The 144179-nt window shown below is 40.0% G+C and overlaps 2 protein-coding genes and 4 non-coding genes across 8 annotated transcripts; 4 read left to right on the top strand and 2 right to left on the bottom strand.

Annotated features, from left to right (window-relative positions):
- Positions 1–13187: 13187 nt before the first annotated feature.
- Positions 13188–13294, top strand: LOC149015047 (small nucleolar RNA R71). Its single transcript, XR_016173787.1, has one exon. It is a non-coding gene; the product is annotated as a small nucleolar RNA R71 (small nucleolar RNA).
- Positions 13295–41615: 28321 nt separating this feature from the next.
- LOC149015046 (DEAD-box ATP-dependent RNA helicase 16-like) lies at positions 41616–98708 on the top strand. 3 transcript variants are annotated; one of them, XM_089155047.1, is made up of 16 exons: positions 41616–41862; positions 76199–76379; positions 76664–76819; positions 76931–77020; positions 77327–77455; positions 79403–79503; positions 80118–80232; positions 83976–84107; positions 84835–84900; positions 93653–93829; positions 94922–95017; positions 95420–95560; positions 96972–97054; positions 97512–97549; positions 97642–97856; positions 97971–98708. In XM_089155047.1, exons 2-16 carry the CDS (start codon positions 76209–76211, stop codon positions 98052–98054), a joined length of 1794 nt encoding a protein of 597 aa, XP_089011173.1. In that variant the 5' UTR covers positions 41616–41862; positions 76199–76208; the 3' UTR covers positions 98055–98708. The 3 variants fall into 3 exon arrangements, with proteins under 3 accessions (XP_089011173.1, XP_089011172.1, XP_089011174.1); XM_089155046.1 differs by lacking the exon at positions 41616–41862 and adding an exon at positions 75625–75742; XM_089155048.1 differs by lacking the exons at positions 41616–41862; positions 83976–84107 and adding an exon at positions 75625–75742 and having other exon boundaries at positions 97971–98707.
- Positions 98709–100932: 2224 nt separating this feature from the next.
- LOC149015045 (small nucleolar RNA R71) lies at positions 100933–101039 on the bottom strand. The gene has a single exon (XR_016173768.1). It is a non-coding gene; the product is annotated as a small nucleolar RNA R71 (small nucleolar RNA).
- Positions 101040–106749: 5710 nt separating this feature from the next.
- On the bottom strand, positions 106750–106851 carry LOC149015044 (small nucleolar RNA R71). Its single transcript, XR_016173764.1, has one exon. It is a non-coding gene; the product is annotated as a small nucleolar RNA R71 (small nucleolar RNA).
- A 490-nt stretch (positions 106852–107341) lies between these two features.
- LOC149015043 (small nucleolar RNA R71) lies at positions 107342–107443 on the top strand. The gene has a single exon (XR_016173792.1). It is a non-coding gene; the product is annotated as a small nucleolar RNA R71 (small nucleolar RNA).
- Positions 107444–131010: 23567 nt separating this feature from the next.
- LOC149015042 (uncharacterized) lies at positions 131011–131940 on the top strand. Its single transcript, XM_089156490.1, has one exon. The coding sequence runs from the start codon at positions 131011–131013 to the stop codon at positions 131938–131940; it is 930 nt and encodes a 309-aa protein (XP_089012616.1).
- Positions 131941–144179: the final 12239 nt, after the last annotated feature.

Genomic DNA, 144179 nt, shown 5'->3' with positions numbered 1-144179 from the left:
GCTCGATAGTGAGCTATTACACACTCTTTCAAAGGTAGCTGCTTCTAGGCAAACCTCTTGACTGTCTCTGTACCCTACTTCCTTTATCACAGAGCAGTCATTTAGGGTCCTTATTTGGTGATCCGGGCTGTTTCCCTCTTGACGATGAAGCTTATCCCCCATCGTAGCAGCAATTAGAATGATGAAACAATTCTGGAAAATTAATTGGTTATGGTTTTGATTCATATTTTTTGAACTTCTCATGTTTATCTATCTTCTTTTTGGTGTTCCTATTGTATCTAAGTTTAGTTGAATGATTTGTCTTAGTTGAGAGTCCATGGCCAATGTCAAGATGGATAAGTAAGGCGTGGTAGAAGGTGAGCAGGAAGAAGAAGAAATTCAGACCTTCGAGGAGCTTGGTTTGTGTAATATGTAACAGGGGCAGTATGGTCTTTCTACATTATATTAGGATAGACTTTGTCTTATGGTTTTGTTTGAGGGGTAAGAGGGTAATTGCACTTGGTCTTATCTCATGATATGTAATTGGGGGTTTAGGGATTTCAATTCATTCGAAGAAATCACTCTCTCCTCTCGATCTCTCTGGCTCTCGTTCTCTTCTCTGCTTCTTCTTCATCTGCGAGTGAAGGGTTCGGTTGGCTCTAGTGTGGATCTTGGTGATGGTTCTTGGCTCTCATGGTAGACTGTAACAGCAACTGTTGTTGATGTGTGGAAAGGCACTGGTGCTTTGGTGTTCTTGGATTCACGCAGGAAGGCAGTTGAAACTTTGGTTGCATACTAAATCAAGTGTGGTCAATCCATAGTTTCGGTTGTTTTCTCTCTAGTCTATGTATAGAGTTTGTCATTGATCTTAGGGCTGTAATCCTTCTCTGTTATTCTACGATTGCATGAGCTTGGTGAGAGCTCATCTCATCCTTGGATGTAGGTCACTGACCGAACCAAGTAAAACCCTGTGTCTTGTCTATTGTTCTTTCTTCTCACTTGTTCTTGATAATTATCCGTTGTGTAAGAGTTAGATTTCTTAACAGTTTTGGCATCAGAGCTCTCATTTCTGTTCTTGGCTGCATTTGTTAACTCTTGAATATCACAGATTACTCTGTTCTTGCAATTTTCTGTTAAATTCTAACATACTATATGCTTTGCAATTGCTGCTGATACAATTCTTACATTCGGTTTCAATTTCTGGTAACCCTAACCTCTGACCAAAACCCTAATCTAGGGTTTTGCTAAATTTGTTTAGGGCTTTTATGTAATTGAATGTGTGTGGTAAATTGTATATAAAATCCCTAATTATTGATTTGATTTTGCAATTTATTTTGGCTCTGTTAACTTGTACAGTGGTTCGGCCATTAGGGTTGCTTGTAAATTTTTGGGGCTTTTATGATATGCAGGTTGCTTGTATGAAATTGATTATTATTTCAAGATTATAATCTGATATTAAATCAAGTCTTGATACTCAGATTGTTAATTGCATATAATTTTGGATTTCTGATTTGTATTGTCACTCACTGTTAACAACATTCTTTATTATTATTGAAGTGTAATATTCTGATCTAGTCTTATAGAGTCTGTTATCAATTCTCTTATCTCAAATCTGATATTGACATACTATATATTTCAGAGACTGTTTAGTTAAATTCTGAAATTTATTTAGTATATAATATCAAGTGTGTTACTGGTTTACATAGTTAGTTTTAATCTGACTGTATATTTTTTTATTCTTTTATCATGGCCCCAACCCGGTATGAGTTGGAGAAATTTGATGGTAAGGGAGACTATATGGTATGGAAGAATAGGATGCATGCTATTCTTGTTCAAAACAAATGCCATAAGGCTTTAAAGACTGATAAAGAGATCTCCTTGTCCATAACAGATGAAGAAAAAGAAGTTATGCAAGATATGTGCTATAGCACTATCATTTTGCACTTGAGTAACAACGTGATGAGAAGGGTAAGAGAGTGTAAGACTACAACCCAGGATTGGCTTAAACTTGAACAACTATATATGGCTGCCTCAATTCCTAATGTTACATTATTGAAAGAACAATTATTTAGTTTCAAAATGGATGCTTCTAAGTCTTTAACTGATAATGTAGAGGACTTTTATAAATTGTCATGTGATTTGGCTGATTTGGATGAAGAATTATCTGATAATACCCTTGCTGTCCTATTATTGAAATCTTTGTCTGATTCTCATGTTGGTGTTGAAAATGCTATTAAATATGGTAGAAAGTCTATAACCCTTAATGATGTGATGGAAGCATTGAAAATTAGGGATATAGAATTGAAAACTGAGAGGAAGGTAAAGCATGTTAGTGAGGCTTTGTATGTTAATTCTGAAAAGAGAAGCATGTATGAAACTAAGAAGAAGTTCAATAATAATAATAAGAAAAAGAAGAAGTTTGTTGTAAAGAATGATAATGTAAGTGCAAATCAGAATTTTAATGGAAAGTTTAATAATAATAAGAGAGTTTGTTATTATTATAAGAAAGAAGGACATATTAGAAAGTATTGTAGAGAGAGACTTCAAAAGTTACAAAATGAGAATGGAAATGAGAGAATGGAGGCTACACATGTAGTTGATGTGACTAGTGATGCACTAGTGGTTTCCCCTTATAGTGATCATGATGCCTGGATCTTAGATTCAGGATGTACCTTTCATATGACTCCTAAAAGGGAGTGGTTTATCACTTTTGAGTCTATTAGAGGTGATAAAGTATTAATGGATAATGATCATGCTTGTGATGTTGTGGGGATTGGATCAATTAGACTTAAATTGAATGATGGGACTGTTAGAGATCTAGAAAAAGTGAGACATGTACCTGGACTTAGGAGAAACCTGCTGTCCTTGAGTCAGCTTGATACTAGGGGTTTTCATTACACCTCTAGGGATGGTTCTCTTAAGGTTATGAGGGGTAGTGGTGTAATTCTAACTGCTGATTTGAATAATGATTTATACTTCTTGAATGGAAGTGTGGTTTTAGGGGCTGCATCAGTCTCTAGTGGGGTTCTTAGTGAGGTGGAGCTTTGGCATTAGGAGATTGGGTCATATAAGTAGTAAGGGGCTTGGACACTTGTGTAAAAGTGGTCAGATAAGTCTTAAGAAATTTAGCCCTTTGACTTTTTGTGATGTATGTGCCATGGGTAAGCTCCATAAGACTAAATTCCTCCATTCTTCATATAAGACCTCTCATGTGCTTGAATATATACATTCTGATTTGTGGGGAAGTCCAAATGTACCCTTGTCTCTTTCCGGTGCCCAATATTTCTTGTCTATTATTGATGATTACTCTAGAAAGACTTGGCTGTATTTTCTTAGGGATAAGTCAGCTGTCTTTGATAAGTTTCTAGAGTGGAAAGTTTTGGTTGAAAATCAAACTAAAAAGAAAATCAAAAAACTTAGAACTGATAATGGTCTTGAATTTGTGAATGAAAAGTTTCTGATTTTTTGTAAGGAACATGGTATTACTAGACATAGAACATGCACCTATACTCCTCAGTAGAATGGAGTGGCTGAGAGGATGAATAGGACAATCATGGATAGAGTTATATGCATGTTGATTGAATCTGGCCAAAGTAAGAAATTTTGGGCTGAAGCTGCTAGTACAGCTTGTTATGTCATTAACAATCTCCTTGTTCCTCTGTTGACTTTGAAACACATGATTTTAGGTGGAGTAAAGTGCATACTGATTACAATCTATTGAAACCCTTTTGTTGTGTTTGTTTTGTTCATCAAAACAAGGGTAAACTTGAGCCTAGGGGTAGGAAGTGTATCTTCCTAGGGTATCCTTTAGGTGTTAAAGGATATAGGCTTTGGTGTTTACAAGATAAGAAAATTGTAATTAGTAGAGATGTTAAATTCAATGAACTTGAATTTCTGGAAGTTGATTCATCTAGTGTTAGACCTAACTCCAATGATCTAAACAAGACTATATTTGAGGTGGAGTTAGAGGATAAGTCTGAGACTGAGATTGATGAATCTGATCCTAAGGTTGAGGAAGATGATCTAGAAGCTGGTAGTGGTTCTTTAGATGTTAAAGAAGAGCTTAAAGATGAGGATCCTTTAGATGGTTATTTATTGGCAAGAGATAGGTCTAAAAGAGAGATTAAGAGGCCTTCTAGATATGCTAATATGTGTGAATCTAATGTTAGTCCAAATCTAATTTCTTATGCTCTAAATGTGGCTGACCAGCTTGAGGGTTGTGAGCCTAGAACCTATAAAGAGTCTCTTGAATGTGGGGACAGCAAGCTTTGGCTTGTTGCCATGGAAGATGAAATGGAATCTTTAATGAAAAATCAGACTTGGACTCTTGTAGATAGACCCAAAAAGAAACTAATTGGTTGTAAGTGGGTTTATAAATTTAAGGCTGGTATTCTTGGTGTAGAACAACCAAGGTATAAGGCAAGATTAGTAGGTAAGGGGTATTCTTAAGTTGAGGAAATTGATTATAATGAAGTGTTTTCACCTGTTGTGAAACATACTTCTATTAGAGTTCTTGCCCTAGCTGCTCTCTTTGATCTTGAACTTGAACAATTGGATATGAAAACTGCATTCTTGAATGGTAAATTAGATGAGCATATCTATATGGTTCAGCCTGAGGGCTTTGTTGTGAAGGGGAGTGAGACTAAGGTTTGTTAGTTGTTAAGGTCATTGTATGGCTTAAAACAATCTCCAAGGCAATGGTATAAAAGATTTGATAAATTCATGCTTAAGAATAGTTACAAGAGAAGCTCTTATGATAATTGTGTTTATTATTGTGAGTTTAGCACTAATTCTTTCATTTATCTTTTACTTTATGTTGATGACATGTTTATTGCATTAAAGGATAAATCTCAGATTTGTAAGTGTTGGAAAATACCATGTCAGCATTTGCCACATCAGTCTCCAATCAGTTTTGATGATGACAAACACTCTACTAATGTTTCCATGTAGAAATGTTTTTGTCCAGCTCATCACTGTAGAGAATCTTGATGTAAATATCCGGTTCAAAGAAATTACCGGAGAGTCAAGCCCAAGATCAAACCATCTTAAACAAAAAACCAAAGTCAAGAGGAGTATCAAGACCACTGATCAAGATCAAGTCAAAGACCAAATCAAAGATCAAGACTTAGGCTAAATCAGGGCTTAGGACACCTTTGCATACACACACATGTAAATGCATCCATAATATGTAATTCATGTTACTAGAGTGACCTAGGACATGTTAGTAAGGTGTACAACGCTTAGGATTGTCAAAAAGATCCAAAAATCCAAGCCATGTCCCAGCCCAAAACTGTTTAGAAAAACAGAGCTCAGACGGATGTCCGTTTGAGCAGACGGACGTCCGTCTGTTTTGATAACTCTGTTTCTCAGAAACAACAGAAGGCGAGACGGATGCCCGTCTGAGCCAGTCCAGGCCAGACGGATGACCGTCTCGGCAGACGGACGTCCGTCTGGCCCAGATTTGACTATAACGGCTAGTTTAAAGAGAATATCCACTACAGCTGTTTGTAACGGATACCTTTGAGATGGATGACCATCTGGGCAGACGGACGTCCGTTTGGAACAAAATCTCGCAAAGATTTTATATCCGTTGGGGAAATGGGGAGGGCAGTAACTTGAGGTCTATAAAAGCCCAACCACCCCCATTTGAGAATCATCCTTCTCCCCCATCAAGCACATATTCACTCACAAGTGAAAAAGCAATGTTTTGGTGTTTTTATCATTATTGTTGTCCTCCCAACTCCGGTTAACTTTGAGGGATATTCCAAAGTTGAAGCTTTCACTGAAGCAAAGCCTGGAGTTATTGAAAGCCGCTGAAGTATATTGATGCGTGTTATTCTTGATTCATTCATTGCATCACTTGCACTCAAAGGGTAAAGTGTTACTCTCCTTTGATAGGTAATATCTAATACTTTTCGTATTGTGAATTGGTTATTTTAATTCTAGTCTAGGTTGATTAGAATTCATTGTATTGGATACTCTTGTCCGTGAACGAAGATTGTAAAGGGTACTCTTGCCCCATAATGAAGATTGTAAGGGTTTGATTCTCTACCCATTGTATTGAAAGAGATTCATTAGTGGAAACACTCTCTTGAGGCTAAGAGAGGAGTGGACTTAGATTCATAGAGTCGAACCACTATAAATTCTGTGTTTGTGATTGTTGTTTTCATTAGATTTCATCTTGAACTGTCAATCCATTTTGAAATTGCGACCAAACCGGAAAATTGTTATAAACCACTAGGTACAACCTAATCACCCCCCTCTAGGTTGCACCAACAATTGGTATTATAGCGGGAGCTCAAATCGAGATTAAAATCAATCTCAAAAAGAGTAAACGATCATGGCATCATTGTCTAACCAATTCTCCTCAAGACCCGAAGATTTAAATACCTCTAGACCTCCATATTTTGATGGAGAAGGGTTTGCTTATTGGAAGAATAGATTTGAAGATTTTGTTTGTGCTATCGATATAGATGTTTGGGATATAATTGTGTATGGACCAAATGAGATTACCAAACTTGATAAAGATGGTAACAAAGTCCCAAAACCAAGGACTAAATGGGATGGAATTGATAAAATTAAATCCCAAGCAAATCACAAGGCAAAAATGTTCCTACAATGTGCTTTGAGTGAAAAAGTATACAATAGGTGTGGTACTTGCAAGAATGCGAAGGAAGTTTATGAAAAATTAATAGTTACATATGAAGGAACAAACCAAATAAAAAAGATAAATTTGGATGTCTATATGCTTCAATATGAAAATTTCAAGATGTTAGATAATGAGGATATAACTTCTTTGTTTACTAGATTTTCTGACATTATAAATAAGTTGCATAGCCTTGGCAAGGAATTTGCAAATGAAGATGTGACAAGAAGAATCCTACGAGCACTTCCACCATCTTGGAGACCCAAGTTAACAGCAATTCAAGAAGTGGGAAATCTAGAACATATCACACTTCATGAGCTCATGGGATCTCTACTTGCACATGAGGCAGAACTTGAAGAAGACAAGAAGTATGAGGAAAGCCAATCAAAAGAACAAAAGAAGAAGTCCATTGCTCTTAAAAGTTCCATCAAAGATGATGAAAGTGATGAAGACAACAGTGACTCCGACAGTGATATTGCCCTTATCACAAGAAAATTCAAAAAATTTCTAAAATGAAGGAAAGAAAGGTTTCCATTCAAAGGACAAGGATCAAAAGAATTCAAAGGTAAAAGCTCATCAAAAGGTAAAATTTCATCTACTAACAATCAGGATGTTATTTGCTTTGAGTGTAGAAAACCAGGACATTTCAAGAACGAATGTCCTACCAAAGGGAAAAAGAAGGCGTACAAAGCCGAAGTAATCTACACTACAAGTGATGATGAAGAAGAAAGTGAAGAGTCCGATGAAGAAAAGATCAACTTAGCCTTGATGGCCAGTTCACTTGAAGAACAAGATCATGAGGTAAGTTCCATATATGATAGTCTTGATTCTACGCTTGATGAAAATGATATAGATAACATTGATGAAGAAGACCTGGCTAGTGGCTTTGAAACTTTATACAAGTTCAACAAGAAAATTGAAAAGAAAACAAAATCCTAGAAGGAGAAGTAATATATCTAAATGAAACAGTAAGTAACTTACAAGAGTACATTAGAAAAATAAAAAAAGAAAATAATGTGAAATCCACAAGTGAGGAAGAAGATTTAGATGGTCTTCTAGGAGAAGTACATTATCTCAATAACACCGTAATTGAATTACGGGAACATATTGAGAAAATAGAATGAGAAAATACAGATTTAAACAACTCTCTTGTGAAATTCACAAATGGTCAAAAGAACTTAGATAGTCTTCTAGGTAACCCCAAAAAGAATCCCCAAGACAAAGAAGGACTAGGATTCAATAGTGAAACTAAAACTCCTAGAAAAGGGAAAGAAGTTCGTTTTGAAAAAGGAACATCTAGTAAGAATCCTTTACGAACACCCAAAAATGTTCAAGGAAACATTCAAGGTGGGAACAAGACTCAACCTCAAACAATTAGAGGAAATATTGAAAAGAAAAATCACTACATTCAAAGAAAAAGAGTAAATGAAAATCAAAAGAATGGACAAATGAATAATCAAGGACAAAATTATCATAATCAAAATTATTCAAGAAGAAATGGTAGAAATCAAAACAACTATGAACATAGGCAGCAAAAATTCAAAAACTATCAAATGTCCAAAACCAACATCATCAATCTTGGTCAAACCAAAAGCAAATGATATTTGATTATAATTGGCCATATCCCTATTTTGCACCCTATGAGCATATCCCTCAACCTTCATTTATGTCACATATGCCTAGAAGAAATGAAAACATTTTTAACAATACAAACAAGACAAATGGACAAAGAAGTCAAAACTTCAATGGACCAAGAAGACAAAAACCTCAAGTCCAAGAACCATTTAACATTTGTGATCCAAGATTTCAAAGACCAAAAGGATATCAACCTAGTTGGTTCAACCTGGAACCAATAAGAACTAACCAATTTGGACCCATGTAGACGTGGGGACCAATGCACATCTATCCTTTCCTCTGTAGGTTTGCTTAATGAATACTCAAAGAAGTGAATGGTACATTGATAGTGGTTGTTCCAAACATATGACGTCAAATCCAAAGCTCTTCACCAGCTTAGATCATATGATGGAGGATGCGTTATGTTTGTGAATTTTAAAAGTAACCACAAGCGCACGGTATCGTGTAGCTAACGGGTCAATCTCAAGGAGATATGCCACTTATAATTTAACTTCTTAATAGTAATGCGAGAGTGGAATGATTCAATTTTTGTTAACTAATTAACTAAACTAAACGATCCTAATCTATACGTCTAATGCAATCGAATTGAAACGAAAAAATAAATTAAACACAATCAATTCATAAATAAAAGACAAGAAAAAAAATGCGAACAATAAAAATAAAAAGGAAAAAAAAGTAAAACCAGTTAGTATATTAAAGTAGTCAGTAAAATTTAGTTCATAGCTAAAATGTAGATGCAACACCACCCGTCACCAGAAGCAGAGGCACGACTGTAGGCTTGCTCCGGTTATGTGGTCCGAGATGATGAATGAATAGGCAGAAAGTAAATAACAGAAAGTAAATAACAAAGCAATAAACAAAGCAATTAATGGAAAAGGAAGCCTTAACCAAAGAGAGGCACGACTGTAGGCATCTCTGATCAAGGATCCAGGGGAAGGGAGAACAATAAATAATGTTGAAAGTAAATTCTAGGGGTAGATAGAAGCAGGAATGGAGGGAGGAGAGAAGATTAATAAAGAATGTTACTTACTTGCGAATTGAACAAACGACTCGAATCTCAACCAACCCTAACAACCAGATCTAGATCTAGAATGATCTAAATCTGCAATTGCTAGACCCAGAGAAAAATGAATCTAAAAAAATTAAAACTTGAAGCTTGAAGCTTGAACTTGAATTGCATTACATAAAAAGATTAAACCTAAATATTGAATCTAGAAATTTAAATCTCACTAATGCAAGCAAAGAAAACTAGAGAAAACCTAAATAAACTGAAGAGAGAAGAAAGAATGCTTCTACTAAACTCTAGAACATCTTCTCCTTTGATGGATTATGCTCTCCTTTTATAGGGTTTACATGAGATATGAAGCACGGCTGAATTTGAATAAAACTCAGGGTTTCTATCTGACTCAACCTTAGGGTTTTGACGTAGTAATCGCGCCAACTTAGAGAGATCAGATGCATAATTCCACCGTTGGATTTGAGGTTTAAGTAGCGTGAAGCTCTCCTCCAAAAATCAGCACGATCGGACATCGGATGACCGTTCGATGAAGGGTTTGATTGAAACTGGACAGAGGCATTCAAAAACGGGATTTTTCCTCTTTTTCTTTCTGAATATAATTCTTTTTCCTCTTTTTCTTTCTTTAATTAAATCCAAGATAGGAAATAAGATATTGAGGTATGCAAGGACTCTTTTCCATTTGGACTCTCTCAATAATATCTCTGTAGATTTGATTTAAAATTGCAGCCGTAGATCAAATTTGCCTTCTTTATCTCTTCAATATTTCGGAGTTGGCCCATAATCACACATCTCTAGCCCATCATGCTCCAGATCAGGCCCATTTTCGCATTTGAGAATTTGAATGGACTTCTTGACGTGTAAAATAGCATGATTCAAGCCCAAAACTCAAGATATTTACTTAAATCTTGAAATGTCCTAAAATCTGCAAAAACAACATAAAACCCAAGGTAACTCCACTCTAAGTGTACAAAATGCATGCTTTATGCCCTAAGATTTCACACATAAATGTGCTCATCAGATTCTCCCACACTTAGACTAAGCTTGTCCTCAAGCAAAAATTAAAGAAAAATACAAATGCAGGTAAGAAACTAGTGCAACAAAATAAATCCTAACTCACTTTCGTAGGAATCACGGTTACACTTAGCATGTGCAACAGGCCTTTAAACCACTAGGTTACCCCTAGAGGACGAGTTTTGTCTCGTGGATGTTTGCAGTGAATGTACATCCAAAATTCCAATTTTAGCTCAAAATAAAATATTGCAAATTCCAACTCTAACAATTGGTAAGTACTCATACAAGATCAATAGCTATGACAATTTTTCTCACCATTGATTTAAGATCCCCCACACTTGAACTTTAATACACCATATTGATTCTTGAGACTTAGCATATATCTCAATCAAAGACTCACCTTATATCTTTCAAGTACACCTCTCCTTTAAGCAAAACCACTCATAAAGTAAGGGGACCAAGGACTAAGGTTTTGAGTATTTTTGACCAAACAATTTTACCAAGGCATTGATGACACTTGTATTTATTTCTCTTTTTTTTTCTTCTTTTGAGTAGTGAACTCTACATTACTCCACTACGGTTGGCTTGAATGACATGGTGGAGCAAACACCAGAAACCCAAGTTACTTTGTAGCTTTGCTTTGCATATGCCCACATAGACAGTGATGCGAGAGTTCTTTTCAATAATCTCCTTCCTAAGAGTTTCGATCAAGTCACCTCGATTCCTGAGTCGGAGTGCCCTGTTTAGTTCCAAGGAATTCTTCTTCTTCTTCTTCTTCTTCTTCTTCTTCTTCTTCTTCTTCTTCTTTTTTCTTTCTTTCTTCTTTTGTCATATGCCATACACAAAATTGATCTCAACTTCTAGCCAAAGAAACAAGGACCCACAAAACTCATATATGGTCCAACGCCTTAAGTTAAGGGCCTTTTATTTTTCTAAGGAAAGTCTCATCTCAACATATATACAAGTTACCTTCCTCTCAACAGGGTTTTTATGTGTCCATGATGGGTACCAAAATCACTCTCATTTCACACATCATAGCAATTGAAAGAGTATGTATACTAACCAAAAGTCAAAGTTAAAATCTACAAGAAAGCTATACCCCCCCACACTTAAGTAATGCAATGTCCTCAATGCATGCATGCTAAATAAGGAAGACAAATGAGGGGTATACCTTTAAGTCAAGATGTGCTTATCATGGGAAGCTTTAGTCTTATCTTCAATATCAATGTATGATGGGGAAGGCACTCCAAATAAGAAAAACCGTGAATCGAAAAATCATCTCTAAAGATCTCAAGAAAAACATTCACAATGTTGAAGAAAATTATCATCATACGTTTAGGTTCTTTAGACGGTTTAGCATCCTTCATAAAATGAATATGATGTTGTAAAATGGAAGAGCTTAGACCTTTGATATTTGTGATAGACCAACCCAATGGTTCTCTATTATTTTTCAACAGTGTGATCAATTCTTCTGCTTTGTCAGAAGTTAAATCAGAGACAACAATGATAGGAAGAGGATTATCTTGTCTCAGGAAAGTATATTTTAAATTAGAAAGCAATTCTTTCAATTCTAGCTTGGGTGATTCAATTATTGAAGGCTTAGGAATGGAGATGGAGATGGATAGGGGTTTAATAGGCTCCAAAGGTGTGTGAAAATTTAAGACTTCAGAAAAGAAAGTTTCACTATCATCATCCAACATATCCATACATTCTTGAAATTCATAATCAAAATCAATCTCAAAGTTGGTAATCACATTATTAGGAAAATCAAAAGATTCCTCAACTACAGTAATTGACTCATTCTCAACTTCTATGGGTTTCTCAAACAAACCTTTATTATGAGATACTTGAACATTTTCCTCATCACAGTGGTCACTAATCTCGCTCTTTTCATTAATATGTGACTCATTTGTTAAAAACCCTTTCCCACTTTGCAATGCAGACACAGAATTAATTGAAGCTAAAGAAGAAGGGGAGGATTCAACTTGGTTGACTTGATTTGGTAAATTTGATGGTCTTTGTTGAATCTGAATCCTAGGATTTAACTCAGGTTGGCTAGGCATTTTACCTCTTTCTCGCTCAAACAAAGCATTTGCAAGAGTAGAAATTTGTTTTTCCATATTATGCATAGAAGCCATAAAGGTGCTGGAAAACACTTCCATATTTTTCTCTAAGGTAGAAAAACGAGAAAACTCCCAATTGTTACCTCTGTTGAAACCAAGTGATGATTGATTTTGTGAAATGAGAGCCATATGAGGCACAATAGGAGAATTGACAGGCCTAGCTAAATTGGCATTCTGGAAATTTGGGGCTTGAGGGAACTGGACATTTGGATTATAAGAAAATTGGGCATTTTGCTTTTGAGGGGCACCAAAGTGATTTTGTGTGGAATAATTGCTTAATCCATTTTGGTTTTGCCCTTGAGACCATGAAAAGTTAGGATGATTCTTCCACCCAGGATTGTACGTGTTATTGTACGGGTTTGGAAACATCGCACTGACATTTTCATGTTGGCCTCCAGAATAGCTAGGACATTCCTCAATTACATGCGTAGGAGATTGACACCATGCACACATAGCAATAGATTTGTCAATAAAATGTGCTTGACTAGGTGGTGGTGGTGTAGCTTTAACTACCAAAGTCTCTAACTTTTTCAAAAGATTATCTATTTGTACTTCCTTATGAACCTGGCTATCAACAAAATATCCCCTACTAGTCCTTTCAAACTCTTGGGTTGATTCCCATTCTCTAGTTCTATCTGCTAGGTCTAAAAGAAATTCCCAAGCTTCGGAATCATTAGTGAATGATGTAAATCCTGTGGGGCACATAGATTCTAAAAGTTGCTTTGTTTGATAATCGATACCCTCATAAATTATTTGGCATAAATGCCATAATTCTATACCATGGTGAGGGCATTCTTGGAGAAGGCTTTGGAACCTCTCCATTACCTTAGCAAATGACTCATTGGGTTTCTGACGAAATTGAAGAATATCATTTCTTATTTTATTCGTCTTAGAGAAAGGAAAGAATTTCTTTAAGAATAGGACAGTAAATTGTTCCCATGTAGTAATGCTATCCCTAGGTAAGCTATAAAGCCACTTTTTGGCTTGATCCTTTAATGCAAATGTAATGAACCGTAGTCTTACGGCATCATCAGTGAGTTGTTGTACCTTCATAAGGACACAAACCTCCTCAAACTCCATAAGGAACAAGTATGCATCTTGACCAGGTAACCCATGAAATTGGGGTAACATAGATAGATAATGAGATTTGAGCTCAAAATTATTACCCCTCACTTCAGGTAAATGTATACAAGAAGGTTGTGCAGATCGAGTTGGATAAAATCTATCCCTAAGACTCTTAGGTGGAGGTGGTGGAGGTAGACCTTCCATGGTCAAGGTAGACACTTGGACAATTCTATTTGTAGAATCACGAGTCCAGACACACATGCACTAACCACCTAATGCAATTAATGGCTCTTATGAAAGAATGAGATTTTTTTTTAAAATAAATAAAGCAACTAAAGAATAAAAGAAAATAAAATAACAAAAACGAAGGGAAAGTAGTGAATTTCCCACCACAAAGATTGAAACAATGATTCCAAAGTTGTAAGGTTGCCGTATAGCTGAGCGCTGTATAGGTTTGATAGCAAGGGAATCCGTATAGTCTTCGGAGCCACTTACAATCGAATCCTGGGGATTCTGCAGTAGAGTGGGGACTACTATACGTTTTTGTTTCTACTCAAGTTAAGAGTAATATCTTTGAAATAAATTTTTTTTTAAAACACTTCGATTTACCTAAGAATGAGAAAAATAAAGTAGACTAATACCTCCCGGCAACGGCGCCAAAAACTTGTTTGTGAATTTTAAAAGTAACCGCAAACGCACGGTATCGTGTAGCTAACGGGTCGATCTCAAGGAGATATGCCACTTATAATTTAACTTCTTAATAGTAATGCGAGAGTGGAATGATTCAATTTTTGTTAACTAATTAACTAAACTAAACGATCCTAATCTATACGTCTAATGCAATCGAATTGAAACGAAAAAATAAATTAAACACAATCAATTCATAAATAAAAGACAGGAAAAAAATGCGAACAATAAAAATAAAAAGGAAAAAAAAGTAAAACCAGTTAGTAGGTTAAAGTAGTCAGTAAAATTTAGTTCATAGCTAAAATGCAGATGCAACACCACCCGTCACCAGAAGCAGAGGCACGACTGTAGGCTTGCTCCGATTATGTGGTCCAAGATGATGAATGAATAGGCAAAAAGTAAATAACAAAGCAATATACAAAGCAATAAAAGGAAAAGGAAGACTTAACCAAAGAGAGGCACGATTGTAGGCATCTCTGATCAAGGATCCAGGGGATGGGAGAACAATAAATAATGCTGAAAGTAAATCCTAAATTAAAAATATAGAGGGGTAGATAGAAGCGGGAATGGAGGGAGGAGAGAAGATTAATAAAGAATGTTACTTACTTGCGAATTGAACAAACGATTCGAATCTCAACCAACCCTAACAACCAGATCTAGATCTAGAATGATCTAAATCTGCAATTGCTAGACCCAGGGAAAAACGAATCTAAAAAAATTAAAACTTGAACTTGAAGCTTGAACTTGAATTGCATTACATAAAAAGATTAAACCTAAATATTGAATCTAGAAATTTAAATCTCACTAATGCAAGCAAAGAAAACTAGAGAAAACCTAAATAAACTGAAGAGAGAAGAAATAATGCTTCTACTAAGCTCTAGAACATCTTCTCCTTTGATGGATTATGCTCTCCTTTTATAGAGTTTACATGAGATATGAAGCACGGCTGAATTTGAATAAAACTCAGGGTTTCTATCTGACTCAGCCTTAGGGTTTTGACGTAGTAATCGCGCCAACTTAGAGAGATCAGATGCATAATTCCACCGTTGGATTTGAGGTTTAAGTAGTCGTGAAGCTCTCCTCCAAAAATCAGCATGATCGGACATCGAATGACCGTTCGATGAAGGGTTTGATTGAAACTGGACAGAGGCATTCAAAAACGGGATTTTTCCTCTTTTTCTTTCTGAATATAATTCTTTTTCCTCTTTTTCTTTCTTTAATTAAATTCAAGATAGGAAATAAGATATTGAGGTACGCAAGGACTCTTTTCCATTTGGACTCTCTCAATAATATCTCTGTAGATTTGATTTAAAATTGCAGCCGTAGATCAAATTTGCCTTCTTTATCTCTTCAATATTTCGGAGTTGACCCATAATCACACATCTCTAGCCCATCATGCTCCAGATCAGGCCAATTTGAGCATTTGAGAATTTGAATGGACTTCTTGACGTGTAAAATAGCATGATTCAAGCCCAAAACTCAAGATATTTGCATAAATCTTGAAATGTCCTAAAATCTGCAAAAACAACATAAAACCCAAGGTAACTCCACTCTAAGTGTACAAAATGCATGCTTTATGCCCTAAGATTTCACACATAAATGTGCTCATCACATTACCTATGGAGACAATAGTAAAAGAAAGATTGTCGGCATTGGTCAAGTTAATATTGGAGGTATATCTATCTCAAATATATATCTAGTTGATAAACTATCATATAACTTGCTTAGTGTAAGTCAATTATGTAATATAGGTTATAAAGTCACCTTTGATGTTTCTTCTTGCTATGTGAAAGATATGAATGAAAAATTAATCATTAAAGGAATTAGGAGAGACAACATCTACATTTCTGTTTTCAATGAATCATCTCTTAGTATGACTTGTCTCATGTCTCTTGAAGAAACTCTAATTTGGCATAGAAAACTAGGTCACATAAATAAAAAAAACAAATTGAAATCATTGCATCAAAAAATCTAGTTAGAAATCTTCCAAAAATGAAATTTGACAAAAACTACTTTTGTGATGCATGCCTAAAGGGAAAACAAACTAGAGTATCCCATAAGTCCAAAAATATAGTCTCTACTAGTAGATCACTAGAACTATTACATATGGACTTATTTGGACCTATTTTCATAGCTAGCCTTGGTGGAAAATACTATACCTTTGTCATTGTTGATGATTACTCAAGGTATACTTGGACTTTGTTTCTAAAGCATAAAGATGATGCTTTTGAAGAATTCAGTATTCTTGTCAAGAAAATTCAAAATCATAAAGGATACCTTATAACTACCATTCAAAGTGACCATGGAAGAGAATCTGATAACAACAACTACTTTGGACAATTCTGTGACAAAGAAGGCATAACTCATAATTTTTCTGCTCCTAGAACTCCCCAATCAAATGGAGTAGTAGAGAGAAAGAATAGATCACTTCAAGAAATGGCCAGAACCATGCTTAGTGAACTCTCAATGCCCAAATGACTTTGGGCAGAAGCCACAAGTACCGCTTGTTATGTCTTAAACCATATGATAATTAGAAAATTTCTAAACAAGACACCATATGAACTCTATCATAATAAAGTCCCTAGGGTTGATCACTTTCAAATATTTGGTTGTAAATGCACTATATTAAACACTAGAGATCCTAAAGGAAAATTTGAAGAAAAAGTCGATGAGGGAATTTTCCTAGGATACTCTCAAAACAGCAAAGCATATAGAGTACTAAATCGAAGACTTGTTGTGGAAGAATCCATGAATGTCACATGTGATGTCTCTCCACCTAAGGATAAATATTGATGCGTCCAAAATCTGCTCAGCCCTTAGATCTTCTCGTGATGACCTGCAAAACGAAAGCGTCAGATGTGGCCCGACCGCAGGGGTCGGGAGTCCACCTCCGAAGGCTAAGTCAGTTGATGAACTTAATCACAAAACGGCTCTGCTAGAAGCCCAGAGCCAAGGAATGAAGAACTGGGAAATGTGATCTAGATCGTGAGCCCCTGATAGTTTACGTCTACCGGTGTGTATATGAATCTATGTCCCTCACCTCGTATGGCAGTGAGGTTTATATAGAGTGTACCTTCGAATCTCCTTCGTCGGATGCACTTGAGCCTTCTTCGGGTAGTCGTTGGATCTTAACAGTTAGATCCGTTGAGCGATAGACTTCTACTAGTTTGGACTAGTAGAGGACTCCTGAGATAACCTTTAGGTTATGCGATGATTATCCCTTCGATAATGATTAGCCGCAGCCGTCAATTTGAGTCTGCCATCATTAGGGTAATTAACCTAATCCATAAATTGGATTAGGGCATGCTTGTGGCTGAATAAGTTTTCTTCCTCAGCAAGCTATCTTCTGGATCCGGTTTGCTCGGGAGCGAGTCGATTCCCTCTGTCTCGACCGGGGTCGAGGGGGTCGAACCAAGTATGAACCCGGTTCGATCATATTTTCTCCATATCACGAGCCCCCCAGACCAAGCGTTCGGTTGATCCCAAGGGCTTGGTTTTTAACTGGGTTCTTCGTCAGACAAAAGTCTCTGCGTGTTCCATTAAATGTCATATCACATTTAATGCGGTGGTCACTTTTCCTCGAGCGTTGTGAGGGTAATGCCACGTGTCTCCTTGCAGTCGATCTATTGTGGCTCACGTAACCCAAGCGACGGTTTTCGAACGCCTGTTTCGGATTCGTGAGTTCAAACTTTCAAAACGTCTTCTAATCTCGATCGTTGATTTTGAATCAATCTCGATCGTTCAGATTCCCGAACACTCGTGCGGGTGCTTTAAAAGCGGTTCGTTGTCTTCGTAGGTTTCATTCTTCTTGTCTAGAATTTGAAACTTTGTCGTCTGTTTCGCGCCTTCCTGCTCTCAAGCTTTTGCCTCACTGAATCAGTAAGTTTACTGGTCTTTTTCTTTTTGTACCTTACTGAAACAAGTAATGGCAGATAATAGGGTTTCTCCGGTACCCAGTGTTAGTAATAGTAGTGGTAAGGAAGCTTTTGCTTCTCCTCCTTCCGAACAGTCGGATAGTGATAACAAAACCCTAACTGTCCTCTGGCGCAAGTTTGCTGAAGTTTCTCAAAAAGGTTTAGAGAGAAAAACCGAAACTCCTTCGGTCCTTCCTGAGTCTGGATCTTCCAAGACTTCTAGGGTAACTGCCGAGTCTTCTAGGCAGCCTCAAACTTCCAGGTCCGATGGCGGACTTGGCTCTGTTCCCTCTATTTTCAAGGAGGAAACCCTTCTTTCAGCCATCCAAGATTTTGATTTTCCTTCCTCTTATCAGGTTAGGGCTCCCCATCCTGATGAGAGGGTTGATTCGACCCTTTCGGGTGAATTTTCTCTGTACATAGATGCACTGGAAAGCGGGGTTCACCTTCCCTTTTTTTATCCTTTGTTCTCAGCCGTTCTAAATCATTGGGACATTTGCCCTGGAATGCTCCTTCCCAATAGCTGGCGTCTCATCGTCGGCTTCTTTGGGTTTGTGTTTTGAACTTGGCATTACGCCATCTCTTTCTCTCTTTATGCATTTTATGTTCTTTCTATCTCCCATCCTCCCGGTTGGGTTTTTCTGTCCAAACGCAATAAAGCTGAACTTGATTGGAGGGGTAGCATCCTTGTCAAAGGAACTTGCCCTTCTAACCACAAAAGATGGCGCGAACGATATTTTTCTGTCGAGCGCCTCCCTCAGATCTTAACTTCCCAACCGTCTGGAGGCGGTGTACTTCTTCTTCCGAGAATAACCGAGGCCTTCCCTTATCCAAAGAAGACGAGGCGGCCATCAAGAAGATCAAATCCATTCCATGGTATCAAGAGATACATGGACTTGAGGTGGAGTATAACTCCATTCTTCAGTACTGGGGCTTGGCTCATTGTGAGCTTCTAACCATCATCCTTTAATTTTACTGAAGCGATACGTCTTTAATTCTGACTTTTTCTCTTCTTTGCAGTGCCTCCAAGAATGAACCCCGAGAACCTGCGGTGAAGGCCGCTAGGGCCGTTGTGACAGCCGAGCAACGATCGCCTAGAGCCTTGACCGTTGATCAAGAGGCTTCTGTTCCCTCTCCCGACCCCTCTTATAGGGGTATCAGGAATATCAGGCCCGTGGCTGATGCTTTAGGTAAAGGAAAGAAGCCGATGGTGGAGAGGACTAATGTCTCCTCCTCCACCAGAACCAAAAGGAGGCATGATACAATTGATGCTTCCTCCCATAAAAAATCCAAAAATTCTGCGGATTGTGAGGAGGTCTTCACCCCCAGTGGACCCTGAAGTTGACCGACGGGGTGACACAGGATCCTGAGAAAGCTGCAGAGTGGAGCTCCCTCAGTCTTGTTCCTTCTGATCGCCAGGAATTTGAAACCCCGGACGATGTTGCCCTTGTTAGTCAATCCACAAGGTATCGGTCTTCTTGCTTACTTATTTCTTCATAATTTCTCATGACTTCTTCTGATAATTTCCGCCTTCCCAGGAATGCTGTGTTGAGCTTCTATCAACACATGGAAGCATTGAGCCGGGTTGGCCACAATAGCTCCTTGCTGCAGACCTGTGAAGAGAATTTGGCCAAAGCCAATTCTGAGATAGACCGGCTGACTGCAGCTGCCGAGGAGCTGCAAAGAAAGCACGAGGAAGAAGTGATCTCCCTCAAGGAGGCCCTTGATGCTTCAAAGGCTCGTGTTGTTGCTGCCGAGCGCGAGGCCAAAAAGCAAAAAGAAGCTGCCACGTTGTTCGGTGACAGACTTGAATTTAAATGTATAGAGAACGAAGAATACTTGAAGTTGGCTATTCCCAGCAAGCCCGAGCACATCAAGCCAAAGCTTCGGAAGGATTGTGTTCAGAAGTACCTGAACAGCGAACCTTTCTCCCAGCTATTGGGTGCCTACAACATCCAAGCTTATCGCTTGGGGCAGAATGATGTTTGGGAGCGAATTCTCGCATCAATCCCTTCCTTCGATATTGCTCCCTTCCGTGAGGTGTGCCATAAAGAGGTCTTCGGGAAATTAGGCATGGATCTCCCAGACTGGGCTCGGGAAGAAGATGATCCTTTTCCAGCCGGTCCACAATATGAAGCATATCTTGCTAATGAGCCCGCACTTCCAGAGGAAAAATCACAAGTTGTTGCTGAAGAGGGCTCTGACAATGTCAATATTGAGGAAGGCTCTTCTCAGGATCCTGAGAAAAGTCCTCCTGCTCAGGGCTCCTCGGGCATCAATGCAGAAGAGGCTTAGGGAGTTACTATTTTTTGTAAAGATTGACCTCCTTGCTAATGAATAGACACTTCTTTTTCATGTTGGCCTTTCCATTTCCCTCTCTCCTATCGAAATCTTGTCTTGAATATCAAAATATAAATGATAAAACTTATCACTTAACTTCACATTCTTTGACGAATAATAATCTTGTAAAGATATTATGAAGATACGTTTTGGAAAGATGCATTAATCTTCCCCACTCCTTCATTTACTGCAAAGTCCACACGTTTCCCTTCTGGTATCTGCGAAGTCCAAACGTTTCCTTGCCTTAGTATACCATTCAATGTTTCCAATGAATCGGTAATACATACATTATCACAATGGCGGTGCGACGGTTGGAGGTATTCTTGCATCGGGTGCTCGCCTCCACATGTTTCCATGTGGCCTCCCTCCGACCGTTGATCTTGCTTGTTGTGGATTTTGAAGCGTCATTTCGATCTGGGCCATTGGTTGTCTTTAGCTCTCAACCGTCGTCTTAATATCTGAGGCTATTTAAAGCCTTCGTGGGTACTCTCCATCTATCCTGCTATCTGCAAGTTAGATTTGCTAAAGCGACATTCCGTCCTCCTGCTTGCTTCCGTATTCCTCGTACTCCAACAATAACTCTATCAACTTCTGAACAAGTGAGTTTTTTGATCACTCATCTCTTTCCCCTTTCCCCCTGAGTAAACTGCACAGTAGTAGTACTTGGGGTTTAGTTAATCGGGTTTGCATATTTGAGAGAGAACTAGGGTTTTCCCTTGTTGCTGTTGTTGTTGGATATCTGTACTGATACGGCTTTTTTTGTGTATACAGTAGCTCCCAGAATCGACCCAAAGAGCGAAATCTTGTAAGAAAATCGTTCCGTCGGCGATGGTTGGGGCCAGGGAGGTGGTTTCAGCTAGTAAATCCTCCAAGTGTAAGGCGACTGCTGTTGGTGAATCTTCAAGTCAGATTCCCACAGTTTCTATTGATGCCGCCCCTATGCCTCTTCTGCCTGAAGTGATCGCTCGTTCTTCCAAGGAAGATCTTGATCACTCCGTTGTTGATGGTGCTGCTGACGCCCCTGCTGCAGAGACCGTTCATGCACCCCCAAAGGAGATTCTTCGGGCATTTGAGGCAACTATGTTGGCGTCTGATGAAGGTGTGGTCCCAGCAGGTGCTGCTCGTATTTCCAATTCCAGTGCTTGTTTGGCATCCTCCTCCTCTCCTTTGGAGTTGGAGGATTTTGCCACCAGGAAGCGCCGTCGGGTGACAAGTGATGCAACTCATCCTTCTCTTGGTGTAGCTCATCCTTCTCATCCTTAGCCTGAATTAGTGTCAAATGAGTTTGACAGAGCGTTGGAATGGTGCACTGCTGCTCGAATGACTTCTGAGAACGCAGTTCTTTCCAAACTTCCAGATGAAGTCTTTATGACGTCACTGGTGATGTAAGTCTTTCTTCATTATCTTTTGATTCTGAATATTACTCTTCTGCTCCTTTTTAACTCGGAAGTTGTTTGCAGGAGTCTTACTAGTAACTTCCACAACCAAGTGGAAGCAGCCTCTAGGCTCAATAGGTTGAGCAATGAAGTTTCCAGGCTTCGGGAAATCTCTAAAGCTAAAGATGCTGAAATTGCTCGCCTTAGGAAACTAGCTTGGGAGGTTGCAGGAGAAAAGAATTCGGTGATCGATCGTCTTTGGTCAGACTTGGATGATGCCAGGGAGAAGATTCGGCACCTGGAGCGAGGAGTTGGAAAGTCAGGAGCCAAAGGATCTGAAACGTTACCCCAAAGGCAAGCTGTCATTCCTTTGCCCGAATCCCTTCCAACTGATGTTCGTAGAGCCTGCATCTTCAAGTATTTACACAGTAAGCCCTTTAGTTGATATGCTGAATGCTTATAACTTGCAGGCGTACCGGGATGGTGAGAATGAAGTATGGGAATCACTATTAAGGAAGGATCCTCATTTTGATACGACTCCCTACAGTGTTGTTTGCCATCCTGAAGTATTTACCAACCTGGGCCTTCCTCCTCCTGACTAGACCAAAAATAAGATTGATCCTCCGCCTTCTAATCCAGATATTATGCATTATCTGGAAGATTCTCCTGTTTATTCTCCCTTGGAAGGATTCAATTATGACGAGCTCGCCTTGAATGCAAGTTTGGTCAAGGACCATACTTCTCCTGGACAAGCTGAACAAAGAGTATGAAATTGCGGAGGATTTTATACATACTGAAATGTTTTTGTAATCCTCATTTCTCCTCTTCTTTTCCTTGAATCCATACCAATGATTGACTCATGTGTTTGTTCTAGCAAAGTTGTGCCGATCTTGTATGACTTCTTAATGATCATCGATGATGACTTTCTTTTTTGACCGAAGATTGTATCCAGCTCTTGTAATCTTATGTTTGATGTTGAGACCGGCCTCTTCTGGTCTTTTGAAGAAATAAGAAATTAACTTCATCTTGAACTTTGCTAGTCACTTGAATCACTGTTGTACTAGGTCTTAGTTGTTTAGAACAATGCCTTTACTTAAAGATTTCCGGAGAAATACAATAAGTCTGAGAAGGAACTCACTCGGGTTTTAAACCGATGCCTTTACTTAAGGATTTCCGGAGAAATACAATAAGCCTGAGAAGGAACTCACTCGGGTTTTAAACCGATGCCTTTACTTAAGGATTTCCGGAGAAATACAATAAGTCTGAGAAGGAACTCACTCGGGTTTTAAACCGATGCCTTGACTTAAGGATTTCCGGAGAAATACAATAAGTCTGAGAAGGAACTCACTCGGGTTTTAAATCGATGCCTTTACTTACAGATAATTCAAAAATTCAATAAGTCTTGAAGGAACTTACTCAGGTTTCAAACCAACGCCTTGCGGAAGGAACTCACTCGAATTTTCATCCGATGCCTTGACTTAAGAAATTCCGAAAAAATTCCACAAGTGTTGAAGGACCCACACGGATTTTCATCCGATGCCTTATAGTTGGATCTTGTTCTTGAATGTGGTGTATGAAGCCCCCCAATCAAAAGATAATTTGTTGAAAGCCAAAAATTGCATTGATTGAGTTGAAAATGTTTACATCACGAACAAAATTGAAATCATCATCAAGGTTAAAATTTTTTGAGATGCCTGGCATTCCACGAACGATCCAACTCTTTCTGGGTGTTGATGTTCTTCAGCCTGTAAGCTCCTTAACCAACTGGTTTTACAACCATATAAGGTCCTTCCCAGGAAGGGTCCAATTTTCTTTGGTGACGTGGGTCGGAAGCTAAGGTGTTTCTCAACACCAGATCTCCGGCTAAGTACCGACGATTCTTCACTCGAGTATTATAATGAGACGCTATCCTTCTTTGATAATGTTGAGTTCGTGCTATTGCCTTTGCCCGAACTTCGTCCAACAGATCAAGACTATCAAGCAGTCCTTGCTCTTTTGCTTTTTCCTCGAACTCTCGATCCCGTAATGTCCCCGCCATTATCTCCACCAGTGCCAATGCTTCGGACCCATATGCTAACCTGAATGGAGTTTCTCCTGTGGGTGTTCGAACCGTAGTTCTATAGGCCCACAGTACGTTATGAAGTTCTTCGACCCAAGAAGCCTTGTCAGCTTCGAGTCTTCTCTTTATTCCTTCAAGTAGCGTTCGGTTAGTAACCTCTACTTGTCCATTGCTCTGGGGGTATGCCACTGAGGACATACGATGCTCGATCATATATGTTCCGCAAAATTGCTCAAATTGCGGACAGTCGAACTGAGTACCATGGTCAGTGACGATAATCTTTGGAATCCCAAAGCGATATATGATTGACTCAAGCACAAATTTCTCCACTTTTTTCTCAGTAATTGTTGCCAGTGCGCTGGCTTCAACCCATTTCGTGAAGTAATCAATTGCTACTATCAGATATTCCCGTCCGTCTGATGCTTTGGTGAATTTGCCCATGATATCAATTCCCTACATCACAAAGGGAATGGGATCTAGAATTGAAGTCATGGTTTCCGCCGGGCACTTCGATACTGTAGCATGAATTTGACAGTTGCCACATTGACGAACATACTCCATAGCAGCCTCTTGGATCTTAGGCCAATATAACCCAAGTCTTAGAATTTTGTGGGCCAGGGCTCGTCCACCCATGTGATCCCCACAAATTCCTTCATGAACCTCAGCCAAAGCTGACTTTGCTCCTTCGGGGCCTATACATCTCATAAGGGGTCCAGAATAAGATCTTTTGTATAGTCTCCCATTCTGAATGACAAATCTCGCCGATCGTATCTTGATCAACCTTGCCTCTTTCGGATCCTCAGGTAATTTGTCATCTCTCAGATACTCAATTATCGGATCCATCCAGCAACCCTCTGCTTCAATATAAGAAATTTCTTTCTCATGATAACTTGGAAATGTTATCTCTTCAATGTAGACCGAAGGGTCTAGATTCTTTTCTTTGGCATTGGCTAGTCGGGATAGCTCATCTGCCACTGAATTTTCAGTCCTCGGAATCTGAGATATCTTTAAATTCCAAAATTGGTTTTGAAATGCCTGCACTATCTCTTGATATTTCTGCAAGCATGGTTCTTTAATACCATACTCCCCCTGGACTTGGTTGACTATAAGTTGAGAGTCACTATAAATAGTAACATCTGCAATAGACAATGCTTTTGACAACCGAAGTCCAGCTATCAGAGCCTCATATTCTGCTTCGTTATTACTTGCTTCAAATGCAAATCTCAAAGCATATCGAATAATAAAGCCTGTTGGACTTTTCAATAGAATTCCAGCTCCTGCTCCATCTTTATTACTCGAACCATCCACATATACCTCCCAAGTGGTTGGTATAATGGGATCCTCAATGGTGGACTCCACTGGTGCAGTAGTTTCTACTACAAAATCGGCTAGCGCCTGAGCCTTGATTGTCGTTCTGGGCTTAAAGCTCACTTGGAACTCGCTGAGTTCAACCGACCAGGACACCATCCTTCCAGATAAATCAGGTTTATTAAGAACTTTACTGAGAGGAAAAGTTGTATATACCTCAATTGGATGAGCCTGAAAGTATGGCCTTAGCTTCCTGGCGGCCATCATGAGAGCCAGAGCCTGCTTCTCAATCTGCGAATATCGTGTCTCCGCATCTAGCAATACGTGGCTCACATAGTAAATCGGCCACTATTTTTTATCTTTCTCACGAACAAGTACTGCACTGACCGCTGAAAGGGACGTCGCTAGATATAGCTATAATATTTCGCCCTTCTCTGGTCGGGACAAGATCGGCGGTTGTCCGAGTGCTTCTTTTAACTCCTCGAAAGCTTTCTGGCATTCTTCGGTCCATTATGCTTCCTTGCTGCCCCTCAAATCTTTGAGTGCATTGAAGAATGGCAAACACTTTTCTCCAGACTTGGAGATGAATCGATTCAAAGCGGCAACTCTCCCCGTTAAACACTGCACGTCACGAACAGTTTTGGGAGCCTCCATATCAACTAGAGCCTGTATTTTGGCAGGATTAGCCTCAATACCTCTCTGTGACACCATGAAGCCCAAAAATTTGCCTGAGGAAACTCCAAAGGCGCACTTTTCTGGATTCAGCTTCATTTGATATTTTCGCAGTACTGAGAATACCTCAGTCAAATCTGCAATATGATTTGCTTTTTGTAAAGCTCTTCACAAGCATGTCGTCAACATAAGCTTCAACATTCTTTCCTATCAAATCTTTAAAAATCTTGTTGACGGCTCTCTGATATGTAGCTCTCTGCATTCTTTAGGCCAAATGGCATGACTTTATAATAGTAGCTTTCACGATCAGTCATGAAAGCCGTAAACTTCTCATCTTCCTTATTCATAAGGATCTGATTATACCCTGAGTAAGCATCCATGAAACTTAGAGTTTCATATCATGCAGTCGCATCTATCAAGAGGTCAATCCGAGGCAACGGATAGCAATCTTTAGGGCAAGCCTTGTTGAGATCTGTGTAGTCTGTACACATTCTCCACTTCCCATTCGCCTTTTTTACCATTACCACGTTAGCTAACCAAGTTGGGCATTCAATTGGTTCTATGAAACCAGAATTCTTCAGTTTTTCAACTTCGCCCTGAACGGCTTCATACTTTTCAATGGAGAAATTTCTCCTTTTCTGTATCACTGGTTTCACCTTCGGATCTATCCAGAGTTTATGCTCTGCGACAGCCCGATCGATTCCTGGCATGTCTTCAGCAAACCATGCAAATATGTCATTATTCTGTTGAAGAAATAACTTCAACTCATCTTTGAATTCCTCCAGCTGTTCAGACCCGATATAAGTAATCTTCTTCTTATCTTCAGTATATAGTTGGGTTTGCTCCAGCTTCTCCATTGGTTCGGGCCTTTGCATTTCTGCTTCTTCCCGGTCGTCTCGAACTTCTATAGGTAGGGCAGTCACCTTCCTCGGGCCCTCCTTGTCTTTTAAATAGGCAACGTAACATTGCCGAGAGATCCTCTGGTCAGAGAAAACTTGACCAATTCCCATATCATTCGGGAATTTTATCTTCAGGTGTTTTGTCGAAACAATAGCACCTATCTTGGATAAAGATGGTCGCCCGAGGATAACATTATAAGCTAGCAGTTCCCGAACCACCAAAAAATTGATTCGGACGGTTGTTTCCTTAGGAAAACTTCCAATAGATAAGTCCAACTGAATAGATCCTTCCACCACAGCAGACGACCCTGCAAAACCATATAGATGCATGGATGAAGGCTCCATCAAGTCCTCATCCACCTTCAGTTTTTGATACACTTCATAAGAAATTAGGTCAGCTGCAGACCCTGTATCAACCAAAACTCTATGCACTTCCCGACGTGCAATCTCTACCTTGATGACTATGGCATCATCATGAGGTAAACAAACGCCTCTTTCATCCTCCTCACCAAAGGTGATAGAATCTTCACCATTCAGCTTCTTTCGCTTCTGCGTCTCTCCGGTTCCGACAAATTTGGATTTTGTCTTCAAACTACAGAGTGATTCGGGCTCTGGTCCTCCGAAAATGGTAAGGATAGGTGACCGAGTAGCTTCAGTCACCTCCTTGCCCTTCTTAGACTTCGGAGCCTCCCTTGATCATTCTAAACTAACCGAATGATCCCTTTTAGGAGCAGCCGCGCATGGCTCACGTGGCTCCTCCCTCCTTCTGCTAACAAAATTGGACAAGTGTCCCTGAGATATTAATCTCTCAATATCTGCTTTCAGATGACGACAGTCATTTGTATAATGACCATAGTCCTTGTGGAATCGGCAATACTTTTCTTGATCCTGCTGCTCCCCAGGTTTCAAAAGAATTTTAGGTGGCCACTTCAAAATATTTTTTCTTTTGATGATATTTAGAATATCAGCCTGAGGAACATTCAATGGAGTATATTCACTTTTACCAGGAGACCTCTGGCACCAAGCCTGAGATTTTCCAACCCGATCACGGACATTTTTCTTTGGCTTCTGCTTCGGCTCAGGAGCCTTCTGTTCCTTATTGGAGACTTTGTTATCTCCTTGGCGCGCATCTAGGATCTCCATGACTTCGGCCTGCTTTTGGCATCTCTGTACCAACTCGCATAAGTTGCAGGCATATCCTATAGTAATAACTCCAGGAGTTTCTTGTTAGTGAGTCCAGTGAATAGAGCAGTTTTGGCTACTTGCTCATCCAAATTTTCTATCTCCATCGTTACTTTGTTGAATCTTTTCAGAAACTCTCTGATTGATTCGCTTTTTCCTTGTCTGATAGTAAACAAGGTTTCTTCTGTTTTCTTGACCTATATCCCACTTTGGAATTGCCCTATGAATTTGCACGCCAATTCATCAAAGTTTACGATCCTTCCAGATGGGAGGTTCGAAAACCACTTTTGTGTTGCTCCGGTTAAAGATGAACCAAAAACCCTGCATAAAATTTTGTCAGAATTACCTGAAACTGCCATGGTCTGCTGATAATAGCCAATGTGGGCCGTTGGATCTCCGGAGCCATCGAATGTATAAAAGGTAGGCAAGCGGAAGTTATGGGGAAACTGATATCCCGCAATTGGCTCGACAAAGGGGGTCTTCCGAATGACTGAGTAAATATCCTCAGTCATCCTTCCTTTAGCCAACTGCCCTAACTTCTAATTGATGTTGGCCAATTCCTGACCAATCTGGGTCGGGTGATCTTCAGCGATATGATCACAACCTCGATTAACACGATCATCCCGTGCTATTCGATCATCACGAACAGCCCATCCTTCCCGAACATTCCGCTCGTCGCGAACTGCTCGATCATCGCGACAGGTTCTTCTGACAGTTGGTGAGTGAGTTCTCACCCCTGTGTCCAACCTTGTATTTGAATCGGTTGTACTTTCCTGTGGTCTGTCGAACCGATCGTCCCACCTAGGTTGATCGTCAACTCGTCTAGGTCCTCGGTCGCCTTCATAATAGTTCTGACCGATATTCCGGTCTTCAGCCAATCTTTGATCACGCGGTTGATCACGTGGTAACGCGCGCCTCCCTGGATAGCGATGGTCAGGCTCTTGTGGTAACACCACTCGTCTGGTGAGCATGCGGAGTGCTTGGCTCACCTCCAAGAGTTGAATCTTTACTTGATTCAATTGATCTTGGAATGTATTAGAAGGATTACGTCCTCCCTGACCACCATCTACTTCGATAGGATTTTGGCTTCCCTGGGGAACATCTGGATTATTCACTCTAGGGATCTGAATACCGAATCGCGTTTGTGCGGCGCTGCTCGGCTGCGCGCGCGACAGCACCATGGCTTACAAGTCTTTCCCACAGACGGAGCCAAATGATGCATCCAAAATCTGCTCAGCCCTTAGATCTTCTCGTGATGACCTGCAAAACTAAAGCATCAGATGTGGCCCGACCGCCGGGGTCGGGAGTCCACCTCCGAAGGCTAAGTCAGTTGATGAACTTAATCACAAAACGGCTCTGCTAGAAGCACAGAGCTAAGGAATGAAGAACCAGGAAAGGTGATCTAGATCATGAGCCCCCGATAGTTTACGTCTACCAGTGTGTATATGAATCTTTGTCCCTCACCTCGTATGGCAGTGAGGTTTATATAGAGTGTCCCTTTCGAATCTCCTTCGTCGGATGCACTTGAGCCTTCTTCGGGTAGTTGTTGGATCTTAACAGTTAGATCCGTTGAGCAATAGACTTCTACTAGTTTGGACTAGTAGAGGACTCCTGAGATAACCTTTAGGTTATGCGATGATTATCCCTTCGATAATGATTAGCTGCAGCCGTCAATTTGAGTCTGCCATCATTAGGGTAATTAACCTAATCCATAAATTGGATTAGGGCGTGCTTGTGGCTGAATAAGTTTTCTTCCTCAGCAAGCTATCTTCTGGATCCGGTTTGCTCGGGAGCGAGTCGATTCCCTTTGTCTCGACCGGGGTCGAGGGTCGAACCAAGTATGAACCCGGTTCGATCATATTTTCTCCATATCAAATATAAACCTCTAATTGATGAGGAAAATGATGGAAGACTACACAAGTCATTAGGGAAAAAGTGGATAACCAATCATTAGAGGAATCTTGAACCATTCCAGAAGAAAATAGAACTCACTCTCAAGAATTACCTAAGGAGGTAGTTCCTTGGAAAGATCATCCTCTTGACCAAGTCATAGGAAACTTAGGTCAAGGAATCCAAACTAGATCTAGAACCCAAAATTTCTGCAACTATGCTGCATTCATGTCAACTATAGAACCCAAGAATGAAAAAGAGGCCTTAACTGACAATTATTGGATTATGGCCATGCAAAAAGAGTTAAATCAATTTGAAAGAAATGATGTTTGGGAACTTATTCCAAGACCTCGAGACCATACCATCATAGGTACCAAATGGGTATTTAGAAATAAACTCGATGAAAATGGTCAAGTCATTAGAAATAAAGCATGCCTAGTTGCCCAAGGATATAATCAACAAGAAGGCATTGATTTTGATGAGACTTATGCACCCGTAGCCCGACTAGAATCCATACGGATGTTATTAGCATTTGCTTGCCATAAGAACTTCAAGCTGTATCAAATGGATGTGAAAAGTGCATTCTTAAATGGATTCATTATGGAGGAAGTCTATGTTGCACAACCTCCGGGTTTTGAAGACTCCGTATTTCCAAATCATGTCTTCAAACTAAAAAGAGCTCTCTATGGACTCAAACAAGCCCCCACGTGCTTGGTATGAACGACTAAGTAAATTTCTAGTCCAAAAGGAATTCTCAATGGGTAAAGTAGACACCACACTATTTGTAAAACATAAGAAAAATTATATTATAATCGTTCAAATATATGTAGATGATATCATATTTGGTGCTACAAATGAATCCTTATGTCATGAGTTTAGTACTTGCATGAGAAATGAGTTTGAAATGAGCATGGTGGGTGAATTATCTTTCTTTCTTGGTCTACAAATTAAACAAAATGACAATGGCATCTTTATCAGTCAAACCAAGTATATTAAAGAACTCCTCAAGAAATTTGATGCTACCTCTCAAAAGGCAAATGGAACACCCATGAGCACATCTTTGAAATTATCAAAAGATGAGGATGGGAAACTTTTTGATGCCACCAAATATAGGGGTATGATTGGGAGTCTTCTATACTTAACAGCTAGTAGACCAAATGTCATGTTTAGTGTTTGTGCTTGTGCAAGATATCAAGCTAATCCTAAACAGTCTCCTACCTGTGCCGTTAAAAGAATATTCAAATATTTGAAAGGCACATCAAACTTAGGACTCTGATATCCCAAAAATCAAGGCTTTAACCTGTTAAGTTTTCCGGATGCTAACTTTGCTGGTTGTCATGTTGATCGGAAAAGCACAAGCGGTACATGTCATCTACTTGGACCTTGCCTAGTGTCATGGTTCAACAAGAAACAAAACTATGTTGCTCTATCGACAACAGAGGCAGAGTACATTGCAGCTGGAAAATGCTGTGCACAAGTCATTTGGATGAAACAAACCTTGCTTGATTACAAGATTCAACTCCACAAATGTCCCATTAAGTGTGATAGCACTAGTGCCATCAATCTAAGCAAGAATCCTGTGCTTCACTCCGGAGCCAAGCACATTGACATTCGACATCATTTTCTTAGGGATTGTATCCAGAAGAATGAAGTCATTCTTGAATTCATTGATACAAACCATCAATTAGAAGATATTTTCACAAAGCCCCTAAGTGAAGACCGCTTTGTTGAACTACGACGAGAATTGGGGTTAATTGATCTCTCAGAATAGCATAATCCACTCTATTCGATCTCAAACTCCAACTTCCCAACATACTGGGTAGTTCAGCATCTCAGACAGTCGTCCGTCTGACTATAGAGTCCAGACGGAAATTCCGTCTGGCTCACTGTGTTCACCAAAACACAGACTTGTACAACAGACGGACGCCCGTCTAGTTCAGATGGCCATCCGTCTGCTTTTTTAAAATACCAAAAACCTCTCCACGACGCTATTTTTCAAATCCCTAAATTCTCTCCTTCCTCTATTCACTCCCCACAATTTCAAATGGTTTCAAAATCCCTACCTTTTCTCCTTCCTTCTCCCCATATCTCTCCCTCTCCTTCCTTCTTAAACCCTCCAACACCCTGCATACGACACAACCTTTAGCAGCACCATCTCTCCCTCTTGCGCAACTCACGACTTCACTCTTGTGTGCATCTCTATTGGTAAGTTTTCAAATCCATGAATCTTTCTACTTTTTTTCTCACGATTGCTCTATCACATACACTGAAAGTCTGGATTTTTATCGGATTTCTAGTTTGTTTGTTTTTTTTTCATGGTTGGCACATGCGTTGATATTTTTTTCGTTTCTTGTTGGGTCATTAACATGCTGTCATACTGAAACTCCATAGTATGCTTGCACTCTCTTATTGACCCTTCTTATGCATTTTTCCCTCTTATCTTCCTCTTTACAACATTTTTTTTCAATCCCAGATTTGGTATTCTCAAACCTTCAAATTTCCCCTATTTTTTCTTGGTTTTTATCTTCCAACTCTCGGTATTTTTTTGTGTTAACTCCGATACTCTGAGCTCCTTGTTGAAACCATATTCTATGGAATACTTATTGGTTAAAACAAGTCTCAACTTGAGTACAAACAACCTAAAATCTTCAACCCTATGAAGATTACATGCCCTTAGGGCTCCACTGTTGTTTTTTTTCTGCCTTCTCCTTTACTTACTGTTTTTTATTTTCTCTTATTCTCCTCCTGCATTTGTTATCGCACTTCACCCATTCTCTGTGCAGTGTGTTTGCTTATACCTGTTGTTATCTTGTTTAAACAGATTCCCCATGCCTTGCCGCTAGCATTCGTCTGTCCGCGGTGGTGCCTCCGCCTCTAGAGCCCATCCTCCTCGCTCTTCCCGAAACCCACCTCCTGAGAGCCCACCTAGGCTAGACAAATGGTTTCGCGATGCAAAGGCTCAACGGATGTACCCTAGAGTTGCTGCCCGTAGCATAGAACAAGCCTCCACTGTTGACCTTGATGCCTTCTCCAAGTTTCCCATCAAGGACATGCTGAGGAAATCACCTATGGCCGCTTGGTCAATCATTTCTATGCAAATCTTAGGCATGAGGGCACCAATGAAAATCTGACAGTCACCTCATATGTCAAAGGAGTAGACATCACTCTCACTATCCCATCTTTTTACCCAATTTGTCAGCTCTCCACGGAGGGTGCTCTTCGTTTTTGGACCTTCAAAGATACCCCTCCTGAGGATGTTCAGATAGATACAGTTTACCAAAGCCTTCTCCCACCTGAAACCCCTCCTAGCTACCACGTGGACATTCAAGAAACGATGTTCACTGAACAAGCTAAGGTTGTAAGCACAATCACTCAACGGAATGTCATCCCTAAAAAGGGACATCATTCTGACATTACTTCCTTTCAAACATATGTCACCTACTGCATCATTTATAATGTTCCTCTTTGCCTCCCATATGCCATTCTCTCCTACATGATTCAGTCAGCTGTGACTGGGAACAAATGTCTACCTTATGGTAGTCTCCTCACCAAAATATTCAAGCACTTCAACGTTAGCTTTAAAAATGAGGACCCTACTTCACCTGCCTCCAGGATAGACACAAAAGGCATTGTCCCCTCCCGAAAGCGAACTACTGCCCAAGCACGCCAAAAAAGCAGCTCTCAACCCATGGATGTAGAGGGCACCTCAGCTGGGCCACAACAGCCATCTTCCTACTCTTCCTCCACTGCTTCACGGTTTCAAGCACTTGATTCACGCCTCACTAACATGCAACAGCACTTCGATGCACGCTTTGACTCCATAAGCCACCGACTGGATACTAGTGACAGCATGATCGCTCATCAAACAATCATGATACACCATCTGATGACCCACCTTCGAATTCCACCTCTACCGTCACCAGGAGTCACCGAAGCCGAAGGCGACAATGAATATGAGGAAGGTGACGAGGAAGGCGATGAGGAAGACGATGACATTGAAGGAAGTGGCAGTGGTAGTGGTAGTTGAAATGACGATGGGAGTGCAAATGATGAGGAAGGCGTGACGCTTGCTGACTAGTTGCCATTTTTATGTCTTTGTTTTATGTTTCTATTTTCTGATCTTTGGTTGAACAATTGCTGCTGTTATAACTATTACATGTTGCTAACACTTATGTTTCTTTTTGTTTGTTCCCTTTACCTTAATTCTAATATTCTCTGTAGCAATACGATATGTATGTCTCTTCTCTTTTATTCTCTCCTGTTTTCTTGCTTGTGATAACAATGGGATGCTCCTATTTAGGGGGAGCTTCGTAAGTAGGGGGAGCATGCCATGCTTTTTTTCCTCCATTTTGTTTCGGCAAAGGGGGAGAAATACAGCCGTAAAACCTTTTAGTTAAAAGATTTGGTTTACATAAAATGAAGATTGGAAATACATATGATGGGTTATATAGAGTAATAAGCACACTTTATGATTATATAATCATCCAAGTACATAAATGGTAATGTTTTACGATTTATATCATTTTATCCCTTGCACGTTTGTCATCATCAAAAAGGGGGAGGTTGTTGGAAAATACCATGTCAGCATTTGCCACATCAGTCTCCAATCAGTTTTGATGATGACAAACACTCTACTAATGTTTCCATGTAGAAATGTTTTTGTCCAGCTCATCACTGCAGAGAATCTCAATGTAAATATCCAGTTCAAAGAAATTACCGGAGAGTCAAGCTCAAGATCAAACCATCTTAGACAAAGAACCAAAGTCAAGAGGAGTCTCAAGACCACTGATCAAGATCAAGTCAAAGACCAAGTCAAAGATCAAGACTTAGGCTAAATCAGGGCTTAGGACACCTTTGCATACACACACATGTAAATGCATCCATAATATGTAATTCATGTTACTAGAGTGACCTAGGACATGTTAGTAAGGTGTACAATGCTTAGGATTGTCAAAAAGATCCAAAAATCCAAACCATGTCCCAGCCCAAAACTGTTTAGAAAAACGAGGCTCAGACGGATGTCCGTCTGAGCAAACGGACGTCCGTCTGTTTTGATAACTCTGTTTCTCAGAAACAATAGAAGGCCACACGGAATTTCCGTCTGGCAGACAGATGCCCGTCTGAGCCAGTCCAGGCCAGACGGACGTCCGTCTTGCTCAGATTTGACTATAACGGCTAGTTTAAAGAGAATATCCTCTACAGCTGTTTGTAACGGATACCTTTGAGACAGATGACCGTCTGGGCAGATGGACGTCTGTCTGGAACAAAATCTCACAAAGATTTTATATCCGTTGGGGAAATGGGGAGGGCAGTAACTTGAGGTCTATAAAAGCCCAACCACCCCCATTTGAGAATCATCCTTCTCCCCCATCAAGCACATATTCACTCACAAGTGAAAAAGCAAAGTTTTGGTGTTTTTATCATTATTGTTGTCCTCCCAACTCCGGTTAACTTTGAGGGATATTCCAAAGTTGAAGCTTTCACTGAAGCAAAGCCTGGAGTTATTGAAAGCCACTGAAGTATATTGATGCGTGTTATTCTTGATTCATTCATTGCATCACTTGCACTCAAAGGGTAAAGTGTTACTCTCCTTTGATAGGTAATATCTAATATTTTTCGTATTATGAATTGGTTATTTTAAATTATAGTCTAGGTTGATTAGAATTCATTGTATTGGATACTCTTGTCCGTGAACGAAGATTGTAAAGGGTACTCTTGCCCCGTAAAGAAGATTGTAAGGGTTTGATTCTCTACCCATTGTATTAAAAGAGATTCGTTAGTGGAAACACTCTCTTGAGGCTAAGAGAGAAGTGGACATAGACTCGTAGAGTCGAACCACTATAAATTCTGTGTTTGTGATTGCTGTTTTCATTAGATTTCATCTTGAACTGTCAATCCATTTTGAAATTGCAACCAAACCGGAAAATTGTTATAAACCACTAGGTACAACCTAATCACCCCCCCCCCTCTAGGTTGCACCAACAGTAAGCTTAAGTCTATGTTGAAATCTGAATTTGAAATGAAAGATTTAGGGGTTGTTAAAAGGATTCTTGGCATTGATATTCATAGGGATAGGCCTAGTGGTGTTTTGACCTTGTCTCAGGTTGGTTATATTCATAAATTAACAAGTTTGGACATGATAATAGTAGGACTGTTAATACTCCTCTTGGTGCTCATTTCAAGCTTAGAATGGATTCTAATGCTGCTGTAACTGATAGACCATATCAAGAATGTGTTGGTAGTCTCATGTATTCTTTTATTTTGTTGTAGGCCTAATATAGCATACTCTGTTGGTCTTGTTTGTAGATACATGAGTAGGCCATGTGATTCACATTGGGATGCAGTTATGTGGTTGTTGAGATATTTGAAAAATTCTGCATCTTATAAAATTGTTCACGATAATTCTTGTATTGATAAGCTGGATATTATTGGATATTGTGACTCAGATTTTGCCTCTAATTTCGATAAGAGAAGATCCATAACTTGATACTTGTTTACTCTTGGTGGAAATCTAGTGAGTTGGAAGTCCACACTCCAACATGTGGTGGCTCTTTAAACCACTGAGGCTAAGTACATTGCCTTGTCTGGAGGTGTGAAGGAATGCATATGGCTTAAGGGGCTTCTAGGGGAGCTTGGTTTTCATGACTTGCATTCTCTTGTTTATTGTGATTCCCAGAGTGCTTTGTGTCTTACTAGGAATAGTGTGTTTCATGAAAGAACAAAGCATGTTGATGTAAAGTTGCATTTCATTAGAGATATAATTGCTAAGGGTTTAATTGATACATGTAAGATAGATACTTCTATTAACCTTGCAGATATTATGACTAAAGTTGTACCTGTTAATAAGTTTAAGTCTGCCTTAAACTCATTGAAATTATTATCTCTATAATTTGCTTTACATTGTTTTATATTTTATTTGATGGGTTGTGTTTCTCTCAGGTTTATGCATCGGCAAAATAACAGAGTCAAGGTGGAGAATGTAATATGTAACAAGGGCAGTATGGTCTTTCTACATTATATTAGATTAGACTTTGTCTTATGGTTTTGTTTGAGGGGTAAGAGGGTAATTGCACTTGGTCTTATCTCATGATATGTAATTGGGGGTTTAGGGATTTCAATTCATTCGAAGAAATCACTCTCTCCTCTCGATCTCTCTGGCTCTCGTTCTCTTCTCTACTTCTTCTTCATCTGCAAGTGAAGGGTTCGGTTGGCTCTGGTGTGGATCTTGGTGATGGTTCTTGGCTCTCATGGTAGACTGTAACAGCACCTGTTGTTGATGCGTGGAAAGGCACTGGTGCTTTGGTGTTCTTAGATTCACGTAGGAAGGGAGTTGAAGCTTTGGTTGCATACTGAATCAGGTGTGGTCAATCCATACTTTCGGTTGTTTTCTCTCTAGTCTATGTATAGAATTTGTCACTGATCTTAGGGCTATAATCCTTCTCTGTTATTCTACGATTGCATGAGCTTGGTGAGAGCTCATCTCATTCTTGGATGTAGGTCACTAACCGAACCAAGTAAAACCCTGTGTCTTGTCTATTGTTTCTTTCTTCTCACTTGTTCTTGATAATTATCCGCTGCATAAGAGTTAGATTTCTTAACAGTTTGGACCCCCGCCTGGTTCGGGCACTGACAAAGAAGGGTATCGCAAAACCAACTCCGATTCAGCAAGTGGCCATCCTGTTGATTTTGGTCAGTCTTATTGATTGCAATTTTTCATTGTATTCACTTTGCCAAGCTTCTCGTTCCCCTTTAATTCCAAAAAGTGCTAACCTTGTGCCGAAAGCGTTTGCACAAGCATAGCATCTTATAATTCCAAGGGGAAAGTACCGTTGTTTGAAAAAAGAAGAAGAGAGAATTAAAAGACCCTTTAAATTCCACAAATACCCCCGGAGAATTAATCCTTGTTTTGCTGCAGTTTTTCTGTTCATCTTCAAGACCTAGAGTCTGAGAGAACCTGTGAACGAGTTGGAGCTTGGAGTCTTAGGGTGAGCAAAGCTGCAACTGTTTGTTTGAGTATTTGTAGTAGCTACACGAACGAAGTAAACACACACACACACACACTCACACCCTTTCTTCCTCTGTCGGCTGGTTTTTGGAAATAGTTTAATCACCTTCAGCTTCTAAATTCCATTCTCTATTGCACATTCAACACTTCACTCTTTCTTGGTAGCTTTTGTTTGATCACTGGAGAAAGAAAGTTTCTTCTAGATACCCTAAACTTCGGAATCCGTATCTGCGTTGGTTTTTGGCCTAACGACAATGCCTAGAAATTGCATATTTCTTTGGCTTAGCATATTCAGTTCTTCAATTTTCTTTTGTTTTCTTCTGTATAAGTTTTCATTATGGAGAGTCTGAGGTAGTTTCCCTCTCTTTGTCTTCTCGCTTCCGCTTCATCCACACTTGCTCACGCGGGTGCTTCCCTCCAAGGCAGAACGCTCCCCTACCGATGCATTTTTACATCCCACAGCTTTGGCAAATCACTTAGCCTCGTTCATCTTCGGCACAAGAGCGCTCAATCAGTGAGCTATTCCGCACTCTTCCAAGGGTAGCTGCTTCTAGGCAAACCTCCTGGTTGTCTCTGTACCCCTACCTCCTTTATCACAGAGCGGTCATTTAGGGGCCTTAGTTGGTGATCCGGGTTGTTTTCCTCTCGACGATGAAGCTTATCCCCCATCGTAGCAGCAATTAGAATGATGAAACAATTCTAGGAAATTAATTGGTTATGTTTTGATTCATATTTTTTTAACTTCTCATGTTTATCTATCTTTTTTTTTGTGTTCCTATTGTATCTAAGTTTAGTTGAATGATTTGTTTCAGTTGAGAGTCCATGGCCAATGTCACAATGAATAAGCTATAACAACCCTCGTATTTCTAACCCGGGATCCGTATTGCAAATCCAAGAACCCGAAGGTCTAGTCGGATTAATTTGTGGAGTGTCCGGATAGAAGTCCATGATCCATATCCATAACCCATGGATCTAGATTCTCTTGATGATGAACCTGCCTTACTTGGAAGTGGGATCTCTAGATCAAGGCAAGTGGTGTCTAGAGATGTCCGGAATAAAGGTAAGACCTCTCCCATGTGTTGACTAGGGTTAGGTTGTGTTTGGGTTTCAACTCCTTGAGCAAAGCACCCTTGTATAGCAATATACTAGGGGGCGGTTGCTTGAGGCGGTTGCTTGAACCAAGTGACTGCCTGGTCCTGGTTGCGGGGTTTTACCCTAATTTGCCCCCAGACCTTTATAAATAGCAATCCTCACCCAATTAACAAATATTATATTTGGGATTGCTGTTTTTGGTAGTTAGGAGGCAGTGGAAACACTCTGGAAGGTGAGTAGAGCGTGGATTGAGATTTGGAGATTTTCCCTTTCTTTATTTGGTGATTCTGGTTAAGGTAATTGGATCTTCTTTCACCCTTTCTCTTCCTTTAGCTTATGATTGGTGTTAATCCATCCCCATGTTGTTAGTGGTAACCCAATTGGTTAGTTGTAGCTCTCTTTCCAATGTCTTTGATGGGATCCTGGTCCAAAACGAATCCTTGCATTCGTGGAAAGGATGGATCTAATCAAGGGGGAATTTTGGGTGACAGATCTGCGTTAATTTTAAGGTTTCGTTTTACCCCTTGGTTCTACAAGTGTTTAGTTTGAAATTCGGATTGAGAACATCCTAAAATCGGATTGAAATCGGATGATCAAAAGCCTAAGTTTCGGATTGAAAACTTACTTGTTTTGGGGCGGTTGCTCAAGGCGGTCGCTTGATCCAAGCGACCGACTGGGTCACAGTAAGTATGTGGCTTTTTGGCTATTGGTCTGTTTGACTCATTTGACTTATATAATCTTGTAGCCGTGTTTATAGGTGTCATCTGTTTCTACTGAAAGTTTTATAATTGTTTGTGGATTGCATTTTTAAAGAGCTTCTAATTATTTACAGGTAAAGATATACATTCTTATCTTTGTGCAATGACTTGAACATGCCAGATCAGTGTCTTTCTTTACTATTCTTTAACTGTATATCTTGCTGTAACTATAATAAGCATGCTGATCTTATTGTATACTTGCTATTTATAATGTTCTTGTATGTATTTTATCAATTGTGATTGTGGTATGATGATGATTGGTGTATTGTGGTTCTGATGGAAAGGGTATTCTATTGGGATATTTTGGCTTGAGATATCAAAGGGTTGTGGTATGGGACACATGCTCACTGATGCCTCCAGCACTATCATAACTATTGGATGACATACCTAGGGAGACTCTAGAGTTGCATGGCTAGGTACCCCACATACTACTACCCATTCGGCAGGGGAATTAAAGCCGGATGACCCGTGACGATGGTGACGTGACTCTAATTCATCCTACAGTGGTAACCAGTCCGTGCGGAGATTCAATGGTCCACTGTTGTTCATGCAATGGTAGGGTTGCATATGTTAGGGTTGGGCTCATGGACGTCCAAGGAGCGGACCGGGTGTCGTGAGGAGTCATGAGAGTTTTCCGCCCCAACAATATGTGGATGACCATAGGGTTAGGGAGTGGAGTCCAATAGCGGTAGCCAGCCCGTGAGGGTTCTCATTCCTAGGTTGCGAAGGATATGGAACCAAGTTGGTTGGTGCCATAGGGGAAGTATCTGGACTTCATGTAGTGTGTTATCATTATGATTTGCATTGGATTAGAAACCCCGACATGCGCCAGTACTCATGCCAATGGTCATGGTAAGAGAGTGTTGACTTAAACCCCAGCCATGGTTTGTGAGCCAGTGTGGACTTACCCCTTTGCCCAGGATCCCAATAGAGGTATCCAGTCCATGAGGGATCATAGTGACTAGTAAACCCCTCTGATATCATTTTCAGATCTAAATTTTTGTTTTACCAAATAAATTGATTTTGTTTAGAACTATTACTATTAGGATAAAATATTATACAAGATATTATGTTTAAGAGCAAATTGCACTAGCACCATTAAAGCACTGACAACCTGCCTTAATGTTTAAAAAGTACAGAGACCCAAAATTGGATTTTAATTGGATATATTTGTCTAATTTGTCACTGAAAACCTTTCAAATACTGTTTATTATTCGGATATTTTTGAAAATAAACAATAATTTAACTGTTTTCATTGATAAATTTGACAAATATATCTAATGAAAATTTAATTTTAGAGTCTCTGTGCTTTTGAAACATAAAGTAGGTTGTCAATGCTTTAAGGCCTCTATTTTGAGGTGTCAGTGCAATTTGCTCTATGTTTAATAAGAAAACAATAAAATAATGTGTAATTCTATATTTTTATCAAAAATAACTTATAAGGTTGTAAGGTTGGGTTTGACTTGGCCATACCAGCATTAGCTATATATTCAACTCTAATCTGACCATAATTTATTCAAGAACAAAAGGAATTCAATCGATTCACAGAAAATGGATTTTTTTGGGGCCTTGGCACCTTGCCTTAGGTTGGCTTCTCTTTTTTCAAGGGTATCTTCCAATAAGTACCTAATGAGTGATGAGAGATTGTCACATATAATGAATGTGTTGATCTAACAGTTAAAATAATACCTATTTTTCATCATATATATATATATATATATATATATATTCAATTTACAAGCCCAAATCCTGTGAAGACCCTAGTCTAATTTTATTTGCAGCAGCCTGCTGCCGTTGGAGATTTTGCCACAACTACAAAAGGCAATCGAACGGTAAGGGTTTAATTGTAAATATGACTTTTTGTTTTTATATTCAAGGTTTTCAAAGTTTGCAAATTTACGAAACGGGCGCCTTACTCAACCCGATTCATGACTCTGATCCCTTTTCTCGTTCGCCCTGGTTAATCAACGGTTCTCCAACAGCAAAGAAAACTCTTGAGGCAACTTTACTTCCCTATCGAGGAGGTGAACCTGGAGCGGCTTGATGTCTCTGGTTCTTAGTTCATTCCTTAACTCAAACAGACTCATTATTTTAGGCCCTATTATTCAGTTTTAAACGAACCTAAACATTTATAGTAGCAGGAGCGGATGTTACGGGCCTTGCGGCAATAGGAAATTTCCTCGTGAATGCCTTTGAATTTCAGGTCTATTTGATTCTTCCTTGTTCATCTCAGTTTTATTACATATTTATTCAGAGAAAAACTGTCGTTATTTCATTGTTTTATATTGACTAGAAAAGTAGAAACCCTTTGTTGGTTTAGTTACGGATGTGAGATGTAGTGAGCTCATTAATGTCAATTATTCTTCGGATGCAGGTCTTTCATAACCTGGATACAGATTTATTTTTTCTGACTCTTTGAGAATCTTCACTTAACATGAAAATTTTGGCTTCCTTGCTTTCAACGTGTTCCATTATCTGCCCTAGGAGTGATAGTTCAGTTAATTCGACAGAGTTTTCCATTGGATAACTTTCCGAAAGCACCGTTAACTATGTTGTCACCGATGGAACTGCGATCTGGAACTTCTTCAATACCTTCGCTGAGGTTTGCAGAGGATTAAATAAAATCTCTAAGGCCACCGGATTTCCATCCAGAAATGCGTTGATTCCTGAATAATCAAACCCAAGAATTGCTAATCTCCGGTTAGACGAGGAAAGGATTAGACGCCTCGTAAATTTATAAATTTTTAAAACCTTTGAATGCAAAAATAAAGAGTTATATTTACAATTAAACTCTTGCATTTTATTCTCACATTGTTGTTGGATTGTCTTTTGTACATGTAGCAAAATCTTTACCGTCCGCAGCTGATATGGAGAGATTATGATCAGACCGGGTTCATACCTGGTCCAACCCTCGACCCCGGTCGAGAGGGAGAGATCCGACTAGCTCCCGAGCGAACCGGATCCGGAAGATGGCTTGCTGAAGAAGAAAGCTTATTCGGCTGCAAGCGTGCCCTAATCCTACTTATGGATTAGGGTAATCACCCTAATGATGGCAGACTCGAATTGACGGCTGCGGATAATCATTATCGAAGGGATAATCATCGCATAACCTAAAGGTTATCTCAGGAGTCATCTACTAGCCCAAACTAGTAGAAGTCTATTGCTCAACGGATCTAACTGATAAGATCCAACGACTACCCGAAGAAGGCTCAAGTGCATCCAACGAAGGAGATTCGAAGGTACACTCTATATAAACCTCACTACCATACAAGGTGAGGGGATGGAAAAAAGAATACTATCTGAGACTCAGGTTCAGATACATACTGATAGACCTAAGCTATCAGCGATCTTCTATCTAGATCACCCTTCCCAGTTCTTCATTCTTTAAGCTCTGCGCTTCTAGCAGAGCCGTTTGTGATTAAGTTCATCAACTGACTTAGCCTTCGGAGGTGGCCTCCCGACCCCCGCGGTCGGGCCACATCTGACGCTTTCATTTTGCAGGACATCACGAGGAGATCTAAGGGCTGAGCAGATTTTGGACGCATCAATTGGCGCCGTCTGTGGGAAACAACTTGAAAAGCCATGGTGACTAGATCAGCAGCCGCAGCAGCCGCTGCACAACGCAATTCCGGTGTTCGATCCCCGGAGTGAATAATCCAGATATTCCCCAGGAAAGCCAAAATCCTATCGAGGTAGATGGTGGCCAGGGAGGACGTAATCCTCCTCCTGATACAATCCAAGATCAATTGGATCAGGTAAAGATTCAACTCTTGGAGGTGAGCCAAGCACTCCGCATGCTCACCGACGAGTGGTTTTACCACAAGAGCCCGATCGGCGTGATTCGGGGAGACGTGCATTGCCACGTGACCAGAGATTGGCTGAAGACCGGAATATCGATCAGAATTTCCGTGAAGGAGACCGAGGACTTAGGAGGATCGATGATCAACCGAGGCGAGACGATCGGTTAAACAGACCGCAAGAGAGTACAACTAATTCAAACACAAGGTTGGATACAGGGGTAAGAACTCACTCACCCACTGTCAGAAGAACTGTTCGTGATGATCGAGCAGTTCGCGACGAGAGGAATGCTCAAGAAGGACGGGCTGTTCGTGATGATTGAGTAGCACGGGATGATCATGTTAATCGAGGTCGTGATCATATTGCTGAAGATCACCCGACCCAGATTGGTCAGGAATTGGCCAACATCAATGAGAAATTAAGGCAGTTGGCTAAGGGAAGAATAACTGAGGATATTTACTCAGTCATTTGGAAGACTCCCTTTGCCGAGCCAATTGCGGGATATCAGTTTCCCCGTAACTTCCGTTTGCCTACCTTTTCAACATTCGATGGCTCCGGAGATCCAACAGCTCACATCGGCTATTACCAACGGACCATGGCGGTTTCGAGTAATTCGATGAAATTTTATGCGGGGTTTTGGTTCATCACTTACTGGAGCAAGCACAAAAGTGGTTTTCGAACCTCCCCTCTGGAAGGATCGTAAACTTGACGAATTGGCGTGCCAATTCATAGGGCGATTCCAGAGTGGAATACAGGTCAAGAAAACGGAAGAAACCTTGTTTACTGTCAAACAAGGAAAGAGCGAATCAATCAGAGAGTTTCTGAAAAGATTCAACAAAGTGACGATGGAGATAGAAAATTTGGATGAACAAGTAGCCAAAACTGCTCTATTCACGGGACTCACTAATCGGAAACTCCCCGGAGTTATTACTACGGGATATGCCTGCGACTTATGCTGAGTTGGTACGAGAGATGCCGAAGCGAGGCTGAAGTCATGGAGATTCTAGATGCGCGCCAAGGAGATAATAAAGTCTCCAATAAGGAACTGTAGAAGGCTCTGAGCGAAAGCGAAAGCCAAAGAAAAATGTTCGTGATCGAGTTGGAAAATCTCAGCCTTGGCGCCAAAGGTCCCCCGGTAAAAGTGAGTACACTCCATTGAATGCTCCTCAAGCTGATATTTTGAATATCCTCAAAGAAAAAATATTTTAAAGTGGCCGCCTAAAATTCTTTTGAAACCCGGAGAGCAGCAGGATCGAGAAAAGTATTGCCGATTCCACAAGGACTATGGTCATTATACTAATGACTGTCGTCATCTGAAGGCAGATATTGAGAGATTGATATCTCGGGGACATCTCATCCAGCTTTGTTAGCGAGAAAGAAGGGAGGAGCCACGTGAGCCACGTGCGGCTGCTCCTAAAAGGGATCGTTCGGTTAGTTCGGAACAATCAAGGGAGGCCCCGAAGTCTAAGAAAGGCAAGGAGGTGATTGAAGCTACTCGGTCACCGATCCTTACCATCTTCGGGGGATCAGAACCCGAATCACTCCGGAGTCTGAAAACAAAATCCAAATTTGTTGGAACCGGAGAGACGCAGAAGCGGAAGAAGTTGAATGGTGAAGATTCTATCACCTTTAGCAAGGAAGGTAACTGCCAGCTTACAATATGATTCTCGGGCGACCATCTTTATCCAAGATAGGTGCTATTGTTTTGACAAAGCACCTGAAGATAAAATTCCCGACTGATATGGGAATTGGTCAAGTCTCCTCGACCGGAAGATCTCTCGGCGGTGTTATGTTGCCTATTTAAAAGACAAGGAGGGCCCAAGGAAGGTAACTGCCCTCCCCATAGAAGTTCGAGATGATCGGGAAGAGACAGAGATGCAAAGACCCGAACCAGTGGAGAAGCTGGAACAAATCCAGCTGTGTACCCAGGATGAGAAAAAGATTACTTATATCGGGTCTGAACAGCTAGAAGAATTTAAAGATGAGTTGAAGTTTTTTCTTCAACAGAATAAAGATGTATTTGCATGGTCTCATGAGGACATGCCCGGAATCGATCGGCCATTGCAGAGCACAAACTCGGATAGACCCTAAGGCTAAACCAAGTGATACGAGAAAAGAAGAAATTTCTCCATTGAAAAGTATGAAGCCGTTCAAGCAAAGTTGAAAAACTTAAGAATTCTGGTTTCATAGAACCAATTGAGTGCCCAACTTGGTTGGCCAACGTGGTAATGGTAAAAAAGGCGAATGGGAAGTGGAGGATGTGTACAGACTACACAGATCTTAACAAAGCTTGCCCAAAAGATTGCTACCCATTGCCTCGGCATTACCTCTTGATAGATGCGACTGCAGGATATGAAACTTTAAGTTTCATGGATGCCTACTCAGGGTATAATCAGATCCTTATGAATAAGGAGTATGAGAAGTATACGGCTTTCATGACTGATCGTGAGAGCTATTATTACAAGGTCATGCCTTTTGGCCCGAAGAATGCAGGAGCAACATATCGAGGGGGCCGTCAACAAGATTTTCAAAGAGCTGATAGGAAAGAATGTTGAAGCTTATGTTGACGACATGCTAGTGAAAAGCTTTACAAAAGCAAATCATATTGTAGATTTGACTGAGGTATTCTCAGTACTGCGGAAACATCAAATGAAGCTAAACCCAGAAAAATGTGCCTTTGGAGTCTCCTCAAGGCAAATTTTTGGGATTCATGGTATCACAGAGGGGAATTGAGGCTAATCCTGCCAAAATACAAGCTTTGATTGATATGGAGGCTCCCAAAACCGTTCGGGATGTACAAGTGTTTAACGGGGAGAGTTGCTTGCTTTAAATCGATTCATCTCCAAGTCCGGAGAAAAATGTTTGCCTTTCTTCAAGGCACTTAAAGACTTGAAGGGCAATAAGGAAGCAAAGTGGACTGAAGAGTGCCGAAAAAGCTTTCGAGGAATTAAAAGAAGCACTTGGACAACCACCGATCCTCTGTCCGGACCGAGAGAAGGGGGAAATATTACAGCTATATCTAGCGACGTCCCTTTCGGCGGTCGGTGCGGTACTTGTTCGGGAAAAGATAAAAAACAAGGTGGCCGATTTACTATGTAAGCCACGTGTTGCTAGATGCGGAGACAAGATATTCACAGATTGAGAAGCAAGCTCGGCTCTCATGATGGCCGCCAGGGAAGCCTAAGGCCGTATTTTCGGGCTCATCCAATTGAGGTATTTACAACTTTTCCTCTTAGTAAAGTTCTTAACAAACCTGATTTGTCCGGAAGGATGGTGTCCTCGGTCGGTTGAACTCAGCGAGTTCCAAGTGAGCTTTAAGCCCGAATCGCAATCAAGGCTCGGGCATTAGCCGACTTTGTAGTAGAAACTACTGCACCAAGTGGAACTCACCATTGAGAATCCCATTATACCAACCACTTGGGAGGTATATGTGGATGGTTCGAGTAATAAAGATGGAGCAGGAGCTGGAATTCTATTAAAAAGTCCAGCAGGATTTATTATTCGATATGCTTTGAGATTCGCATTTGACGCAAGTAATAACGAAGCAGAATATGAGGCTTTGATAGCAGGACTTCGGTTGTCAAAAGCATTATCTATTGCAGATGTTACTATTTATAGTGACTCTCAATTTATAGTCAACCAAGTCCAGGGGGAGTATGGTAATAAAGAACCACGCTTGCAGAAAATATCAAGAGATAGTGCAGGCATTTCAAAACCAATTTTGGAATTTGAAGATATCTCATATTTCGAGGAATGAAAATTCAGTGGTAGATGAGCTATCCCGACTAGCCAATGCCAAGGAAAAGAATCTAGACCCTTCGGTCTACATTGAAGAGATAACTTTTCCAAGTTATCATGAGAAAGAAATTTCTTATATTGAAGCGTAACGTTCTTGGATGGATCCAATAATCGAGTATCTAAGGGAAGACAAATTACCCGAGGATCCAAGAGAGGCAAGGTTGATCAAGATTCGATCAGCTAGATTTGTCATTCAGAATGGGAGACTATACAAAAGATCTTATGCTGGACCCCTTATGAGATGTGTAGGCCCCGAAGGAGCAAAATCAGCTTTGGCTAAGGTGCATGAAGGAATTTGTGGAGCTCACATGGGTGGACGAGCCCTGGCTCACAAAATTCTGAGACTTGGGTTATATTGGCCTAAGGTCCAAGAGGCTGCTATGGAGTACGTTAGTCGATGTGGTAACCAGTCAAATTCATGCTACAAGATCGAAGCGCCGCGGAAACTATGACTTCAATTCTAAATCCCATTCCCTTTGCAATGTGGGGAATTGATATCATGGGCAAATTCACCAAGGCATCAAAGCGGACGGGAATATCTCGATAGTAGCAATTGATTACTTCACAAAATGGGTAGAAGCCGCAATCGGCGGCAATTACTGAGAAAAAAGTGGAGAAATTTGTGCTTGAATCAATCATATATCGCTTTGGGATTCCAAAGATTATTGTCACCGACCATGGTACTCGGTTCGACTTGTCCACAATTTGAGCAATTCCGTGGAACATATATGATCGAGCATCATATGTCCTCGGTGGCATACCCCCAAAGCAATGGACAGGTAGAGGTTACTAACCGAACGCTCTTGGAAGGAATAAAGAGAAGACTCGAAGCCGACAAAGCTTCTTGGGTCGAAGAACTTCATAATGTATTGTGGGCTTATAGAACTACGGTTCGAACACCCACAGGGAGAAACTCCATTCAGAGTTGGCATATGGATCCGAAGCATTGGCACCAGTGGAGATAATGGCGGGGACATTACGGGATCGTGAGTTCGAGGAAAAAGCAAATGAACAAGGGCTGCTTGATAGTCTTGATTTGTTGGACGAAGTTCGGGCAAAGGCAATAGCACGAACTCAACATTATCAAAGAAGGATAGCGTCTCATTATAATACTTGAGTGAAGAATCGTCGGTACTTAGCCGGAGATTTGGTGTTGAGAAACACCCTAGCTTCCGACCCGCGTCACCAAAGAAAATTAGACCCTTCCTGGGAAGGACCTTATATGGTTGTGAAACCGGTCGGTTCAGGAGCTTACAGGCTGAAGAACATCAACACCCAAAAAGAGTTGGATCGTTCGTGGAATGCTAGGCATCTCAAAAAGTTTTATCCTTGAGGATGATTTCAATTTTGTTTGCGATGTAATCATTTTCAACTCAATCAATGCAATTTTTGGCTTTCAACAAACTATCTTTTGATTGGGGGGCATCATACACCACATTCAAGAACAAGATCCAACTATAAGGCATCGGTTTAAAACCCGAGTGAGTTCCTTCTCAGACTTATTGTATTTCTCCGGAAATCCTTAAGTAAAGGCATCGGTTTAAAACCCGAGTGAGTTCCTTCTCAGACTTATTGTATTTCTCCGGAAATCCTTAAGTAAAGGCATTGTTTCAAACAACTAAGACCTAATGCAACAGCAATTCAAGTGGCTAGCAAAGTTCAAGATAAAGTTAATTTCTTATTTCTTCAAAAGATCCAAAGAGGCCAGTATCAAAACAATTACAAGAGCTGGATACAATCTTCGGTCAAAAAAGAAAGTCATCATAGGTGACTATTGAGAAGTTATACAAGATCAACGCGACTTTGCTAGAACAAACATATGAGTCAACCATTGGTGGGGATACAAGGAAAAGAAGAGAAGAAATGAGGATTACAAAAATATTTCGGTATGCATAAAATCCTCCGCAATTTCATACTCTTTGTCCAGCTTGTCCAGGAGAAGTATGGTCCTCGACCAAACTCGCATTCAGTACAAGCTTATCATAATTGACTTCTTCCAAGGGAGAATAAACAAGAGAATCTTCCAGATAATGCATAATATCTGGATCGGAAGGTGGAGGATCAATCTTATCCTTGGTCCAGTCGGGAGGAGGAATACCCAGGTCGGTAAATACTTCAGGATGGAAAACAACGATTGTAGGGAGTCGTATCAAAATGAGGATCCTTCCTTAATATTGATTCCCATACTTCGTTCTCACCATCCCGGTACGCCTGGAAGTTATAAGCATTCAGCATATCAACAAAAGGCTTACTGTGTAAATACTTGAAGACGCAGGCTCTGCGAACATCAGTTGGAAGGAATTTGGGCAAAGGAACGACAACTTGCCTTTCGGGTAACGTTTCGAGATCCTTTGGCTCCCGACTTTCCAACTGTTCGCTCCGATCGCCGGATCTTCTCCCCGGCATCATCGAAGTCTGACCGAAGACGACCAATCATCGAATTTTTTTCTCCTACCACCTCCCAAGCTAGATTCCGAAGGCGAGCAATCTCAACATCTTTAGCTTCGGAGATTTCCCGAAGCCTAGAAACTTCATTGCTCAATCTATCGAGCCTAGTAACTTGCTTCCACTTGGTTGTGGAAGTTACCAACAAGACTCCCCGCAAACAACTTCCGAGTTAGCGAGGAGCGAAAAGTAATTTTTCAGAATCGAGGATAATGAAGAAAGACTTACATCACCAAGTGACTTCGTAAAGACTTCATCTGGGAAGTTTGGAAAGAACTGCACTCTCGAAGTCATTTGAGCAGCAGTACACCATTCTAACGCTCTGTCAAACTCATTTGACACTAATTCAGGCGAAGGATGAGAAGGATGAGCTACCCCAAGAGAAGGATGAGCTGCATCACTTGTCACCCGACGGCGCTTCCTAGTGGCAAAATCCTCCAACTCGGAAGAAGAGGAGGAGGATGCCAAACAAGCACTAGAGTTGGAAATAGGAGCAGCACCTGCTGGGACCACACCTTCATCAGACGCCAACATAGTTGCCTCAGATGCCCGAAGAGTCTCTTTCGGGGGTGCACCAACAGACTCACCAGCAGGGGCAGCACCATCGGCAACGGAGTGATCAAGATCTTCCTGGGAAAGACGAGCGATCACTTCGGGCAAAGGAGGCGCAGGGACGATATCAATAGAAACTACGGGAATCTGACTTGAAGATTCACCGGCAGCAGTCGCCTTACGCTTGGAGGATTCACTAGCTGAAACCACCACACTGGCCCCAACCACCACCAACGGAACGATTTTCTTGCAAGATTTTGCTCTGATAAAGTTCGGATTGATCTTGGGAGCCACTATGAAAACAAACAAGCCGTATCAGTACAGAAATAAACGACAACAACAAGAGGGAAAACCCTAGTTTTTTATTACTTCCAACAAACCCAAATAACTAAACCCCAAGTATAACTACTGTGTGCGGTTTACTCAGGGGGGAAGTGGGGAAAGAGATGAGTAATCAAGAAACTCACTTGTTCAGAAGTTGATAGAGCTGTTGTTGGAGTACGAGGAATACGGAAGCAGGCCGAAGGACGAAAGGTCGCTTTAACACTTTAGCAAATCTAACTTGCAGAAGACAGGATAGATGGAGAATACCCACGAAGGCTTTAAAAAGCCTCAGGTATTAAGACGACGGTTGAAGGCTAAGGACAATTGACCTAGATCGAAATGACGCTTGGAAAACCGCAGAAAGCAAGATCAACGGTCGGAGGGATGCCACATGGAAACATGTGGAAGCGAGCACCTGATGCAGAGATACCTCCAATCGTCACACCGCCATTAAAATAATGGATGTTTTTCCGATTCATTGGAAACAGTGAATGGTATACAAAAGCAGGAAAACGTTTGAACTTCGCAGAAGGGAAACGTGCGGACTTTGCAATAAATGAAGTAGTGGGGAAGATTAATGCATCTTCCCGAAACGCATCTTCACAATATTTCTACAAGATTATTATTCGGCGAGGAATGTAAAGTTAAGTGATGAGTTTTATCATTAATACTTTGATATTCAAGGCAAGATTTCGGCAGGAGACGGGGAAATATAAAGGCCCACATGAGAAAGAAATGTCTATTCATTAAATAGAGGGTAAATCTGTACAAAAAGATAACTCCCTAAGCCTTTTCTTCATTGTTGCTCGAGGGACCCTGGTCGGGAGGACTTTTCTCAGGAGCATGAGAAGAGCCTTCCTCAAGAATGGCATCGGCTGAGTCCTCTACAGCAGCAACTTGAGACTCGGCTTGTGATTTCTCCTCTGGAAGTGCCGGCTCGTCAGCCAGGTATGCCTCATATTGAGGGTCAGCCGGAAAAGGATCATCTTCTTCCTGAGCCCAGTCCGGGAGATCCATACCAACTTTCCCGAAGACCTCTTTGTGGCACACCTCACGAAAAGGAGCAATGTCGAAGGCAGGGATTGATCCGAGGATTCGCTCCCAAACGTCGTTCTGCCCCAAGCGATAAGCTTGAAGGTTGTAGATACCTAGCAGCTCGGAGAAAGGTACGATGTTCAGGTATTTCCGAACACACTCCTTCCGAAGCTCTGGCTTTATATGCTCGGGCTTGCTAAGGATCGCCAACTTCAGATGTTCTTCGAGCTCCCTACATTTGAATTCAAGCCTGTCACCAAACAACGTGGCAGCTGCTTTTTGCTTCCTGGCCTCGCGCTCGGCAGCAGCGGCACGAATCTTCGACGCTTCGAGGGCCTCCTTGAGGGAGATCACTTCTTCCTCATGCTTTTTCCGCAGCTCCACGGCAGCTGCAGTCACTGGTCTATTTCGGGAATTGGCTTTCGCCAAACTCTCTTCACAGGTTTGCAAAGCAAGGAGTCAGGTGCGACCAACCCGGCTCAATGCTTCCATGTGTTGATAAAAGCTCAACACAGCATTCCTGGGAAGACGGAAAATATCAGAAGAAGTAATAAGGAATTATGAAAAAATAACTAAGCAAGAAGACCGGTACCTTGTAGATTGACTAACAAGGGATGTGTCATCCAGGGCTTCAAATTCCTGGCGATCAGAAGGAGCAAGACTGAGGGAGCTCCATTCTGCAGCTTTCTCGGGATCCCGAGTCACCCTGTCGGTCAGCTTCAGGGTCCACTGGGGGATAAAGACCTCCTCACCATCCGTTGAAGCTTTGGATTTTTTATTGGAGGGAGCATCAATTGTATCATGCCTCCTCTTGGTTCGGGCGGAGGAAGAGACATTAGACCTCTCCACCATCGGTTTCTTCCCTTTACCCGAAGCATCAACCATGGGCCTGATATTCCTGATACCCCTATAAGAGGGGTCGGGAGAGGGAATAGAAGCCTCTTGATCTACGGTCAAGGCTCTGGGCGATCGTTGCTCGGCTGTCACAACGGCCCTGGCGGCCTTCACCCGCAAGCTTTCAGGGTTCATTCTTGGAGGCACTGCAAAGAAGAAGGACAAGAGTCAGAATTAAAAACATATCACTTCAGTCAAATTAAAGGATGGTGGTTAGAAGCTCACAATGAGCCAAGCCCCAATACTGAAGGATGGAGTTATAGTCCATTTCAAATCCATGTATCTCCTGATACCACGGAATGGATTTGATCTTCCTGATGGCCGCCTCGTCTTCTCTGGATAAGGGAAGGCCTCGGTTATTCTCGGAAGAAGAAGTACACCTCCTCCAGGTGGTTGGGAAGTTAAGATCTGATGGAGGCGCTCGACAGAAAAAGTATCGTTCGCGCCATCTTTTGTGGTTAGAAGGGCAAGTTCCTTTGACAAGGATGCTGCTCCTCCAATCAAGTTCAGCCTTATTGCGTTTGGACAAAAAAACCCATCCGGGAGGATGGGAGATAGAAAGAACATGAAAATGTACAAAGAGAGAAAGAGATGGCGTAATGCCAAGTTCAAAACACAAACTCAAGAAGCCGACGATAAGACGCCAGCTATTGGGGAGGAGCATTCCGGGACAAATGTTCCAATGATTCGAATCTGCGGAGAACAAAGGATTAAAAAAGGGAAAGCGAACCCCGCTTTCCAGTGCATCTATATACAGAGAAAATTCACCCGAAAGGGATGAATCAACCCTCTCATCAGGGTGGGGAGCCCTAACCTAATATGAGGAAGGAAGATCAAAATTTTGGACAGCTGAAAGAAGGGTTTCCTCATCGTAAATGGAGGGAACAGAGCCAGGTCCACCATCGGACCTGGAAGTTTGAGGATGCCTAGAAGACTCGACAATCTTGGAAGATCCAGACTCGAGAAGGACAGGAGAAGTTTCGGTTTTTCTTTCAAAACCTTTTTGAGAAACTTCAGCGAACTCGCGCCAGAGGACAGTTAGGGTTTTGTTATCACTATCCGACTGTTCGGGAGCAGGAGAAGCAAAAGCCTCACTGCTATTACCAACACTGGATACCAGAGAAGCCCTATCATCCGCCATTACTTGTTTCAGTAAACTACAAAAAGAAAAAGACCAGTAAACTTATTGATTCAGTGAGGCGGAAGCTTGAGAGCAGGAAGGCGCGAAGCAGACAACAAAGGTTCAAATTCCAGACAGGAAGAATGAAACCTACGAAGACAACGAACCGCTTTTAAAACTCCCGCACGAGTGTTCGGGGAATCGAACGATCGAGATTGATTCAAAATCAGCGATCAAGATTGAAAGACGTTTTGAAAGTTTGAACTCACGAATCCGAAATAGGCGTTCGGAAACCGTCGCTTGGATGACGTGAGCCACGACAGATCAACTGCAAGGAGATATGTGGCCTTACACTCACAACGCTCGAGGAAAAGTGACCACCGCATTAAATGTGATATGACATTTAATGAAGCACGCAGAGATTATCACCTGACGACGAACTCAGTTAAAAACCAAGCCCTCGGGATCGACCGAACGCTTGGTCTGGGGGGCTCATGATATGGAGAGATTATGATCAGACCGGGTTCATACCTGGTCCGACCCTCGACCCCGATCGAGAGGGAGAGATCCGACTAGCTCCCGAGCGAACCGGATCCGGAAGATGGCTTGCTGAAGAAGAAAGCTTATTCGGCGCAAGCGTGCCCTAATCCTACTTATGGATTAGGGTAATCACCCTAATGATGGCAGACTCGAATTGACGGCTGCGGATAATCATTATCGAAGGGATAATCATCGCATAACCTAAAGGTTATCTAAGGAGTCCTCTACTAGCCCAAACTAGTAGAAGTCTATTGCTCAACGGATCTAACTGATAAGATCCAACGACTACTCGAAGAAGGCTCAAGTGCATCCAACGAAGGAGATTCGAAGGTACACTCTATATAAACCTCACTACCATACAAGGTGAGGGGATGGAAAAAAGAATACTATCTGAGACTCAGGTTCAGATACATACTGATAGACCTAAGCTATCAGCGATCTGCTATCTAGATCACCCTTCCCAGTTCTTCATTCTTTAAGCTCTGCGCCTCTAGCAGAGCCGTTTGTGATTAAGTTCATCAACTGACTTAGCCTTCGGAGGTGGACTCCCGACCCCTGCGGTTGGGCCACATCTGACGCTTTCGTTTTGCAGGACATCACGAGGAGATCTAAGGGCTGAGCAGATTTTGGACGCATCAACAGCAAATAAAAGGCCAACCCTAGTACCATGGTTAACCAAGTGTGATTTCAATCTCGTCCTTTTTCTTCAAATCGCTAGCAAGTGTTCCTCTTCCTCATTGCGAAGACTGCAAGAGTTCGACAGATTCCGACGAGGTAGATTCTCTCTCTTCTAGTTTTCTATAAACTACAACTTCTTCAGATGAAAGATGAATCCTTGGAATTTTGCAGCTTTAGTCATTTATGTGATCTCACAAGTGTTTGCCTTGCTTTTTCCACTACTGATCATCTCTTCACGTCCACCACTTCCACTTCCATGCCCTTCCCTCATATTCTCTGCATGTTGTCTTCCTTTAAACTCCTCTTCCTTTTCTCTCCTCGCTCCAAAATGGTTCGTTTCTGATTTAGAAATAGAAGAAAATTCCACATCTTAGAAAAAGTTCTTAGATCATTAATGGTGGATTTGACCCCTCTACGTTCAGCTAAAAAACGCATGCAGTTTCAATCTAAATCGGGTTTCAACGATGGGTGTTTTTAAGTAGGGTGGAAAGAAGAGGGAACTTTTAATCGCTCATTAGGAGATATCCTTCAAAGGAGAGGAGCCTGACCATCATCTGTTCTGTTGTTTGTAAAGGGTATTTTTGTCTTTTGGTTTAGTTTAGGACTGGGTGGTCTTATGTAAATGTTTCTAAGGGCAGCTTGGTCTTTACACAAGGATGTAAGTGTTATATCTATTAAGGTTGAGGAGAGAGGTAGCATTCGGTTCATTCATCTCATTTGCGATTTCTGAGTTTATTCCTCTCTGTTCTCTGCTCTCGGTTCTGCTATGGTTCTTGAGGTTCTGTTCTAGGGCTTGAAGGGATTCGGTGCTTGATCTTGCTACTGCTTCAAGAACTGTTGAAGCTTGGACTGCTTGAAGCTATCTTGCTTCTGAAGGTGTGAGTTCTCCTTGCTGTTGGTGTGCTCGTTAGCCTTGAAGAGAAGAGTGGTTGCTGCTGTGTAATCAGGTGCACATGTTCTGAATTGCCTTCTTCTTCTTGATTAGTTCATGCTTGGGGTTCTTGTTGGGTAGATTGATTAGGCTGTAACCTCCTTCTCTACCTATTGGATGATTGCATGATTTGATGAGTTGTTAACTCATCCTTGGACGTAGGTCGATTGACCGAACCAAGTAAAAATACTTGTGTCTTGTCTCTTTCTTTCTTTCCTTGTTTCTTTGTATATGTTCCGCTGCGTTTAAGGTTGATAATCCTTAACAGTTTTGGCATCAGAGCCTTTGTTCGTTCCTTGCCTGAATCTGTTAACTCTTGGTTAACCTGATTATTGTGTTAATTTGTGTTCTCTGTTAACTTTGATTCTTGTATGCTAATTTGTTTGATTGATTCTTGAATCTCCATTGCTTCAATTATTTTTTCTGTTAAACCCTAATTCTTGACCAAAACCCTAGACTAGGGTTTTACCAAAATTAGGTTGGGGCTTTGTTATTATTGATTAATTGAAGTTGATTGTATGTAATCTCCTTTCTCAATTCATTGAAATCATTTTCTGATTTGGCAAGTTAACCTATGAATTGGTTCGGCCATGAGGGTTTCTTGAAATTGGGTTAGGGCTTTGCATATACTACATTCTTGGACTTGTTTGCATATCAAATCTCAGATTTATTGTTTGAAATTAGAATCTGATTTTGTTGATTGACTTGAAAAGTGGTTCGGCTGCCTTGATTCTTTGAAATAAATTGGGATTTTGTGCTAAATAGATTACATATATGTAATTATTGATTGAGTTTTGTTTATAATATGAAATTCAATTTGATTTCTTATTCTGATTATAGTTGCATATAAATTCTGAAATCTGATTTTTCTGTTAACTAATTACAGTTAACATTTCTTGGTTATTATTATTGGAGTTTTGTTTTTTGTAAAACATTAGCATTTGTTACCTGATTCTTCTGATTCAATTCTGATATTATCTTTTATTTCAGATCTTGTTTGACTAAATTCTGAAATCTGTTAAGAGACAATATCTTGTGTGTTACTGATATAACTAGTTAGATAAATTCTGACTGAGTATTCTTTAATTCTTTTGTCATGGCTCCTACCCGGTATGAGTTGGAGAAGTTTGATGGTAAGGGAGACTATATGGTGTGGAAGAATAGGATGCATGCTATTTTTGTACAAAACAAGTGTCATAAGGCTTTAAAGACTGATAAAGAACTTCCCTTGTCCATGACTGATGAAGAAAAGGAAGATATGCAAGATATGTGCTATAGCACTATTATTTTTCACCTTAGTAACACCGTAATGAGAAGGGTAAGAGAGTGTAAGACGGCTGCCCAAGTTTGGCTTAAACTTGAACAATTATATATGGCTGCTTCTATTCCTAGTGTTACATTATTGAAAGAACAATTGTTTAGTTTCAAGATGGATGCTTCTAAGTCTTTAACTGATAATGTAGAAGACTTTTATAAATTATCATGTGATTGGCTGATTTGGATGAAGAGTTATCTGATAATACCCTTGCTGTCCTATTGTTGAAATCTTTGCCTGATTCTCATGTTGGTGTCAAAAATGCTATTAAGTATGGTAGACAATCTATAACCCTTGATGATGTGATGGAAGCATTGAATTAGGGATATAGAATTGAAAACTGAGAGGAAGGTAAAGCATGTTAGTGATGGCTTGTTTGTTAACTCTGATAATAAAACCATGCATGAAACTAAGAAGAAGTTCAATAATAATAATAAGAAAAAGAAGAAGTTTGTTGCAAAGAACACTAATACAAATCAGAATTTTAATGGAAAGTCTTATAATAACAAGAGGGTTTGTTATTATTGTAAGAAAGAGGGACACATAAGGAAGTATTGTAGAGAGAGACTTCAAAAGTTGCAAAGTGAGAATGGAAATGAGAGAATGGAGGCCACACATGTGGCTGATGTTACTAGTGATGCACTTGTGGTTTCATCATGTAGTGATCATGATGCTTGGATCTTAGATTCAGGCTGTACCTTTCATATGACTCCTAGAAGGGAGTGGTTTATCACTTTTGAGTCTATTAGAGGTGGTAAAGTATTAATGGGTAATGATCATGCTTGTGATGTTATGGGGATTGGATCAATTAGACTTAAATTGAATGATGGGACTGTTAGAGATTTAAAAGAGGTGAGACATGTACCTGGACTTAGGAGAAACCTGCTGTCCTTGAGTCAGCTTGATTCTAGGGGTTTTTCATATACCTCTAGGGAGGGCTCTCTTAGGGTTATGAGGGGTAGTAGTGTAATTCTAATTGCTGATTTGAAGAATGGTTTATACTTCTTAAATGGAAGTGTGGTTCTAGGGGCTGCATCAGTCTCTAGTGGGATTGTCACGCCCTCCCAGCTGGTACCCTATCTGGCATACCCGAGAGTGTGATCCACAGCCGAAGATCGGTATCGAGCCCCCAAATTGAATAATAGTGAAGATAAACCATAGATCCAATAAAGAAAGAATGAATCATAAATGAATCAGAATAATAGATATAATCAGAGTGTCAAACAGATAAGTAAAGTGAGGCAAAAATCCCACTTTACAACCAGCGGAAAAGTAGCTCTAAAAGAATAAACTAGACAAAATCTAATCCCAGTAGCAAGTACATTGGGTAACTAAATTGTTCTCCACTTTATAGACAACATCCTTATAAGTGTAAATCTCATAAATGGCACAAGGACGCTTCCACTCAATGGTCGGACTAAGCATCGTACGGAGCATAACCACTGCGGGATCTTGAGTAATTGTGGTAACCGCAATCACCTTCAGGAGATATGCCTCTTCGCCTTGCGCTTCTTCATAGGGACCGTCATAATACTCGGTACTGCGGGATAGTCTAACAAACATTGTACAATAAAGGAATGAGTTTCAAAGAAACTCGGTAAAGCGATTAAAATCCATAATAACATAAATGGCGGGATTCCGGAACAATCATAAATGCAATATGATATGAGACAAGCAATGAATGAATGAATCTAACTCTATGTATCTTGGTCTCTATTGGCGGACATGCTTTAAGTCATAGCACCGTACTTCTTTAGGAAAGTCCACTCACATCCTCAACCATTTAAGATATCTTGGATTCTCTCACGGATCATTTCACCGGTCTTGAGCAGCCGATTGGTAATGGGTCCTTCATCCCTCGGGACAAACCTTGGCGGGGGGTTAAGTCAACACACTCTCTCACAACCATTTGGTATAAATCTTGGCGCATGTCGGGGTAAAACCTAGCCAAATGCAAGTCTTCTACTTAGTTACATCAAGTCGGATCCGAGATACTTCCATTCCTCGTCCACGACGATCCTTTCCGGTATCCTTCACACTAGAGTCCTCATAGTCACGACTACGGACTCATCAACCCTATTGATCATCCACATATGGTAAACGGGAAGCTCTCACGTCCTCTCACGGGTTGGTTACCGGTCTTAAGCGCCCGTGAGCCCAAGTCTAACCATATGCAACCCTACCAATAAATGGCCCCCACAATGTGATTCTGTCCTCTCACGGGTTGGTTACCGGTCTTGAGCGCCCATGAATCCCCATTGCTACCACGGGTCGTTCGGTCTCAATACCCCTCCGATTAGGGTCGACATAACAGGACATCCTAGCCAAACACTACTAGACAATCCTAGATATGTCATCCAACGGTTTAGGAAGGTGTCCGGAGGGCATCTCCGGAAACATCCCATAATATTCCCGTAGTAGTCCAAGGACGAAGTGTCAAAAGGACACCTCTCCTTTCCAAACCATACTTAAGCATACACATGCATCAATTCATATCATCACATATATGGTAACTTCATATATGGAAAGAAATCAATAATTACAATCACTTGTATAACATTGGTAAGTAAATCATACATGAATCAATTCAATATGAATAAGTAATGCTACTGTAATCAAAGTTATGCAACGGTAGTATATCATTGTAAGAATCTAATTTAGGAATCATATCTATGATATTCAAATATAGAAACTAGATTCATGCTATCTATGTAATTAAGGAAATAACCATCCTTACCTTTTATAACTCGCAAAGGAATCCTAAGAAATCAAGTAAGATCTTGGCAAACTTGAGAAGAAGGTCCTAAACAAGTATATACAACATATTAGGAAAGATCCCTAACAGAAAAGATACCAAAACATCCAACACGGACCAATTCGGAGTTCTTTGTACTCATTGGTCGAGTGGATTGGTCGTTGGCCATCGACCAATCGGTCGACCAATGCGAGCGATAGCCTAAAAAAACAGAGTTTTAAGATATGAAATCCGAATTTGGTGGTTCAAAAGGGTACTAATCAAGGGGTAAACTACATCAGCGGTATTCCAACATATAGGGGACCTCAAAACACCAATCAAATCAAGATATCAAGATCCAAATTAGGAAACAAAAAGTTACCATAATTAGATCAACCATGGATCTTGATGAATTCGAAATAGAAATCAAAGACAAGAACAATAGGAGGATGGATCATTGCTTCGGGTAATGGTATCATGAAAACATACTTAGATCTTCAAGGAACAAGGCTTAGAAGCATAAATCTAAATAAGGAAATAAAACCTACCATATATGTAACTATCATGCTTCATGAAGAACACATAGTATGGTAGAAGAGAACAACTAGAAATTGATAGATTATGGATCATGGAAGGAAAACACAGTAATTAACTACTAACATGATCAATCATAGAAGATCCAAAGAGATCAGAATTCAAATCAGATGTTTAACAAGATTAGATCATGGTTTGATCATGATTCCTTCAAAAGCTTGCAATGATCATGGTTAAGATCATTGTTCTAGCCTCAAATCCTTAGGATGATCATGAGAACATGTTCGGAGAGTGTTTGCAACGAGAGAATGCAGCATCTCTTCTCTGTCTCAACTCAAAAGGAAAGAAAAACAAAGATGGAGGAGAAGAAGAGAGGTAGACATACCTTTTGATGCAAAAAGAAGAGTTTCGACGAAGATCCGTCAAGAAAACACCAAGGATGCAAGGGAGATGACTTGCGAGAGGTCTTTGGTTCGTTCGAGAGAGTTTGGAGGCAGCAAATACGAAGTGGACTCGAGATTGGACTTAAATAGAGCAAGAACAACCTAATTGCCAAAGACGGCACTCATTGGTCGAGTGGATTGGTCGACTGGCCCGGTCGACCAATCGGTCGACCAATCTTGCGACAAGACCAAAACGGGGAATTGAAGGCCCAGATCAAATCCAATCCTAAAGGGGTTTTGCACACAAGTCAAGTGACTTACCTAATAGGTAGAAATGCCTTCAAACCAAGATAGAGAGCACTCCAAGTCCATCAACTAATCCGATCTTCATCAAGATTCGGTTTCCATAAATAGAACTTCATCATCAACTTTCATGGATTCAAAGCCGGACACCAAGTCCTCTCTTTGGGATGGCCCAAAGCTGACTTCTTACTTTACTTGGGTCCTTTGGACCTACAAATAACAAGGTTTCCGGGTCAAGGTTAGGGCTGGGTTTTACATTCTCCCCCCTTAAAGAAATTTCGTCCTCGAAATTGAAAGCGTACTGTGCTTCCAAAGAGGTAAGGAAACTTCTCCTTCATATCTTCTTCCTTCTCCCAAGAAGCTTCTTCGGGGGTATGGTTCTTCCACCGAATCTTCACCAAAGGGATGGTGCGATTCCATGTTGCTTGTCCTTCCTATCCAAGATTTCGGCCGGTTCTTCATCATAGGTCAAATCAGCACTAAGTCCTTCGGTGCTTGCTGCAAAATGTGTTCCGGATTCTCTAAGTATTTTCGGAGCATCGAAATATGAAACACATTGTGAACACCAGCGAGAGGCGGAGGTAATGCTAATCGATACGCAACGGGTCCAACCTTTTCCAAAATCTCGAAAGGTCCAATGTAACGAGGGCTAAGCTTTCCCTTAACATTGAATCTCATCACACCCTTCATTGGTGAAACCTTGAGAAAGACTTTCTCTCCAACTTGAAATTCCAAATCGGTCCTTCTCTTATCGGCATAAGATTTACTGTCTTGGTGAGGCGAGACTTAATCCTTTCTCTTATCATATCTACCATAGCACTCGTAGCTTCAATCATCTCGGGACCTAAGACTTTTCTTTCACTGTCTCGGGTCCAGTACAAAGGTGTCCTACAAGTCTTGCCATACAAAGCCTTGAATGGAGCCATGCCTATTGTTGCTTGATAAGCTGTTGTTATAGGCAAACTCAACCAAAGCTAGGTGTTCATCCCAATTACCACCCATATCCACCACACAAGATCCGAGCATGTCTTCCAATGTCTGAATTGTCCGCTCGGATTGTCCATCGGGCTGTGGATGATGAGCTGTACTCAAGTTCAATTGGGTTCCCAAGGCCTTCTGCAAACTATTCCAAAACCTTGAGGTGAACCCGGGATCACGATCCGAAACAATACTCAATGGCACACCATGCGGACGAACCACATTATCCACATAAAGCCTTGCTAGCTTATCCAGTATGAGTGATCTTCATAGGAATGAAATGGGCTGATTTGGTCAACCTATCAACAATCACCCACACGGTGTCATTGCCTTTACTTGTCCGAGGCAAGCTAGTCACAAAGTCCATGGAGATATCCTCCCACTTCCAACTAGGAATAGGAAGAGGCTGAAGTAATCCAGGATGGAGGTTGTCGAACGGCTTTCACACGTTGGCAAGTCTCACACTTGGCAACAAAATCATCAACATCCGCCTTTAGACCAATCCACCAAAAATGTTCCTTCAAGTCCTTGTACATCTTGGTGCTTCCGGGTGTATAGTAAAAGGCCCAGTGGTGTGCTTCCTTCAATATTTCTTTCTTAACTTCTTCATTTGCGAGCACACACAGTCTTCCTCTAAACAACAAAGCACCATCCATGGATATACCAAAGTCGGGGTCCGACTCGGGATTCGAAGAAATCTTCTCAACTTTGATCAAAAACTCTTGATCGGAACTCTGTGAGCAACAATCTTTTCTCTAAGACCAGATCTTGCCGTCATGGCGAGAAAGAATAAAATCAAAATTCTCGGGGACGATTTCCAAATCAAAACTCTCAATAGAAGACCACAATGGTAAACTCAAAGCATTCAAATCCAAAGTCTTCTTCTGGTTCTTCCTACTAAGAGCATCGGCAACAACGTTTGCTTTCCCGGGGTGATCTTGAATATCACAATCATAATCGGAGACTAGTTCCAACCATCTCCTTTGTCTCATGTTCAACTCCTTTTGGGTAAAGAAGTATTTCAAACTCTTATGATCCGTGAAAATGGCAATCTTCTCACCGTAAAGGTAATGTCTCCAAATCTTCAAAGCAAAGACAACGGCGGCAAGTTCTAGATCGTGAGTGGGGTAATTCCGCTCATAATCCTTCAATTGCCGAGAAGCATAGGCTACGACCTTGCCATGTTGCATCGGTACACAACCCAAACCAATCTTTGGCGCATCGGTATAAACTTGTCATACCACCGGAACTATCGGGTATAGTCAAAACCGGGGCACTTGTCAATCTATCCTTCAACTCTTGGAAATTCTTCTCACAGGCGTCAGACCAAACAAACTTTTCTTCTTTCCTGGTCAACTTAGTCATAGGAGCAGCCAACCGAGAAAAGTTCTCAATAAATCTTCGGTAGTAACCCGCCAATCCAAGGAAACTTCTTATTTCCGTTACTGACTTCGGTCGTTCCCAATCAGCCACGACTTGGACCTTTTCGGGATCGACACGAATACCTTCGGCTGAAACTACATGACCAAGGAATACCACTCTCTTAAGCCAGAAATCACACTTGCTAAACTTAGCGAACAACTTCTTTTCTCGCAACCTTTGCAAAGTGAAACTTAGATGACTCGCATGCTCTTCTTCGCTCTTCGAATAGATCAAGATGTCATCAATGAAAACAATCACAAACTTATCAAGCACATCATGAAATACTCGGTTCATGAGGTCCATGAACACCGCGGGAGCATTGGTCAATCCGAAGGGCATGACTCTAAACTCGTAGTGACCATACCGCGTTCGGAAAGCTGTCTTGAAGATATCACTAGACTTCACTTTCAATTGGTGATATCCGGACCTTAAGTCAATCTTTGAGAACACAACTGCACCCTTCAACTGATCGAAGAGATCATCAATTACGGGCAGCGGATATCTATTCTTGATAGTCAACTTATTCAACTCACGGTAGTCGATGCACAAGCGCATACTACCATCTTTCTTCTTGACGAACAAGACCGGAGCTCCCCAAGGTGACACACTAGGCTGCACGAAACCTCTATCAATGAGCTCATTCAACTGATTTTGCAACTCTTTCAACTCGGTAGGAGCCATCCTATACGGAGCTTTAGATACCGGAGCGGCACCGGGGACGAGATCAATAGAAAATTCGACATCCACTGTCCGGAGGCACTCCGATAGATCATCGGGGAAGACATCAACAAAGTCGCAGACAACTCGACTTCATCGACTCTTTTCTCCACTATACCCTTGCCTTCGGATGAAGCATCATCCACTAGGGCATAGACTTGCATCGGTCACGACGGCACCTTCTTACAAACCCTTCTCTTTTCACCACGAAATTCAAAGACCGGACTTCCACAAATATGGGCCTGAATCTTCTTTGAGGAACAAAGGAACACGGCTTTGTGGGCTGTCAACCAATCAATTCCCAAAATAACATCGAAGTCCTTCATGTCAAGAATCACAAAATTGGCTTCCAAGTTCTTCTCACCAATCAACACGGGACATTTAGATAACCCCTTATCTAGTTTCACAACGAGGACCGTGTGGGTGTACTAATCAATAAACAACTAGACAACTTCTCGGGGATTAGGTTAGTCTTCTTGATGAATGCGAGATGACATGAACGAATGAGATGCACCCGTATCAAATAAGACAAATGCGAGAAATAGAAGCGACTAACAATGTACACCTAATCACTTCATGGCTTGGATCTGCTCGGCCACCGGAAATACTGAAAACTCTACCGGAGGGAGGAGCGGGGAGCACTCTTCACCAGCTGGGCGGGCTGCTGGGGCGGGCCGCCCGGACGAGCACGAGCAAAATGACCAGCTTGCTTGCGGTAGAAGCAAACGGGATTGCTTTGGATCCAACGGGGGTGGCTGCAACGAGAGGGCTTCGAACAAAAGGCCTTGCACTTGCACTTGCACTTGCACTTGCCTTGCTGGTGGTCGGTTTCCGCCATCTTTGTCTAAAGCGGCCGGGCTGCTGAAAACCCGTGTTCGACCTACACTCTTAGCACGAAAGGTAGGAGTGGGGGTAGGGTGTAGGTCTCACAAAACGACGGTCATTACGATCCACCAAACCAGAATTCCTTGATGCCCGGGCTTTTGCACACGAGCACTTTCCTTCTCTGTTTCTTCCAACTTCTTCGAGTTACTGCACCACTTGAGCATAGCTCACTATAGGCTGGGCTTGTGAGGTAAGCTTTAATGGCGGGCGCGGTCCTTTGAAGAACTTCTTTGCTTTCGCGAGGTCATCCTTGGGAGAATGCGGAGCAAAGAAATGAAGCTCCTCGAACTTCTGTTGGTACTCCAACACGGACGAGTTCCTTGAGTCGAGAATCATGAACTCGGCTTCCTTCGCATCTTTCACCGCCTCGGGAAAGTAGTTCATACAAAAAGCCTCTTTGAATAACTCCCAAGTTACAACTCCTGCATGCAAACCTTCCAAAAGCAGGCCGGGTGGAGATCCACCATGCATCGGCTTCTTGTTGCAACCCATTCGGCAAACAAAATCTTCGAGCTTCCGAGCATTGCGGATGTCGGAAAGCCTTCTCCAACTCACGAAGCCACTTGTTAGGAAACAAGGGGTCCTTGGTAACTCCGGTGAAAGTGGGTACTTGCATCTTGAGAAAACTCTCCATCGGGCGAGTATGAGGAGTTCAGCTAAACCTCCCGCATTCGGGGCTGCGGCATGAGGATTCACATTAGCACCAGCCCGGGTCTCATTATGCGAGTCATGAAACCCACCAACATCTGGTTGAATTGAGCTGCTTCTGCTGCTGCATCATATTGCCCATAATATTGGCAATATCTCGAAAACTTCCAACATTCGGGGCACCGGGTATCTCATGAGTACCACTGATCAACATTTGGTATCTCACCACCTCCATGAGGTACTTCACCACCTCCCTGAGGTATTTCACCACCTCCATGACCCTTTGGATTCACCACGCCCACTTCTCGGAGTAACCATTACGCAAAACCAAGAACATCAAAATACCGAATTTCGAAGATTCAACATAAACCACAAGTCCAAATGATTTGAAAACTTAAATCATGCTCAAATATATCCATATAGTCATCAAACAATATTCCATAAGGCAAAAATCACATTTTCCAAAAATTCAACAGCAATTGAGGTCTCTGTGACCATTGGTCGAGTGATTGGTCGGCCGACCCGGTCGACCAATGAGTCGACCAATGCAGACAGAATGCGAAAATTCGCATTATAAGCCTCATTTTCACATTCCAACCTCATTCTAACTTCTTCCAAAGGTGAGAGAGCCCTAGGGAAAGTCTCCAAGAGTTCTCACAAGTGTTCTTGAGGTGATTTAGTGCTTCAACCACAACACCACAACACACAATCTTCACAAACAAGGTAAATCTCTTATTCTTTCTTCCATTTTCATCTTCTCATGCTTGCATTTCAATAAAACCATGCTTTACTTGTATCCAATGCTAGAAATCATGCTTAGGAATGCTTAGAAACATATTCCCTAGGTTTTAAACACAATGCCATGCATAGACAACAAGTTTTAACATAATGGTGTTCATCTCGCAAAGTTTTATACCGAAATCGATATCTTTAGAAAAATTCCGTTTTCTCTCAAACCGCTTGAAATTTTCGCACGAGATCAAATGCTACATGCTCAAGATGACATTATAGATAGGTCCATACAATTTGATTAAACCAATTTCAACTTTTTAAAAATCCAATTTTGACCTAAATTGCAAAATCCCCAAATTTCCTTCTTGCTGAATTTTTCGCTTTAATCCAAGTTTTCGATCGATTTTCATCAAACAAACTTCATAGACATGAAATTCCAAGTATTGCGCACATGCTAGTATGTTCAAATCAAATTTCCCCCAAATTTGAAATTTTCCGAAAAATTACGAAAATACCCTTTTGGCTCAAATCTTAAGATAGCACTAACTGGAATTGTCTCTTGTCTCTTTCACAGATACACTATGCGAGAGGGGAGGGCGAGGACGAGGTAGAGGTCGTGGTCGCATTGTAGGTGCTCTTAGGGGCGGAGGTCGGGTTCCTTCGAGCCTAGACGGGAGGTTAGGAGACCGGACATGTTTGACACACCTCGGGCCGAGTTCTGTACGAGGCCTACTTCGGTTCTTGCAATATCGAGATGGGACGTCTACTTCACTTACGCCAGCTCGAGCCTTTAGGATTCGGCGAGAGGTTCGACACATTGCGGTGGACTCATCTCTTCACCGAGGATCTGCCGGTATACCGGAACTAGTGAGGTTGTTCTTCGGCAACCTTACTTACACGAGGAGGCTCGAGGCCAAGGACATCCACTTAGACTTGTCCTCGGGAGCGGGGGTCTTCCCGGACTCGGATTCGCTTCTCTACCCGGACAACGGCTGAGATCTTGCGGGTTCCTTACTATCCACGGCGGTGTGTGTGGATACTGCGGGAGCGGATCTGGACAGCCATCGATGCCGTACGAGCTACGCGAGATATGCTCTACGCTATGGGATAGCCGTCGATGCTTCACTCCGTGGACCAGCGGACGGATGACGGATTCTGCACGGATTATCGGTCGCATAGTCGGCCGAAACATTATGCCGAAAGCCGGACATCACCATCGGGTCACGGTGATGGAGGCCTTAGTCATCTACCGCATCTACATGGGCTTCGAGATCGATCTCTCCTACATCATTCAGCGGGTCATGCTTTGGACTTAGTTCTGCGGCCTAGCATGCGGAACCTTTGCTATGGGAGGCTACGACTTTGATCTTCGGGCATTTCGGGGTGAGTTTCGAGGATACACCGGTGGACACTGGTTCACGGGGATACTCTATTGGGACTCGGACCATTCGTCGGATGAGACTACGGCGATCGGAGAGATCTCCTGGTCCGGAGGGTGAGGATGATGATGAATCGGAGGATGAGGATCGGGGGTCGGAGGATGGAGGAGAGGATATCGGTCTCGATAGTGATGATCGGGCCGGAGATGATGCGAGATATGCACGAGGCTGAGCACTGTGCATCACGAGTTTCCTTCATCACACTTCGAGGCGGGTGGCCCTTCACATGCGGTTCCGGAGACTTCGGATCTTGGAGCACGGATGAGATCGATGACTTCCATGCTAGAGAGGATGGAGGTCGGACGGGAGCAGATGTACGAGAGGATGGAGTCACGACGGGATAGGATAGAGCATCGGGTGACTCGGCTAGCGGAGGAGTTCGAGCATACGAGAGATCGAGAGAGATCACCTAGATAGACTGTACCTTAGGATTTCCATTTATGCATTTCGGATGTAATCGTTGTAAAAAAACCTTTGAAATTAATGAAGTTCATTTTGTTTCCCTTAATTATTGTATATTATGCACTTTTCTTTTCCTTGCATTAGTGACATTTGTTCAAGTATAATTATGGTATGTTATTCGGAAATGTTGCGTTATGCTTCAAAGGTCAAGTTTCTAATTCGGTGTTCTATCATTCACTTCTAAGAGTAGAAGAGTCATTTCGGATCAATGACTCGGGAATGTTCGAGTTGTTGTCTTTTGTGGTTAGGATCTCCTCGAACCTTGGGCTCCGATACCAATCTGTCACGCCCTCCCGGCCCGGTACCCTATCCGGCATGCCCGAGAGTGTGATCCACGGCCCGAAGATCGGGTATCGAGTGATCAACCTCCCACATAAACAATAACATAATCATGAACAATCATAATAAAAGTGCGGAAGATAAACCATAGATCCAATAAAGAAAGAATGAATCATAAATGAATCGAATAATAGATATAATCGAGTGTCAAACGGATAAGTAAAGTGAGGCAAAAATCCCACTTTACAACCAGCGGAAAAAGTAGCTCTAAAAGAATAAACTAGACAAAATCTAATCCCAGTAGCAAGTACATTGGGTAACTAAATTGTTCTCCACTTTATAGACAACATCCTTATAAGTGTAAATCTCATAAATGGCACAAGGACGCTTCCACTCAATGGTCGGACTAAGCATCGTACGGAGCATAACCACTCGCGGGATCTTGAGTAATTGTGGTAACCGCAATCACCTTCTCGGAGATATGCCTCTTCGCCTTGCGCTTCTTCATAGGGACCGTCATAATACTCGGTACACTGCGGGATAGTCTAACAAACATTGTACAATAAAGGAATGAGTTTCAAAGAAACTCGGTAAGGCGATTAAAATCCATAATAACATAAATGGCGGGATTCCAGAACAATCATAAATGCAATATGATATGAGACAAGCAATGAATGAATGAATCTAACTCTATGTATGCTTTGGTCTCTATTGGCGGACATGCTTTAAGTCATAGCACCGTACTTCTTTAGGAAAGTCCACTCACATCCTCAACCATTTAAGATATCTTGGATTCTCTCACGGATCATTTCACCGGTCTTGAGCAGCCGATTGGTAATGGGTCCTTCATCCCTCGGGACAAACCTTGGCGGGGGTTAAGTCAACACACTCTCTCACAACCATTTGGTATAAGTATCTTGGCGCATGTCGGGGGTAAAACCTAGCCAAATGCAAGTCTTCTACTTAGTTACATCAAGTCAGATCCGAGATACTTCCATTCCTCGTCCCCGACGATCCTTTCCGGTATCCTTCACACTAGAGTCCTCATAGTCCCCCGACTACGGACTCATCAACCCTATTGATCATCCACATATGGTAAACGGGAAGCTCTCACGTCCTCTCACGGGTTGGTTACCGGTCTTAAGCGCCCGTGAGCCCAAGTCTAACCATATGCAACCCTACCAATAAATGGCCCCCACAATGTGATTCTTGTCCTCTCACGGGTTGGTTACCGGTCTTGAGCGCCCATGAATCCCCATTGCTACCACGGGTCGTTCGGTCTCAATACCCCTCCGATTAGGGTCGACATAACAGGACATCCTAGCCAAACACTACTAGACAATCCTAGATATGTCATCCAACGGTTTAGGAAGGTGTCCGAGAGGGCATCTCCGGAAACATCCCATAATATTCCCGTAGTAGTCCAAGGACAGAAGTGTCAAAAGGACACCTCTCCTTTCCAAACCATACTTAAGCATACACATGCATCAATTCATATCATCACATATATGGTAACTTCATATATGGAAAGAAATCAATAATTACAATCACTTGTATAACATTGGTAAGTAAATCATACATGAATCAATTCAATATGAATAAGTAATGCTACTGTAATCAAAGTTATGCAACAGTAGTATATCATTGTAAGAATCTAATTTAGGAATCATATCTATGATATTCAAATATAGAAACTAGATTCATGCTATCTATGTAATTAAGGAAATAACCATCCTTACCTTTTATAACTCGCAAAGGAATCCTAAGAAATCAAGTAAGATCTTGGCAAACTTGAGAAGAAGGTCCTAAACAAGTATATACAACATATTAGGAAAGATCCCTAACAGAAAAGATACCAAAACATCCAACACAGACCAATTCGGAGTTCTGTACTCATTGGTCGAGTGGATTGGTCGATGCCCAATCGACCAATCGATCGACCAATGCGGACGATAGCCTAAAAAAACAGAGTTTTAAGATATGAAATCCGAATTTGGTGGTTCAAAAGGGTACTAATCAAGGGGTAAACTACATCAGCGGTATTCCAACATATAGGGGACCTCAAAACACCAATCAAATCAAGATATCAAGATCCAAATTAGGAAACAAAAAGTTACCATAATTAGATCAACCATGGATCTTGATGAATTCGAAATAGAAATCAAAGACAAGAACAATAGGAGGATGGATCATTGCTTCAGGTAATGGTATCATGAAAACATACTTAGATCTTCAAGGAACAAGGCTTAGAAGCATAAATCTAAATAAGGAAATAAAACCTACCATATATGTAACTATCATGCTTCATGAAGAACACATAGTATGGTAGAAGAGAACAACTAGAAATTGATAGATTATGGATCATGGAAGGAAAACACAATAATTAACTACTAACATGATCAATCATAGAAGATCCAAAGAGATCAGAATTCAAATCAGATGTTTAACAAGATTAGATCATGGTTTGATCATGATTCCTTCAAAAGCTTGCAATGATCATGGTTAAGATCATTGTTCTAGCCTCAAATCCTTAGGATGATCATGAGAACATGTTCAGAGATGTTTGCAACAGAGAATGCAGCATCTCTTCTACTGTCTCAACTCAAAAGGAAAGAAAAACAAAGATGGAGGAGAAGAAGAGAGAGTAGACATACCTTTTGATGCAAAAGAAGAGTTTCGACGAAGATCCGTCAAGAAAACACCAAGGATGCAAGGGAGATGACTTGCGAGAGGTCTTTGGTTCGTTCCGAGAGGTTTGGAGGCAGCAAATACGAAGTGGACTCGAGATTGGACTTAAATAGAGCAAGAACAACCTAATTGCCAAAGACAACACTCATTGGTCGAGTGGATTGGTCGGCTGCCCAGTCGACCAATCGGTCGACCAATCTTGACGACAACAAGACCAAAACAGGGAATTGAAGGCCCAGATCAAATCCAATCCTAAAGGGGTTTTGCACACAAGTCAAGTGACTTACCTAATAGGTAGAAATGCCTTCAAACCAAGATAGAGAGCACTCCAAGTCCATCAACTAATCCGATCTTCATCAAGATTCAGTTTCCATAAATAGAACTTCATCATCAACTTTCATGGATTCAAAGCCAGACACCAAGTCCTCTACTGGGATGGCCCAAAGCTGACTTCTTACTTTACTTCGGGTCACTGGACCTACAAATAACAAGGTTTCTGGGTCAAGGTTAGGGCTGGGTTTTACAGGGATTCTTAGTGAGGTGGAGCTATGGCATATGAGATTGGGTCATATAAGTAGTAAGGGGCTTGGACACTTGTATAAAAGTGGTCAGATAAGTCTTAAGAAATTTAGCCCTTTGACTTTTTGTGATGTGTGTGCCATGGGTAAGCTCCATAAGACTAAATTCCCTCATTCTTCATATAAAACCTCTTATGTGCTTGAATATATACATTCTGATTTGTGGGGAAGTCCACATGTACCTTTATCTCTTTTTGGTGCCCAATATTTCTTGTCTATTATTGATGATTACTCTAGAAAGACATGGTTGTATTTTCTTAGGGATAAATCAGTTGTCTTTGATAAGTTCCTAGAGTGGAAAGTATTGGTTGAAAATCAAACTGAAAAGAAAATCAAGAAACTTAGAGCCGATAATGGTCTTGAATTTGTGAATGAAAAGTTTCGATTTTTTGTAAGGAACATGGTATTACTAGACATAGAACATGCACATATACTCCTCGGCGAGAATGGAGTGGGTGAGAGGATGAATAGGACAATCATGGATAGGGTTAGATGCATGTTGATTGAATCGGGCCTAAGTAAGAAATTGGGCTGAAGGCTAGTGCGGCTTGTTATGTCATTAATAAATCTTCTTGTTCCTCTGTTGATTTTGAAACACCTGATTTTAGGTGGAGTAAAGTGCATACTGATTACAATTTGTTGAAACCTTTTGGTTGTGTTTGTTTTGTTCATCAAAACAAGGGTAAACTTGAGCCTAGGAGTAGGAAGTGTATCTTCCTAGGGTATCCTTTAGGAGTTAAAGGATATAGGCTTTGGTGTTTACAAGATAAGAAAATTGTAATTAGTAGAGATGTTAAATTCAATGAACTTGAATTTCTGAAAATTGATTCATCAAGTGTTAGACCTAATTCCAATGATCTAGACAAGGCTATATTTGAGGTGGAGTTAGGGGATAAGTTTAAAACTGTGGTTGATGAATCTGATCCTAAGATTGAGGATGATGATTTGGAAGTTGGAAGTGATTCTTTTGATGTTAAAGAAGAGCTTAAAGATGAGGATCCTTTAGATGGTTATTTGTTGGCAAGAGATAGGTCTAGAAGAGAGATAAAGAGACCTTCTAGATATGCTAATATGTGTGAATCTAATGGGAGTCCAAATATGATTTCTTATGCTTTAAATGTAGCTGACCAACTTGAGGGATGTGAGCCTAGAACCTATAAAGAGTCTCTTGGATGTGGGGATAGCAAGCTTTGGCTTGTTGCCATGAAAGATGAGATGGAATCTTTAATGAAAAATCAGACTTGGACTCTTGTAGATAGACCCAAAGGAAAGAAACTAATTGGTTGTAAGTGGGTTTATAAATTTAAGGCTGGTATTCCTGGTGTTGAACAACCAAGGTATAAGGCAAGATTAGTAGCTAAGGGGTATTCCCAAATTGAGGGAATTGATTATAATGAAGTGTTTTCACCTGTTGTGAAACATACTTCTATTAAAGTGCTTCTTGCCCTTGCTGCTCTCTTTGATCTTGAACTTGAACAACTAGATGTGAAAACTGCATTCTTGAATGGTAAGTTAGATGAGCATATTTATATGGTTCAGCCTGAGGGCTTTGTTGTGAAGGGGAGTGAGACAAAGGTCTGTTTATTGTTTAGGTCATTGTATGGCTTGAAACAATCTCTTAGGCAATGGTATAAAAGATTTGATGAATTCATGCTTAAGAATGGTTACAAGAGAAGCTCCTATGATAGTTGTATTTATTATTGTAAGTTTAGCACTAATTCTTTCATTTATCTTTTACTTTATGTTGATGACATGCTTATTGCATCAAAGGATAAATCTCAGATTTGTAAGCTTAAGTCTATGTTGAAATCTAAGTTTGAAATGAAAGATTTAGAGGCTGCTAAAAGAATTCTTGGCATTGATATTCATAGAGATAGGCTTAGTGGTGTTTTGACCTTCTCTCAGGTTGGATATATTCATAAACTTGTTAACAAGTTTGGACATGACAATATTAGGACTGTTAATACTCCTCTTGGTGCTCATTTTAAGTTTAGAATGGATTCTAATGCTGCTGTAACTGATAGACCATATCAAGAATGTGTTGGTAGCCTCATGTATTCTATGGTTTGTTGTAGACCTGATATAGCATATTCTGTTGGTCTTGTTTGTAGATACATGAGTAGGCCATGTGATTCACATTGGGATGCAGTTATGTGGTTGTTGAGATATTTGAAAAATTCTGCATCTTATAAAATTGTTCATGATAACTCTTGTGTTGATAAGCTAGACATTGTTGGATTTTGTGACTCTGATTTTGCCTCTGATTTGGACAAGAGAAGGTCCATTACTGAATATTTATTTACTCTTGGTGGGAATCTAGTGAGTTGGAAGTCCACACTCCAACATGTGGTGGCACTTTCAACCACTGAGGCTGAGTACATTGCCTTGTCTGAGGCTGTGAAGGAATGCATGTGGCTTAAGGGGCTTCTAGGGGAGCTTGGTTTTCATGAATTGCATTCTCTTGTTTATTGTGATTCCCAAAATGCTTTGTGTCTTGCTAAGAACAGTGTGTTTCATGAGAGAACAAAGCATGTTGATGTAAAATTGCATTTCATTAGAGATATAATTGCTAAGGGTTTAATTGATATATGTAAGATAGATACTTCTATTAACCCTGCTGATATAATGACTAAGGTTGTACCTGTTAATAAGTTTAAGTCTGCCTTAAACTCATTGAAATTATTATCTCTATAATTTGTTTTTTACATTGTTTTTTATGTTTGTTTGATGGGTTAATATTTACTCTCTAGTACATGCAATTATCAAAATAAGCAGAGTCAAGGTGGAGAATGTTGTTTGTAAAGGGTATTTCTGTCTTTTGGTTTAGTTTAGGACTGGGTGGTCTTATGTAAATGTTTCTAAGGGCAGCTTGGTCTTTACACAAGGATGTAAGTGTTATATCTATTGAGGTTGAGGAGAGAGGTAGCATTCGGTTCATTCATCTCATTTGTGATTTCTGAGTTTATTCCTCTCTGTTCTCTGCTCTCGGTTCTGCTATGGTTCTTGAGGTTCTGTTCTAGGGCTTAAAGGGATTCGGTGCTTGATCTTGCTACTGCTTCAAGAACTGTTGAAGCTTGGACTGCTTGAAGCTATCTTGCTTCTGAAGGTGTGAGTTCTCCTTGCTGTTGGTGTGCTCGTTAGCCTTGAAGAGAAGAGTGGTTGCTGCTGTGTAATCAGGTGCACATGTTCTGAGTTGCCTTCTTCTTCTTGATTAGTTCATGCTTGGGGTTCTTGTTGGGTAGATTGATTAGGTTGTAACCTCCTTCTCTACCTATTGGATGATTGCATGATTTGATGAGTTGTTAACTCATCCTTGGACGTAGGTCGATTGACCGAACCAAGTAAAAATACTTGTGTCTTGTCTCTTTCTTTCTTTCCTTGTTTCTTTGTATCTGTTCCGCTGCGTTTAAGGTTTATAATCCTTAACATGTTCGGTTACTAAGACTAACACCTAAGTGGCCGTATCCAAAACCCCACACCATATAAAAGAGAGAAGTTGAATTCGATGGATGGCTCAATTGATAAAAGATCAACGTTCCGCCAGAATTCGAATTCCCTAGAGGTCAGGAGTTCCCAGGGCAAAATATCACCACCCCAATTTCCCTATATATAAAAAGCGCATTTATTACAAAAAAAAAAAATATATATCACCACCCTACATGTCAGTTATTTAAAAAATATAAAATAAAAAAACTTTTAAATTACACAAATACCCCGGAGAATTAATCCTTTGTTTTGCTGAAGTTTTTTCTCTTCGTCTTCGAGGAGGCCTAGAGTCCGAAAGAACCTATGAACGAGGTGGAGCTTGTAGTCTTAGGGCGAGCAAAGCTACAACTGTTGTTTGAGTATTTGCAGTAGCTACACGAACAAGGTAAACACACACACACTCTTTTTTCTTCATCTGTCGGCTGGTTTGTTGAAACAGTTTAATCACCTTCAGCTTCCAACTTCCATTCTCTATTGCACATTCAACACTTCACTCTTTCTTGTGAGCTTTTGTTTGATCACTGGAGAAAGAGAGTTTTTTTCCAGATACCCTAAACTTCGAAATCTGAACCTAGCGTTGGTTTTTTTTGGCATGACGACAATGCCTAGAAGTTGCGTATTTCTTTGGCTTAGCACATTTAGTTCTTCAATTTTTCTTTTGTTTTCTTCTATTTAGGTTTTCAGTTTACTCTCTTTATCTAGTAGCAATTAGAATAATGAAACAATTTTTGAAAATTAATTGGTTATGGTTTTGATTCATATTTTTTGAACTTCTTGTGTTTATCTATCTTCTTTTTGGTGATACTGTTGTATCTGAGTTTAGTTGAATGATTTGTTTCAGTTGAGAGTCCATGGCCAATGACACGATGGATAAGCAAGGCGTGGTAGAAGGTGAGCAGGAAGAAGAAGAAATTCAGACCTTCGAGGAGCTTGGTTTGGACCCCCGCCTGGTTCGGGCACTGACAAAGAAGGGTATCACAAAGCCAACTCCGATTCAGCAAGTGGCCATACCGTTGATTTTGGTCAGTCTTATTGATTGCACTGTTTCATTGTATTCACTTTGCCAAGCTTCTTGTTCCCGTTCTAGCCTAGCCCGAGTGTTGTAGCTTCTTTGTTAAATTAATGTGGTTCTCGAAAACCTTACATTAAGGCTATCAGTGTCGAAGTGTGATGAACCCCATTACCATATTTTTCTAATGCTGACTTGATTTTATCTATTAGAGTTGTAGGTTGGATTTTGGGTTTTTATGCTTTTCTATTCTCTTCTTGTAAATGTTGTTATTTTTCACTGCCTGATGTTGTACAGGAAGGCAAGGATGTTGTTGCTCGGGCAAAAACTGGTTCTGGAAAGACATTTGCTTACCTCCTGCCTTTACTCCAGAAGCTCTTTTCGGACGTTGGTTCACCAAAAACTGCTCCGTGTGCTATGGTTCTTGTCCCTACCCGTGAACTGTGCCAACAGGCATGTTATACTCATACCTAGTGCTAAATGTTGGTTTCTGAAGAAACTCACCACTTGCCAGCCAGCTTTGAACTTCTTATTTTATTTTATTATCTTTTAATTTTTTTTTAGGTTTACTCTGAGGTACGGTCTCTCATCGAGTCCTGTAGAGTTCAACTGAAAGTTGTGCAGTTAACAAGCAGCATGCCCATTTCTGACTTGGTAAGTTGGTTTTTCTGTGCCCATGGTTTGAGATATTGAAATTGGTACCAGAATTGGTTGCCAAAGATGCTGATCCAAATCGGCAAGAAACTGCAGGAATTGGAAAAAAATTGTCCTAGTCTGCCAAAATCATGATTGGTCTTGGCCAATGCTGTTTCCAATTGTCCAATTCTGCCAATTTGGTCTGATTCTTTAAACATCGTGTTCCAATTCAACTTTTAGAGTTGTAAGCAGTTTTTGGAATAGGTGCTGCAAAATTATCTCAGGGCATAACGTGGTCTATGGTTATTGTGTTCTTGCTCCTAGCGTGCTGCATTGTCTGGGCCACCTGATGTTTTGATCTCCACACCCGCTTGCATTTCTACATGTATGTCAGGAGATGTCCTTCAAGGAAAGTCCCTTCAAGATTCGCTTTCAATCCTTATTCTGGATGAGGTACAAATGTACTCTCTCTCTCTCTCTTTCTCTCTCTCTCTCTTCCACATTTCATGATTAAAACTCTAAGTTAACCTGTATCAAAATAGTGGATCCCTTTGGAGTAGCATTTACTGCAATGGAAATCATTATGCTTCCAGATTTTATTTTCATATATTTTTTGCAACAAAAATCATTATGCTATCAGGGCATGTTTTCATATATTTATTGTTATGACAGTCTGAATGAGTGCATAGATATTAATGTAAAGCTCAACCTCAGTCTGGGAAAACCTCTGTGAGATCAATTGCCGCAAGGGTCAATAACATAAAAGAACAAGATTATATAGCTGAAATTTTGATTTCTGTGAATGGAGAACATAAAGGTCAAAGAAAGAAGAATAAAAAAGATATAGAAGTGGGGCTGATTGGGATGGTATGCTATCTCAGCCTTAGGTTGCTCACCTGTATCTATCTCAGTTGTTGAACACATATCTTTCTCAGACCTATCACTTGCATTTGAGCACTATAACTTCCATTAATTTACGTCTTAATTCAAGCACAACTGATGGGGCCTGTTTATAGCTTTGCCTTGGCTTCGCAAAAGAGAAAGTGTCAAATAAGATAAAAAACAATGAAAAGAGAAGGAAAAAACAGAAACTAAATCTAACTAAAAGGAAACAGAGGACTTTAATAGAAAATCCCAAAGGGTAGTTCAGTTGCCAAAGGTCAAAAAGTGCTAACCTTGTGCCAAAGGCTTCTGCCCAAGCAGAGTCTTTTTTTTTTTTTTGGGGGGGGGGTGGGAAGTTTTACGCCCCAGCCTTACTCCAACATTTTTTTTTTGCTGAGAGACTGTTTTGATGCCTTGACCTCTGGCTGCAATTGTGGTCCACTGACAATTGTGCTAAAGCTACAACTGTGGTCCACCAACCTCTGTTGGCAAAGGTGGATACCTCATAATTTAGAGGTCATGAGTTCAAACTTCAGTGGGACTATCTACCATATAAAAAATGACTGAAATAGAAACTTAAGAAAGTTAGATCTCTCTAGATAATTGTTAAGTCAACTTTCTAATGCTGAAATTATAAACTAGTACTAACTTGCTAAAATGAATTTAGAAACCATCTAATCTCCTATTACAGCCATATTGAAAATTAGAATAGAAACATGGTAAGCTGTCATAACTATACAAAAATAGGAATATAGCTTTCCATATCTTGTACTCACTGTAAGCTGCCCAATATGTGTTCCAAATCACTGTTTGCAAACAGTAGCTTCTATGGCTCTGTCGCAAATAAATTTATGTGTTGGTTTCTTCTATTTTTATTTTTCTTCTGGGCTGGCCTTGGTTGATAGTCCTTCGAACCACCAAAAACTTGGCGCATCCTCAGACCAGGATCTCTCCCACACCTGATGAATCCTACAACCTTGCTGGGCTGGTTTTGGGGCTTGTTCCTGGGGACCATATGGACTTGTGATCTACATCAGAAGCTAGGTCACCAGAAGGAAGAAGATGCATTGTTCTGCCTGTACACCATTATTGCACTAACAACTCAACTAACTGAAGTAAACTTTAACCCAACTAAGTAGGGCAGGGCTTGTACTTGTCACCATGTCAGGTCATAGGGTAGTGCATTTTTTTTCTTCCAGAGAATACCCCTAGCATAGGATTGAAAATGGGAAAATAGTGGATTATATTTACACATTTTTATTATATGCTTTTGGACTGAATCCCCCCCCCTTCTCATTGTAACTAATTCAGCATGCATCCAAATATCTCGATTAGATAATTTTTATTTTTTCATTGTGAGTAATTAAGTCATCATTCTGTGAGATTTATTTGCTTTTTCGAGTCTTAATATTCCAACCTTGTTGCTTTTGCAGTTCCTTTGGGATCTTTCCCTTACCATAGGATTCCCTTATTTTACTTCATTGGACTAAGAAAAGATTGATTCATATCTGTTTTCAGGCCGACCTTCTTTTGTCATATGGCTATGAAGACGATATAAAAGCACTCACTCCTTATATCCCTCGACGTTGTCAGTCACTTCTTATGTCTGCAACCTCAAGGTTTGTTGTATATATATCTACTTGACTTCTTCTTATTAAGCTTACTAGTTGTGCTATTATTTGACAACTGCCTGCAGTTTGTGTCATTCTGTTCTGCATATTAATGATGACAATTCCAACATGTAGCTCCTGTACAGCTGATCCCTGATATGTGCTGATTAAACTTTACTAATATGTTCAAATTTATAATTATTCAGGCATTACTCTCTGTCTCCCTCTCTCTCTCACACACACACACTCGCTTACTAGCACTACATGTGTGTCCTAATACATATTCCTTCACCTTCTCCCCCATAAGAAGAGAGTTAGAGAGAGGGGGGGGGGGTGGATTTGAAAACCTGAATTGGCAAATTCATTAGACTAAAGCAGTTTAGATAAGTTTATAGATTTCAACCAGATTGATTAGTCCTATGCTCTTACTTTCTTTCTTTACTCTATATATTAATTGAGTTTAAAACGCCTTTTTTTTTTAGGGGGGGGGGAGAAACTGTAGCATTCATAGGCTATTAGATTCATTTATAAGAGCATCCTGCAATTATTTGTTGTATTTCCTTTTTCTCAGTTCTCGAAAGGTTCATCTATGCATAATTTTTTTCTCTCTCCTTGAATGGCAGTGCTGATGTTGAGAAGTTAAAGAAGCTTGTTCTACACAACCCGTTCATTTTGACTCTACCAGAAATTGGAGATACCAAAGATGAGATTATCCCTAAAAATGTTCAGCAATTTTGGGTAAGATTTTCTGCCTGCTCAAGTAGACCCCCCCTCCTCTTCCACCCCCCCCCCCCCCCCCCAAAAAAAAAAAAAAAAAAAAACGCAGGGGTGGTTATTTGACCAACATCTGTGTGTTCATGAACTCAGCTCTTTTTTTGACCTATCTATAAAATAAAGGAGATATGGATATTTATTATCCCATTATTGTTTAATTAGGCCACTGCCTGCAGCATTAAGCAGTATAATTTATTAACAAAGCAACACCAAGCAAGAAACACAACCATTAAAAAATTGCATCTGTTTTCCTGTGCCCGTGGCATACGCTGGCCTTACTATTACCTCCCACTCTTATTTTCACTCAGAAAAAAGGGCAAAAAGAGGCTATGTAGAGAGGCCTCGTTGTTGAGCTGTATATAGCCTTCCACAATATAGTTATGATATGGCCATTAATCCTCTATGGAATATGTTATCAAGAAGAGAAGGAATTTCCACAAATATTATGAAATTTGACAAGAAAATAAATATCACGATGAATATTTTCTGTTTGAAACCAACGCTTAAATTTCTAATATAGAAACTCCTCCATTCCCTTCCAAAATTATGCGAGCCTTAAATGGCCAAGGGAACCCCATTCACCTAGTGTGAATTAGCAAACCTAGGACCTATTATATAAAGTACGTTATGGAACACATTATCAGAGATTTTGAATGGGTTAGATCTCTGAAGATGTGCCTGTAGAATCAATTAAAAGGGTGAGCTGGTGCTGAAGTGGTTCTGCAGAAGCAGAGTCTTGGGGCATTAATTATTTTTGTATATTAAAATCTAAACAATAAGTCCTCATTTGTCCCAGGAAATTGGTATTTCCTGTTTTGGAGTCTTTGAAGTTCACCTAAATCAACTAGTACTAATTTCGCAAGCAGAAGCAGTTTGGTGATCTTGGCCGAAGAAGAATGTGTTTAATTCATTGGTCCGTAATTGTGTAAATAAATTTCTTCTAGGTTTGGTATTAGCAGGGATGTTTATTGAAAGTATTCAATCTGGATTTTGCTTGACCTGGGCAGGAATGTCTGAAGAAGAATAGCCATTGGATAGTTTACGGAGAGGTATAAGGAACTATCAATGCTCCTTAAGCCAAGGTAATGTATAAGTGGGGAAGAGTATTGAAGTTCCATTTGAAAATAGTCTTGATGTGGAAACCAGATTCTAACAAAATCCTATCCAATTTCTTCTGTAGTACAATTAAAATTTGCTTTACTTTACCAATGAGTTCCTTGGCAGAAAGGATCAGGGAGTAGAAAGGATATATGTTGCAGAAATACAAACTTGTTAGAAAAATAAAATAGAAGTAATCTCAAAGATTACGTATAAATTCCTTGGCAGAAATAACCAGGTAGAAGAATGGATCTATTTTGCAGAAATAAAAATTTGTTCGAAAAATAAACATAGAAACAATTGCAAACACTGTTATTTTGCTCTGTTCCCTGTTCAAATATATGATGATGGGATTGCAAGAATCTTGACCAAGTTTGAAAACTGGGCCAGATTATTTTCACCCATACTGGACACTTTAGGCTTTGTTATAGTTGTAAAAGCTAAAAAAACTTTCAGGTTTTTTATGTTTTCTTCAAAGTACATGACTGCCCTATCCAATTTTACAGTTTCCTTTTGTTGAAGTAAATATTACACATATGAGACTGGAATCATCAAGCTAGTGCTTGAGCACTATTGGCCATGCTTGATTAGTGCTCTTGATGTTTGGCTCATTGAAAGAGTCAACACTGTAACCAAGTATCTTTTTTTGGTTTGCTGCTGGTTTGGTTTTGAAAGTTTTGGTCGATACCTTTTTCAGTTAGTTGTCATGGTATCTAGACAAATCATCTTTAGACAGGATTTGGAATGCTGTCTATTTTGATGTTTCTTCTAGACTAATAGCTATTCCCCACTCCCCTATTGATGATACCCCAAGGAACAGGCTTATTGTTGTCTCCTGGGGTCTTAGTTCCTCTTTCCGGTCTCTTGCTTAAAGACCTTGTTCTCTTGTTTCCTTTTCTTTAATACAATTATTTATTCATCCAAAAAAAAAAAAAAAAGGTCTTAGAGGGAAAAAGATTGGGTGGGTTTGAAGATAACACCAACAAGGCAACTAGGCATTGTCAAAATGGAACTGGCAAACAATTTGCTAAAGATATGCCTGGATGCATAGGCTACAACTTGATTATGAAATTAGTCAGCCAACCCCTTTTAGTTGGGATAAGGCTGAGTTTTTGTTGTATAAAATAATTTATATGCCGTCTCCTTCATTCACAACAACCAAGCTATCATTTCCATAGAACTCGCACTATCAATGCTCACTCTGCCCAAAAAACCACAAACAGCAGATGGTATGAAGCATGGAACGATAATTCGTTCATCTCGCCCGGTTTGCTGCCCAGCGAACCGGGCGAAATGTCGGCGAGATTTCGCCAAGTTTTCGTTCAAATATCAAATTAAAAAATTAAAAATATTAAAAAGGTAAAACTCTTTTGACTTTTCTATACACGTTAACACAAATCCCATTTATACCAGCTTTCACGCAGCCCAAAACGATCAATTAATGCCAATACACAATCTACAGTAATAGTTAGTCTTCATCCAGTCATTCACGCAACCCTATCTTCTCTTTGGGGTTGCGTGCATCACTTGTATTTTATTCTTTCTCTCTTTCTATCTTCTTCTTCTTTCACTTTCCGGCGAAATTATCAGCGGTCGTCTTCTCTTTTCTTTTTCTTTCTCTTTCTTTCTTCTTCTTCTTTTCCTTTCCGGCGAAAATAGCAGTGGCTGGTACTGCTCGTCTTTTGTTTTTTTTCTTTCTCTTTCTTTCTTCTTCTTCTCCTTCTCCGTTCTGGCGAAAATAGCAACGGCTCCTTTAACGAACCGGCAATGATGAAGATAAATGGGTTTTGAATAAGATAAATAGGACTCCTACGGTCCTACCCACCTCAGACTCTCAAAGCACAAAGCAAAAAGCTAAGAAGATCGTCAACAGAAGAAAAAAAAAAGAAAAGGGGTTTAGAAATTTCGCCGGAAAATCGACAGTTTCGCCGGAAATCGCAGTTTTGCCGGAAATGTTGAACATTTCGGTTTCGATGGGTTTTTTATTTTGCCCATTGGCGAAACTGCCGAAATTACGTTCCATGGTCTGAAGCACAGAACCTGTGGAAGGTTGAACTGAAATAAAAAGTCCCCATCACATGAATCTTCTAAAAATGAGTATCCGAATGTCAAACCCTCAAGGAAAAAATTGTAGAAATAGTTTCTCGGTAAAATTTGATCTTTGATATGGGCATTAACGTGTCTGTGGCAGTGTCTGTGTGTGCGCATCCCTGTAGTTTAATATATTGATTAGAGATATATGGTCGTCGTTGACTAGAGACAGTAGTATTCTTATTGAAGAGGAAATGTTCTTTATGGGGACATGATTGCCCCTTTCTGACAAAAAAGTTATTTTTTGTAGTTTTAATTATCAAATTTCAAGATTTGATTGAGTTCACATATCTATTCTTCCTTTTTCTTTGGCGTGCCAGCTTTTTTAAGTTTTTCTTTGTCTTTTTTTTTGGAAGTAGATATTTCTTATCCTTGGTCATTAGATGTCAAATAACTTTACTCTGCGAGCCTCTATGCTAAACGCCACCCCCCCCCCCCCAAAAGAAAAAAAAAAAAAAAAACACCCCACCCACCCACACACAGAAGTTGCTCTATTTCTAATTAAATGTTTTATTCAGATTTCATGCAGTGCTCGAGACAAACAACTTCAGATCCTTGCTCTCTTGAAACTGGAACTTGTTCAAAAAAAAGTTCTGATTTTTGTCAATACAATTGACATGGCTTTCAGATTGAGACTTTTCCTTGAGCAGGTACAGTAACATCTACTGCAGCATGAGTATCTGGATTGAGCTGCACTTGTCCCTTTTGTCCTTCCGGGTATACACAGACTTGATGGGACTTAATGTGACGGTGTCCTCATTTTACTATAGCTCTAGTTACTAAAAATTAGTTTTAGCAAATTACATGTAACCCCCTGGTTCTAATGCTATTACATGTGTGGCCCCTGGAAATTGATCTAATTGCATGCGCCCCCTTGTGATTTGCTTAGGGTACAAATAGTCCCGTTTAACTTTTACGTGATAGTTTTTGAACAAATATTTGAAATGGCTATGTTACCCTTTTAAGGTGTAAAATATGGCCATTTTGCTCCCTTTTATTTCTCTCTCTCTCTCTTTTCTTCCCTTTTTTGGTTGTTCCTCTTTCTGCGATGATTTACTTCATGCTCCTCTTCTGCTTTGCATCTCATCACTGGAGAGAAGAATGACCAGAACGAAAGCATATTATAAGGACGTGCATGTAAGTAGGCCAATTTCTTAGGGATACATGTAATTGGGCCTAAAACCAGGGGGATTGCATGAGATTTGCTCTTTGTTTTATGCTTATAATTAATGAATCCATCATACACCTGTGGCTGATCTAAGTTGAACAGTTCAGAAAGATTCCTTGTGCAGTATTTTATTTGTATACCACTCAAATTTAGTTTTTCGTTTTTAACCTTTGATTGATTGCTGAGACTGAAATTCTGCATTGTGACAGTTTGGAATCAGATCTGCTGTTTTAAATGGTGAGTTGCCACAGAATTCACGTCTCCATATCCTTGAGGTATGTCTTGTGCTTGTTTATCCTGTTCTTGACTGGTGACTTAAAATAATGGGTTTAGCCTACATTGTTTTGTATCAAAGCAGAAGGTCTTAAACCTCAGCCAGATAGTTCTCCCCATGTTTTCAATGACCTAATGGAAGCTTGTCTATGCTAGATATGGGATGATGATTGCAAGATTAAAAAAAAGGGGTCTTGACAATCTAAAACTCTGTTTCAAGTCCTGTTTTTGTCAGGCCAAACGAAGACATGCAGGATCTCAGTTTGAGATTTTAGCACTTGCTTTTGTTTCGTTTAGGCCTCAACTGAGACTACTTGGTGATCTTGTTATGTTTTGACATATATTTAGATTAGTGTGCATCATTAGTTATAGTGGATATGAGTGTTGTAACTAAGTAGTTTCTTGAAGAAGGTATTGTCTACTTTCTAATGACTATGATGGTGCTTGGTGTCAACCATTTTCTTCTCCAAAGCACATCATCAAGGTAGGTAGTTGATGCTGGGAAACAGAGGGTAAAATTGGTGGTGATAAAAATATGCTTTCTAATGTAGGAGAAACCCTAGAAACTAGGGGACCTACAAAGTGGGCTACTAGACTCTTAGAATTAAACACCTATTCTTGACAGATAGTAAAGAAAGGAATTTGCAGCACTTGAAATCTGATTAATCATGCATGTAAAACAGCTAAAGTAGATAAATAAACACAATAAGTCTTACTGGTAAGCACAACTAAACAAGAATCAATAGGGAAACAAGGGGATGGGGATCTTGACACCATAACACTAAATTGAATGCAAGGGTATTAAGAAACTTAAAGAAAAATAGAGGTGTCCTAGTCAATATCAGATTTCTAACAAGGAATTCAACAACTAACAATGTAAAAAGAGTCTTGGGAAGTTTTTGTTTTAAACAAAACTACTGTCAAAGAATAAATGAGAAATATTTTGGGAGAGAAAATGTTACCTACTAATCCTGGTTGCAAAATAGGGGTTAGAAAGCACTTAGGAACAGAAATAAGAGAAAGAAAAAATATTTTGAAATAGTGGGGAATCCTCGGAAAGGAGAAAATAATATTTTGAAGTAATGGCGTATCCTAGGAAAGAGAGTAGGTGATAAGAGAAAGGGAGAGAAAGAAAAGAAACAAAAAGAAGGGAAAGGAGACTAACAAAAGACAACTAGACTAACAAAGAAGGAAGAAAAGAAAAGAAGGTTTTTTTATTTTGCCAGAAAAACAGAACCGTGGGGTTTGGGGAAGAAGAAGAAGATTTCTAGGAAAGAAACTAGGTCTTTTTTGAGAAAAAAAAGGGTAGATCTTTGTAGAGGAGAGCAAGGGGAAGTTTTCTAGTGGGAAACAAGGGTGAAAGGAGGAGAGAAAGCTTACCTGGAGAGAGGGGGAAGAACTAGTACTGCCAGGAGAGAGACAAAGAAAGAGAGCAGCGTGAGCTTCTTTTGTAATTCTTTTTTTCATTGATTGATTGCCAAAAACGAATTTGATACAAGGTTTAAATAAAAAATTGATTCCTCACAACCCTACATGTTTAATTTCCAAAATAACCCCAACTTAAGTTGTAAATATAACCCAAACTCAAAATAACTCAAAATTAGGCCAAAATAGACTCTAGGCCTAGCCCATAAAGACTCAAACATGAAATTAAAATATTTCAATAGTAAACTACTACCCAACCCACTAAGACTAAGGAAAATAACATGACAAACTGCCTATGAGCAGTGTTTCTCATCGAACCGTAGGATCCTAGCAATTTGATAACCTCCGAACGCATCATCGATCCACATAGATGTTGTCGTGGGATGATTTCTACGTCGGCGTCGCCGGTAAACTCGGGCTGCTCACTGATGTCCTCATAAACTCTTCCCGACTTTGAAGAATTCACCTCCGGTGAATAAAGGCTCTGGTAGTACTCTAGCATGTTTGGGTCAAGTCGGTGTAGTTCCGCCATCGTGATCCAAGTGCTGTCGATCTCAGGATGTCCCCACCACTTAACTAGGAATTCTATGTAACCTCCCTCTTTTGTAGTTGTAACTCTCTCATCAAGGATCTCTTTAACTGTCTCAACTCTGTTGTGAAATTTAGGCATAGGTGGTACTGAAGTAGTAGGGAGTGAAGGGGTCTTACCAGCAGGGTCATCAAAAACGAAGGGAAGGGTGTCAAGGTCATCTAGATAGAAAGATGCAGTAGTAGGAGTGCCATGGAAAAGGACAAGGTCCTCCACATTGAAAATATTGCTGGTCCTCATGTTAGTTGGCAGATTAAGAACATAGGCATTAGCTCCTATTTTCTTCAGAATCTCGAATGGTCCTGCACTACGAGCATGTAGCTTGCTTGCTTTACCTTTAGTAAAACGCTGCGGTCTGATCCTTACCATCACCATATCTCCTTCTTGAAACTCTTGCAGTCGTCGATGCACATTAGCTTTGGACTTATATTGATCATTACTAAGTGTTATTCGCTGTCTTATACTTGCATGTAAATCAGATATGTGCTGCGCAAAAGACTCGGCTTATGGGGAAGTCCTAAAGCTAGACACAGCTGGAATAAGATCTATAGGAGCCTTGGGCTGATATCCTAGACAAACCTCAAAAGGTGACAGACCAGTGGTTTAGTTCTTAGAGCTATTATAGGCAAACTCGGCTTGGGTAAGGACCCGATCCCAATTGGTAAGGTACTCTCCTATAAGGCAACACAACAAGTTCCCTAGACTTCTATTAACAACCTCGGTTTGACCATCGGTTTGGGGGTGAAATGCAGAAGAGAAACGGAGTTTGGTTCCCATCATTCTCCATAAAGTCCGCCAAAAGTGACTAGTGAACTTAACATCCCTATCGAACACTATGGTATTAGGCAACCCATGGTACTTGACGACCTCATGGAAGAAGAGTTTAGCCACAATTGATGCATCGCATGTCTTAGAATAGGGAATGAAATGAGCCATCTTTTAGAAACGGTCTACTACTACAAATACGGAATCATGACCTCTCAAAGTCCTAGGAAGGCCAAGCACAAAGTCCATACTAAGGTCTTGCCACGGAGCATGTGGTACAGGCAAAGGAGTGTACAACCCTGTGTTTTGTTTTTGTTGCTTAGCAGTTTGATATGTCTTACATTGACTCACTACCCTAGCAACATCTCTTTTGAGTCCTGGCCAGTAAATCGGTCCTCTACTAGGCTAATCGTCTTATCTCGACCAAAGTGACCAGCAACTCCCCCAGCATGCAATTCCCAGATCAAGAAATCTCGAAGTGAGGTCTTGGGGAATGCATAGTTTGGTTTCTTTAAAAAGGAAACCATCTCTCATAAGGTAGTCTATGTAGATAATAGGAGGATCTCCACTGAGGGAAGTGAATACCTCACTAAAATCAGGGCAAGTGGGGTATTGGCCCTTGATTCGCTCAAATCCTATAACCTCAACACTCATTGTTTGAAGTACCACATTGGCCCGACTTGTAGCATTTGTGTGGCGGTGGTATATATTAACCCGGCTTAATGCATCAGCAGCAGTATTTTCAACACCAGGTCGATGTTTGAATACAAAGGTGTACTTTTGTAGAAATTCGACCACTTGGCATGCCTCTGATTTAGCTTCTTTTGGGCACTCAAGTATTTTAGGGCCTAGTGATCAGAATATAACACAAATTCTTGCGGTAAAAGATAATCGCGCCAATAGCGCAAGGCTTGGACAACCGCATAGAACTCTTTGTCATAAGTGGAATAGCGTTGCTTGGCTTCATTAAGCTTCTCACTAAAGTATGCAATAGGATGTCCTTCTTGACTAAGTACACCACCTATCCCAATGCTAGATGCATCACAATTAACTTCGAAGACTTTAGAGAAGTCTGGAAGGCGTAGGACCGGAGCCTCTGTTATTTAACTTCTTAATCTCTTTAAAAGCCTTCTCAGCACTTTTAGTCCATTGAAACTCCTTTTTCATGCAATCTGTGATAGGAGACATAATGGTACTAAACCGGTCGATAAACCTCCTATAAAAGGTGGCTAGGCCATGGAAGCTTCGCACCTTATGGATGTTAGTCAGTTCTGGCCACTCAACAATGGCTCTCACTTTCTCAGGATCAGCAGATACTCCCTGGGCTGACACAATAAATCCTAAGAAATTGACTTGATCACTCATAAATGTGCACTTCTTGAGATTGGCATACAAATTTTCTTGTTGAAGCACTTGGAAAACTTGACGCAAGTGATCTAAGCGGGAAGACGGGGTTTTACCATAGATGAGGATGTCATCAAAGTAAACCACTAAAAATTTGCCATTGAATGGTTGTAGCACCTGATTCATTATTCTCATAAACGTGCTATGTGCGTTAGTTAAGCCAAAAGGCATAACTAACCATTCAAAGAGGCCATCATTTGTCTTAAAGGCCGTCTTCCATTCATCCCCAGGTCTAACCCTAATCTGGTGGTACCCGCTCTTCAGATCAATCTTGGAAAAGATTAATGAACCAGCCATCATATCTAGCATGCCATCAAGCCTAGGTATGGGAAACCTATACTTAATGGTGATGTTATTAATGGCTCGACTATCTACACACATACCCCAAGTACCATCCTTCTTTGGCGTGAGTAGGGCAGGTACTGCACAAGGGCTAAGACTCTCCCTAATAAATCCCTTTTGAAGCAATTCATCTACTTGCCGCTTCAACTCAGTGTGTTCTTTGGGATTTATGCGATAATGGGGCAAGTTTGGCAATGAGGACCCCGGGACTAAATCAATTACGTGCTCGACATCACGCATAGGTGGTAATTCATCTGATAGGTCCTCGGGAAACAACTGCCGAAACTCCTCTAATAAAGGTTGCACTTTTCTTGGAACATTAACAAATTTGTCTGATGTGTGATGTGTATCTGGATTACTTTGCGAGGCAACTAGAGCATAAACAACTCTTGACTCTTTACACTCAACTTCAAATTCTTGCTGATTTAGTATGCCAAGTGTTTTAGAACAAGTTTGTTTGATAGTACTGCCTTTATGCTCCACAACCTTAAACTCTTTTGGGGCGCTAGGGGTCAGTCAGATCTTTTTCCCTTTATATTCAAAGATACAAATGTTAGATTTCCCATAGGTACTGACATCCCTATCATATAACCATGGTCTCCCTAAAATGATGTGAGCAACATCCATCTCCAGGACATCACACCACACTCTATCCTCATAACCAGCAAAATGTCGGGGAACTAAACACCTAAGGGTTACAGGGATAGTAGACTGGTCGACCCAAGCAACCTTGTATGGTTTGGGGTGAGCCTCTGGTTTGAGCCCCATTCTGGATACAACACTTTGAGCAACTACATTCATGCAGCTACCACTATCTATGGCGACTCGGCAGTTCTTACCTTGATGGCAAGTGTAGGTAATAAAAATATTAGTCTGTCGCCAATCATCTTTGGGTTGTGATACCATACAACGCACAACTCCAAGCTTAGACCCATATACCATATCAAGATCCTCATCAGATATGCCCTCATCTGGTCTATGGTCTTCATACTCAGGCTCTTGATCGTCATCCTGATCTAAATCCACATGGTCTTGCCCTCCAACATAAAGGTTTCTGTTGGGGCATTCCCTAGCAACATGTCCAAATCCTTGGCATTTGAAACACTGGAGCTGGCCAGCTTTCATGGGGGGAATTCCCAAAATGCCTTTACCCTTGTTATCAATTGGGTGTTGTGGATTAACAGGGGGTCTTTGGAAATTAGTAGTGTTTGGGGTAGACCTTAGGAAACTAGATTCTCTAGGCTGAAAACTCTTCTTTTGAGGAAAAGTCTTCATGGATGTCTCAAGTTCTAGAGCAATCCTAAAGGCTTGAGGGACATCTCCCACTAAGTGGGGTGCAAGTCGTGACCTTTTATCGGAGTTAAGTCCAGTAATAAATCTAGAAAGTGTCTGCTCAACATCCTCACAAGTACGGCTTCTAATCTTAAGTTCATTGAATTTGGCCATGTACTCAGTCACAGTTAATTTCCCTTGCTTTAGGGTGTTCATTTCATTCAACAGGTTCAGCCTATAGGTGATAGGTAAGAACTCCCTTTTAAGCCTTTCTTGCATCTCAACCCAAGTGGTCATTGGCTCAAGTCCTAGATTGTTCTCTTGGTACTCTAATTCTGTCCAAAAATCTTGGGCAGCCCCGGTAAGCCTAATCTTAGCAAACCTAAAGCGAACCTCTTCCGACATATTATAAAAATCAAAGTACCTGTCCATTTGTCTAATCCAATCTAGTAAGACTTTCGCATCTATTTGGCCATCATAAGATGGGGCCTCTACCTTGACTATCCTCCTAATATCGAACCCTCTATCATGGGTGTCAAGAGCATTTTCATGCTCATAGGTTGCATGATGCATAGGACCAAGATGTCCACGTGCTCCATGACCTCTACCTCTTCCTCTTCCATTACCTTGGAAATTATCCCCAGTTCTATCAATATCCTTGAAGCGGTGGTCAAAGTTCTGGAGGTCCACTTGGTAGTTTTCATTCCTAGGTCCATTGGCTTGAGTATTATGTCCATGCTGCTCTTGCTGTCCCTCTATGGCTGTAAGTCATGTTGCAAGGTTCCGAACATTACATTCTATGGCCTGAATGGTGGTGGCTTGAGCTGCCTGTGCTGCCCTTTGGTTATTTAACTCCTCTTGAGTTGTTTGAATGGCCTTTAAGATCTCTCCATTTTGTTGGAGCAGTTGAGTCAATTGGGCAAGGGTCAATTGGGCACTTGATGAACCAGTCATATTGGAATATTCGTTTCCACTTCGGGTTACTACCATACACAGTCTGATCTAAATACACCTAAACTTAAAACCAGCAATTCTAACAACTCGAAACCTAAAAGTCCAGCAGTACTGACACTCTAAACCAGGCTCTGATACCAGAATTGATGTGGGAGAAACCTTAGAAACTAGGGGACCTACAAAGTGGGCTACTAGACTCATAGAATTAAACACCTATTCTTGACAGATAGTAAAGAAAGGAATTTGCAGCACTTGAAATCTGATTAATCATGCATGTAAGACAGCTAAAGTAGAGAAATAAACACAATAAGTCTTACTGGTAAGCACAACTAAACAAGAATCAATAGGGAAACAAGGGGATGGGGATCTTGGCACCATAACACTAAATTGAATGCAAGGGTATTAAGAAACTTAAAGAAAAATAGAGGTGTCCTAGTCAATATCAGATTTTTAACAAGGAATTCAACAACTAACAATGTAAAAAGAGTCTTGGGAAGCTTTTGTTTTAAACAAAACTACTGTCAAAGAATAAATGAGAAATATTTTGGGAGAGAAAATATTACTTGCTAATCTTGGCTGCAAAACAGGGTTAAGAAAGCATCTAGGAACAGAAATAAGAGAGAAAAAATATTTTGAAATAGTGGGGAATCCTAGGAAAGGAGAAAATAATATTTTGAAGTAATGGCGTATCCTAGGAAAGAGAGTAGGTGATAAGAGAGAGGGAGAGAGAAAAGAAACAAAGAGAAGGGAAAGGAGACTAACAAAAGACAACTAGACTAACAAAGAAGGAAGAAAAGAAAAGAAGGTTTTTTTATTTTGCCAGAAAAACAGAACCGTGGGGTTTGGGGAAGAAGAAGAAGATTTCTAGGAAAGAAACTAGGTCTTTTTTGAGAAAAAAAAAAGAGTAGATCTTTGTAGAGGAGAGCAAGGGGAAATATTCTAGTGGGAAACAAGGGTGAAAGGAGGAGAGAAAGCTTACCTGGAGAGAGGGGGAAGAACTACTACCGCCAGGAGAGAGAGAGAGAGAGAAAGAGAAAGAGAGCAGCGTGAGCTTCTTTTGTAATTCTTTTTTCATTGATTGATTGCCAAAAACAAATTTGATACAAGGTTTAAATAAAAAATTGATTCCTCACAACCCTACATGTTTAATTCCCAAAATAACCCCAACTTAAGTTGTAAATATAACCCAAACTCAAAATAACTCAAAATTAGGCCAAAATAGACTCTAGGCCCAGCCCATAAAGACTCAAACATGAAATTAAAATATTTCAATAGTAAACTACTACCCAACCCACTAAGGCTAAGGAAAATAACATGACAAACTGCCTATGAGCAGTGTTTGAGCAGGGTTTCTCATCGAACCATAGGATCCTAGCAATCTGATAACCTCCGAACTCATCATCAATCCACATAGATGTTGTCGTGGGATGGTTTCTACGTTGGCGTCGCCGGTAAACTTGGAACTGCTCATTGATGTCCTCATCACTTTCTTATGCCTCCTTATGCATCAACTTTTATTAATTTCTGTGGGTTGTCAAGATTGAATTAAAACAAAATGGAGAACTGAATAGATTTTTGTACTCAGGGAATCCGAAGCTTTGTTAAATTGTACTGATATACAGCATAAGAATGACATCTAAAATTGTTGAATTCAAGCTGCCAGGTGAAGATGCCATAAAAAAATAAAGGAAACTAATGAAGGTGAGTAGGAAAAGAGTATGACTGAACAAGCAGTTGATCTTCTTTGGAAACTGAGAACCATGTTTGTTCAAGGAGTCCAAAATTAATAAAACTGTGAAATTTAGGTTTCTCTTCACTTGTAGGCACAGGACAAACCTTTCATCCTCCTGGGATTTATGCTGGCACAGTGGTACTATTTGTTTTTATTTTTACCTTTAAACTCCTTTTTTCCCTGCATTTATGTTTTTTAATATTAATTTGAGATTCCCTTTTTTGAACGTATTCCATGTTCAGTATTCATCATATCATTCTTTTTCCTTCAGGAATTCAATGCAGGACTTTTTGATTATCTTATAGCAACTGATAGCCAAATAAAAGAGAAGGAAGAAGGCAAGTCAGAGAATCAAGTTTCATTAAGAAAATCCAAAAAGCACCTCAGGCAGAAGTTAGACTCAGAATTTGGAGTAGTTAGAGGAATCGACTTCAAGAATGTTTATACGGTATGCAACACAATTGTGTTGGAGTTGCAATTCTTCCTCGAATTCTTTCATAATATTTTATAGAAGAAAAGTTCTCTGTTCGGCCAGCCTTTTTTCTTTTCTTTTTTTCTTTTCTTTTGGGTGTGTGTGTGTGTTGTGGGGAGGGGGTTGTTGGGAATGGCCACTTCGCCTCTCATGATGTCAATGTGCAGTCCCCATGCATGTGGAGAGGCCACACTTCCCACTGAGAATGCTGACCCCAATTCGTGGTATTTAGAAGTAAATATTATAGTATTGGTGACGTTTGACTTACGGGAGATTTTTTTTGTTTTCAAATTCAAACCTGGAGGTGATTCTGAGCAGCAATTTGGAAGAGTTTGGGTTTCTACCATGAAATTAAGTTCTTCATAGTTCATACATCTAGTATGAGGCATTATACGCCACTCAACTCTAGCATAGTTACCTAGCAAGATTTTTAACTACCCCTATCACTCCAACCAACCAAACCCCCCCACCCACCCCACAAAAAAAAAAAAAAAAAGTCCTTTCTATTCTGAAATCTGGATTCTGATAAAAAGAAAGAAAGAAAAAGAGGTGGGGCGTGGATAGGGTGGGACACCTGAAATCAAAACCCTTATCATGCATAGATCAACTGGGTGAGTCCCATAACGGTGACAAATTCAGTAACTGAAACAATTACTGCATCTTCATTCCGTTAGTAGCTACTTTATTATAATATATAGAATAATGACAATCAAAATGAAGGGCATAGCTTCTTTGTAAGTGATTCCTAGTAATAAATTTATAGGATGAAAATACCCCCTCTGGAGAACATACTGAGAACTCCCCTCTCAAGCTGAAAGATATCACTGTCAAGAAATAGTTGTTCATTAGAAAATTGAAGTTATTTGGTTTCATCAGTTGAAAATAGGGAAAAGTAATGGTAACTGTTGCTATGCTTGGGCATGTACCTGTGGCCAGACGCAGCCCCGCATGAAAGGACTGGTGCTGCTCTGGTTCTATGTTGTCTTCTACTCTTCCAATTCTGCATCAATTCTTGTCTTGGCTGAAAGATGTGGCATTTAACTTGCCCTGTTGTACCGTTTATGACAGGTTATAAATTTTGAAATGCCTCCAACTGCTGCCGGATATGTGCATCGAATTGGGCGTACAGGAAGAGCGTATAATACTAGTGCATCAGTCTCATTGGTATGTTTTTAATTAATGCATGATATACTTGCTCGAGTAACCACAGCCAGTGGAACTGCCTTTGGGGCTTCAAGTTCCAAGCTTTGGGAAAAGGGATCCCAGCTTCCAGTTGAGAAAAGATTATCTTGCTGGAATAATTCTTTGTCTTTAATTTGGCATGTAAACCAATTTCTTGCTGGAATAATTCAACATTTAACTTGTTATTCTCAATTATGAATGCATAGATATCTTTCAATTTCTTTGTTATCATGAGCCTACAAAATGATACATTCTCTTGAATTATATGTTTTTCACTGAGGGGTGCAAAATGCTGTGACTGCACCTGATAATGATGTAGTCGTGAACTGCTATTATAGTATTATTTATGGTAGTATCTCATAGTTCACTACTGGTTCATACCAGGTTTCTCCAGATGAAATGGAAATTTTTGAAGAGATCAAATCCATGATGGGAGATAATGAGAATGAAGACACTTCAAGTTTCATTGCACCATTTCCTTTACTCACGAAGAACGCTGTGGAATCCTTACGATATAGAGCTGAGGTAAATTTCTTGTGTTAATAAGTGGATATCATCCAATGGTTGATGACTACAATGTTGAATATGTGCAACACATCAGTGGTGCTGTTGAATGGATAGGAAACTATCCAAATGGTAGACAATGTTACCCTAGATTGGGATATTTAGTTAGTATCTTTGTGTTTTTTGGGCACTATATTTCAACTTTGATGAAAAATTTTACCCTCATCAGGATCACCATTGTACGTGAGTGAAATATTCTTTCGTTGGAGTAATTCTTAGAAGATTTCTCTCTGTGCAATTTGTTGCCAACTCATGGGGTTAATTTGCTTTTGCTGATGAAGCCAGGATTGCCTTTCACCTCCTTTTATATCTACCAGCACAACCACTTCTACTCCCACTTAGAGCAGTGTTATCTGTGCTTCATTGATATCTTTTTGCATCTGAAGCCTCCTTCATGCACTTTTGACACCTCTGTGGTCAGGCCGCTGTTCCAGCAAGCAGATTACCTCTTTTGGTTCAGCAATTTCAGGGGCTTGCACTGTATTCTTTTCCTCTCTCTGTATAAGCTAGTGAGCTTTAGTCGTTATCTATCCCCCTTTCCCCACCCTTTCCCTGATAAAAGAAAGGGTACATATCCTATTATGATTTTCCCAAATTAGCTTGTCCATGTTGGAAATGGTCAAATAATATGTTTTTATATGCTTCTTTGTGCTTTTGTCAGTCATGGACATCCATTGCCTGGTGTGTGCCAGGTGATGGGTAAGCAATAGGGGTGCAAGTTTGGCCCTCAACCGCCCTGAGCCCGAACAGGGCTTGGGCTAAAGATTTTGGCCCTGAGGGCGGGTTAGGGCCAAGGGTGGGCTTGGGATTATTGTTTGGCCTGACGGGCTTGTCTTGACCCATCCCTGATTTTTTGCCCTCACCCTGGCCTAGATTTTGGCTCTGATTCTGGCCCTAATTTTGTCCGTGATGCTTGATCTCAATGAATTAGGAATAGGGACAAGGATAGGGCATTGAATTGGCTTGGCCTTGTAGGGCTTAGGGTCAAGGACAATAATCCTTGGCCCTGGATTAGGGCCAGGGCGGGAATGGGCTTAGATTAGAATATATAGGGCTGGGCTTGGGATTGCAAAAGCCTGGCCCTGTTGCAGCCCTACTATGCAAGGAATACCTGTCCCCATGTCTCATTCATTGAGGTTTACTAAAAGTGCATTGGCGCTTTCTACTTGTAAGCATATATTCTATGCCAGTTATTATTAGGTCAATGCATGAGTTGAGGGCATAAGACACATATAAAGGCCTTAGTTGGTCTATTACAGCACACCACTCTTGAGTGAACTGGTAGTACCTACCTCAATCCTGCCTTGTAGAAGATCGTTGCTGAGAGTATTGCTCACGATTTGCTTATATTTAATTTTCTTGTCTGTTACAGGATGTTGGGAAGAGTATAACAAAGGTTGCAGTAAGAGAATCACGGGCTCAGGACCTTAGGAATGAAATTCTCAACTCTGAGAAGTAAGATTTCTTAAACAACTTATTCCATCTGTAAGTTGCAAATTTAATTGAGGTGAGTTCAAATGAAAAAAATTACAGGGAATTAATAGAGGTTTTCCTCCTTGTGGACTGCTGCCAGTAGGATTTACCTTTGCATATGGAAAACCCGGATCAGAGGACCTTTTCTGATTTGGTTGAAACCTGTCATATGAGAGGGAGATGGAGTGTACAAAAGTAACGTTTTTGAAGAATTATCCTTATATGAAGGCTGATATCTACCTTCTTTTGGTTTTCCCTAATGAAATCTGCAAAAATAATTTATCAAAGAACTCCCATAAATTCATGATTTCAAGGTATAGATTATCAAATGGATTCTGGTCTATATTGAACACACTGGGCATTCACAAGTACTTCATATGTAGAAGAAATTCTTGACCATTTCTGTGTGGTTAGTCCCTACTGACTCTTTGTTGTTCAGGTTGAAGACTCATTTTGAAGCTAATCCAAAGGACTTGGGTAATGGAATTCATTTGTTTGATATTTGGCTTAATATGCATTTATAGTCTTCCTGTGTCAAATGGTTCTGAGATTGAAGCTGGGTTTAACAGATCTATTGAAGCATGACAAAGTGCTGAGCAAGAAACCTCCTCCTGAACACCTAAAGGCTGTACCTGAATACCTTTTGGACCCGACAACTCAGGAAGCCAGTAAGATTGTCAAGCTTGCTAGAGCTGCAATGGGAAATACCAAATCTGGTAAACGACAGGGACCAAAGAGAAAATTTAGGAAAAGTGGAGATCCTCTCAAGACCTTTTCTGCTGAGGTTTGCATTATTCATTTTCTTGTTTCCCTAACTGCCAATCCCTTATGTAATTGCTCTTGCTTGATCATGACCCTGTCTAAAGTGCAATTGCGGATTTGCTTGAATTTTTTTCAGTCACCAAAGAGATCAAAAGATAAGAAGAGGAAGGGAAAAGACGGGAATGATGACCTTAATCAGAGGAAGAAACATTTTGTCTGATTTTTGTTCCCTTCCTTCATGTAGATAATTTAGAACCTGGGGTTTGGAAATAACCCTACAATTTTGTTCTAAATTATTTAGTTGTATCCATGAGTAGCTTCTGTTGTGAGGCTCCTCGGTGAAGGCATAAATGTTTGTGTCTACATTCTGAGCAAGCATAATAGGGGAACAAACCATTTGAGGTATTGTATCAGCATTGGAGGGCAGCAAGTTCTTTCATGTAAAGATGGGAGAGGTAGACAGACATGCTAGCGTATATTGTGCTTGCAGCTCAGTACCAAAGGACACCAGAATGATCAGGAACCACTTGGATGTCTCATTAGGACTTGCAAAGAATTTTACGGTTGCTTGTCTGGCAAGGGGAGGATCTTTTTTCTCATTTGGGACAATAATGAAAGATGAGTATTTTGAGGCAACGGTAGAGCAGGAATTCCTTACGTTGGTGGGAAAGCGACGGTGAAGGGTTCATGTAGGAGTCTAGTTATCATTATTCCCTCCTTGTAAGTTGAATAGTAGAGATCGAATTGGCTTCTACTGACTTTCATGGCTATGTACCATTTCAATAGGTTTGTTTTGTACACCATACAATTTTACCCGGCAAAATATATTTCTCTCATATCAAATGCGTTTTTGTTACAAGTCGCCCACTGTGTTGAAGTGATTTCTTGTGACCCTTTGGTAGAGACTCGATTTCAATTAGAGTCTCAAACGATACTGCTCAGAGAACTCCCCTAACTAGGAGTTTGATTATTAGTGATTACAGAAAGAGTTGTACAAAGACACTACAGATCAAAGCAACAAATGTCACTGAGAGGTTGGGGGTTATCTTGAGATTTTTCACTTCAAGATAGGGTTTTGTTTATTGCCAACTTATGGTATTCTTAAAACCTTCAAGGTAAAAGAGGCAATGCTGCTGTGTACGTTATCACCAGCTTGGGCCTTGGGGTAAAGCCAATATTATAGTCCTCATGCCTATCATCACAACCAGTCGTCACCAGAGAAGGTGAAGGCTTCCCCTCTGTGGAAAAGCCCCTAAGCTAGATTTAGTGAACTTTTAGGGGAAAAGCCCTAAGCTAGATTTAGTGAACTTTTTCAAGGAGCTAGTTGCCTGTATCTGCCGCATGATAATTATGTTATAGGCACCCCATTTCTCCAGGAGCTTTCTTCATGACTTCTTGATCTTCAAATCCAACGGTGGGATTATGCATTGGAGATCTCTTAAGTTAGTCCGATTCGTACGTCAAAAGACTCCTTGGTTAAGTTAGATAGGAACTCTGAGTTTGATTCAAACTCTGAGTTTAATTAATCTATAAAAGGAGAGCAAAACTCCAATATGAGAGGGAGAGAACTTTTTGGGAGCTTTGGAAGAGCATAGAGAACTTTCTTGGAGCTTTGGAGGAGCGGAGAGGTCGAACCAAGAGACGTTGGTTGACTTTGGAGAAATGAAGTTTGGGAATAAGTTTTTCTTCATCTTCTTTCAATGTTCACGAACTCTTTTGTAATGTTTTTTATTTCTAGTATAGAATAATTTAATTTTTTTAGGGATCAGATGTAGCCTATCTTTGAATTCCCACTCTTGAATTCATCAATACAATTTTGAATATTGTTTCCTTTGATTGAGTTTTTGCTTCTATTCTTCATGTTCTTGATTTATTGGCCACTAATCAACTGATTTGTTAATCATAATGATCTGAGAGGGGATTTATGTGTTTAGTTCATTGGAGTAAAAGCTATGAATTACATGTAGGATAGAGATATACTTATATGGTTTGTGTAATTGTTACATGGGAATCCATAGAATTTAATGATTTCTCAGTTGTTGTAACCCACATAGAAATATAGTGGGTTAGCAATTGAGGGAATTTCTATTAGTACTCGAGAGAGACTAGTAGATAGGGAAGGGAATCTCGACTATCAATCAGAAAAACACTTCTCAAATTATAAAGAGGGATAAAAGGGTGGGAATGCTTAGTTATGGTGAAATCTGACCCCTAGGTTTTTAGTTATTAATAAATCTCTATTTAAATTTCAATTTGCATTATGGTATAGAATAATTATTTTCCTTATTATTTGTTCAAATAAAATTGTTATAATTAATTTGGTACTTAATCTATAGTCTTCGAGGGAACGATCTTTTATCATTATATTACTTGTTACGACAGCGTACACTTGCGTTGTTATTTTTCACAAAAAGTATTTGGCGCCGTTGCCGGGGACTATTAGATTAATATCAATATCAGTTACTACTAGTTTTAATTTGAGTTCTTTTATATTTTTTTTTCTTTCCTATTATTTTATTTTATTTGTAGTTGTGAATTGGAGATCTTTCAGGTCCTACTGATTTTGCATGAGAAGGAGAGGAAACGATAATTTACTTCCTTTTGATCCTGAAATTGAAACAACTTGTCAAAGGAACTCAAAGGCAAAGAAAGATAGAATAAATTCATCTTCTACTTCTGGAGCAATGGATCTTGATAATAATCAACCACTTCTTGAAGTTGAAGCACTAAGGTACAAGACTTTATGAGAGTATGTTGCACCAACTGTGAGAGATAATAGGATAGCTATAAGGCGTTCACTTGTAACAGCTAATAATTTTGAAATCAAGCCTGCTATCATTACAATGGTGCAAAATAATCAATTTTCTGGATTGCCTAGTGAAAATCCAAATCTTCACATTGATGGGTTCTTGGACATTTACGACACATTCAAGAGCAATGGCGTTACTGATGATGCCATAAGATTGAGATTGTTCCCTTTTTAATTAAGGGACAACGTTAAGAGTTGGTTGCATTCTCTACAACCAGGATCCATCACTACTTGGATTCAAATGGCTCAAAAATTTTTAATAAAATTCTTTCCACCATCTAAGACTGCTAGTTTATTAACAAATATTTTTATTTTTTTCCAGTATGATTCGGGAACACTATTTGAGGCATGGGAAAGATTCAAGGACTTACTAAGGAAATGTCCACACCACGAAATAGAGCAATGGAGGCAAGTTCAAATTTTTTATGATGGTTTATCTAATTCGACAAGAATATTAGTAGATGCTGGAGCAGGAGGATCAATCATGAACAAGGATCCAACATAAATTTTTGATCTTTTGGATGTTATGGCCTCAAATGCATATCAAAGGCCAAGGGATAGATTTGTCTCAAGAAGAGTTTTGCAGAGGAATGAAACTAATCCCATGACAACCATGGCCGTCCAACTTGAAGCATTAACAAAGCAAGTAGGGTTGTTAGCAACTCAATGCACCAAACCTCCAACTGTGATATGCAACTATTGTGAGGGAACACATTATAGCAATGAATGTCAAATGGCTAATCCTTTTGAGCAAAATCAATTAGAGCAAGCAAAATATGTGGGGAACTTTAACCGACAGAACAATTCATATTCCAACACATACAATCCAGGGTGGAGAAACCATCAAAATTTTGGATGGAAAAACAATCAAGATACTGAAAGACAACCTGAAAATCAACAAGCTCAATCATTTCAAAAGAAAGCTCCATGGAAAGATGCTATTGAGAAAATGGCTATAGTTTCTTTGCAATTTATGCAGAAGCAAGAGACCACCAATCAGAATATTTTTGCATCTATTAAAAATTTGGAAGTACAAATGGGGCAAATCGCCCATGGAATGAATCAAAGGCAAAAAGGATCACAACTTAGTAATACTGAGACAAATCCTAGAGAATATGCAAATGCTATTGAGCTTCGAAGTGGAAAAGTATTAGAGGAACCTTTCAAGAAAGTTGTAGTAATTGAACCCTCTTTTGAGGCGGTTCATGATGAGCAAAAAGATGCAGAAGAATACGTTAAGGAGGAGGAGAAGCCAAAATCCAAATTGTTTTTAGACAATCCACCACCTTAAAATCCACCTATTCCATATCCGCAGTGGTTCAGGAAATAGAAACTAGATAAGCAATTTTCTAAATTTCTTGATGTATTTAAAAATTTAGAAAATTGCATATTAATAGTCATTTTACAGATGCTTTGGAACAAATGCTGAGTTATGTCAAGTTTATGAAAAATATTCTTGCTAACAAGAGGAAACTTGAAGATTATGAGACTGTCGCATTGAAAGAGGAATGCAGTGCTATTCTGCAGATGAAGCTTCAACCTAAGCTAAAGGATCCAGGGAGTTTCACAATACCATGCACTATAGGAAATTTTCAATTTAATAAGGTTTTATGTGATATTGGTGCTAGTATTAATTTAATGTCTCTATCTATTTTTAGGAAACTAGGCCTTAGAGAAGCTAAACCTACCACAGTGTCACTTCAAATGGCGGATAGGTCGATTAAATATCCAAGGGGAATCATTGAAGATGTCTTGGTTAAAGTGGACAAGTTTATATTTCCAGCGGATTTCTTAATATTGGATATGGAAGAAGATCAAGACATACCCATTATTCTTGGTAGGCCATTCTTGGCGACTGGGAGGACTCTGATTGATCTTCAAACAGGTAAACTTACTATGAGAGTACAAAATGAGAAGATCACATTCAATGTATTCAAGGTCATCAAGTTTCCAAATAAAACAGATAACTGCTTTAGAATTGACTTTATTGAGAGGTGTACAAAGGAGGTATTTCAAATAAGCTATCCAGTTGATTCAGTTGAAGCTTGGTTGGTGGGTGTGACAAATGCAGAAAATAAAGAAATTTCCGAATATGAGATGCAGTTAAAAGCTTTATCACCTATATCTGTTGACAAATCTCCTATTTAGGATCATGGCTAGTAACTTAGTCACTCATTTGGAAGTGGCTTCGACCCCCAGAAGTCACTCTTATCTTTGACCTAAAGTTGGGGGTAGTTCGGTTGCGAACTATGATGCAAGCGTTGTTTGGGAGGCAACCCAAAGTTTTTCTTCACTACTTCTTTGATTTTTCAATTATTATTTTTTTTTTTAAATTCGATGTTTTTTGTTTCTTTTTCCATAATTATTTTTAGGAGAATGAAAAGAAGAGGGCGGATTTTGACTACATCACTCTTAAAGCTATGAATCAAGGGAGTCTCCTTCATCTTACTTCACATCTTGTTACATTTCTTTCCTATTGCATGCATTTAATATTTTCATTTTGTCGCTGCATTGAGGACAATGCTCATTATAAAGTTGGGGGTGGATGTTAAGATTCCTGTCTATGGGTTGAGACTCACTATGCTGAAATTTCTTTTCAAAAGCAGAATTTTTCAAATCATTTTATAACTTTTTTATCAGTGGTTGAAGCTTAATTTTCTAGATAGTAGAGTAAAATAGAAGGAAGTTATGACATGTAAATCTCTAATCTTATTTAGTATTTCATGTTTTAGTTGTGTTCCTCTATAATCCTTTGAATATGATGAATTCGCTAAATATCAGATGAGTATGTGAATCACTTTAACCTTGATTATGTGACCCACCCTTTGAGCACTTAACCTTGCTATTGAGTTATTGTATTTAGGGATTTTCAAATGAGACTGCAATTTTCTTGTTCAGTCAACATATTAGAATCCACCAAGATTTCCTCTTGAGGCGAAATTCATGAGTGCCACTTCTTTAGGGATATGATAGAGACCATTCTTCTTTCATTTAAATTTGTGAAAATATATATATTCTCTTCTAATCTATTCCACTTATACTATACCATGTTTCACTTCGTGGAGATGTATATGGTTTATATGTTAGATCTCATTGGTGATTCTCCCAAGTCGTGTGATCCCTTGAATAGACCGAAGGTGATATGGATTGTTAAAAGCATGGTGAGGATTAAAAGCATTGTGAGTAGATCTTCTTTGTAGTTGCGGGTCTCCATAGTTAATGCCACGGAGTGAGCCTTTTGGATTCTCACTGGGTTAACATTGCACAATTGGGGCTTAGGGACAAAAGCCACCGCAATGCTTGGATAGATAGTTATTTGAGAGCCATGTTACGGGTGTAGGATATGTCTTGGATTGCTTCTTGGAAGATGTGTTATCACCTTGAGAAGAAAAGAAAAAAAAAAGTATGAAATTGCTAATTTTTGGCAAAAGGAAGAAAAGAAAAGAAAAGAAAAGAAAATTGGTGCTTCAATGTTATCATCTCCATATATGTATTTCAGCTCTAGTCTATATTTCTTCTACCTTCACAAGTCCTCTTAACCTTAGATAAGTGATTGCTCTTCATTAGTGGAGAGAGGGATGATAGGCTGGACATATAAAAATTGACCTTGAAACTAGGGAGTTGTCGGTTGAATTTGGGATCTCAAACATGCATGCACTTGATTGGTTAAGGTATAGACACACACACGGGTCAAAGTTTTGATTTTGTGATCTATCTACTTATCTCTTATTTAACTTATTTTATACATTCCTTCGAATTATGGTTGAACTTGACTAAGATTGAATATTTAATCAAAATGAGAGTTTGTCTGATCCTGTATTTGCTCGAGGACTAGCAAATGTTAAAGTTGGGGGTAATTTGATAAGTTGATTTCATCCATATTATTTTATACGATTAATTTACTATATTTCCATGTGTTTACAATTGTTTTACATCAATTTACCCTAATATGATATGAAAATGAATATGTTGCACCCTTTCCTTTTATTTCTATAATTTTGGTAATTTTATATATTTCCTAACAAATTATAATTAAGATTTATTCATTTTATGTGTAGGAAGTTATCAATCAAATCTGGGTATTATTGCAAGATTCCTAATGGAACTCAATTGGATTTTATTCCACTCCATAAAGGAAAGTCTTGACCATCAAGTTACAGTGCACTCTAGAAGCTTTATCAAGTCAAAAACATAAAGAGAATGAATCATTGATGATTCTATATTTTATTTCCTAATTAGGATTTGATCAAAGAAGGGAAAAGAGGAAAAAGAATCCAATTCAAATAAGGAAGACTCAAAATTTCCGTTTTTGAGTGTCTCTGTTCAGTTTTGATCAAGCCCTTCATCGGATGGTCATCCGGTGTCCGATCTAGCCGATTTTTGGAGGAGAGCTTCATGACTTCTTGATATTCAAATCTAACGGTGAGATTATGCATTGGAGATCTCTAAGTTAGTCCGATTTGTACGTCAAAAGACTCATTGGTTAAGTCAGATAAGAACTCTGAGTTTGATTCAAACTCTGAGTTTAATTAATCTATAAAAGGAGAGCAATCTCCAAGATGAGAGGGAGAGAACGTTTTTGGGAGCTTTGAAAGAGCATAGAGAACTTTCTTGGAGCTTTGGAGGAGCGGAGAGGTCAAACCAAGAGACGTTGGTTGGCTTTGGAGATATGAAGTTTGTGAATAAGTTTTTCTTCATCTTCTTTCAATGTTCACGAACTCTTCTGTAATGTTTTTTATTTCTAGTATAGAATAATTTAATTTTTCTAGGGATCAGACGTAGCCTATCTTTGAATTCTCACTCTTGAATTCATCAATATAATTTTGAATATTGTTTTCTTTAATTGAGTTTTTACTTCTATTGTTCATGCTCTTGATTAATTGGCTACTAATCAACTGATTTGTTAATCATAATGATCTGAGAGGGGATTTATGTGTTTAGTTCATTGGAGTAAGAGCCATGAATTACATGTAGGATAGACATATACTTACATGGTTTGTGTAGTTGTTATATGGGAATCCATAGAATTTAATGATTTCTCAGTTGTTGTAACCCACATAGAAATATAGTGGGTTAGCAATTGAGGGAATTTCTATTAGTACTCGAGAGAGACTAGTAGATAGAGAAGGGAATTTCGACTATCAATCAGGAAAATATTTCTCAAATTATAAAGAGGGATAAAAGGGTGTGAATGCTGGTTATGCTTAAATCGACCCCTAGGTTTTTAGTGATTAATAAATCTCTATTTAAATTTCAATTTGCATTATAGTATAGAATAATTATCTTCCTTATTATTTGTTCAAATAAAATTGTTATAATTAATTTGGTACTTAATCTATAGTCTTCGAGGGAACGATCTTTTATCATTATATTACTTGTTACGACAGAGTACACTTGCGTTGTTATTTTTCACAAAAAGTATTTGGCGCCGTTGCCGGGGACTATTAGATTAATATCAATATCAGTTACTATTAGTTTTAATTTGAGTTCTTTTATATTTTTTTCTTTCCTATTATTTTATTTTATTTGTAGTTGTGAATTGGAGATCTTTCAAGTCCTACTAATTTTGCATGAGAAGGAGAGGAAACGATAATTTACTTCCTTTTGATCTTTTAATTGAAGCAACTTGTCGAAGGAACTCAAAAGCAAAGAAAGATAGAATAAATTCATCTTTTACTTCTGGAGCAATGGATCTTGATAATAATCAACCACCTCTTGAAGTTGAAGCACTAAGGCGCAAGACTTTATGAGAGTATGTTGCACCAACTGTGAGAGATAATAGGATAGCTATAAGGCGTCCACCTGTAACAGCTAATAATTTTGAAATCAAGCCTGCTATCATTACAATGGTGCAAAATAATCAATTTTCTGGATTGCCTAGTGAAGACCCAAATCTTCACATTGATGGATTCTTGGACATTTGCGACACATTCAAGAGCAATAACGTTACTGATGATGCCATAAGATTGAGATTGTTCCCTTTCTCATTAAGGGACAACGTTAAGAGTTGGTTGCATTCTCTACAACCAGGATCCATCACTACTTGGAATCAAATGGCTCAAAAATTTTTGGTAAAATTATTTCCACCATCTAAGACTGCTAGTTTATTAACAGATATTTCTATTTTTTTGCAATATGATTCGGAAACACTATTTAAGGCATGGGAAAGATTCAAGAACTTACTAATGAAATGTCCACACCATGGAATAGAGTAAGTCAAGGACTTACTAAGGAAATGGTCACATTTGTACTTGAAATGTGAGTGGAGTAAATGAAATCTTACCAACTTAACCAATCTAAAAAAGATTTCTGTTTCAACAAAAGAAAAAAGAAGAACAAAACCATATGACCATACAATTAAAATCTTGTCCTATCAATAACTTCTAATTATCATAGATGATAGTTAAAGTTAGGTGATATCAATGAAATCTAATATTTTAATTAGGCATGCTAAACACAACCAAAGGAATTTCGAGAAGATTTCAAGAATCACTTAACTTTGACTATCATCTATGATAATTAGAAGTTATTGATAACATAAGATTTTGATTGTATGGTCACATGGTTCTGTTCTTCTTTTTTCTTTTGCTGAAAGATAAATCTTTTTTAGATTGGTTAAGTTGGTAAGATTTCATTTACTCCACTCACATTTCAAGTACAAATGTGAGCATTTCCTTAGTAAGTCCTTGACTTACTCTATTCCGTGGTGTGGACATTTCCTTAGTAAGTTCTTGAATCTTTCCGATGCCTTAAATAGTGTTTCCGAATCATACTGCAAAAAAATAGAAATATATGTTAATAAACTAGCAGTCTTAGATGGTAGAAAGAATTTTACCAAATTTTTTGAGCCATTTGATTCCAAGTAGTGATGGATCCTGGTTGTGGAGAATGCAACCAACTCTTAACATTGTCCCTTAATGAGAAAGGGAACAATCTCAATCTTATGGCATCATCAGTAACGTTATTGCTCTTGAATGTGTCGCAAATGTCCAAGAATCCAGCAATGTGAAGATTTGGGTCTTCACTAGGCAATCCAGAAAATTGATTATTTTGCACCATTGTAATGATAGCAGGCTTGATTTCAAAATTGTTAGTTGCTACAAGTGGACGCCTTATAGCTGTCCTATTATCTCTCACAATTGGTGCAACAGACTCTCTTAAAGTCTTGCGCCTTGGTGCTTCAACTTCAAGAGGTGGTTGATTATTATCAAGATCCATTGCTCTAGAAGTGGAAGATGAATTTATTCTATCTTTCTTTGCTTTTGAGTTCCTTTGACAAGTTGCTTCAATTTCAGGATCAAAAGAAAGTAAATTATCATTTCCTCTCCTTCTCATGCAAAATCAGTAGGACTTGAAAGATCTCCAATTCACAACTACAAATAAAATAAAATAATAGGAAAGAAAAAAAATATAAAACAATTCAAATTAAAACTAGTAGTAACTGATATTGATATTAATCTAATAGTCCCCGGCAATGGCGCCAAATACTTTTTGTAAAAAATAACAACGCAAGTGTATGCTGTCATGACAAGTAATATAATGATAAAAGATCGTTCCCTCGAAGACTATAGATTAAGTACCAAATTAATTATAACAATTTTATTTGAACAAATAATAAGGAAGATAATTATTCTATACTATTGTTGCGTCTAGAACTTCTTCGAGGGCTGGATATTGAGATGACCACCTTTAGAGCTCTCTAGCCAAGTTGGAATAACTGTGATGCTTGCACACATAAAGAAAGCAAGAACGGTCAGGCCTAGTTTTGGCCGGGGAACCGCCTCCGACGCCCAAGTTAGCCTAGGCAATAATAAGAGTTCTTGAGAGAGTTCTCAAGAACGTAATGAATAATTTATCAGATGAAGTTCTCATACCTTTCTCCATGTAGGAGGTGGGTTTATATAGAGGTTACCTGGAGACGGCGCTTCCTTGAGTTTCGGATTGACGATTGAAGAGTGAGTGGAGTCTCTTTGGAATAACGGTTCCTTCTTTGTCGGACCAAATAGAGCCGTTATCTGATGACTCATCTCCCCAATTCTCGGAACGGCTCTTACTGAGTAGTTATCTATAACTAACTCTCTTGACCTGGCCGTCTTCTTCAACGTCTCTCTTGGATGCAGTCCAAATGGACTTCTTGAGCTTATTCCGTGCATGTTCCCTGAAGGGGTGAATATGCTTCCTCCCGAGGGGGTTTTCTGTGCTTCTCAAGGGAGAACACTATTCCTCCCGAGTCTTCAGAATAATCATGGCCCGAGGGGGTTTTCTGTGCCTCTCAAGGGAGAACACTATTCCTCCCGAGTCTTCAGAATAATCAAGTCCCGAGTGGGTATGCGTTTTCTCCATAAGGGATTCTCAGAATCCTCCTAAGAGGATTTCCCTTAAGAAGACTTCTCTATCCCGAGTGGGGGTGTACGTTCGTCCCGGGGGGGGGTCCTCAGGATACATGTTCTCCACAACAGAGCCCCCCATTCCGTGCGATCGGTTTCTTGAGTGCATGGAATGCTTTTCTCATACCTCTTTGAAGGTTTTTTCTAATGAAGAAATTCCAATGCGTCGTCTTGAATGATATCCATCATTTCTCTAAAGTCTCGTCGAGTCGAGAAGCCCCTAGCCTGGTTCTCCGAGAGATGCCATTGCCTTTATTAAGGGTGACTACCCGAGTGAGGTCCCGAGTGTGACGCCTTTGAGAAATTGCATCTTATGAGAGCCTTTCTTAGACTTTCATGAGAAGTGGAGAAATTCTCCCAAGTGGCTACCCAAGCGAGGTCCCGAGTGTGACACCTTTGAGAAATTCCATCTTATGAGAGCCTTTCTTAGACTTTCATGAGATATGGAGAAATTCTCCCGAGAGGCTACCCGAGTGAGGTCCCGAGTGTGACGCCTTTGAGAAATTCCATCTTATGAGAGCCTTTCTTAGACTTTCATGTGAAGTGGAGAAATTCTCCCGAGAGGCTACCCGAGTGAGGTCCCGAGTGTGACGCCTTTGAGAAATTCCATCTTATGAGAGCCTTTCTTAGACTTTCATGTGAAGTGGAGAAATTCTCCCGAATGGCTACCCGAGCGAGGTCCCGAGAGTGACGCCTTTGAGAAATTCCATCTTATGAGAGTCTTACTTAGACTTTCATGAAATATGGAGAAATTCTCCCAAGAGGCTACCCGAGTGAGGTCCCGAGTGTGACGCCTTTGAGAAATTCCATCTTATGAGAGTCTTACTTAGACTTTCATGAAATATGGAGAAATTCTCCCGAGAGGCTACCCGAGTGAGGTCCCGAGTGTGACGCCTTTGAGAAATTCCATCTTATGAGAGCCTTTCTTAGACTTTCATGTGAAGTGGAGAAATTCTCCCGAGAGGCTACCCGAGTGAGGTCCCGAGTGTGACGCCTTTGAGAAATTCCATCGTATGAGAGCCTTTCTTAGACTTTCATGTGAAGTGGAGAAATTCTCCCGAATGGCTACCCGAGGTCCCGAGAGTGACACCTTTGAGAAATTCCAGATTATGAGAGCCTTTCTTAGACTTTCATGAGAAGTGGAGAAATTCTCCCGAGTGGCTACCCGAGTGTGACGCCTTTGAGAAATTCCAGATTATGAGAGCCTCTCTCAGACTTTCATGAGAAGTGGAGAAATTCTCCCGAGTGGCTACCCGAGTGTGACGCCTTTGAGAAATTCCAGATTATGAGAGCCTTTCTCAGACTTTCATGAGAAGTGGAGAAATTCTCCCGAGTGGCTACCCGAGCGGGGTCCCGAGTGTGACGCCTTTGAACTCTCTTGGGTTCTTCGTTGATTTGAAGAGCGCTCCTGGGTTCTTAAGCTTGTTAAGAACTCTCCTGGGCTCTTCTTAAGAGGTGGGGAAATTCTCCCGAATGGCTACCCGAGTGAGGTCCCGAGTGTAACGCCTTTGAACTCTCTTAGGTTCTTTGTTGATTTGAAGAGCGCTCCTGAGTTCTTAAGCTTGTTAAGAACTCTCCTGGGCTCTTCTTAAGAACGCTCTTGGGTTCTTGAACTTGTCAAGAACTCTCTTGGGTTCTTCGTTGATTTGAAGAGCGCTCCTGGGTTCTTAAGCCTGTTAAGAACTCTCCTGGGCTCTTCTTAAAAGGTGGGGAAATTCTCCCGAATGGCTACCCGAGTGAGGTCCCGAGTGTAACGCCTTTGAACTCTCTTGGGTTCTTCGTTGATTTGAAGAGCGCTCCTAGGTTCTTAAGCTTGTTAAGAACTATCCTGGGCTCTTCTTAAGAACGCTCTTGGGTTCTTGAATTTGTCAAGAACTCTCTTGGGTTCTTCGTTGATTTGAAGAGCGCTCCTGGGTTCTTAAACTTGTTAAGAACTCTCCTGGGCTCTTCGTAAGAAATGCTTGTGTCTTCTTCGCTATAACTTTCTTTCCAAGAAAAAGGATGTCAAAAATGGAGACGTAGACTTTATTGAGAATCAAATGGTCTTTCGACTTGCTTGCAAATGCTACATATCTTGACTAATTCTACTGATAGAATTTTCGAAGATTCATGGAATTCCAAGTTTGATCAATTGTCTCACCAGTGGCTAAGCTTTTTAGCTTGTACGTCCCTGGTTTCGTCTCTTGTTCAACGAGATATGGCCCTTCCCATGTGGGTGAGAGCTTGCCTTGGTTTCTTGGGTCTGATGCCGCAACTTTGTGGAGCACTAAGTCACCCGCACGATGTCTTCTATTTTTTACCCGAGCATTGAAGTATCCAGCTACTCGGTTCTGATATCTGTGATTTCGATATTCTGACATGCTTCGCACTTCGTCTATTAGATCAAGATTGCTCTTCAAGCCTTCTTTGTTTGCTTCTTCATTGAAGTATGTATATCTCTTTGATTCCGCCAATACCTCTACTGGGACAAGTGCTTCTGTGCCATAGGCTAGCCGAAAAGGTGTTTCTCCCGTAGGAGTTCTGGCCGTGGTGCGATATGACCAAAGGACGCTTGGTAGTTCTTTGACCCATTTGGCCCGACTTGTCTCCAGACGCTTCTTTATTCCATCCAAAAGCGTTCGATTGGTTATTTCAACTTGCCCATTGCTCTGTGGATATGCCACAGATGACGTCCTATGCTCGATGTGATATCTTTCACAAAAATTCTTGAAGCCAGCCCCAACAAATTGCTTTCCATTGTTGGTCACAAGGATCTTTGGAATTCCAAATCTGTAGATGATCCTTTCTTGAAAGAACTTCTCCATTTGTTTCTCAGTAATGGATGAGAGAGGTTCGGCTTCCACCCACTTAGTGAAATAGTCAATTGCCACGATCAAATATTCTCTATTGTTGGCGGCCTTAGGGAGCTTTCCCACCAGATCCATTCCCCACATGGCGAAGGGAATCGGACTGGAGACATATGTAAGAGGGACAGCCGGAGTCTTCGGAACAGATGCATGAAGTTGACATTGCTTGCATTTTCTGACATAGTCCACGGCATCTTTCTGAATAGTCGGCCAATAAAGGCCTTGGCGTATTATTTTGTGGGCTAAAGCACGACCTCCCATATGCGCTCCGCATATTCCTTCGTGTACTTCGGCTAAGGCATATTGAGCTTGAGAAGGGCCAACACACTTTAGAAGAGGCTGTGTGACCGATCTTTTATAAAGTTGTTCTTCAATAATGGTGAACTTCGCTGCTTGATTTTTAACTGCCTTAGCCTCCTTGACGTCTTCCGGAAGGATATCATTCTTCAAATATGATATTATTGGGTTCATCCAACTAGGCTCTTCTTCAATATCCATCGCCTCGACTTCCCGAATGCTAGGAATTTCCAACTGTTCAATATAAACGGCTGAGCCTAAGGTTGAGTACTTGGATAAAGCCAACTTGGATAACTCGTCTGCTAATTCATTTTCCTTTCTCGGAATTCGCTTTATTTCAAGATGATCGAAATAATGGCGACAATCGTCAATTTTGGCTAAGTAATTTGCCATTCTTGTTTCATTTGCCTTGTACACGCCGCGAACTTGATTCACGATCAACTGAGAATCACTTCGGACTTCCAATTCTTGGACTCTTAGGGCTCGGGCAAGTCTTAGTCCTGCTAGAAGGGCTTCATGCTCGGCCTCATTATTAGAGGCTTTGAAGTTGAATCTTAAAGCATAATGAATAGTGAATCCATCCGGGCTGATTAGCATTAACCCTGCTCCACTCCCCGAAGAGTTGCTCGAGCCGTCGACATATAAAGTCCATAACTCCTGACCGAGTGGATCTTCTACTCCCGAACTGGGCATGCTATTCTCAAGAACAAAGTCAGCCAAAACTTGTCCCTTTATAGCTGGACGAGTTCTGTACTCAATTTGATATTCGCTTAACTCAATGGCCCATGTTACCATTCTTCCGGCTAAGTCTGGTTTCTGTAGTATTTTCTTCAACGGGAAGTTGGTCAAGACTACAATTGGATGAGCTTGGAAGTATGGTCTGAGTTTCCGAGATGCGACTACAAGGGCTAAAGCTTGTTTGTCCACATCCGGATATCGCGTCTCGGCATCTACTAGAACATGACTTATGAAATAAATAGGGTTTTGCGAAGTACCTTCTTCTTTTACTAACACCGCGCTTACTGCCGCTGGAGAAATGGCTAAGTATGTGAATAATTGTTCTCCCGTTGAAGGTCGGGCTAAGAGAGGTGGAGTCCCGAGCTTCTCCTTTAACTTCTCAAACGCTTTCTGACGTTCATCCATCCAGAGTGTATCCTTTGCCTTCCCGAGTTCTTTAAGAGCCTTGAAGAAAGGCAAACATTTCTCACCCGATCTAGAAATGAATCTGTTTAAGGCTGCTACTCTTCCAATTAAGCATTGAATATCCCTAACCGTCTTTGGCGATTCCATCTCGAGCAAGGCTTTGATTTTTTCTGGGTTGGCCTCAATTCCTCGTTGGGATACCATAAATCCAAGGAATTTTCCGGAAGAAACTCCGAACGAGCACTTCTCCGGATTTAGCCTCATTTGATATGTTCTTAAAGTATCAAAGACTTCTTCAAGATCTTCCAGATGACTTCTTCGGACAATACTCTTTATGAGCATATCATCCACATATACTTCCATATTTCTTCCTATTTGGTCTTTGAAGACTTTGTTTACCATTCTCTGATAAGTGGCCCCAACGTTCTTCAACCTGAAGGGCATTACTTTATAGAAGTAACTTTCTCGATCTGTCATGAAGGCCGTATCCCTCTCGTCCTTGGGATTCATCATAATCTGATTGTATCCCGAGTAAGCGTCCATGAAGCTCAATACTTCATGTCCTGCTGTGGCGTCGATCAAAAGGTCGATCCGGGGAAGTGGATAGCAATCCTTTGGGCATGCTTTATTCAAGTCTGTGTAATCTGTACACATTCTCCATTTGCCGTTGGCTTTCTTCACCATGACTACATTCGCCAACCAAGTTGGGCATTCTATGGGTTTTATAAAACCCGATTGCTCTAGCTTCTCCACTTCGGTTCTGATGGCAGCATGTTTCTCGAGCGAAAAATTCCTTCTTTTTTGGATCATTGGAATTGCATCGTCCCTGATCCATAAGCTGTGTTCTGCAGCTCTTCGATCTATTCCGGGCATGTCTTCGGCCGACCATGCTAATACATCTAGGTTGTTCTGGAGAAACTCGGTCAATTCTTCCTTGAATTCTGTAGGTTGTTCTGAACCGATCATAGTCCCTCTCTCGGGAAGATCCGGATGAAGTTGAATTCGCTCGAGTTTTTCAACAGGTTCGGCTCTCTGCATAGCTTCTTCATCCCGGTCATCCCGAATTTCAATACTCATTGTATTGCCCGATCTCTCGGTTCTTCTGACTTTCTTGAGATAATTCACATAACATTGTCTGGAGAGTCGCTGATCAGAAGAGCACTCCCCGACTCCTGCTATGGTTGGAAACTTCAACTTCATATGTGTTGGAGAAACCACCGCCCCTAAGGCGTTAAGAGTTGGCCTCCCGAGTAAGACGTTGTAAGCTGAAAGGTCCCAAACCACCATGAATGTTGCTTGGACGACTGCATCCCTAGGAGAGGTCCCGATCCTTAGATCCAATTGGATGGTCCCTTAAGATATGGCGGACGACCCGGCGAACCCATATAAGTGAGTCCCGCATGGAGTCATCATCTCGTCCTCAAACTTCAATTTCTTAAATGCTTCATAAGATAGTAAGTCGGCGGAAGATCCCATGTCTACAAGAACGCGGTGAACTTCCCGATTTGCCAATTTCACTTTGATCACTATAGCATCGTCGTGAGGAGAAGTGACGCCCTTGAGATCTTCGTTGGTGAAGGTTATTGGATCTGGGCATAAGTCATTTCTTCGTTTTCTTGGCAACTGCATCGATCCAACGAACCGTGCCTTTTGCTTCGCCTTCTTAATGGATTCTTCCGTCGGATTTCCCAAAACAATGTAAATGGGGGAAAATTCCCGAGTGTCGGGTCTCTTCTCGGGATTCTTGTTTGCCCTCTCGGGACTTTTGGATCTGAGTCTTTTTGTTGATCTAGGTGGGGACTTCTCTCGATCTTGTCGCTTCTTTTGAAGATACTTTTCAAGATGCCCTTCTTGGATGAGTTTCTCGATCTCGATCTTTAGATTTCTGCACTCATCCGTATGGTGGCCATAGTCTTTGTGAAAGCGGCAATACTTTGTCATATTCCTATCTTCGGGTCGGGCTCTTATCTTGCCCGGCCACTTCAAGTTTTCTTTATCTCTGATCTGTAATAGAATTTCTGACCTCTTAGTATTAAGAGGTGTAAAGTCTCCATTGGCGAGTCTTTCTTTCCAACCTCCCTTTTTGTCATCTCTTGCCCGAGCATTTGAATTCTGACCTCTTTCTCCATAATTCTTCTTTTCCTTTACGCCTCTCGTAGACTCTTCTCGGGCTTCGATAACTTCTGCAACCGTTGCTTGTTTTTGACATTTCTTAAGAAGTGCTCCATAAGTCTTTGGCTTATCTTGGAGCAATACCTCAAGCAAACGTCTTTGGGTTATTCCACTCCAGAGTGCATTGTACACCACCGTGTCATCCAACTCTTCTACCTCGATAGCCACTTTATCGAATCTTAGAAGGTAGTCCCGAACGGACTCATTCGGTTTGGGCCTAATGGCAAAAAGGCTATCTGCTGTCTTCTTACTCCCGATGCAACTTCGGAATCGGGCAATAAATTTTCTCCCGAGCTCTCGGAAGTTTTGGATGGATCTCGGCTGTAGGCTAGAAAACCACTTTATCGCAGGGCCTTTGAGAGATGCCGGGAAAGTTCGGCATAATAGCTCATCTTCTCGGCCAATAACAGCCATGACAGATTTGAAATAACTAATATGTTCACGAGGATTTGATTTACCTTCGTAGGGAGTGAACGTCGGCATGATGAAGTTGGATGGAAGAGGTGCTCTCATGACTTCTTCTGAGAAGGGTTCTCTGTCAACCACGTCATAGTCGTCATCAAGGTCCCGATCATCAAGGCTTCTCTCCATGGCATCTAATCTTCTCCCGAGACCATGTGCTTCTTGACGTTCTTGCGGAAACCGAACACTTCCAAGATCAGAATATTGGGAAGTTGGTCCATGAGAAGATCCATAGTGACTGACCGATCCTCTCGGGTCATTAGATCTGGAATGGCCTCTTCCGGCGCTTTCGCTCTCTTGTTCCCAAACTCTTTCATTTCTGCGCCCCCTTCTGGGTAAGTCCCGAGTCTGTCTAAGCCCAGCCAAACGGTGGAAGACACTTCCCCTCGATCGATCCTCTCGGGGACGTGGTTCTTCAACATGCACTCCTTGAGATCTTTCTCCAACTCGTTCGGCTGGTCGCCTCGGTATTCTGGGATTTCTCCTTTCTTCGTTCACCGGGCGTTGCTTATCCCGAGTATGTCGGATAGCTTCACGCCTTTGTCCTTCTTGGGAATTTCTAGGGGGTCCAAGTGGTACCCCTATTTGATGGACTAAGCCTCGAACAACTCCTTGGAGTTCCAACATTTGTTGTTGGACTTCTCTTTGCATATTCTGCAAATCGGCCACTATCGCTGGAATTAGAGGTTGACTCGAACCGCCTTCTCCAAATGGAGTTGGAATAGTTAACGGGGGATTCTCCGGAACTCCTTCTTGAACTTCCTCTATAATAGGAATTTGTTGATCTAGAGAAGGGAGAGTTTGTTCTTCAACACGTCCGTTTTCTATCTCCCTCTCCCTCGCTCTAGTGAGAATTTGAGAACTTGTCACCTGAGGTGTGGTACGTCTTGTCATGACTTTCTGTGACGTTTCCCACAGACGGCGCCAAGTTGTTGCGTCTAGAACTTCTTCGAGGGCCGGATATTGAGATGACCACCTTAAGAGCTCTGCAGCCAAGTTGGAATAACTGGGATGCCTGCACACATAAAGAAAGCAAGAATAGTCCGGCCTAGTTTTGGCCGGGGAACCGCCTCCGACGCCCAAGTCAGCCTAGGCAACAATAAGAGTTCTTGAGAGAGTTCTCAAGAACGTAATGAATAATTTATCAGATGAAGTTCTCATACCTTTCTCCATGTAGGAGGTGGGTTTATATAGAGGTTACCTGGAGACGACGCTTCCTTGAGTTTCGGATCGACGGTTGAAGAGTGAGTGGAGTCTCTTTGGAATAACGGCTCCTTCTTTGTCGGACCAGATAGAGCCGTTATCTGATGACTCATCTCCCCAATTCTCGGAACGGCTCTTACTGAGTAGTTATCTGTAACTAACTCTCTTGACCTGGCCGTCTTCTTCAACGTCTCTCTTGGATGAAGTCCAAATGGGCTTCTTGAGCTTATTCCATGCATGTTCCCTGAAGGGGTGAATATGCTTCCTCCCGAGGGGGTTTTCTGTGCTTCTCAAGGGAGAACACTATTCCTCCCGAGTCTTCAGAATAATCATGGCCCGAGGGGGTTTTCTGTGCCTCTCAAGGGAGAACACTATTCCTCCCGAGTCTTCAGAATAATCAAGTCCCGAGTGGGTATGTGTTTTCTCCATAAGGGATTCTCAGAATCCTCCTAAGAGGACTTCCCTTAAGAAGACTTCTCTATCCCGAGTGGGGGTGTACGTTCGTCCCGAGGGGGGGTCCTCAAGATACATGTTCTGCACAACGACTATAATGCAAATTGAAATTTAAATAGAGATTTATTAATAACTAAAAACCTAGGGGTCAGATTTCACCATAACTAAGTATTCCCACCCTTTTATCCCTCTTTATAATTTGAGAAATATTTTTCTGATTGATGGTCGAGATTCCCTTCCTTATCTACTAGTCTCTCTCGAGTACTAATAGAAATTCCCTCAATTGCTAACCCACTATATTTCTATGTGGATTACAACAACTGAGAAATCATTAAATTCTATGGATTCCCATGTAACAACTACACAAACCATGTAAGTATATCTCTATCCTACATGTAATTCATGGCTTTTACTCCAATGAACTAAACACATAAATCCCCTCTCAGTTCATTATGATTAACAAATCAGTTGATTAGTGGCCAATTAATCAAGAGCATGAAGAATAGAAGTAAAAACTCAATCAAAAGAAATAATATTCAAAATTATATTGATGAATTCAAGAGTGGGAATTGAAAGATAGGCTACATCTGATCCCTAGAAAAATTAAATTATTCTATACTAGAAATCAAAAACATTACAGAAGAGTTCGTGAACATTGAAAGAAGATGAAGAAAAACTTATTCCCAAACTTCATATCTCCAAAGCCAACCAACGTTTCTTGGTTCGACCTCTCCGCTCCTCCAAAGCTCCAAGAAAATTCTCTATGCTCTTCCAAAGCTCCCAAAAACGTTTTCTCCTTCTCATCTTAGAGGTTGCTCTCCTTTCATAGATTAATTAAACTCAGAGTTTGAATTAAACTCAGAGTTCTTATCTGACTTAACCAAGGAGTGTTTTGATGTACAAATCGGACTAACTTAGAGATATCCAATGCATAATCCCACCGTTGGATTTGAAGATCAAGAAGTCGTGAAGCTTTCCTCCAAAAATCGGCTCGATCGGACACCAGATGACCGTCCGATGAAGATCTTCATCAAAACTGGACAGAGACACTCAAAAACGGGATTTTTGAGTCTTCCTTATTTGAATTTGATTCTTCTTCCTCTTTTCCCTTATTTGATCAAATCCTAATTAGGAAATAAATCATAGAAGAATGCAAGGACTCATTCTCTCTATGTTTTTGACTTGAGGTAGGACTTTTGCAATAATACCAGATTTGATCGATAATTTCCTATACATAAAAGTAATGAATCTTAATTAGAATTTGTTAGAAAATATATAAAATCACTAAAATTATAGAAATTAAAGTAAAGGGTACAACATATTCATTTTCATATCATATTAGGGTAATTGATATAAAACAATTGTAAATACATGGAAATATAGTAACAACAACAACAATAACAATAAGCCTTTTCCCAACTAAATGGGGTCGGCTACATGGATTCTTGCCCTCCAATCGGTTCTGTTCAAGGCCATGCTAGATACAAGGCCTAAGCTATACATATCCTTTCTCACCACTTCTCCTAAGGTTATCTTAGGTCTACCCCTAGCTCTTCTAGTTCCTTCAATATGGATTATATCACTTCTCCGAACAGGAGCATTGGTCTCGGTTGCCCCTCACGACTTTCTCGCAGATTAATCATATAAAATAATATACATGAAATCAACTTATCACCTATCATCACAACCAGTCACCAGAGAAGGTGAAGGCTTCCCCTGTGTGGAAAAGCCCCAAAGCTAGATTTAGTGAACTTTTTCAAGGAGCTAGTTGCCTGTATCTGCCGCATGATAATTATGTTATAGGCACCCCATTTCTCCAGGAGCTTTCTTCGTATTAAATGGTTGTAACGATGATGATCATATCAGTATCTGGTGAAATCAGGGGAAACACCTCTTTAAATTGAATTATCCTTTAATTAATGGAAAGTGGCCGTATTACCAATTCATAGTTCGCCAGGAAAAAACAATAATGAAAATGCTCTATGTCGTGTTTGAATCTGCCAGTATGGGAGCCTGCCCTGAAAATGCTGATGTTATCTTGTGGCCCTGTAAGGAAAATGCTCATATGCTATCAGTTTCACCACTCTCTTCTCAGTTTTAAGTAACATGGTAATCTCGGTCGAGATCTTGATATTGACTGACTGTTGATAGCAGATGCTGCGCATTGTTCGGGTCTCACCCTTCAATCCAGGACACCAGGTTGCAAAGGATAAACCTTACCATTACGCTGAGGTTTTCCTTTTGTTGTGTTTTTTCGGCTGTGCAAAAATTGTATGGGTAGGTTCTACCAGCCTGATGTTACACTTGAACCCCAGTGACTAGATTGCATTCTTTGAGCAAGCACAACTATGAGTCAAAAGTACATTTTTTGCATTGGAAAACATGAACAAGAGATTTCAATGACGACAGTATTGTCTGAGACATCTTCTTCGTGCAACTCTTTGGTATACGGCCACACTGAAAGTTTGGCTCCTTCGGAATTGTTAAAGGTCTTTTCCCTCTGGAACAGGACCTTATTGCTGTTGCTTTACTATTGATGGTGTTTGTGTTGCCATTGTCAGTTGGCTCTACTACTTTCCTGCGGCGTGAATTTGAAGATGAAGTTTCTTTTATTGTCCTCAACTGGCTAATTGATGGAAGTGTTGCCTTGCTTACTGAAGGCTTCCTGACAACAGAAACAATAGGAGAAAAACACAAACGAGGCGCTTTCAGTCTCAGTTGAGATAAAAACCCTTCATAATTTACAATAACTAATATAAACATGAGAGCTAAACCTTTGAGGTTTGACAAGTCGTTTCCGCAAAAAAGGCAACGCAGACTCTTTTGAGCTATTTTCTACTTCTTGGCCTGCTCTTTCCTTACCATCTTGCACCTGAGGAGTCATACGTTTCAAAGGCAGAGTCAAAGGATTAACACAAGTTTCTCAGATTGGTGAACCTCTAAATGTTGCCTTCTGGAAGAAGAACTTACCATCTGGCTTTTTTGAATGGTTGACACCACTTTGTCTCTGTAGCACATTTTGATGGTTTAAGAAAACCATTTTTCAATAGCTGCTGGAAAAGGACATCATGTTATAAATGATAACCTTAATAAATATGATGTGATAATGAATAATTTCCACTCCCATGGGGGTAAGCGCTGGGATTAACCCTTTGCTCATTGTAGGATGTCTCAGTTGTCCAACACCAATCATCTCCATGAAAATGTTGATGATATGCTTCGGGGCCATATTGACTCCAGCGCTCATAGCTCCTCTTATATCTATTTCGCTCCCTGTTAAATGCTCTTTGCATACACCTTATCCTTTCCTACTGATGCGTCCAAAATTTGCTCAGCCCTTAGATCTCCTCGTGATGACCTGCAAAACGAAAGCGTCAGATGTGGCCCAACCGCTGGGGTCGGGAGTCCACCTCCGAAGGCTAAGTCAGTTGATGAACTTAATCACAAACGGCTCTGCTAGAAGCACAGAGCTAAGGAATGAAGAACTGGGAAAGGTGATCTAGATAGCTGGGCGCTGATAGTTTAAGTCTATCAGTATGTATCTGAACCTGAGTCTCAGATTGTGTGTTTTCGATCCCCCTCACCTCGTATGGTAGTGAGGTTTATATAGAGTGTACCTTCGAATCTCCTTTGTTGGATGCACTTGAGCCTTCTTCGGGTAGTCGTTGGATCTTAGCAGATAGATCCGTTGAGCAATAGACTTCTACTAGTTTGGACTAGTAGAGGACTCCTAAGATAACTCTTTAGGTTATGCGATGATTATCCCTTCGATAATGATTAGCCGCAGCCATCAATTCGAGTCTGCCATCATTAGGGTAATTACCCTAATCCATAAGTAGGATTAGGGCGTGCTTGTAGCTGAATCAGTTTTCTTCTTCAGCAAGCCATCTTCTGGATCCGGTTCACTCGGGAGCGAGTCGGTTCCCTTTGTCTCGACCGGGGTCGAGGGTCGAATCAGGTACGAACCCGGTTTGATCATAATTTCTCCGTATCACCTACATAATGCAAAATTCAATCAATCAAATAATGAAGTCAAGATCAAATATAAAATCATGAAAAAGAAATCCAGACAACTTCTGTTGCCGCTTAGCATAAGCCGGGGTCTGTAATAACAGAGAGATACAAAAGAGAGAGATAGAAGCCAAGCCAGACCAAGAAAGTCTTTTGCATAATTATCCAGAATCTAGTTAGATATAGTATGCACACTACTTCAGAAGGGGTGTTAGGAAATGCTCCTACTTAAAAAAATAGGTGATGCAGTCAAGGTGTTAATAATAAGGTAATGTTATTTTGTGCTTAAATAAGGAAGTAGATGAAGCATGCACACTGCTAAGCATGATTCTTTTGTGGTTTTGACAAGGATCTAGATAAGAATATCAAAGTACAACAGAATTCCTATTGATACAATATAAATTACACTGAACCCGTCAAACCGGGATCACCTTATCAGGCCCGGTCGAATCGTGACTAGGGCCTATCAAGACCTAGTGATCAATCATAAAGGCGTTGTCTTCTAGTTCACAATCCATTATGGCTTCCCGAACCTTGCGGTACGAGAACTTGATTTTGAAGACCTCTATTAGCAAGGCGGTGAAAGGATCATGACGAGATCGGTAACTGGTTACGGCCTCAAATATCTAGGGTAAAACCCTAAGATCGAACGGCCACCAAAGCAGATCTAGAATTCATTCGATGGTCGAAGATTAGAGGTAAAGTCTATATAAACCAAGAACGTACAACCTTCCAGGTATCTGAATCGTTTCCCAACTACGCATTCATTATTCTTATGCTCTGCACTTAGCCAGAGCCTTTGTGATCGGTCCAGTTGTTGACTTAAGCTTCGGAGGTGGCCTTCCGACCTCACGGTCGGACCACGTCTAACTCTCTTTTGCAGAATACATCAAGAAGTCCGGTGGCTAAACAGAATTTGGACGCATCATTTGGCGCTGTCTGTGGGAAACGCTTTGAAAAGTCATGGTGACTAGATCAGTAGTAGCCGCAACGGCTTAACGAGAACTGAATGTTTGTTCCCAAATAGGAGATACTCTGGTCATTAGACCCGAAGGAAGCAGACTCCCAGAGGTTCAGGAGGGAGGAAGGGAAGAAAATTAAGACTCTCCCAACCCTCTCTAGCAACAAATGGAGTAGCTATAGATCCAGTTCTTGGAGATGCAGCAAACACTCTGTATGTTGGCAAGACAAGTGGTTGCACCACAAGCACCCGATCAAGTAGAGGCGAGAAGACTTGCACAAGTGGCAGTCTTAGTTCCTCCATTAATCTAGGTATCGACGCTTTCTCAACATGTAGATGGGTAGCAAGGTGAAGGCCAGAGTTATTGCCAGAATCATCAAAAAGATCATCAAGAACGAGTCCGAGAAGTGAGAGCCGGTAAACCACCCGACAGAGATAATCGGCATGATAGGCCGCAGGCAAGCCGAACGGGAACTGCAACGAGGCAACAAAGGGGAGTCCACACTCACTCCCCCACCTCAAGACATTCGGGAAGAGGAAATATCCAGATGGAAGACGGACGATCACTACATATTGATCGAGAGCTTGCCAATATAAACTAAAGGTTAGGGCAACTCTCTCGAGGAAGGAAGGCCGATGATAGTTATTCGGTCATCTGAGAGACTCCTTTCACTGATACTATCACTTTGTTTGAGTTTCCACACAACTTCAGGCTCCCAACTTTTACGGCTTTTGATGGTTCGGGAGATCCCACAGCCCATATTAGCTATTATCAACAAACAATAGTAGTACCTGGAAACTCTGACGAAATCCTTTGCCGAGTTTTCGCTTCTTCCCTAACTGGGGCGGCACAGAAGTGGTTCTCAAACCTACCTTCGGGAAGAATCAACGGTTTCGAGAGTCTTGCTCGAAAATTCATCGGACGTTTCCAGAGCGGTATCCAGATTAGGAAAACGGAGGAGACACTCTTTACTATCAAGCAAGGAAGGAATGAATTAATCCGGGAATATCTTAAGAGATTCAATAAAGTTACTATGGAAATAGGTAACTTGGACGATCAGGTTACGAAAACGGCCCTTTTACAGGATTAACCAATCGAAGGCTATTGGAGTATTTACTTTAGGACATGCCAACTACTTATGCCGAATTAGTATAGCAATGCCAAAAGCAGGCGGAGGTGGCTGAAATACTTGATGCTTGACAGGGAGATGGTGCGCCACAAGGAGAACCTAAAGTGGCTATGAAAGATTCAAAAGTTCCCGAAAGAGGTCAGAAGCAAAAGCGGCCTGATCCAAATCGGGCTAGAAAGCCACGTTTGACCTGGAGAAGGTGATCTCCAGACCAAGATGAGTACACACCATTGAACGCACCTCGATCGGAGATACTAATGTCGATAAAGAATCAAGATATTTTAAGATGGCCTTCCAAAATCGTGACAAAAACGGGAGAAAAGAACATGGAGAAATATTGCCGTTTCCACATGGGCACTACACTAATGAATGTAGGCACCTTAAGGAAGACATTGAAAGGCTAATCAATCAAGGACATCTCACAAACTTTTTGAAGGTCCGGGAAGATGAAAAGAGAACAACCAATGAAAAAAGGGGACGTTCGCCAAGCAAGGAACGTCGAGTTGAAGATCCAAAATCTAAAAAAGGAAAGGAAATGGCGGGACCTAGCAGGTCCCCAATTCTCACGATATTTGGGGGACCTGGACCTGAATCCTTACGAAAGTTGAAAACAAGATCGAAATTCGTGGGATCAGGAGAAGCTCAGAAAAGAAAGAAAATGGAAGAGGTGCCTATCACTTTTAGTGAAGAGGATGAGCGATGCGTTTGTATGCCTCATGACGATGCGATTGTCATCAAAGTTGAAGTCGGACGAAGAGAGGTGCACAGGGTCCTAGTTGACACAGGATCTTTGGCTGATCTCTTGTTTGATGAAGCTTTTGAGAAGCTGAATCTCGAAGAAGGGGCTGATGAAGCCCTCCTCAACACATCTATACGGATTTTCTGGTTCATCCATTGTGGCTGAAGGATTGGTCCAATTGGATCTTTCAGTGGGAAATTTTCCAAAAAAATCGACCATTCGAGCAAATTTTTTGGTGGTCCAGGATCTTCCCGCTTACAACATGATATTAGGGAGACCCTCGTTAACAAGGCTGGGCACTGTGGTTTCGCCAAAGCATATGAAGATAAAGTTTCCCACTGGCACTGGAATCGGGCAAGTAGTTTCAGACCAGAAACTCTCCTGGCAGTGTTATGTGACATACCTCAAAAACAAGGAAGGACCTAAAAAAGCCACGGCCTTGCCTATTGAGGTAAGGGATGATTGGGACGAAGACACCATGCAAAGGCCCGAACCTGTGGAGGAATTGGAACGTATATGCTTGCAGCTAGGAGACGAAGTAAAGTTTACTCACATTGGATCTGCACATCCCCCTAAACCACCAAGGGGACCCTACACCGTCCCTTCTCTTCTTTATCTTTTTTTATTTTTTCCTTTTTTTTTCTTTTAATCTTGGCCTCCTTTTTTTCCTTTTTTTCCTTCTCTTTTTTTTTCTCCTCCTCCTTCCTTCCCTCTTCTCTCTTTTTTTCCCTTCTCTTCCTCCCTGTTTCTTTCCCGGAAAGTCTAACAGTATGTTGCAGGAGTGAGTTCGAGACTCCGGAAATTATTCCATAATAACATAAATCATATGATGCGCCATAGCATGATGCAATATGATATGAGACATATGATGCAAATATGAATCTAACTCTAGTATGCTGGTCATCTAGGGTAGACATGCTTTAAGTCATAGCACCGACTTCCGGTCGTCTGCACTCTCCCATTTCCATATCTTGGGAATGCCCGGGAATATCGGTAGTCCTCAAATAAACCATGGTTGGGATCGGTCACCGCTCTCTCACATCACCATTTGGTCAAGTACTGGCGCATGTCACAAAGCCTAGCCCAATGCAAGTCATCTACTCCATATCATCTCGGCCCGATACGTCCATTCCTCGCCCCGGCGATCCTTTCCGGTATCCTTCACACTAGAGTTAGCGTAATCCCGGATTACGGACTCATCAACCCTATTGGTCATCCACATATAGTAAACGGGAAGCTCTCACGTCCTCTCACGGGTTGGTTACCGGTCTTGAGCGCCCGTGAGCCCAAGTCTATCCATATGCAACCCTACCAATAAATGGCCCCCATAATGAGATTTATGACCTCTCACGGATTGGTTACCGGTCTTGAGTGCCCACAAATCCCCATTGCTACCACGGGTCGTTCGGTCTCAATGCCCTTCCGATTCGGGTCGATACGACAGGGACATCCTAGCCAAACAACTAGACAATCCTATGTATGTCATCCAATAACCTTGGAAAGAGTCGATAGGCACCATCGGAGAACATCCCATACTATTCCCTCCGGTGTCCAAGGACAGAAGTGTCAATAGGACACTCCCCAATCCCAAGTTATACCTAGACAAACACATATTCAAGTTCATCACTTCTCATGCATCCAATACATCTTCATAATACAAGTTAAATCATGATATTGAAATGAATCATCATAGACATAAGTAAACAAGAATAGTAATGTAACATGACAAGAGTATAAAGATTTCAATACTACTGTTCTAACACGTATATCACGCCTTATAACGATTAAAAGAAATCAAGAGATTCTACTCATAAATAAGAACATAAATCATAAGTTGATGATCTATATGTTTATGGAGATAACCATCCTTACCTTAGGTTGAGTTGATGATGAATTGAGAGTACCAAGAAATAGTCCAAAATAATTGTTAAGGCCCTAAACAAACATCAATAATAAGTTAGAGAAGGAATCGAGATCGGATGTCAAACGGATCAACGAGCGTTGCTGTCCCGTTTGGTCGTGGTCTTGGTCGTGGTATCGCCGGATCACCAAAATTGTCTTCGGACGATAGTGGATTTTGGGGATTTTGGTCCAATGGGTCTTCCGGGTTCGGATCGATCGAAACTTGGAGGGATGATTAATAACAATGCAAACACTACCTAGCAAGTATTATCACAATCCAATGGTCCAAATGAAAACCCCCAAATTGAGGTCCTATGTTCTAAAGACAAGAATCCTAGCATTCATGAGAATTGATGTAATTGAAGGAAGCTAGAGATTGTTGGGGAATAGGTTAGGAACATGATTACAATCATTTGCAAGCCGAGATTAGACTAATCATACTCCACATCTCAGTTTAGTATAAGAAATCAGTTGTTAAGCAAGGAATCATGGTAATGTATATGTAAGGATCAAGATGCAGTGAAGCATAGCAAGAATGAAGGAAAAGCAAGTATAAATGGGAAGAGCGTTCATGGCAGGTGTTTGCAAGGTTGCAGCACCTTGCCATGGTCTCATCGTAAGAAGAGGGAAGTGAGTAGAATAGAGAGCAAGAGAGAGAATCTACCTTAGAAGATGGTAGTTGGAGAAGAGAGACAAGGATTCTTGTAGAAGATCATCACCCAAGCCAAGGAGGAGCCTAAGAGGAGCCTTCCCCGTTCTCGTGTTGAATGGTAAATATGGTTCTAGGCCCGGGTTTCACTTAAATAGAGGAAGGAGTATCCAAAGCATCTTTTCTCGATTCCCTTTGGTCGTTGGTTTTGGTTGATGGTATCGACCAATGATCGACCAAACGTGTCGTTTCGAGAATCCAATAGTTCCAACTTCAATAGGGATTCGGAGGGCTATACAGGTCATTGAGTGAGGTTTTCTCCTCAAGTCAATCAAGAGTCTAGGTTCCAGTACCTTGGATCAAGCATGTGAGGTCATTAGGTCTACCAAATGCTCACCTTCTTCGATGCGCGCAGGATTTGCCCTGTTCAGCAACTTCGGATAGGGATTTGGAGGCTATATGGGGTCTGGGTGGGTTTTCTCCTACAGTCCATCGGTCTAGTTTCAGGAAATATAATTTTTTGGGAACAGGTTCTTTGGTATTTCAACTAATTCCCCCTCTTCGGTGCGCGTTTAAACTCACCGCTGCTCTCAGTGAGGGGCATCTCGCTGTTCCGGCTTGGGTTCCGCCCAAATCATCCCAAAGGGTCCACGTCTCATTTCCCCCACTTTGGGTTTTCGGACCTCAACATTGGTCCCGGCCGGCCCGGTGGATAGGCCAAACATTCATCTACCCTAAGGGAAAGGTCCCAGGCTTCCTGGTTTTCAAGATAATAATTTGAACTAAGTCCAACTTGAAGGTCTAATATCAAACAAGTATTTCTTTATCCCAAAATAAAAAGGGTGTCCGGGCTAGGTTTGGGCTGGATGTTAGAGGATTTGAGCAACCTGAGCCTTTCAAAGAAGAATTGACAATCTTCCTTCGGGAAAACATAGATTTGTTCGCTTGGTCAGGAATGACATGCCAGGAATTGATCGAGCTGTAGCTGAACACCGACTTTGGATCAATCCTTACTTCAGGCCTGTAATCCAGAGAAGACGAAACTTTTCGATTGAGAAGCACGAAGTTATCAGAGGGGAAGTCGAAAAACTCGAAAAGTTTGGCTTTATCGAGCCCATCGAGTGTCCAACATGGTTGGTCAACGTAGTAATGGTAAAAAAGTCCAATGGAAAATGGAGAATGTACTGATTACATAGACCTCAACAAAGCTTGCCCGAAGGACTGCTACCCTCTGCCACGGATAGATCTTTTGATTGATGCTACTGCTCGGGTATGAAACGTTAAGTTTCATGGACGCTTATTTTGGGTATAACCAAATCCTGATGAATAAAGAAGGTGAAAAATTCACGGCATTTATGACCGATCGGGAAAGCTATTTCTATAAGGTTATGCCATTTGGCTTGAAGAATGCAGGAGCTACATATCAGAGAGCTGTAAACAAGATTTTTAGAAATCTAATCGGGAAGAACATGGAAGCATATGTAGATGATATGCTGGTAAAGAGCCTCCTAAGGACAGGCCACATTGAGGTCTTCGGGAAGTATTTTCCGTTTTGAGAAAATATCAAATGAGGCTAAATCCGAAAAAGTGTGCCTTTGGGGTATCATCAGGGAAATTCTTGGGGTTTATGGTTTCCCAAAGAGGAATCGAGGCAAACCCTGCCAAGATACAAGCACTAATCCACATGGATCCCCCAAAGACAATTCGAGATATACAATGCTTAACCAGGGAATTGCCGCTTTTGACCCGATTCATCTCACAATCGGGGGAAAAATGTTTACCTTTCTTCAAAGCATTGAAGGACTTGAAGGGAAGTAAAGAGGCTCGTTGGACGGAGGAATGTCAGAAGGCATTCGATGAATTAAAAAGAAGACTCGACAGTGTTTGCAAAATAAAATAACCGCAGTATCGTGTAGCTAATGGGTCAATCTCAGGGAGATATGCCACCTAGAATTCAACTTCAATGCGAGAGTGGAATGATTCAATTTTTGTTAACTAATTACTTAACCTAAACCAACGATCCTAATCCTTATATCTAATGCAATCGAATTGAAACGAAAAAATAAAACAAACATAACCAATGCATAAATAAAAGACAAGAAAAATAATGCGAACAATAAAAATAAAAAGGAAGTGATCCGAGTGTCAGCTCTGGATCGAGGGAAGGGGGTATAATAATAATGACTTTGACCGTGGACCCTTTGCCGTAGCTTACAGTCCACCAATCGGGGGAAAGGATTTTAGAAAAAAAAAAAGAAATTGCAGAAAGGAAATAACAGAAAATAAATAACAAAGCAATAAACAAAGCAATAATAGCAAAAGGGAAACCTTAACCAAAGAGAGGCACGACTGTAGGTATCTTTGATCAAGGACCCAAGGGGAAGGGAAAACAGTAAATAAATGCTGAAATTTAAATCCTAAATTAAGAATATGGAGGGGTAGATAGAAGCGGGAATGGAGGGGGAGAGAAGATTATTGAAGAATCTTACTTACTTGCATCTTCCAAATAAAACTTGAATAAACGATTCGAATCTTATCCAACCCTAACAACCAGATCTAGAATAATCTAGATTTGCAATTGCTAGACCCGGAGAGAAAGCGAATCCTCAAACTTGAAACTTGAATTTGAACTTGAACTTGAACTTGAAATTGCATTGATAAAACTAAAGGAATTACACTTGCACAAAAGAAAAATTACACAACTTCAATCTTCCTAAACATTCAATCTAAAAACTAGAACCCACGAAATAATCAAAGAACTAGAGAAAACCTAGAGCAAGACAAAGAGAATAGAAGGTGCAAGACTAAAATGAACTAAAGAGAAAAAATAAGTGTAAAACTAAAGTAAACTAAAGAGAAAATAAAGTGTACACTAGACCTAAGAAGGAGATAATATTTATAGAAAAAGGAGAATAATTTACAAACAAAGAAATAAAATAATAATACTTAATAATAATACTAATAATAATAATAACAAAAGTGTAAAATAGAAAAAGAAAACAAATAAAGAAAGAGCAAAATTCGTTAGAAATAAAGAGAGAGAGAGAGAGAGAGAGAGAGAGAGAGAGAGAGAGAGAGAGAGAGAGATGTGGAGAGAAATAAAATAAAAAAATAGAAATATGTTAAGAGGGAAAGTGGAGAAAAAGAATAAATTAAAAAATAAAATAAAACTTAAGATTGAGTTACAAGTAGAGAAGGTGGAGAAGAAAGAGAAAGAGTGGAAGAAGGAGAGAAGGGAGAAAAATATACTTTTAGAAAAACGATTTTGGGTTAATTAAGGAAAAAGAATAAAATAAAATAGTGAAAATAATAGAAAGTGGGAAGAGAGAGAAAAAACTAATTAGAGAAATAAATAAAATAGAAAATCCTAGTCTTTGATTACTTGTGGCCCCATACAATTCTCAATTACAATAAAGAAAAAATAAAATAAAAATCCTAATCTAATTTTACAAAATATTCTGGAGTTGGCCCATAATTGTATCTCTAGCCCATCATGCTCCAAATCAAGCCCACTTTCGCACTTCATAATTTGAACGGACCTCTTGACGTGTAAAATCGCATGTTTCATACCCAAAACTCCAAATATTCGCTAAAGTCCTAAAAATTCATAAAATCTGCAAAAACAACATAAAACCCAAGGTAGCTCCACTCAAAGTGTTAAAAATACATGCTTTATGCCCTAAGATTTCACACATAAATGTGCTCATTAGGCAGCCACCGCTACTTTTTCAACCCGAAAAGGGTGAAACTCTACAAATATACCTAGCTACATCACAGTTGGCAGTAGCGCGTAGTCCTCATCCGGGAGAAAGAAAGAAAACAGTGGCCAATTTACTATGTGAGCCATGTACTCTTGGATCCCGAAACACAATATTCGGCGATCGAGAAGTAGGCGTTGGCCCTCATGATAGCAGCCCGAAAGTTAAGACCTTATTTCCAAGCTCATCCGATCGAAGTGCTAATCAATTTCCCCTTGAAGAAGGTACTTTTTAAACCAGATTTATCGGGAAGGATGGTAGCATTGTCAGTCGAGTTAGGAGAATTCCAGGTGGATTTCATGCCCAGAACAACTATAAAGGCGCAAACCTTGGCCGATTTCATAGTAGAATCCGTAATCCCGAACGAAGGGGAAGAAGAACCTGCCTTGTCCATTATGTGGCACATTTATGTCGATGGTTCCAGCAATAAAGTTGGTTTGGGGGCAGGTGTTTTGTTAAAAAGTCCGAGAGGATTTTTGATCCGATATGCTTTGAGATTAGGGTTCCAGGCAAGTAACAATGAAGCCGAGTATGAAGCTCTCATCGCAGGGCTCAGATTAGCAAAGGCTTTAGCAGTAGCCGAAGCAACAATATACAATGATTCCCAACTCATTGTCAATCAAGTAAAGGGGGAATATGAAGTGAAAGAGCTACGCCTGCAGAAATACCAAGAGCTGATCCAAATCTTAAAGAAGGATTTCAAAGATATTCAAATATGTCAAATACCTCGAAAGGAGATTTCGGTAGCAGACGAACTCTCAAGATTGGCGAATGCTAAAGAAAAAGCATTAGAACCATCCGTCTACATTGAGGAGTTAAGCTTCCTAAGCACACAAGTTGAAATCGTTTCATACATTGAAAGTGAAAGATGTTGGATGGATCCCATCATTGAATATATTCGGGATGATAAACTACCCGAAGATCTAAAAGAAGCCCGATCGATTAGGGTTCTTGCGGCGAGATACACTATCCAACACGGAAGATTATACCGGCAATCCTTTGCGGGACCCCTGCTTAGATGTGGTGGACCGAAGGGGGCCAAAACTGCATTAGCCGAGGTTCATGAGGGTATTTGCGGCGCACATACGGGTGGACGTGCTCTGGCACATAAAATCCTTCGTCTCATATTATATTGGCCCAAGCTACAAGAAGATTCTTTAAAAAACGTTCGGGCATGCAACTAGTGCCAGATACACTCGAATGTGCCCAAGCAACCTGCAACAATCCTCACATCAATTCTGAACCCTATTCCTTTTGCAATGTGGGGAATTGACTTAATGGGAAAATTTCCACCAGCAGCAGGATGCAAAGAGTACTTGATCGTGGCGATCGACTATTTTACAAAGTGGGTAGAAGCAACTCCATTGGCATCGGTCAAAGAAAAACAAATGGAAAAATTTGTATGAGAATCAATCATCTATAGATTTGGGATTCCTAAGGTACTAGTTACCGACCATGGAACTCAGTTCAACAATCCTCAGTTCGAACTGTTCTGCAATACCTATATGATTGATCACCGAATGTCATCGGTGGCATATCCTCAAAGCAACGGTCAAGTAGAAGTTACAAACCGAACGTTATTGGATGGAATCGGAAAAGAACTGGAGACCAACAAAGCTTTGTGGACTGAAGAACTCCAAAATGTCCTATGGGCATACCGAACAACCATACGAACTCCTACTGGTGAAACTTTGTTCAGGCTAACTTATGGTTCAAAAGCATTAGCACCAGTCGAGGTAATGGCGGAAACCGTTCAAGAACAAGAATTTGAAGAACTGGCAAACGAAAAAGTATGTTGGACAATCTCGAGTTAATAGATGAAGTTTGCGCTCAAGCAATAGTTCGAACCCAACAATACCACCGAAGGATAGCCTCTCACTACAATGCTCGAGTCAAACACCGGTAGTTTCGTGTAGGGGATTTAGTTCTAAGAAACACTCTTGCTTCAGACCCATGTCATCAGAGAAAGATGGACCCCACATGGGAAGGACCTTATATGGTCATTAAACAGGTAGGATCGGGAGCTTACAAGCTAAAGGACCTGGAAACCGACAACGCTCTGGACCGATCATGGAACGCCAAGCATCTGAAGAAATATTTCTCTTGAAGCCAAGACAAAATTCCTTTTTGTTTCGTCAATTTTGATCTATTTGGATCTATAATAACTTAATGCAGAATACTGGTTTTTTCATCCAAATCTTTTTGATTGGGAGCCATATATAACAGAGTATATCTAGAATCAAAAGACTTCAGGTAAATGCCCTCGGGTAATACCGAGTGAGACCTCCGAACATCCCTAAATATTCCCCGGAACTTTCGGGTAAAGGCATCGGGTAGCACCAAATGGGTCCTTCGAAAGCCGAAAAAATCTCTAAGGAGAATTTTTCTGGTCTAAGGCATCAGGTAAAACTAAGTGGGTCCTTTGAAGCCTGGGTCCTGAAGAATTTTCTAGGTCAAGGGCATCAAATAAATTCCGAACAGAACCTTAAAAGCCTAGTAAGTTTTACTTTTTATGGTAAAGGCATCGGGTAGCACCGAATGGGTCCTTCGAAAGCCAAAAAAAAGAAAAATCTCTAAGGAGGAAATTTTTCTGGTCAAAGGTATCGGGTAAGACCGAATAAGACCTTCAAGAATCACGAAAGTCCTAAAAAATTCTTTGGGGATTGGGTATATCGAATGTACACTGAGTATAACTTTTGAATCCTTAGAAAGAATTTCTTAGAAACTATTGTGAATCTGATGTTTTGGATTGACCGAATACTACTTACAAAAGCCTAGCGAGTGAATCAGAAATGTTTCTACTCGACCGAGCTAAATTCCCGAAAGATAAAGAAATGTGTTATAATCAATGGCTAAACATAAGAATTTTCATTCATACAAAGGCTAGTGGAAGCCAAACTATACAATGTTCGGGATATACACAGTGTTACATAGTCTTGGACAAGGAACATTTCATGAAAATTTCAAATAGGTGGAAGAACTGAAGAAGATTTAGGTTTGAATGAATACTTGAAATGGAGAACTCGTTAAGAGAAAACAACATCAGCAGCAGTAGAAATCGTACCTTAATTCCATCTTTTGGGCTCTCTTCTCTCTCTAAGCCCTAAATGCAAACACCTCTTGCTCGCGAGTTGGAGATTACGTTTCACCCATTAATTTTCATTTCCTAATCTTCAACTAAGATTTGGAAAATAAGGATTTAGAAATAATACAACCAAGGATTTAGGAACCCGATAATGAAGGAGGGTCTGATTTTGTAAATTAATAAACTCTAATTCCTTAAAATGTAAAAATAAAAAATTTTAAATTAAAAAAAAGGGTAAATTTGTCATAGAAGTGATAATTTGTCCTTAAATTGACTTTTCTATAGTACAGGGGAGGTAGATGCAAAGTCTAAGTTTTTTTGGACTAAAAATGACATAGACCAAACCTCAGGGAGTCCAGATGAAAATTACCCTTTTAAATATAGGACTCATCCATTTTAATATTCCTAAAACAATGAGTCTACAATACTTAACTAATTAAACCGGGCTTTTAAAGCCTAAATTTTCTAGCAAACCTTGGCTCCACGATAACAAAAGCAAACATCTTTAATAATAACAAACAGGGCTTTTGAAGCCTAAATTCCCCTAGACTCAACTGACATAGTCATCCCATCAAACCCTAGCCTAGCTTAGTTTTGACCTTATCAAACTCAACAGTTCATAAAAGATCCTGGTTACTAGTTTCTAGTTGGGTCCCTTCCAATCTGCAACAGCATATATAGGGGCTTGAAACATGTACTTCCTTAACCCCCTTACTCTTCTTATTGTCCTCTTTCTCCACCAATGCCAGCCACAGTTACAGCCACAGTTACAGCAACAGCAACAGCAGCAGCCATTGCTGCTGCTTCCACAGACTTGTTCTCCCCTCTCCTCTTCTTTTCCTCTTTCTGTGACCATCAGTAACTACAAGAATGGCTGTCCCTATAGTTTTCTGTAGCTGCAGCAACTGCTGCTGCAATTACCTTCTACAGGGCCATATGGAAGACTTCCAATCAGTCCCAAAATGGAAGCAGAACTCTCAGATTTGGTCTACAGCAGAAATGAGGTTTGTCAGTAGGTCTTCTGTTGGGGTAATTGTATTACAAATTCTTCAAACACACAAAAATGAAATTGCAATACAATTGAGAGATGAAGATCTTTAGCCAATCCGGAGAGCTTGATGTTGCAACCGAACGAATCACCGATCAATGAGGTTGAGTTACACCTTGAGTGTTGTCTTTAAGGTAATTGATGCACCCTACTACCAAGGGTTCTTCGCACCACCACCTCCAAGATAAAACAACCTCCAACTAGAAGATGAGGTAGTTCTTCTAGTCCCTTCAAGGAGCCAAAAGCTAGAGCACAACACTTAGACAAATTCAAAGAAAGAAATTAACTTTGTAACACAAATAATTTGAGAGTGAGGAATGTCTCAATTACACACCACATGCAAGAAAATGTTGGGTTTATATAGGCCCAAACCTCACCTTACACCCCTTAAGATTCTTAAGGCAATGAATTGGAGAATCAATGGCTTGTCCCTCCTCCACTAATGAGAATAAACCAACTTGACCTAACCTCCCCACTACTTGGAGAAGTAACTCTCATATTCACTTCTTTGGAATGAATTGTATTTAATCCATTCAAAGAACTTAACCCCACTCATGGTAATGGCCATGAATGGTCATGAAGTTGAAATGAGAAATGAAGGTCAAGAGTTAGAATTTGAGTAAATTCCAACATTCAAGTAAGCCCACCTCATCACCATGACCAAGACCTTTAAGACCCATGACCAATGTCATGAAGAGCCTCATAACCAAGGTCATAAAGGGCCTCCTTTACTCATGATGCCTCATTACCAACCTTACCTCATGGGTCCCACTAACAAAATAATTAAATAAAAGAAATGCAAAAATTAATTTTTGAAACTTAATATATAAATAATATAGATTTTAATAAAAAACCTAACATCTTCTACGATGGTAAGGTGTCTTGACTTCCACTGTCCAGTTTCTGTTTCACAACAGCCCAACAAGTATTGATACTTGATACGCAGGGACTTGGTTTACCTTATTTATTTATTTTTTCCTGATTGAATAAAAACGAAAGATACAAACTATTATTGTGGTACGAGTCACTACTGAACCAAAAAAAAAAAAAAAGGGGGGGGGGCTAAGGATATGTCGGTGCTTGTATCAACATTTTACATTGAAACTAAGCTTAGGAATAAGGTAGTATGGCCAAGGAATACTAGCTTGGTTCACTTTTTACTTTGTTAGTTACAACTTTTAGGCTTTTCTTATCTGTCTATAATTCAAGTATTCCTTTGTTACCCTTACTTCAAAAACATTCTATGCGGTATAATCAAATAAACTATACTCTTAAGACATCCAGTACATCAGAAGAGCGAAAAGCACAACAACTAAATTATGATATCCAAACACAGTTTACCCAAAATGATAGGAGACTAGGAGTTAATACAAAATATCAAGTAACATACGTCAATCAAAAGGATAACCAATGCAAAAGAAACATGAACACTAACAGCTTTACTTCCTGATGCGTTCAAAATCTGCTCAGCCCTTAGATCTCCTCGTGATGACTTGCAAAACAAAAGCGTCAGATGTGGCCCGACCGCGGGGGTCGTGATGAACTTAATCACAAACGGCTCTGCTAGAAGCACAGAGCTAAGGAATGAAGAACTGGGAAAGGTGATCTAGATCGTAAGCCGCTGATAGTTTAAGTCTATCAGTATGTATCTGAACCTGAGTCTCAGATTGTGTGTTTTCGATCCCCCTCACCTCGTATGGTAGTGAGGTTTATATAGAGTGTACCTTCGAATCTCCTTCGTTGGATGCACTTGAGCCTTCTTCGGGTAGTCGTTGGATCTTAGCAGATAGATCCGTTGAGCAACAGACTTCTACTAGTTTGGACTAGTAGAGGACTCCTGAGATAACTCTTTAGGTTATGCGATGATTATCCCTTCGATAATGATTAGCCGCAACCGTCAATTCGAGTCTGCCATCATTAGGGTAATTACCCTAATCCATAAGTAGGATTAGGGCGTGCTTGTAGCTGAATAAGTTTTCTTCTTCAGCAAGCCATCTTCTGGATCCGATTCGCTCGGGAGCGAGTCGGTTCCCTCTGCCTCGACCGGGGTCGAGGGTCGAACCAGGTATGAACCCGGTTTGATCATAATTTATCTGTATCACTTCCTAAAGAAGTTAAGGAATTTACAAAAAATTAAAAAAATCATTACCAGAATTAGACCAATTATGTTTACATGCTCTTATAGAATATTGGTACTCTGCTATGCCCTTTTTCCAAAATTAACTTCATCAAATCCTTGAAAATAACTCCGGTTTTTTTTTTTTTTTTGTGTGTGTGTGTAACAAAGGCACTTTATATATAGCGAAATTGGGGATGGGGATATTACACATGCCACTGCTAAGGATTGAACCCACAATCTCTCCACTGAGAGGTGAGGTTCTCAACCACTCCCCACTATCCTTCCATTGGAAACTCTTTTTTGGGTTGACTAGAATCTTTGTGAGCACCAATGTAGAGTTCTTCTTGAATGTTGTAGCTGGTGTTTGATCAGCTGTAGGACTTCTAACAGCAGTGAAACTCTTAAAAGCCTTGAATGTAGTAACTGATGTTTGATCAGCTGTGGGACTTCTAACAGCAGTGAAAATCTTGAAAGCCTTGAATGTAGTAACTGGTGTTTGATCAGCTGTGAGACTTCTAACAGTGGTGGAACTCTTGGAAACAACCCTAGCTGCATAAGCTTGAGATGGAGTGGTGGGCTAGGGTTTTGTTTGATTTTTCAAAAATGTCCTTAATACGCCCCCGCAAACTCAAGGGAGGTAAAGTGACCTTATGGTTGGCTAGCAAGATGTTGAAACGTGGAGTAGATAGCGGCTTGGTGAAGATGTCAGCCAGTTGATCCTTAGTAGATAAGAAACGAACATGAAGATCTCCTTTGGCAACTTTATCATGAACAAATTGGAAGTCAATCTCCACATGTTTGGCACAAGCATGAAAGATGGGATTTGCAGTGAGATAGGTTGCACCAATATTATCCCACCAAGTACAAGAGCAGCACTTGGGAATATATGAAGATCGTGAAGGAGAGATTGCAGCCAAGTGAGCTTAGCAGCAGCATTAGCAATAGCTCGATATTCAGACTCTGTACAGGTGCGAGAAACAATAGATTGTTTTTAAGAACTCCAAGAGATGATGTTGGGCCCCATGAAGACAACATAACCACTAGTAGACTTGCAATCATCAGGGCATCCATCCCAATCAGCATCGGAAAAGGTTGTTAAAGTTATATTAAAGGATTTTTTGATGACTATTCCATGAGATAGTGTACCCTTTAAGTATCGTAGAATCCTTTTAACAGCAGACCAATGATCAAGAGTTGGACTTCGCATAAACGGATATACTTTGTTGACTGCAAACTGTATGTTAGGACGAGTCATAGTAGCATATTGTAGGGCCTCCACAATACTTCTGTACAATATAGGATCAACCATTAGCTCCCCCGAAAATTTGCTCAACTGGATAGAGGGAGAAAGAGGATTGGTAACAGGCTTGCAATCAGTCATGTTAGCCCTATGAAGAAGGTCAGTAATAGATTGTTGTTGACAAAGGTGAAGACCATTAGGGAATAAAGATACAGCCATTCCAAGAAAATAATGTAAGGGACCAAGATCTTTGACAGCAAAGACATAGGCAATAGCAGTCATAAATTTTGATAGTAACACTTCAAAACTACTAGTAACAATGATGTCAACCACATAAATTAAGATAAAAGAGTACCAAAAATACCATGATAAATGAAAAGATAAGTGTTAGTTTTAGATTCAACAAAACCAATTTCTTGAAAGAATGAACTACGACGTTCAAACCAAGCACGAGGGGCCTGTTTGAGACCATAAAGAGATCTGTGAAAGTGACAAACTTAATCAAGATGAAGAGTGTCAGCGAACCCTTGTGGTTGTTGCATGTAGATTATTTCATTTAGGCATTTTGGATGTTTAGTTGGTGAATAAGCCAAGAGTGGGAGACAACTAGAGATAGAACCAGACGGATAGTAGTGGGTTTGACAATAGGGCTAAAAGTTTTATTGTAATCAAGACCCTCTTGTTGATTGAACCCTTTGGCCACTAAGCAAGCTTTGTATCTTTCAATAGAACCATCAGCCTTCCTTTTAATTCGAAACACCCACTTGCAACCTATAACATTTATCTGAGGAGGAAGAGGGACAAAAGACCAAGTGCCATTCTTTATTAGGGCATTAAATTCATCATCCATAGCCCTTCGCCAGTGAGGGTATTTGTTGGTAGTAGTGAAAGAGGTAGGCTCAATTTGGGTATCATTAGAGATGAATGTTAGTAGGGCTCTAGGTGGATGGTGGGCTTTGAAGCAAGTTACAATGGGATGAGTGTTAAGAAAAGAGTTTGGATGAGGTGGGGAAGAAGGAGGTTGAGAGTCATAAGGAAGATCAATGAAGATATCCAAAGAGGGAGAAGAGGATAAAGAAGAGATCTATATTTTAACAAAGACTTACATACTACCACCAAATGGTGGTCTAAATAAATATATTAGTCCTATCTTTTAGAATTTATAATAAAATAAAATTATAATGTTTGGTTGCTTAGACACTAATCATAAGCACACAATATGCAAAATTGACATCGAACTTGGTCTTAAAATGAAAAATTTTATTATGTTGATGTCTTAGTACATATTCTCTAATATATGGTTACATGTCTAAGCAACAATCTAATGCCCACAAAATAGAAATGCGTGAGATATTAATTTTTTATTAGATAGTTAAAATAAAATATTTTAAAATAAAATTGGGGTGATAATTTTCAACTTTGAATTACATTTGATATTTCTAATATTTAGTTTCTATTTAAGTTTTATTTAACACATATTTCCTTTATTCGGGAATCTTTAGAGAAGAAAATCAAGTCTTTCTTTACGGTAGTTTTTTTAGAAAAGAAAATTAATTTAAGTTAATTTTTCCCATAGTTAATTATGGATAAATAAGTAAAGAGATACGTAGGGTTCTTTGGTTTTTGGAAAAATATATAGATGCCACATCACGGGGGGGGGGGGGGGGGGGGGGGTGGGCGGGGGTTTTGAAAAAAAAGAAGGGGAAATACTTTGTAGACTCTCCCTCTACACCTCCTATCCCTTTCTTTTAGTAATATGACTTATGCAAGAGAAATGTGATTCTTGAACCCAAAGATAGGACTTCAAATGATTATCTTGCCCCATAATATGTGAAAATTACACTTTGCTGATATACTTTGACTTATATGTGTTTGATAAGCGCATTTATTTGCGAATCTTAGAGCATAAATCATACTTTTTACACATTTTAAACAAGTTATCTTGAAGTATTTTACTGTTGGTGTATTTATAGGGTAAATTTGTAAAAAGGATGAATGTGGAGCTAAAAGGCATGAAAATGAATATTTTGGAGGATGTTTAAAGGTTAGGATCAATCTGTTCTTGTGAGTCTAAATTTGGAAGTCTGGATTAAAAGATATGAAGCCATTTTTAGAAGGACAAAATAGGGTTTTAAGTTTAATATATATATATATATATATATTTATTTATTTAGGAATTTTTTTTTCATGTTTATTTTGCATTGAAAATGTGAAGTATTTTATCTCGATATCCATCCTATAAAAAGCCCAACCCCACCCCACTCTAGACACATTGAAAGTTATTCAAGCTTTTCTTCCTTGATAGAATTCCATGAGTTGGCTTTTTTAAGAGAGTTGATTACCTTTAGTATAATTTCATTGTTCACGTATGTCTTCTTTGCCTTTCAATTTTTTTAAGTTCAGTTTTTTTTTTTTCTCCAATAGATTGACATTTCTTTATACATTATAATTTTTTCTTTCTATTGAATAAAATAGAATTGTTATTTTTATTATCATTTTCATTTTCATCTTCATCTCTCTCTCTCTCTCTCTCTGCAAAACTTCATTCTTTAGATATTAATCCAATCCTAATGACTATGGTTGAGATAGTTAGATCGGGCTAGCATAGCAAAATTTTATTCATTCAAGAGCAATTCACATCTCACATCAATTGAAGGAATGAGATTGTATTCTCTCCCTATGATCAACCCTTTTGTTGCATGATCCGTGCGCTTGCGATATTTACTTTTATTTTACAAACAAGTTTTTGGCTCCGTAGCTGTAAAAAAAAAATTATACATGATTCGAAAAAAAAAGAAGAAGTTTTCTTTGTTTGATCTAGTTAGATTTTTTTTAAGGTTTAGGTAATAGGATCTCCAATTGTGTTTGTTTTATTTGCTTGGTCGTGCATGAATGTTGGGTGGGGAAGAACTTGATCGGATGATTAGAATGAATGGAATTGTCCATAAATTCTAAGTCTCCAATCATAATAGAAAATAATGAGACCTCACCTAAGAGTCTTATAGATAGATTTTATCCAACTTAATTTGCACAACCCTCATGTATATGTTTGCCTGACGTGAGGAATAATAATTTTGAACTTAAACCATATTATTTGTTTATGTCACCCCAATTTCAAGGGTTATTAAATCAGGATATGTATTTATTTCTTATGGAGTTTGAGAAGGTCTGTGTCCTTATGAAAGTGTAACAACTCACTAATGATGTCGTAAGATTACAATTTATAACATTTGCACTAAATGACTAAGCCAAAAATGGTTTTATAGTTTACTTCGAGATAGTATTACCACATGGGAATATTCACTGTCTTATTTCTGAAGAAATTCTTTCATTTCCCAAAGACGAATAAAGTAAGAAATGATATTCTTCAATTTTGTCAAAAACCCAATAAGTCATTTGCTAAGGTAATGGAGAGGTTCCATAGGCTCCTCCAAGAATGCCATCACCATGGTTTAGAATGATGACATTTATGTCAAGTAAGGTATTGATTATCAAACTAAACAACTTTTAGAATCTATGTGCCCTACAAGGTTTACATCGTTCATTGATGATTGCAAAACTTGGGAATTTCTTCTTAGACTTAGTAGGTAAAACTAGAGAATGAGACTCAACCCAAGAATCTGAAAAGGGTAATAGGGGATATTTTGTTGATAGCTAAGTTTATAAGGATGCACAAATAGATAGGTTTTGAAAAATTAGAGACTTTAGTAGTAAAAGTTGCACCACCACAATCAAATCAAATATATTTTATTGACAAATCTATTGCTATATGTGCATGGTGTCAGTCTTCTACACATGTTATTGAAGAATTCCATAGCTATTCTGAAGGCCAACATGAAAATGTCAATGCGATGTTTCCAAACTTGTCAGTAACACATACAATTATGGGTGGATGAATCATTCGAACTTTTCATACTCTCAAGGGAAAAACCAAAATGGATTAAGCAATTATTCCACACAAAATCAATTTGGAACTCCTAAAAAATAAAATGTACAATTTTCTTAAAATTAAAATGTTCAATTCTCTCAAGCCTCAAATTTTCAAAATATCAATTTAGCTAGGCCTGTCAATTTATCTGTTGTGCCTTGTATGCCTCTCATTACACAAAATCAAGCATTACTTGGTTTCAATAGAGATAATCATTCAGAGTTTTCTTGTATCTCTACCTTAGATAAGAATATGAAAGTATTCTTCAGCACTTTAATGACTTTTATGCATAATATGAAAAAACAAAATTTTCACTCTTGCGAGTACATTTCAGAGCAAGAAAAAGGTAAAATGCTGAGCCAACCTAAGTTAAATTCTATGCCTCAAATTCAACAAAGACCACCAAATTTACCAAATCAAGTCAACCAAGTTGAAACTTCCCCTTCTTCCTTAGAGCCAATTAATTTTGTGTATGTATTTAGTAGTGGAAAATGTTATTTAACAAGTGAATCTTATATTAATGAAAAGAGCAAAATTTAGTGACCATTCTGATTAGGAGAATGTTCAATTGTTTCATAATGAGGGTTTGTCTGAGAAACTCATAAAAGTTGAGGATGAACTAATTGCTTTAGAGGTACCTAAGTTTGCTAAACCATAATCTGAAACCTTGAGAAAGTAGCAAACTTCATATGAGAGATCTTATGTACTTATGTGCCCTTTTCCTAACCGATTGAAAGTAATAAAAGGAATGCAAACATTGACAAAATTCTAGAAGTTTTAAAAATGTGGTGTTAGTATGATAGAGAATTCACATTCGCATCTTATATAATTAAGCATCTTGTTATTTATATACCAATTTAGAATGAAGTATTATTTTTGAACCCTTAACAATACCAAATGTTAGGTATTTGAACAATGTGTTAAAAGCTCTAAAACTGATAGAACGAATTGAATCAAGCCTTTTAATCTATCTCATACTAGGCTTGCTCAATTTAGTGCCCATACATGAAAATAAGCCACATACATGAAAATAAGTCACATACGTAGATACAAGATCATGCTAAATTATTATACCACTAATGCCTTAATTGCATTTTATTCGTCCTTAAGATAATACAAAATTGCGAATTTGGCATACATATAGAGCTATAAAAGTCATGCTCCTCCAAGAAAATCCTCCCCCTTTTTTTTTTGGGATTTAAAGTCTATTCAAATCAACTTAAACACACCTCCACTACATCCTTAGGGTTTCTTTTATATATAATTTAAATATACGATGCGGCTCCACCATTAGCCCTAAGGAGATTCGAACCATTGACCTCATACTATAGGGCATTAGTCTTTGCCAACTGAGTTAACCCTTGAGGTTGAAAAGTCTCATTTTACGAATAAAGATCTTTTTGCTTTCAAATTTATGGTTGTTGGATTATTATGTAGTACCTACACCATAAGGACCAACTAAAGTATGCATAAGGGCATTAATATAAATATAACTTTTATTTTATAAAGATGTGATGGTATTTTACATCCATTTCTAATTAGAAAATTTTTATCTAATATAAGAGCTGCATAAATAAATATCATTTTTTCTTAGTTATAATTGAGTTTAAATTTACACATTATCACTGATAAGTGGTTCAAAAATATTTTTTTGCAACCTCAAAGGGTGGCTCATTAGCAAAAAACTAATATTTCCACATAGGAGGTTAGAGTCTGATTCCCTCAGGGTTTTCCACATAGGAGATCAGAGTTTGATTTCCCTAAGGGTCGAGGTGAAACTTTGCCTTACATTTAATAGTCGCCCTCGAGGATGTAATCAAGGTACCCAAAAATTGGCCTAGACAAACCTTAATTCTAAAAAATATATTTTTTGTAACAAGAGTTTTCATATCATTTTGTATGCCTAACTGGTTTTGCAGATCTATATTGACCCCACAATAGAATGGATCGGATTAGTTGCAAAGACTAATGAGAACCATTCAACTTCCACTGAAAATAGTGGA

The sequence above is a fragment of the Hakea prostrata genome, chromosome 5 (genome assembly GCF_041222555.1).
Source record: "Hakea prostrata isolate BN-2017 chromosome 5, UWA_Hpros_2, whole genome shotgun sequence".
Taxonomy (NCBI): domain Eukaryota; kingdom Viridiplantae; phylum Streptophyta; class Magnoliopsida; order Proteales; family Proteaceae; genus Hakea; species Hakea prostrata.
The sequence above is the reverse complement of the archived record's forward strand: the minus strand, read 5'-3'. Positions and strand labels throughout refer to the sequence as shown.

Bases quoted from the DNA above. Each gene is read 5' to 3' on its own strand.
- LOC149015046 (XM_089155047.1), top strand. From the start codon at position 76,209: ATGGCCAATGACACGATGGATAAGCAAGGCGTGGTAGAAGGTGAGCAG. The intron at 77,456-79,402 runs GTACAAATGTAC...ATCTGTTTTCAG, and splicing joins CAATCCTTATTCTGGATGAG to GCCGACCTTCTTTTGTCATA. The intron at 95,561-96,971 runs GTAAATTTCTTG...TGTCTGTTACAG, and splicing joins CCTTACGATATAGAGCTGAG to GATGTTGGGAAGAGTATAAC.
- LOC149015042 (XM_089156490.1), top strand. From the start codon at position 131,011: ATGGTAGCATTGTCAGTCGAGTTAGGAGAATTCCAGGTGGATTTCATG.